This window comes from Diabrotica virgifera, chromosome 2 (assembly GCF_917563875.1).
Source record: "Diabrotica virgifera virgifera chromosome 2, PGI_DIABVI_V3a".
Taxonomy (NCBI): Eukaryota; Metazoa; Arthropoda; class Insecta; order Coleoptera; family Chrysomelidae; genus Diabrotica; species Diabrotica virgifera.
In genome coordinates, this window is record NC_065444.1 from 120,076,895 (window position 1) to 120,221,073 (window position 144,179).

At 33.1% G+C, this 144,179-nt stretch overlaps 2 protein-coding genes across 2 annotated transcripts; both read right to left on the reverse strand.

Annotated features, from left to right (window-relative positions):
- Positions 1 to 31,399: 31,399 nt before the first annotated feature.
- LOC126879603 (cuticle protein LPCP-23-like) lies at positions 31,400 to 34,423 on the reverse strand. Its single transcript, XM_050642765.1, has 2 exons — positions 34,318 to 34,423; positions 31,400 to 32,008 (listed from the first exon to the last, which is right to left on the reverse strand). Exons 1-2 carry the CDS (start codon positions 34,327 to 34,329, stop codon positions 31,460 to 31,462), a joined length of 561 nt encoding a protein of 186 aa, XP_050498722.1. The 5' UTR covers positions 34,330 to 34,423; the 3' UTR covers positions 31,400 to 31,459.
- Positions 34,424 to 45,445: 11,022 nt separating this feature from the next.
- LOC114329295 (uncharacterized) lies at positions 45,446 to 117,211 on the reverse strand. The gene is made up of 5 exons (XM_050644838.1): positions 116,535 to 117,211; positions 47,703 to 49,941; positions 47,365 to 47,557; positions 46,629 to 47,132; positions 45,446 to 46,563 (listed from the first exon to the last, which is right to left on the reverse strand). Exons 1-5 carry the CDS (start codon positions 117,209 to 117,211, stop codon positions 45,914 to 45,916), a joined length of 4,263 nt encoding a protein of 1,420 aa, XP_050500795.1. The 3' UTR covers positions 45,446 to 45,913.
- Between the last annotated feature and the right edge of the window lie 26,968 nt (positions 117,212 to 144,179).

The window sequence follows — 144,179 nt, forward strand, 5'->3', positions numbered from 1 at the left end:
TGTTCTCTTCTAGTAATGTTTCAATATTTGTGATTGTATTCAGAAAACATGCTTGTTTTGCTGCTAGATGGGAATTTTCATTACCTGAAATGCAAATGTGTGGTCGAACTCACATATTTCACAATTTGTGAATCTGTACAGATCGATGCAGTATTATTGTCGCTGAATGAACTTTCCATTGGTTGTAATATTACAATTGACCTAATTGAAGTGCATAGATGTAATACAACTTCAACCAAATCTTCACAATTCTCGGATGTATATATGTATGTGTATAGAACGTGTAAACTAAATTCCGTTGATGTACTATTTCACAGAAACGTTGTTAATGTATTGAAATGTGATATTTCGTTCTTGATGAAGTTGGATAATTCATAGACCGGGGTATTTAGAAAAAACAGTGGAGTAAATCGACTTTTAAATACAGTAACTATCGACTTGTAACTTTTTGAATTGTGTTCGTGATGACGCGCCGTCAGGAAAAGTCTGCAATAGAAAAATTGTTGGAAATGCATAATTGCGTTTTAAAGTGCATAAAATGCACCCAAAAATGTATAAACATGTCAAAATCAGTATGTTAAGGGCGGATACTATTACTCGGGGGTTTCTGGGGCCACTGAACAGTATATGCATTAGAACCGACCCCGGAGCATCTGGTGTCCAGGGTCACTGCTGAGGCATGTCACCTTCTGGAGTTTCGAGAATTTTCGGCACTAAATTGATGCAAATAGATTATTTGGGGGTTTTTAGGGTTGCTAAACATGAATATGGCATCAGAATCGACCCTCGAAGCACCTAGTGCCCAGAATGAATGCTATGCACGTCATATTCTGGAATTTCGAGGCTCCGACACTAAATTAATGTAAACAGATACTCGGGGTATAGAGAAATAGCAAAACTGCTCCCCCCAGTAATCTGCTTACATCAAAACTCCAGAAGATGACGTGCCTTATCATTGACCCTTAGTACCAGGTGCTCCGGGGGTCAGTTCTTATAGCGTATTCATATTCAGCGACCCCAAAACCCCCGATTAACATAATCCGGCCATTAATATACCGGTTGTGACATGTTATGCACTTTTGCATGCTTTTTATGCATTGTAAATGCAATTATGCATTTCCACCAGACCATTATGCAGACTTCTTTCCTGACGTCATCCCAAAAACAATGCAAAAAGTTATAAGTCGATAGCTTCTGTGTTTAAAAATCGATTTATTCCGGTGTTTTCAACGAAAACTTTTCGTTTATAAATTCGAAAAGTCTGTGTGTTATTGCGTCGCCGCTGCTGCAATACTTAAAACAGATTTATCGATGGATTCTTATGTAATTTTGTCTTCTGAATCCGAATCTGAAAACGGCATTTCGATACCTCTAACCGTCTTCGAGATAATCCACATCAAAGTCTAAAATGTGACGTCACAATCCTTTTATTTTCCGCCGACACACTAAGCGTCAGCTGAAATCGTTTATAGTAAGTAGGCTAGTTTTTTTAATCTAAATTTGTTAAGCAAAGCATAGGTTATTTACATTTGAGTTTGACATTTCGTGAATGTCAAACTAAATTTTAAATTAAGTATTAATAAAATATCAATGCCATTTGATAGTGAATTTAATTATTATATAAAATAAATAAGATGTTCAAAAATACAATTTGAGTATACATATTTTAAATGCAATAATTTATTAACTTTAAAATGGTTTATACGAGTATACGGCCTCCCCTTTAATGGGACTACCTAATGATAAATGGACTGTTACATTTGTTATGAAATGAAAATTGTTATTATAGTCGGTTCGCTAAACTTAGACACAACTGGCTAGTGATTTTAGTAGGAAATTTTTTTGTTTTTTGCCAATTTTGCCGAAATTGGCTAAATTAGTAATTATTTAGTAATTATTAACTATTTAGTAATTATTTTTTGTCGAATTGGCAAAATTACTGACTAAAATCACTAGCCAGTTGGTTCTGAGTTTAGCGAACCGAATATATGAAATGTTGTTTGGAATAAAAAATTATGGTCTTATATGTGCAAATACATCCTTCTACTGGAAAAAAATATTAGAAGATTTTTCTCAAATTATGGATACTAGCAACATTTTCATTTATAACTCTTTTATTTTTAATTTGACGAGGAAAAGTTATTCTTCATAAAAAGCTCTTCATGGTCTAAGATTTATGATGCAACCATCATATATCAAATTCTATTAATTTTATACGAGGTATATAACAAATATGAATTTCGATCAAGAGTAAAGTACCTACCTTAATAAATAACATTTAAATTAGAATGATATAATTGCACATTAAAACATAGTTTTTAATTCTGAACAACTTTTCATAATAGCAAATTTTCCATATTATGAATTAAAATACGTTAATAAACGAAGTTTTAGTTATGATAATGCTCGCATTTTCAACTTGTTTGTTCTAAATGCTCTAACTCTAATCTATCAGTATTAAAGTTTGAAAGACTTTATATCCATGGAGTTTGACGGGCACTGACAACGGTGATAAAAAACAAGCTAATATTCATAAAAGGAGTATTAATAGATGTGCAGCGGATGATACAGTTTCTAAGTTATTTGTAACGGGCAGTTTCAGAGCATTGTCATCTGCCGAACTATTCAGGTCTTCCGTAAACAAAGTCAGAATAGCCATGTTCATTGCCAACGTTCGAAAGATGCGTAAAGAAGAAGAAGTATCAAATAGTAGATGACATTTCTTATGATTTTCAGAAAAATCCATTTGAGATTTCGTAATGATCTCACTTATCATTTTCAAGTCAGATCTGTTTTGCTTCTTTTCGGTGCTCGATGTGACTGGTCTCATTCATATCATGCGTTCCTCGTAGTTGTGCGACGTTGAGATTGCCTGTTCGTATAAATTTTGGGAGATCTTGTTACATAGACGGACGACGTCGTTTCTTTTTTCAAGGAAGACGTTAGAAATGCTTTTTTTTACGTTCAGAGAGTCTCGGTTTTTATTATTTTTTTGCGACGCCCATGATCGAGATAGTGCACCAAAATTTGGGACCAAATAGGTCATGACGTAACTAAGCAAAATCTCCAGGGGCAGAAAGCTCCGTTAGGGATAAAGGGGTGGCAAGCAGGGGTGAATGTAAAAATTATAAGGGTTTTTTTGTGACGTTCGTGATCGAGATAGTTCACCAAAATTTGGGAATAAGTAGGTCATGACGTAATTAAGTAAAATCTCCAGGTTCGGAAATCGTAGCGGGGGACGAGGCTAATTATAAGGGGTCAAAGTCGCGGTTTTTATTATTTTTTTTGTGACGCTCACGACCGACATAGTGCACCAAAATTTGGGAATAAGTAGATCATGACGTAACTAAGCGAAATCTCCAGGGCGGAACGCTGCATCTTGAATAAAGGGGTGGAGGACAGGTGTGAATATAAACAATATAATGGTTTTTTGTGACGCTCGTGATCGAGATAGTGCACCAAGAAACCCCTTTATAATTTTTGTATTCACTCATGTCCGCCACCGCTTTTTCCCCCATGATCTACTTATTCCCAAATTTTGGTATACTAGCTGGATGAAGAGCGTCACAAAAAACCCTTATAATTTTTATATTCACCCCTGCCCGCCACCTCTTTGTCCACCACGTAGCGGTCCGCCCCTAGAGATTTTGCTTAGTTACGTCATGATCTACTTATTCCCAAATTTTGGTGCACTATCTGGATCACGAGCGTCACAAAAAACCCTTATAATTTTTATATTCATCTCTGCCCGCCACCCCTTTGCCCCCACGCAGCCTTCAGCCCCTTAAGATTTTGCCTAGTTACGTCATGATCTAATTATTCTCAAATTTTGGTCCACTATCTCGATTATGAGTGTCACAAAACAGATAATAAAAACCGAGACTTTGACCCCCTATTCGGGGACATTCGTCCCCGCTTCTGGTGTCCGCCCGTATGTGAATGCCATGCACACAACTAATTCAACATATCCCCGTATAGTTTAACCATATTACTTATCACGAGCAAAATCCGCTTCCAGCTCTTGGACTAAAAGCAATATTTTGAGCGTAACGGTATGAAAATATTCGATTTAGGAATCTTGCAATGTATGATCTCCCCGTTAAGCCTAATACCACTAATTGTCAGTGCTTAGTAAAGTTTGGTTCTGAGTCTCGAGACTCGAACGAAATGTTTTCCAACTGTAATGTACGTTAAAAAAACTGTTAGGTTTGTCAATATTTTGAATTTTTATCTATTTGTCTATATTAGGAATTTATGCTGTTTTTTAATTCAAAAACACTTCAATTAATAAACACATTTAAAGCATTTAAATATGCTGTTTTTTATATATATTTTTAACATACGGCATGCGACAACATAAACATTACTGAAATGCGTATGCCCCAAATATGTCTGTGTCATGCACTGAGAAGATTGATCCATCGTCTGACGTTGCGGGATTACAAACTAGAATAAAAGATTTTTTTCGTGCCAGCAGAGGGCATCTTTAGCATCTGTTTTTTTGGGAACGTCGTCGTGAATATTGTTTGCAAGGCTATATCATGTACACTAAATATTCAAATAATCATAAACACTTCAATATTCATTTCAGTACTGTTTATTTTGTCGCATACTGTACAGTAGGGTGCATCGAAAAAGGCGAAAAAAAATTTTTTTTTGCGATGGAAAAGTAATACCTCAGAAAAGTTGCCCAATCAACTGTTAAGTATTTTTTGGTAAAATTTTTTCGAAATTGGAAAATATATTCTGCCCCCCCTCCCCAAGACAATTAATAATTTACAAAAAAATGTTAACAGACGAAAAAAATTTTTGCCTAACACACTATTTAGTATTTTAGTAAAATTGCGTTGAAATAAAAAAATATTTTCTGACCCCCACGGCAACTAAAAATTAGAAAAAATACATTATTATGCGAATCTCTTTTGTAAGGTAAATGTAATACCTTATAGAACTTGAATAAATAAATTCGGTATAAATTGGAAAATATTTTCTGGTTTCACAAGGCAATTAAAAATTTTACTTAAGAAAAGTATACTAAAACATTCTTTTTATAACAAAATAGCCTAACTTATCCGTGTCCCTGACGTCAACCAAGTTTTTTAACACTAAAATAAATATAAAGCAAAGTATAAAATTAGGTATATAAATGTTACAAATATGGTAAAAGCATTCTATTCGAAGATGTCTTCCGAATTAGCATTAAAGTGAGGCATAGTTTTTCTGGAATCAATTCGAGTTTTTATAAATCCATCCCTCGAATATGCTCCACAAACTGCTAGAGAAGCTTGTGTCATAAGCTTGACACATCGTTCTACACATTGTTTGTGGCAGTGATATTTCTTAATCTCAATGTTAAAAGGGTCTAAGTTAGGATTCTTAATAAAATCTCGCAGATTGTCACTAGAAAATCTAGAGAATATAGGTGATTCTGTAAGGTGATATTCTTGTTAATTAATTAACTCAAAGTAGTCGTTTGAATCAAAAATTTTTATGGGAGAAAGTTTGAAGACCCTCACGTTTTTTGATTTCGTCACTTGCAAACTTCTTTTGATGTCCAAGGGGTAGATCATTTGAATGTCGCAGATATACAAACCACTGAAGCGGTTTTTTAAGATGTTCTTCTAACAACCGTATTACATCACCCTTAACACCAGTATTTACTACTGTTTCGTCACATGCAATAGCTGAATTTGATACTTTTTGGTATACCAGACAGCGGATACCCATATCCGAACTATTTTTACCCTGGTTCATGCACAGGTGTTATGTGTTCTTCCACGATCGATTGACCATAAAACTTGGTACTGTTTTTTTCTTAAGCTTAAGTTTTGTCTTTGCGTCGGTAACTTTCTTCTTTTACCGTTGTTCTCTCTGATTATATTATTTGCTTTTGTTTTCCCTATCAATCGAGTGTATTGCCATTTTTCTGGGACCTCTTTGATTTAACAGAAATTTGCGCTCATCCAGAGGCACTTTTTGAGATTTGCTACAAAGACAATTATTATTCAGAGTGTTACATTTGCATGCTGCAAGATCGAAACGTGTAGTTTTACTTTTGTGCTTAAAGCATTGAATTTTATTTTTGTAAAATTCACTGTTTTGCCTGTTCTTAAATGGTTTCACAAGTTTCATATTTTTGTCATGATAGGCTTTTAAAAGCTGAATAATTCTTGTATGTTAAATTATTGGAATTAAAGCTTTTTTTACACAGAGATCTCTGTAACATACAAGATATAGTATGGTGGGGAAGACAGAGACGACGAGAGTGGAATCAGCATGTAACGAGAATGGACAGCGAGAGAATAGCTCGTATAGCCAGGGATTCGAAGCCAACAGGCAAGAGACCAATAGGAAGGCCCTTTAAAAGGTGGCGAGATAGATGGCAGTCAACAGCACAGCTACGAATACAAGCTCAAAATCGGTAAGGAACAGGCCAAGAGGCCTATTATAAGAAGAAGAAGAAGAAGAAAGCTTTTTTCCATATTTCCTCCAATTTAATTGCAACCTGTTCGGCAATACCAGACAATTCTGGCTCTTTCTTGCTGAATCTTTTATCCTCTTGCAACCACAAAACTTCATCGCTTGTTTGTATTTCGGTAAAATATTTTCAGGTATATTTGGTGGTGGCCCAAAAATGGCGCGGTCCACAGCACCTCTTGATTTTATTCCCCATGGTCCTGGTTTATCTATTTTTGATTTACAAACCACAATAATAACAAAGTAAGGCATCGCACCAAACATAAGTGAAAATTACACGCACGGACTCACGAAGCGGGACATTTCAAAGGGGTTGGGGGACTGAAAAAACAAATAAAACTTTAAATATCGTTTAAATTTGTAATTCTCACAATAAAACACTGAAAAACGTTTGTTTTTCTATACTTCCACAAAATTTATTACAACTATGTTATTACTACAGCTGTTTCGGCAAAGTGCCTTTCTCAAGTGATAGGCACTTTGCCGAAACAGCTGTAGTAATAACATAGTTGTAATAAATTTTGTGGAAGTATAGAAAAACAAACGTTTTTCAGTGTTTTATTGTGAGATAAAATGAACTTCCATCAAGTAACGGTCGAATCCATCAATTAAATTTGTAATTGACAACATTTTAAGTTTTCTTTAATTAATCTTAGATCGAGTTAGCACATATTTTATTCCAAATAATATAAATTGAAATTTACATAAAAATCAGATATTTAATAAAATTCAAGGTCGTTGGGGGGGCAGAAAATTCGCTTAGAAAAAAAATTAAAAATACTAATATGCTGACAAACATTAGCAACTTTTTCACGCTATTACAGGGGTTACAGGGTTATTCACTATATTTTGACCCCCCTGTAAACTGCTTTATTTACAGAATTAGAAAAAAAATGTAAAATACAAAAGTTATTCGATTTTTAAATTATGCTTTTTTGACATATCATCAATTCATTCTTCGATCTCCTAAAAGAATGCCCGTATAATTGATTTTTGCAAATAAAAATAAAATTTTCTCGTATTATTAGATCGATTGCAGATTGGACAGAACAGAATACAAAGCGTAAAGCGGTGATTTCACAGACGATCGATCAAACGGACTCCACGACTGTAACACCTCTCACACCTGAGTTGGTTCCAATTTCAAAATGGAAGGAATTTATTGGTTAACTAGTGGCCTACAAGGGCCCTTTTGTGTCCGTGATTTTGCCAGGATAGGCTTAACGGAATCAAATATTACTAATATAATTTTAAGCCATATGTTGAGTGTGTGACTTCAATATAAATTGTTTGTTAGGTAGAGTTATGGGAAAGGCGTTTTTGAAATAACAGTATAGTCTAGGCGCCAGAGGGGTCACCGTGTCCTTTTCAATTTTGATGGACAAACTCAACGGTTTCTTATGCATTTTTGGCTGCTGATTACGAATTTCAAGGGTGTATTTCGATCCGAGTGGTCAAAAAATTGTTATAAACAATTTAATTGTTTATAAATTGTTTATAAAGCTCTGGCTCATAAACTAAAAGAGATAAAAAAATGTTTTCAAATAAAATTTGTTCCTTAATAAAAAACGAAGAAAAAAACGTTTATTAATCTTAAATCCAACCATTATAACTCAAGATATTGTAAAATTAGTGCACAATGCAAATTGAAAATTGCAAAATAAGTATTTTTCGAAGCTCTATTGATCGTAACTCGGATTCTACGCACGAAAATAGCCTTATAAGGTCTCATTTTAAAGCTTAATTAATAGGCTTCAAAACAAAGTTTGTTAAATTACTTTATCTTCATTTGTTTTAAAGTTATACCCTTTCGAAATTATAATTTTCCTAAAAAAAATTGTACATTAATTTGTTTATAAGGGTTTCAAGCAAATTTGAGCTATAAACATTTATACTTTAAACTAAAAGGGAAGTTCCCTAGGTTGGCTGTATACCATATAGTTAAAAAACTCTAACAAGAAGTAAAACCACTTCTATGTAAATTGGTATATTTATTAAAACTTAAAAAATCCCAATGGATTGAATAAAATATGTCCAATTCAGAACGTTTTCAGACCTATCGGTCCATCATCAGTGAATCTACAATAAAATAAGTAATCCCACTATTAGAATTGAAAGATGGTTGAAATTTTTAAAAGCTAAAAAAGTGTGGTTAGATTACTTACATGCATACTTGCTAAATAGCCCCAGAACCAAACAATGGTTGAATTTAAAATTCAATTTACATTATTTAAAAATAATATTAAACAGGCTAAACGCCGATGTTAAAGGATATAGCCTATGGGAACATGGTGAAACCCTACCAAAAACTCAAGCAACCATCTTAGGCCAACTTTGACTATAAAGTGTCAAAAGTGTGTAAGGAACTGTTTGAAGTGACATTGACAGTAGAGAAAAAATTATTATTATTATTCTCTACTGTCAATGTCACTTCAAACAGTTCCTTACACACTTTTGACACTTTATAGTCAAAGTTGGCCTAAGATGGTTGATTGAGTTTTTGGTAGGGTTTCACCATGTTCCCATAGGCTATATCCTTTAACATCGGCGTTTAGCCTGTTTAATATTATTTTTAAATAATGTAAATTGAATTTTAAATTCAACCATTGTTTGGTTCTGGGGCTATTTAGCAAGTATGCACGTAAGTAATCTAACCACATTTTTTAGCTTTTAAAAATTTCAATTATCTTTCAATTCTAATAGTGGGATTACTTATTTTATTGTAGATTCACTGATGATGGACCGATAGGTCTGAAAACGTTCTGAATTGGACATATTTTATTCAGTCCATTGGGATTTTTTAAGTTTTAATAAATATACCAATTTACATAGAAGTGGTTTTACTTCTTGTTAGAGTTATTTATACTTTAATTAACAATAACGATAGAAGAACTCAAAAGGAACATTTTGAGCTTACGAAAATGTTCGTTACTTTATTTTTGGCCAAGATATCGATATTTTAATAGCAAAAGCTCTGAGGCGCAAGATCGGCTCACAGCGTAAAGTTGTTCTAAAGCTATTTCCTTGTGGCATTAATTATTCTAAATGGGAAATAAGCCACAATTTAACTAAAAAATGATTTTATTAACGTTTCCACGTCCAAATCAGACGTCGTTGTCTAAATACAAAATATTAATAATTAAAACAAAAATGTTGTTGCTTAGAAAAACATTCTTCTTATAATTTAATTTAATCTGACTCAAAAGACTTTAAAATATTGCCAATATTTATGAGTTGCGTTCCTGGGACGACTTTACTGAAAGATAGTTCATTAAACATTTAATTAAAAATTTGATTTAGGGTTGGTTTCATGTAATCGAATGAACTATCTTTCAGTAAAGTCATCCCAGGAACGCCACTTATAAATGTTGGCAATATCATTTTAAACTACTTTAAAATGTATGTCTGAATTCAGTCAGATACAATTAAATTATTAGAAGAATTTTTTAATAAGCAACAACATCTTTGTTTAATTTATTAATATTTTTTATTTTGACAACGACCTCCGATTTGGACGTAAAAACGTTAATAAAATAATTTTTTAGTTAAATTGTGGCTTATTTTAAATTTAAAATAATTAATGCCACAATGAAATAGCTTCAGAACAACTTTACGCTGTGAGTCGATCTTGTGCCTCAGAGCTTGCGCTATTAAAGTATCGATATCTTGGCCAAAAATAAAGTTACGAACATTTTCATAAGCTCTAAATGTTCCTTTTGAGTTCTTCTATTATTATTGTTAATCAAAGTATAAATGTTTATACCTCAAATTTGCTTGAAACCCTTATAAACAAATTAATGTACAATTTTTTTAAGATAATTATACCTTCAAACGGGCATAACTTTAAAACAAATGAAGATAGAGTAATTTAATAAACTTTGTTTGAAAGCCTATTAATCGATCTTTAAAATGAGACCCTCTAAGGCTCATTTGCATGCGCAAAAGCCGAGTTACGATCGATAAATCTTCGAAAAATACATATTTTGCAATTTTCAATTTGCATTGTGCACTAATTTTACAATATCTTGAGTTATAACTGTTGGATTTAAGTTTAGTAAACGTTTTTTTCTTCATTTTTTATTAAGGAACAAATTTTATTTGAAACTTTTTTTTGTCTCTTTTAGTTTATGAGTCAGAGCCTTATAAACAATTTATAAACAATTAAATTGTTTATAACAATTTTTTGACCACGCGGATCGAAATCCACCCTCGAAATTCGTAATCAGCAGCCAAAAATCCATAAGAAACCGTTGAGTCTGTCCATCAGAATTGAAAAGGACACGGTGACCTCTATTTGGCGCCTAGACTAGTAACAGTACTATTATTTATACATATTGATAATTAATAGTAGGGGAGCTTTGGATGCTAAATTTGCAGTTACTAAAGCGTTATTACTGGATTATGTCGATAAGGTCCTAAAACCAAAAAAAGTTAGGTTTTCCATTTTAGTGGGGACTTTCTATTTTTTAATTTAATTTTCCATTTTTAATAATCGGGTTTTCTGATCATATCGCCATCTATCCATTATTCGAAAAAATGTCTCGAATAAAAGTTACTTATTTTTAAATAAGGATTCCAAATCTGCAATAAGAAATGGAGGCTCCTATTTGATTTTAAAGTAACCCTCCACCCCACGTCCGTGTTTGATGTCATTCGATAGATTTTTCAAAAATATTGAATACGTGTATTTTTCAATTTTTTGATCTCATATTCATGTCGCAAAATATCGCGGGTTCCTATTTAATATTTTAAATTTACTCCCCACCACTCTCCGTGAGGGGTCGTGTTTAGTATTATTCGATAGATTTTTAAAAAATATTAAACACGTATTTTTTATTTTTTCAATCTGATGTTTATTTCGAGAAGTATTCGTTTTTTTTGTGAAACTTTGTGACTCGCCCATTTCCTTATGCCCCGCTCAAATTATCAAATTTTTAAAATGTACACTGCTCTGCATGTACTTAACTTACCTTATCTTAATCTGACGATTTAGAGCTTTTCTAAGGATAGATTTTTTTCGGACTCCGCTTAACGAACTCCCCTGTATTAAGAGCCAATATATGGCAGGGGTACATTTACAGGGTACAAGGTTTCTCCTCATGTGATTTTCTGGCGCGCTCGAATAACTGCAGAAATCCCCGATTGGGCTACCATAAGGTCTGTAGAGTAGTTTCATATTTTTTTATATTGTAGGAAAAAGTTTACAAAACAGTTGCCGTTGCTAATGCAGTGGAAAAGGTAACACGCAAAATTTTATGGTAAACATAAACAGTTTCTCAACACTCGCAACCAACATATCGAATATAAAAGTAAAATTTCACAACATATTAGATTTAGAGCCGTTCTAAATTTCCATTTAGTATCGTAAATTTGTAGTTTTCCTTTATTTAAATTTTAAGTTTAAATTTCTTCTTTAAATATTGGCAACCAAAGTCTGCTGCATTCTGCTGATAGTGTATGATGCTGCATAATACACTACAAATATGCAATACACATATATAAAACTAAATTACCCCAAAAACTCATTCTTACGAATACTTACAAACACAGAATCACATAAGACACATAATTATTGCATAAATACACAAAATAATTAGAATTTGATGTATCACAAAGCATAAAAACATTCACCTTTCCAGTGGTAGCTAGCTGTAGCCTAACCATCATAGCCCATAGGCACAGTACAATTTTTTGTTAACAGGAATATGACACAACCTCAATAATAACAATAATTTGGCGGTTGTACACAAATACACCTTATCAAGAAATTATTATTTTTAACATCTTTTTACAACGGTTTCCGGAGTGGATATCGAAAGTATTTTAGGTAAACCATGTAACTGTTATTACAACCTAACTATGGCTAATCTCATATATACATAAAATTTAACTCAAACATACCAGAAGTCAACAGTTTTAGGCCTCTATGGGAACTCTTACCTGTAGGAATGTCTTACTAATGGTTTAGTTCAAAAAGCTACCCAATGGTACTAAGAATTTATTAAAGAGAAAAATACAAATAGATCAAACAAACTAGAACATAAATAGAAACAAAATAAACATAAACAAAATCCCAGAGTTACAGTCTTTCAAATCTGTGTGCACTATTGTCCATTCAAATCACTGTCAACACAGATCCTAAATGTAGAGATGTGTGGATGTGGCAACCCTGAGATCTTTTTTTTTTCATCTAATAACAAGACCATCTGGGAAGGTGTCCCAGGTGTGTCGGATTCAGTCCGTTACGCTTTACCGTGCCGCACCAACCTCGTAAATTGTGAAGAAAGTCTACTTTCTTCGGATTGCCGTGTCCATTCCGTTCATTTTGCTGTCCATTTCAGCCCTCAACTTTTCCGCAGCCTCTCTCCCCTTCAACTTTACAAATAGATCTACCCCATTCGTTCTTTTAGACTTGTCCACTCGTAGACCGATCTTTCCAATGTTGATTTTTTCTCTCATTTCGCTAAGACCTTTGTTATATCTTCCCCCCATCTTTATAAGGAGGGCTTCTTCTTGTTCTTCCTTCTTCTCTGCCCCGAATTCCTTCCCTCTTACTTTCATCTCCCATGAAATATTTTCCCTCCGTCCTACATATTCGAGGACTTTCCTTATGATTTCCTTGTTAAGGTCGTTACCGGCTACGACCCGTACCACATATGATGTTTCGTCCATCTCTTTCTAAATTTTGGTTATGGCCTTTTCTCCTAGGTCGTATATATCGCCACCCCTTTCTTTTTCTATTCCATGTTTGATTAAAATCTCCATTGGGTCTCCATGTGTTGTTAGCTATAGTTAAGTTAGTTACATGGTTAGACTATAGGTTCATACTGTAGCCTTGCACGCACTATATACGTATTTTTCCTGTCTCTTAAATTTTAAGTAATAACGGATCCACCTCTAATTCATATTTGAAAACGTTTTTCAATTTTAATGACGTGGCTTTTTGCTCATGCATAATTCATAATGCAAGCGGCAATAGAGGACATAATATTTAATTATTTATTACTTTGAATAATATTCTGTAAATGAATAACACTTAATTATATGTTGGGTGTATTTATTTTACTTGCGTTTTAGTAAATCAATTTTCCTAAAATCGAAGTGTCTACAGCTTAAGAACGTTTATACGTCTCATACAACTATAATTATTATTTATTTTACAATAGAAAAAAACAACTAAATATTCAATGTTCACTCATAAGAAATTTCAATATCAAAGTCAAAAGTGTCTTGTCTCGCAATTTGTAATCTGATTTCGAGGGTTCCAGAGATCTTTTACGCTGTTCATCTTATTTACTTCAGCATCTAGGTCCCACTTCTAGTTTAGAGGATCTTCTTCTTTAAGTGCCATCTCCGCGACGATGGTTGGCAGTCATCATGGCTATTCACCTTCGAGGCAGCTGCTCTGAACAATTGCCTTGAGCTACAACCAAACCATCTCTCAGGTTCTTCGACCAGGAAACGCGTCTCCTTTCTACGCTTCTCCGGACACGCGCCAACTCGTAACTTTTATTGACAAAAATTTTCAAATCAAAATGTACACCGGCCAATTCGTAACGTTTCTATTACCTGACCTGCCAACTCGAAACTTTCTTCAGGTGAATTCGAAACCATTGATTAAATCTAATACCTTAAATATAAACCGAATGTTTCTTGGTTTGCTTAAAAACATTATATTTGTATTATATGTACCTATAAAAAATAGCAAAAATTTAAATATCTTAATAAAATAATTGAAACAATATTATAGTGTTTCATTAACACGTGTTATAAATATTATTTCCATCAAGTATAGCTCTACACGAGCTTGGTTTTTATCAAGGAATTGTAAATTTAATATTTAGATGTTTAGCAATGATAAATTATTTAAATCCATCTGATACTTTAAAAGCAAAGAGATTTTCCATATGTTTATTTGAAGTCTAAAAGATTATACCTTTATTTAGTTACGAATTCACCGGTAGTTGATAGGTTACCGAAAAATTACCTAAGGGCCAGAGTTACTAATTGGCCTGTAATTAGGATGTGGGATTAAAATAGTTACGAATTCACCGGGATCCGCTTCTCCTACCCTTTATTTTTCCTTGAATTATGAGTCTTAAGATGTTATGTCTTTCGCCTCTCATCACATGTCCGAGATATTGCAATTTCCTTTGTCTTATTATGTTTTCCATTTCCCTCTCTGCCTATTCTCCTTACACTTCTATATTCGTGACTAGTCATGAAATCATTAACACTCTTCTAAATGTCCATATTTCAAACGCGTTAAGGTGATACAGTAGCGACCAACAGGTAGCCAAAACGCGTTCCAAGATTGTGGCTGTAATTTTAAATATTTTTTCGAGATATTTGGCACACTTATTCGTAATATAATAAAGAATGGCGGTACAGAGCCCAATTTGAAAAATATCTTAATATGTGGAAATTACTCTGTAATTAAATACAATATTAAAAAAACGAGCCTGTACCGCCATTAAGAAGAAAAAAAAAATACACTTTCTTCAAATAAACTTTTTTATCCGATGCCTATATTTTGTGTCATTTTGGAACTACTAATGAAATAAAAAATTTTAGTAGTTCCAAAATGACACAAAATCTAGGCATCGGATAAAAAAGTTTATTTGAAGAAAGTGTATTTTTTGTTCTTCCTAATGGCGGTACAGGCTCGTTTTTTTAATATTGTATTTAATTACAGAGTAATTTCCACATATTAATATATTTTTCAAATTGGGCTCTGTACCGCCATTCTTTATTATATTACAAATACGTGTGCCAAATATCTCGAAAAAATATTCAAAATTACAGCCGCAATCTTGGAACGCGTTTTCGCTACCTCTTGATCGCTACTGTTTCCTCTTAAGTCAATTTATTGCATTTCGGTTTAATGTCAATGATTCAGCTCCATAGTAAAGTAGGTATACTGAGTACATAACATAATATGTCAAATCTTTGCTGCATAAAATCTATTTCATTTTCACGCAAGTTGGCACGTGCTTTTTCAATTCTTACTCTTATTTCTGCAGTATAATCGTTATTTTATGTGATTATCGTTCCCAAGTATATTTTTTACTCTCTCACTCTGCTCTCAGCCTACCATTATTATTTCGTTTGTATTGTTGTTCTTGCTAATTTTCATAAATATGGTTTTTTTTGAAGTGAGAGTCCGCATTCTCCATTATATCTTAATACATATTTTGTTCATTATTCTTTCTGTCTTCCAAGTTGTGGGTTGTTTTGACTGTATCGTCGGCATACGCAATGTTTTAATTAAACTTCCATTCACTTTTATGTCGACTGGTTTGCAAAAGCTTTTTGTATGATTTCTTCAGAATAGGCATTAAACAATAATGGCGACACTAAAACTACTTTTGCGACAATTTTAGCTCTTCTTTTAGAGATAGCATGAACACAAACTCACAAAAATGATACGGTTTTTAGACATCTACTATAACTTCTAGTAAGACATACAGTCGGAAAAATGAAAGATTACCCATGAACGATCACATCAATCAATTATTTTGTATTTGCTATCTTTTTCTATAAATACGAAACGTTTGTTATAGAAAAAGACAGCAAAAAGCTTCCCTCTATACGCTGTGAGCTCGTACGTAGAGGGGATATTTACAAATTCGCGAGCGCCAGTAGTGGCAAGTCTGTAAACGTTTACCGGAAATTTGACATAAATGTCAAAGTGATTAATTTAAAATTAAAATTAAAAACATTAATTATAAAAAATATTAGTTGGTCAAAGCTGTGGTATATATTTTTACCTTAAATATACTTACGTTTTAAATACTGAATTTAAGTTTTTTTAATATTTCGTAATATGTAATTATAAATTAATCTAGCGCCATCTACACGATAATTGTGAAAGTATCCGAAGTAAGAAATTCATATTTTATCAATAGAACGTCAAAATGATTAGCAAAATCTTAAAAAAATCGATTACAATTTAATTACTTTTTTGCGTTGTAAATATTCAGCGATAACAATTAAATAATAAATTTAAAAATTATCGGTGAAAGTTGAATTAGTAGTCCGCTAGGAGCGACACCAGCGAAGCTCAGAGCGTATACGAGTAAATCTAATTGCTGAAACTATTACTGAAATATTTGACGGCAAAAATTTGATATTGTATTGTCATATAAATTTGTTGTAAAATCAACATAAACGTCTATTATTATTTTTCGACCAATTTAGAACTTAATGCACAAGTCAGTAAAATTACACATTATCGAACGAACCTGAGCTTATGTGTGAACGAGATGAACGGGACGAGTAATAATCAAGTTCAATAAAGACACTTTACTCGGTGCATACAAACTTGTATCAACAACCGTATATCTTATCACGTTTTACTGTAATAACTAGTATGGTATAACTCAGAGGTTCCCAAACTATTTTTTCTCGTAGACCCCTTTAAAAATTTACTGGTTTCGGTGGACCCCCTGCTGCTACATTTTTACCATATTCCCAAAACTCGTCCCAAATGTGAAGATATAACGATGGAAATTGGCGTCGCGGGTGACCTCCAACCCTAAAATCATCATCATTCATCATCGCCCAGCTCTTTACGTCCACTGCTGGCCATAGGCCTCCCTCATTTTTGTTCATTGTGCTCTATTTTGAGCACTTTGCATCCAATTTCTTGACATTTTCTTGAGATCGTCAGTCCAATGAGTAGGTGGTCTTCCTCTACTTTTTTTTTCTAATCTCGGCCTCCACTCAAGTAATCTCTTCGTCTACCTCGCTTCACTGATTCGGGCGACGTGTCCGACCCAGTTCCATTTCAGAGTGGCAATTCGGGAAATTACATCGCTAACTCCTGTTCTCCGTCTTCGAAAATAGTGCTAAATTCGGAGTGATAAAAATAAAGAAAAAATAGTAGGTATATTTTCTTACGATCTATTTATTAAAATGATAATGATAACAGACTTAAAAGAATTAAAATAAAACACTAATAACGTTACGTAACTTTAAATATGCAAATCAACAATAAAAAAAATCCCAATAATTTTAATGGGAGGGATGTACTTGATGGATTGACAGCAAATTATTAATATTTGGCTTTAGTTTTGTTAGGATTAACCGCAAATCTCCCCGTTCTGCGATGTTTAATGTGTTCTTTTTTTTTGTCAATAGGTTTGTAACTACACTAAAACTTTTTTCGACAAGGTATGACGAGGGAAACGCTATGAAAAGTTTTCTCGCAATTTCCCACAGCCCAGGATATTTTTCAGGTATTTCTGCCTGCAGCCAAAATGTTTGATAGCCTTTTTTAAATTGCACCTTCAGCTCTTCATTGGTGCTGAGCTCTAGTAGTTCCTCTTGTAATACCACATCCGCCACTTCCGTTTCATTAAATGGATTTATGACCCATGGTGGTATTTCCATCATCAAAATATCTTCAAATCTATTTTTGAAGTCATCATGCAGCGCATTTAAATGTTGAACGTATGTCTGAATATCTTCATCAAGACATGCTGTACGTGACAAGCACAGGACTTACACATTGTAAGCACAGGATTGTGGGATCACAATCAGTAGAATTGCATCTGCAAATAATTTGCACCAAAATAGAATTCTACTCATCGTAAAGTATCAATGGAACAAATAATGTTTTAATAGGAGGGACTCAAAAATGTGATTATTAGGCATTATAATAAGTTTTTTGATTTAAGATGTTTTTGATCAAATTTTAGTGTAAAAAACGTTAAAATACTGTTTTTACATTTACCCCCATTCCCAAAATACATGTTCTTCTATTTGGCTAATAATTTGCTCACAGATAGTCAAAACACAGCACTTAAGTGGTTAAAAGAATTTGTGTAGTTTTACAATATAAGAAAAGTTACATGCAATAATATCTGAGTCAAAATTATATAGTTCAGTCGGGTTAGCATTTGATCTTGCATGTCGAGCTACCCCAGCAAGATTCTATTCTGTTTTGACTGAAATTGTTAAAAATATGGTTTGAATCATTTCTTTTATTATACATTTTTTTGTCCCGTCGAGATTTTCCGTATTATGGGGCGAAAATAGTGACAGTTCGAGCATAATTATTGAATTATCTCGTTTATTATTAGTTTTAGAACAAAAATATACTTATACAAAAGTAGAAAGAATTAAATTTTATACAATTTTGATTTTTTTCATTTTTTGCTAAAATCAATATTTCAGGTAGTACGTATGCGGTAAAGGCGCGATCATAAGACCTGATTGGTTTGATAGCAGCGGTTTTTGTTCAATATCTCCTCCATTTTCAACTTTTCGACAAAAATGGTAAAAATTGAAATTTTTCCAAATAAATCGTCTTTACAATAATGACTCCAATTTTTTAACCATTATTTTCACAGGGCCGATATTTTCCGAGTTAATTGTACCTAATTACAGTAACGGCCTATATTTTTGACACTTATAGGTCTTGATCCCGTGTATGAAAAAAAAGTTGATTAATAGCAAGCTGAAAATTTGTTAACAGCTTAAGGGTGTCTAGTTGGATAAACTTTGATATATGGGAACACTGGAACAGGGGCAGTTTTAATTGTGGAACAGGTTAAAAATTTGGAACGGCCAGACCACGAAAACGGCACATTTATTTTGTCCGACAGAACAGACTTAAACTCTCCGAACAGAGATTAAACTGTCATGCAAAAATCAGACTGATATTTATCACCTGTCATAATTCCTGTCATTTGACATATTCGACATGTTCCACTCATTAAAACGTCCATTTGGTGATAAATACCAGTCTGATTTTTACATGAGAATGTAATCTCTGTTCGGAGAGTTTAAGTCTGTTCTGTCGGACAAAATACATGTGCCGTTTTCGTGGTGTGACCGTTCAAAATTTTTAACCTGTTCCACAATTAAAACTTCCCCTGTTCCAGTGTTCCCATATATCAAAGTTTGTCCGACTAGACATCCTTAAGCTGTTAACAAATTTTCAGCTTGCTATTAATCAACTTTTTTTTCATACGCGGGATCCAGACCTATTATATTATTCCACGTATTTCTGTTGTATTGTAAAACTATACAAATTCTTTTAACATTTAAAGTCCTGTGTTTTGGTTATCTGTGGGCAAATTTTCAGTCAAATCGAAAAACATGTATTTTGGGAATGGAGGAGAATGTAAAAAACGGCATTTTAAAGTTTTCTACACTTAAATTTCATCAAAAACTTGTTATATAATCTAAAAATAAACTTTGTAATCAAAATAACTTGTTACAATATATTTTAATGCTATTTTTAAGTCCCTACTATTAAAATATTTTTTTCCCATTGATATTTTACGATAAAAAAATGCAAGTTTGTTTAAATAAATACCAAATCACTATAAAGTGTTCGTGGACCCCCAATTACAACTTGTGCACCCCCATTTTTATTTCACGCCAATGTAGACCACCGTTGAGTCCCTCGTGGACCCCTGGGGGTTCACCTGGACCACTTTGGGAACCACTGGTATAACTAGACCCAAACCCAAACATCCAAAGTGAAAGTTATCCTCCAACACCAAATTGTTCTATATGGTCCACATATTGTTCAGAAAAAAGTCACACCATTTTGAGCGTCGGGTTTGGGGAGGAGAGGGGGGAGAAATAGGTAAATTCGTAGCTTTTTACGTTTTTCGTAAATATTTTTAAAACTATACGATTTCGCATAAACAACCTTCTATACAAAAATATTCTACATTAAATTTTAAATAAAAAAGGCCCTATGCATAATCCTTCTAAAATGAACGGTTTCAAAGTTACTGAGGTAGTATAGTATAATTGGTCCAAAAAAAGGCCTAACCTAAAAATCCAAATTAAAAGTTTTCCTCCAACACCAAATTGTTCTATATGGTCCACATATTGTTCAGTAAAAAGTTACACCATTTTGAGCGTCCGGTTTGGGGGATGATGGGGGAGAAATCGGTAAATTAGTAGTTTTTTTTACGTTTTTCGTCAATATTTCTAAAACTGTGCTTTAGCGTAAACAATGTTCCATACAAAAATATTCTACATAAAATTTAAAACAACAAAGGTGTTACACATAATTGTTATAAAATCAACAGTTCCAGAGTTACGGAGGGTGAAAAGTGGAGGTTTTCGATACTTTTTATATTTTTTGGTCAATTCTCTACTGATTTTCTTTAACAGGATTGTGTTTTATAAATCAAATTTGCTATTTCAGTGGCCGATGGTATGTTAGTGATAAGCCCTTGAAGAAACGTCAACCTCATCACCCAAAATTATCATCAATTGCCCAAAAAATACAAAAAGTATCGAAAACCTCCACTTTTCACCCTCCGTAACTCTGGAACCGTTGATTTTATAACAGTTATGTATAGGACCTTTTTTGTTTTAAATTTTATGTAGAACATTTTTGTATAGAACATTGTTTACGCTAAAGTATAATTTTAGAAATGTTGACGAAAAAAACTACTAATTTACCGACTTTTCCCCCATCTCCCCCCCCCCCCCCAAACCGGACGCTCAAAATGGTGTAAGTTTTTACTTAACCATATGTGGACCATATAGAATAATTTGATGTAGGAGGAAAACTTTTATTTTTGATGTCTGGGTTAGTCCTTTTTTTGGAACAATTATACTGTGTAAAAAAAGGTCCAAAAAAGGCCTAACCTAAAAATCCAAATTAAAAGTTTTCCTCCAACACCAAATTGTTCTATATGGTCCACATATTGTTCAGTAAAAAGTTACACCATTTTGAGCGTCCGGTTTGGGGGATGATGGGGGAGAAATCGGTAAATTAGTAGTTTTTTTACGTTTTTCGTCAATATTTCTAAAACTGTGCTTTAGCGTAAACAATGTTCCATACAAAAATATTCTACATAAAATTTAAAACAAAAAAGGTGTTACACATAATTGTTATAAAATCAACAGTTCCAGAGTTACGGAGGGTGAAAAGTGGAGGTTTTCGATACTTTTTATATTTTTTGGTCAATTCTCTACTGATTTTCTTTAACAGGATTGTGTTTTATAAATCAAATTTGCTATTTCAGTGGCCGATGGTATGTTAGTGATAAGCCCTTGAAGAAACGTCAACCTCATCACCCAAAATTATCATCAATTGCCCAAAAAATACAAAAAGTATCGAAAACCTCCACTTTTCACCCTCCGTAACTCTGGAACCGTTGATTTTATAACAATTATGTATAGGACCTTTTTTGTTTTAAATTTTATGTAGAACATTTTTGTATAGAACATTGTTTACGCTAAAGTATAATTTTAGAAATGTTGACGAAAAAAACTACTAATTTACCGACTTCTCCCCCATCCCCCCCCCCCAAACCGGACGCTCAAAATGGTGTAAGTTTTTACTGAACCATATGTGGACCATATAGAATAATTTGATGTAGGAGGAAAACTTTTATTTTTGATGTCTGGGTTAGTCCTTTTTTTGGAACAATTATACTGTGTAAAAAAAGGTCCAAAAAAAGGCCTAACCTAAAAATCCAAATTAAAAGTTTTCCTCCAACACCAAATTGTTCTATATGGTCCACATATTGTTCAGTAAAAAGTTACACCATTTTGAGCGTCCGGTTTGGGGGATGATGGGGGAGAAATCGGTAAATTAGTAGTTTTTTTACGTTTTTCGTCAATATTTCTAAAACTGTGCTTTAGCGTAAACAATGTTCCATACAAAAATATTCTACATAAAATTTAAAACAAAAAAGGTGTTACACATAATTGTTATAAAATCAACAGTTCCAGAGTTACGGAGGGTGAAAAGTGGAGGTTTTCGATACTTTTTATATTTTTTGGTCAATTCTCTACTGATTTTCTTTAACAGGATTGTGTTTTATAAATCAAATTTGCTATTTCAGTGGCCGATGGTATGTTAGTGATAAGCCCTTGAAGAAACGTCAACCTCATCACCCAAAATTATCATCAATTGCCCAAAAAATACAAAAAGTATCGAAAACCTCCACTTTTCACCCTCCGTAACTCTGGAACCGTTGATTTTATAACAATTATGTATAGGACCTTTTTTGTTTTAAATTTTATGTAGAACATTTTTGTATAGAACATTGTTTACGCTAAAGTATAATTTTAGAAATGTTGACGAAAAAAACTACTAATTTACCGACTTCTCCCCCATCTCCCCCCCCCCCCCAAACCGGACGCTCAAAATGGTGTAAATTTTTACTGAACCATATGTGGACCATATAGAATAATTTGATGTAGGAGGAAAACTTTTATTTTTGATGTCTGGGTTAGTCCTTTTTTTGGAACAATTATACTGTACTACCTCGGTAACTTTGGAACCGTTCATTTTAGAAGGATTATGCATAGGACCTTTTTTATTTTAAATTTAATGTAGAACATTTTTGTACCGAGGGTTATTCATGCTAAACCGCACAGTTTTAGAAATATTGACGAAAAACGTAAAAAACTACGAATTTCTCCCCCTCTCCCCCCCCCAACCCGACGCTCAAAATGGTGTGACTTTTTTCTGAACAGTATGTGGACCATATAGAACAATTTGGTGTTGGAGGATAACTTTCACTTTGGATGTCTGGGTTATGCCATCTTTTGGATCAATCCTATCATACTAAACGTAAACAGAAAAGTAATACAAACAAGTAAACAAGTCAACAAATATGAAACGTGATATACACTCTGACCGTTTAACAAAATTAATTCCTGAAGTAGAAGAATTTTGTACAATTTTGGACAAAAAGATTACTCGAAACAGCGGAGATGAAAACCCTTCGAAAAATCAATGGGACAGAGCTAGAAGTACAGATATAAGACGGAGATGCAAGGTGGATAACATTAATAACTGGGTAAGAAACAAAAGAATAGAATGGAATGACAACAAATAGGGTAGTCAGGACAGCAAGAGACGGTTCCCCAATAGGAAGACGATCAGTGGAAAGACCACGAAAACGATGGAACGACAACTTACTAGAGGCACATTGAAAAAACAGACAGAGTCATGTCTATACAAAAAGAAGAAGAAGAAGAGAAGAAGAATTTTTTGTTGGAAATGCATGATGATAATTTGAGTGAAATTATCATTGATAGTAAATTTATATTGTCATGTTGACTTCTACGTAAAATCGTCTTTGCAATTTTCGTTTTATTGCGGACATACTCCCCAATATTATAGGACTCCCGCAATGTTGTCGCTTGTCCATCGACCGTAGTGATGTATATTTTAATTATTGCCGCACACCACGACAAAAAGAATAGCAAATGATCGACTGAAGCAGTAGTCCGTATAAAGTGATAATTCTAACAAATTGAGCTACTGGAAATTTTACTTGGTACACCTCTGAAAGTGTACTTTACAGAAGTGTGGTTTCAATTCGCCGAACGTGTCACAAATAATAAAAGAAAATAGAATGAACTGAATGGAAATAAAATAAAATAAATCTTATTTACTGTTCTCTACTATGGAGTATGGAAGAAGTCCGTTTCTATTAAGCGTGGTGTCAGACAGTGATTTGTTATGTCACAGACCTTGTTCATTGCCTACACCGAACCAATTTTTGAGGAATCGTTAAATAATCATCGCGAACGTGTTAAAATCGGTGATGGAATCATTAATAACATCAGATACGCAGATGACACCGCACCCTAATGGCAGAGAGTTTGGAAGACCTTCAATCAAACCCTGTTGAACGCTGTAAACAACGAATGCATTGCAAAGGGCCTAACAATCAACGCAAAGAAAACAAAATGGATGGTGGTCGGAAAAATTAATATCGAAGACTCAGTACTAAAATTAGATAATAACATCCTACAAAAGGTGGAACACTTTAGATATCTGGGTAACTGGATTGACTGCAGGGTGAAAAGTGATGAGTAAAGCTCGGATTATAGGCAAAATGCCTTTTTTTGCCTATTATAATTGTTTTTGCACTTTTTGCCTTTTTTCGTAAATTCCGCCTATTTGTGTCTTTTTTAAAATTTCATGGTACTACCCATGATATTATTCTATTACTAAACCATTCTATAATAAAATTTTGGGTCAATAATAAAATATCAATGTTTTGTTTCTATAACAGATTCCTAGGAAAATGTACCTGATCGAGACTTGAGGGTTAACTATTTGGAAATCCCTAAGCTTTATTAGTTTATTATCAGTTGTACAGTCGGTTACTGTATCAGAGTTTAGTCACAAATTGCTATATCCTAGTTTAGTTTTGTTGCGTATACCGAAAAGCAAAGAACACGTTTTAAAACGTTTTAGACATTTGTGTGAAAAGATGACATCTAAATTAAGGCTATGGATCGCACCTTATTCGGAACTTTCTCTAGAAGGAGATGGAGCATTTTGTAAACCATGCGGCAAATCGGTAAGTTTTATTTTTTCTCTTTTTTTCTCGTCCCACAACATAACTAAATTCTAAAGCGGTTTTAGAATTCTAATTATTTTTTTTTAAATTCTCAGATTTCAAGTAGAAAAAAGTACTTAATTGACCAGCATTGTGGAACCCTACTTCATAAACGTAATTTGGAAAAATTAAATTCCTCTAAGTTAGCCCAAATATCTCTGCGGGATAGTTTAAGCAGTTCAAAAAAAAACGGAGGAAGACGCATTTAAATTTGATTTATGCCAGATGATGATTGCATCCAACATTCCTCTATATAAAGTTAATAACCCTAGTTTTAAATGCTTTTTCGAAAAATATCTTAATAAATCCTTACCGGACGAGAGTACATTGAGAAAACATACTGTGGAAAAATGTTATGTGGAATGTATTTCAAAAATTAAGCGGGAGTTAGAGGGCAATTTTTTGTATATTATCGTGGATGAAACGACAGATGTATGCGGCAGGTATATAGTTAATTTAATGATTGAAATTTTGAACGAAAACTTTGCGAGAAAACCTTATTAAGTTGCCGTTAAAGAATTGGAAAAAACAAACAATTTAACAATAAGTCGATTTATACAAGATAGTTTAACAAACCTCTTTTTACCCAACCCTATACCAGTGAATAAAATAGTTTTAATGCCTTCAGATGCTGCGGCATATATGTTAAAAGCTGCTGTTAATTTAAAGATTTTTTATCCTAATTTAATTCATTGCACTTGTGTAGCCCACGGGGTAAACCGAATTGCTGAAGAAATAAGAAATCTGTTTCCGTTGGTAAAGAATTTTATAAATTTTATGAAAAAAGTTTTTGTAAAGGCTCCGTTGAGGGTGCAAATATATAAAGAAAGACTTCCCGGTGTCCCTTTGCCACCTAAACCAGTAATTAATTACAAGGTGGGGAACCTGGCTCGAAGCAGTTTTTTTTTTACTTTGAACACTGCAATGAAATAGAATTAGTTATGTCAGAATTTGATGATGATACTTCCGAAGCCATTCGAGAAGCAAAAAAGATATTAAAAAATCCCAAATTGAAACAGGAACTCGCTTATATCAATGACAATTATTATAAATTAATAGTTACCACAATTACCTTATTAGAAAAACAGAGATAAATTTATGTGAGTCAGTAAGATTAATAGATAATTTAAAGACGAAAATTAAATCGGCACCTGGAAGTAACGGTCAATTAATTTTTAAAAAAATGAAATATGTTTTCGACAAGAATGAAGGTTTTTCGTTTTTATCTAATGTTGCTAAAGTTTTGAATGGGACATTTTCCGAGGAATTACAAATTATGCCAGATTTACTATCCGCTCTGAAATATGCTCTAATTACATCTGTCGATGTCGAACGTTCGTTTTCAATGTACAAATTAATTTTAAGTGATCGAAGACAGTTTTAAGACCGAAAATATTGAAAAACATTTAGTTGTTTCTATTAATGATAAAATTTTAAGTGGTTACAATGTTTCATTATTAATTAACAGTTATTTAGTTACTAGTTTATTTATACTAATGTGTAAATATACCTGACTTAAGTTAATATTACGTTAATTCACTTTGTACAATAAATAATAAGTTATATTCCTTTATTGCCTATATTTTGCCTAAATGTTAATATTCCTGCATTTTTTAATAAAAATATTTGCCTATATAGGCGCCTTTTTCTTCAGTTTTTGTTGCCTATAAATCCGAGCTTTAGTGATGAGGAAGTTTTGACCAAAATAGAACTTGCACGAGAAAGCTTTATTAGCTGGCGTTCTGTATTGTGCAGTAGATGTCTGTCATTGACCACACGTCTAAGAGTATTAAAGTGCTACGTCTGGTCAGTTTTGGTCTATGGATATGAAACTTGGACAACAAAAGTGAAGAATCTCAATAAATTAGAAGCGTTCCAGTTGTGGTGTTACCGTCGCATGCTCAGAATCCCCGTGGACAGCACAGATATCCAACGAACGTGTGCTGGAGACTATGCACAAAGAGCGAGAATTTATCAACGTCATAAAAATAAGAAATCTTCAATACTTCGGACATATAATGAGAGGACCCACATGATACTCCGGTTGACCAATCAGTGCAAAATCGAAGGAAAACGCTGGGTTCGAAGAAAACAACTGTCCTGGCTGCGTACCATTAGACAATGGACAGGTCTAACGATCAAGGAATTGTTTCATATAGATGCCGACCAAGAACCATTTCATCAGCTTGATAATACGACGATAGCCAACGCTTGAAAATAAGCACGGCACACAAATATGAAAATAGAAGAAGTCTGAGGGTGGATCACGCTACGAATGTTAAGATATTAAAAAGAACGAAGAAAGAAAAATCAGTTAAAAGAACAATACAGGGCATGCGTCTGGGAAGAAGACGAATATCTCGGCTACCAATCGTAAGAGAGTATGGTTGCAGTGGAAAGCAGTGGTTGCAATTATTTAGAGTAGTTGCGTTGGGGGAGAGAAAGTGACCATGATAATTACCAGCTTCCGTAACAGAGATTGCCATTGAAGATGAAGAGGGCGATTTTGTATCTGTCATTGGATGTATCACATTTCGTATTTCAGACTCTGTAACGGATTATCCAGTTTTATATTAGATTATTCGTCTTTTCATTACGTTTTGATCAAAATCAAATATTCCCTGCAGATAATTCTAACTGAAATTATACTACTGGAAATTATTTGTTGACTTTTCGACTTCCATCTCAAAAATATAATAAAAAAAAATAAGTAAATTCAATTAGATTTTAGGATGATGTAGAAACAATGTAGAAAATGATTAAAATGAATAAAAAAATATGAAAAACATATTTTTAAGAAACGCTTTTCTGTAGTTACGTGTGACTAAAATTAAACATATTATAAAAAAATCAACTAAAAAGCAAAAAAATAAAAAAAAATCTAACACATTCGTCAAAGAAAAGCGTCTTCATCGAATAAACGGTTTTCGCACCACGCTTTTCTTTAACGAAGGTGTTAGATTTTTCAATTTTATTTGCTTTTTAGTTGATTTTTTTTATAATATTATGTTTAATTCTAGTCACTCGTAACTAAAGAAAAGCGTTTCTTAAAAATAATTTTTCCATATTTTTTTATTTTTTACTTTTTAGTCTTACACTTTTCAAACATTAAAATATATCGTCATGTTTATTAAAATATGTATAAAACATGATGTACAAACATGAAAAGTAGTCGGAATCGGCAAAAAATTTGAAACTTTATTGTTTATTTATGAAGCACAACGTAAACAATTAACGTAAAAAGTGAAATTATGTATACCTAGTTCATATAATTAGCTACAATCTGTAAAAGTTTCAAGTTTCTTCATTGTAAAAAACAAGAGAATTTAAGCATTTTCCGTTAAAATCGTTTTTTTATTTAAACAATTAATAAACAAAAAAATTTTTTATTGACTATTCGTGTATTGCTCCCGCGAATGCATATGTCTGCAAATTTTTAGTCATTTGCATTGAAGAAAAGGCAGTCAAATTAACGTCCAAAGATTTGACCCAAACGATTGAACTAAAGAAAAGCGTTAAATTAATTAATATAATACGACAAAATGAATTATAATGTTAATTGTAGCACAAAACGGCTCTACCGGTTGTTTTTCTAAGACTACGATAATAACACGAATTTTTTGAATTCGAGTTTTGGTTGAAGTTTTGTTTCGTACCGTATTGAAATTGGACACGAATAAACGGCGATTTATATATAAACAAATGTACGAGCGTTCAAAATTTGAAACTTTATTGTTTATTTATGAAGCATAACGTAAAAAATTAACGTAAAAAGTGAAATTATGTATAGTTCATATCATTAGCTACAATCCTTAAAAATTTCAAGTTACTACATTGTAAAAAACAAGAGAATTTAAGCATTTTCAATTTAAATCGTTTTTTTATTTAAACAATTAATAAAAAAAAATTTATTGACTATTCGTGTATTGTTCCCGCGAATTCATATGTCTGCAAATTTTTATTCATTTGCATTGAAGAAAAGTCAGTCAAATTAACGTCTAAAGATTTGATGCAAACTATTGGTAAAGAAAAGCGTTTAAAAAAACGTATCTATTACCATTAGACCGGACTCTCAAAGGAGTTTCGTTTGAAAAAATTGCAGACCGGATTCTGACTTCTGAAATGTGTTGTTGTAACCCTGGACTTTAATTTCACAGATGTTGCCAGTCTGTACTGTGGTTCCCCCTCCCCCCACCCCACCCGCTACAATACTTCATAATATTTTTTTTTCAAAAAATTCTACAGACTGTACAACAGCACCAGTAAAGTTAATTTTAAATTTGAATCGATCTCTTAAATATGACCTACATAACAAAAAATGAATCATAAAATCGGTTCATAATTGATGGAGTAATCGCGTAACAAACATAAAAAAATCATACAGATAAAGGCTTGTATTTACGATGAAAAAAATAAAGATGCGATGAGATAAAAGCTTCTTTTATTGTTCAATCTCAAATTAATCCCTTAATTTGTAATCTCAAATTTTTTCTTAACTTCCTAAACTTTTATAGTTTCACCGTGTATGATTGAAACATTGGGAAACATCGAGTAATATTTTAATAATTAGAGTCCATTCAACCTTAATAAAATGCCAAATAATATATTTTCCAATTGAACTTTACAAGTTTTGCAATAGCTTCCTTTAAACTGTAGTTGCAATCTTTCAACATGCAAAGTCCGTAGTTCGGTTGTCATGCAACTTATTGATGAATTGTATATTTTGACGAGATTATAAATTAACCAAAGGGACTATTTTGGGTTGCAGTCTAATTGAAATAGTTACCTCGTTAACAAGTGCGTAAGTCGTTGTTAGAAGTTACGCCGAGTGTAATTATTATCAGTAGCTGTCATTAAAGGCAGTCTATCATAGAAAGTTACCTGAACATCACATATAGTGTAATTATACGTAGCTGTCAATAAAACCATATTTTTTACTCCACACTCAAACATTTATTTACTATCGTCGATCGAGAAGAAGCGGACAAAGGGACATTACAAAACAATTCGATCCTTAGATCTACGTCGAATTGTCCGTTTATTGAAGTCTATTAAAAAGACTATTGCCGGACTTACAGCCATTTTTTCATAAGAAGGTTCCTACTCACCCCCACCTCTTATTTGCCAAGGTAAAATTAAACTTGTGAAATCAAATATGCGCAGAATTTTATGAAGAATACGATGATTGGATTTCCAGTGCCCTTTCATTAGGTAAATTTTGTAAAATTTTGATTTTTTAAGTTTTGATATTCAATAACGCCATGTAGCGGTGAGCCTACAATTATGAAAATAATTTCCAGGCTTTTCCCGAGGCAACTTTTGTTATAAATATTTTTTTCTCAAAGCTGTACTATAAACGGTTCCTGAGATATGGCCGAGAGCCGTTCTTATTGGGACACCCGGTACATAAAAAACATAAATAATAACTTATATGCATTAAGTTCACTTAATTTTATTAACTAGCGGGTTTTATTGGTTGAATTTGTCTGTCGATAATTAAGTTTCATCTCAGCTAACATATTTTAATATTTCAACAATTTTTTTTAATTTTGGACACCGTTGGGGGAATTTTCCCATTCCCCCCTCTTAGAACCGCCACTGGTTCTCTCAAAAAATTGTAGTAAATCGTAATTGCAACAATTTCAGTCTTTATACTTTTTGTCGAAAAGTTGAAAATGGGAAAGATATTGAACAAAAACAATTGCTTTAAAATCAATCGGGTCTTACGCTCGCGCCTTTACCGCATACGTACTACCTTAAATCTTGATTTTATCAAAAAAATGAAGAAGATCGAAATTGTGCAAAATTTAATTCTTTTCATTTTTGTATAGGTTAAAATTTGTTGTAAAAGTAATAATAAACGAGATAATTCAATAAATCAATAATTATGCTTTAACTGTCACTGTTTTTCCCCATAACTCGGAAAATATGGACCGCACGAAAAAAATTATAATAAACGAAATTATATAAAATCACATTTTAAACAATTCCAGTTTATATATTTTTTGTCGAAAAGTTGAAAATGGCGGAGATATTGAGCAAAAACGGTTCTCGTTTAAAATCAAGATGGCGGCTAACGCAACGGTCAAATTCAGTCGAGATTTTAAATTTTTACTTCTATTGACCCCCCCTAAAGATTAAAAAAATAAAATTTGGGGCAGCTCCTAATGCAAGGTCAAATGGTATCCCGACTGGGCTACTAGGGAAGTGGACGAGGCGCGCAAGGTCAGAACGGCAACGCACCGCGCATGCTCGTGGCAACAAGTATTTTCATACGGCTAAAGGTACCAATAACCCGTATTAAAACTCAAATCACGGTCGGCAATTTTTGCAAACGATTATCCGTTTCGAGCCTGCACTACATTGCATTGGCGAGTATCAGGCGCCATTATTATATTTCGCATTATTTATTTGAATAGGTTCTCTATAGAATTGTGCTATATAAACAAAGACTATTTTAATATAAATAGCTATTTATACTTTTTGAGATTATTATTACCTATTTAAAATATAAATATTAGGGGTTGTATATTTTTGTAAGGGTGTACTTAAGAATGCAATAAAAAAACAGAAATGTTTAACATTTTTTATATTATAAATATATAAATTAAATACATATATCAAAGTGTCAATTACCAAGGTTGAGCAATTGGTCCGGCAGAATAGGCAGAGACTACTGGAGCTGCATGTCCGGCATAGGCAATTGGTGCTGGAGCTAAACTTTTAGAAACAATTGGTGCAGAGTAGGCGGATACCACTGGGCCAGGTGCAGCGTAAGCTACATGGGGTACAGTTTTGGCGACAAGTGGAGCTGAATAAGCAGATACAACGGGAGAGGAGTAAGCAGAAACAACTGGAGAAGAGTATGCTGAAACAACTGGTGCAGGTGCGGCATACGCTAACGGGGATGAGTAAGCTGATAGTACGGGTCCATGTGCTGGTAGAGCCAATGGAGCGGAATAAGCGGACACCAATGGGGCAGCTTTGGCGACAACTGGAGCAGTAACGGCTACAGGGGCAGCGTGGCTGGTGTATGTTTGAACAACAGATTTGGATAAAGTAGGAGCTGTCAATAGTGGGCTTGAGTAAGCTGATACTACCGGAGTAGCAGGAAGAGCTAATGGAGCTTCACCATAAATCCCAGCGTTGGCGAAAGCCAAAACGGATGCGAAAATAAGAACCTAAAAAAAACATTGTTTAGTATTGTTAAAATGAAACTATATAAACAAAAATTGGTAGTCGTATACTTAATTAATCTTAAAAAGTTTTTTGTAGATTAGATAAAGAAGAATATTGTGTGTATGAGTATTTTTTATGGCATGGACTTATGTTACATGTTAATTATCTGTGATACAATAATAATATTATATAAAATTTCTTTATGATATAACAATTTATTGATAAAGTATTAGCTTTAATTTTTGAGTAGAATTTATTATACCACCAAAAAAACAAATATTGATTCCCCCTTTTTAAGTGTTAAATCCCTTAAAACCCAACTTCTTGTACTTTCTTCTTGTTGTTCTTTCAATGTTGTTACCCGATATATAACTTTTTTGTAGATTGTCCCTTGGTACAGAAGATCAACATTGCAGCCCATGCTTAGCATTGATTAATTTAGTGACGTTACTTTAGGTTTTTTTACCACGTTTTGGTTTATTGTTAGTCTATATATTTGTGGTACCGAGGAACAGTTTTGATTAACAATAAACATAAAGAAAACAAAAACCATGGTTGTCAGTAAGAGAGGCAAAGCCATTACTAGGATCCAGATAAAAAATGAAGATATTGAACAAGTGGACAAAATGAAATACTTAGGAGTCTGGTTTAAGGAAGATCTACCCGAATCAGATCCGAATCCGAAATCAGAAATTCGATCAAGAATAGAGCAATCAAGAGCAACCAAAGACTCAATCTTCAAATCCGGTATCGGATGGTAAGATGTTATATCCACTCTATTCTTCTTTATGTTTTCGAAGCCTGGACTATTAATGTTGCCTTAATAAGAAAGCTGGAAGCTTTTGAGATGAGGATTTTTAGGAGAATTTTGAAGTGGATCGATCATTACGAACGAAATGGTGTTGCACAGAATGGGAAAAGACGGAGAACTTTTGACCACCATTAAAATGGGAAAGACAGCATATTTGCGGCACATACTTAGAAATGATAAGCACGAGTTGTTGCAGTTGATTATGAAGGGTAAAATCGAAGGAAAAGGAGTTCTGGTAGACGACAAAATATCCTGACTGAAAAGCATTCGCGACTAGACCGGGTTAAACACACAGACGGTTATAAATATGTACATAGAGACGAAGTTGCAATGGTTATAACTTATAACCAAGCTTCATTAGTGGAGTCGACAGTAGGAGAAGAAGCTAGTCTATATCTTATATTAGCATATTATTATTATACATTACAATATTATATCGTCGGTCGGATTCATTATTGGAACATTTCAAATTATGTTATTGTTGGAAAATGCAAGTTAAAGTTTGAAGAGCATTTGAAATGCCAATTTAATCAAAACAGTTTTCTCCGATTTTCAAGATTATTACGCCAATGTATTAAACAAGGGTTACAGTTTAATGAGGAATTGTTAAAAAATTTAAAATCCTGTTATTTTTTTAATAATAAATAATTTTGTGAAATGTTCCAGTAATGAATTAGGAGTATGTATTAGAAAACTATTGCAAGTGAAGGATCTAATGGTATATTTCTAAATGTTCTGTTAATGAAATAAATAAATGACAACAAATTTGAATTGAACGCACTCTATATCACGTTCAAAGCACAACTGATACAAAATTTCTTGTATTTAATACAAGAAAATAATTTTTCAACATTGGATTCTCAACGGCGTACTGGAACTTATCGAAATATACCGTTGTAAATAATATTCACGTAATGATCTTAAAGTCGTATCGGAACATTTCGAAATAAACTGTTAGTGGATGGCGATGTTACACGAAATAGAACAATATTATATCGGTTTTTGTCATTTTGACAGTTATTAAGGACGATTATATTTTATTCCGTTAGTGATTCAGAAAGAGTCCGCAATTTTTAACCATTTTACGTACTTAGTTCAAAATAGCTAATTTTGGAAATGTTCCAGTAATGAATCCGACCGACGATATATACATAGCAATACATTTGAATTTTGAAAAATGTATAGAATCGAATAAAAAAGGTTTGATGCAGTCGAAATGAAATAAGAAATTTAGTTTCTGTTCTGCTTATGGAAGTAAAATGCTCGTCTATTAGTAAAAGCAACACAGACAAAAATAATGAAATTGAACAAGAAGAATTCGCCGCCTAGAAAGGGAATTAAATAGAATGAAAAACTACCGCAGATATCGCTTGGATTGAGATAATAGAAGAAAATATTATCAGAATACTTGGTAAATATGGTGAAAAATAAGGAGCTTTTTAAATCATATAATCGTCAAAAAACAGTACAGCATAGTATGTATTAAAGATTTTGACTTACTTTGAATGCCATGATAATTTTATTATTGTAGGTTTGGTGAGAAACTGATGCTATTGTAAAAAAACCGATGCGTTTTTATAGTAACTGATCCACTTACATATTGGACCACTTTCGATTTTATCGAAGGTCTGGGATACCACCCAGATCAGTCTTGTTTTATTGCAATATGATAATTTATTCTCGCCTCTAAATCTTTAACAAAACTAATTAGCATATTTCATCATTTTTAGCATCCCATAAATAAAAACTTGTTATGCATATAAAATTCACCATTGTTAATAATCACTATGATCAAGGCAAATAAAAAATGTAATTGGCACATGTATTTAAGAGGATGTCACCAAAATTCTGAGATACGCTGATGACACAGTTCTGCTAACAACGGATAGGGATGATTTGCAGGCACTCCTACATTCAGTGACGAACCATAGTCACAAATGGGTCTGAAAATAAACATAAAGAGAACCCAATGGATGGTCATCAGCAAAAACAAAAATATAGGTAACAACTTGGCAGATATTAGAAAGCAAAATGGAGACATGGTGCAAAGAGTACAAGTATACAAGTATTTAGGCTGCTGCGTGAATGGAAAATGGGACTTATTACAGGAAATCAAATGCCGAATATTAGTGCAGTCACTGAAGGTTTTTACTCCCGATTTCGTTGAACCTCCATAGATTTTCATGAAAATTGGTGAGTAGTTAGAGGATACCTCAAGGAACAAAGGTGACATTATGCCAACTTGCTCTGTTACCCTGGGGGTGGATGCCACCCCTTCACGGGGGTGAAAATTATTTTATTAAAAATGATACCATAAATCGATAGAGGGACAAATTCTAAGCAAAATTTGTTATATAAAGTTATTACAATAAGTTAATACTTTTTGAGTTATGAAAGATCAAACATTTTATTTTTTCGTAAAAAATGCATGTTTTAAAGCGGTTTTTCACGAATAACTCAAAAACTATAAGCTTTTTCAAAAGTTAATATTACCGAAATTGAAGATAATTAATAAAAAACTGAATACAGTACTCACTTAAAAAACTAAACTAATGTTAATTCAAAGTGAGTTATGGGCAATTGAATGTATATTTTTTTCTACTAGTACTCAAATCTAAATATTCAAGCTTAAATAACTGAAAAACTATGCATTTTATAAAATATACCTACTTAACACTTGTCAAAGCACTTCGGGATACCTATCAAATGAGCTCTAGAAGTTAATATCATCAAAATTAAGCAAGTTATGATGAAAATAAGAGAACCCTTTCGAATTTTTTAGGAAAAAGTGGAAAATAAAACATACGCCATTTCCACAAACATTAAAATTAATAGTAATCCTTACAGGAATTTCTTTATATTAGCATAAGTAATGATTTCAACAATTTTGACGGGTTTAGGAGGCATATTTTTGAAACTTTATTTTAATATTCTTTTGATAATAACTCCAGAAATACTCAATATACGTAAAAAATGATATACATATAACCAAACATAGTTTTTTCTATGTCAAATATTTTATATTTTTGCTATTTCTGTAGGGTAAAAAATAAACGAGATAGAAACGTTTAAAGCTTAAATGTTGCTGTGAGAACCATGTAACCAGGGCCATTTAACCTTTTATTTTTAAAAAAGTAATGGGTTTGTTTAAAAGGTTGAATTCAACGTGATTGAATAGCCCTTGGAGTAAGTTTTCAAATGTGTTTTAGGTGAACCTGATATCGTAAAAATTAACGTTATTTACAAAAAACAACATTTTTTGGAAAAATTCTTAAAAGATAAATTTTGAAAAAAATTGTAGCATAAATATTGATGCTATTAACGTGTTCGGCGGATCATTTGATAGATATTTCTAAGTACTTTGACAAATAATGTTTTGTTTAATAAGTTTATGTTATAAAATGATTCATTTTCCCGTTATTTAAGCTTGAATACTTAGATTTCTGTATTCGCCGAAAAAAATATACATTCAATTATGTACCTATAACTTACTTTTAGTTAAGATTAAAAGGTAAGGAGTAAGGAGTTTATTTCACTTTTTATTGGCTTCAATTTTGGTAATAACAACTTTTTTGTAAAAACTTATAGTTTTTGAGTTGCTGATGAAAAATCGGTTAAAAACATGCATTTTTCTCACGAAAAATTAAAATTTTTGATCTTTAATAACTCAAAAAGTTTTGGTTTATTTTAATAACTTTATATAACAAATTTTGCTTAGAATTTGTCCCTCTATCGAATTATGGGGTTATTTTTAATAAAATAATTTTCACCCCCGAGAAGGGGTAGCATCCACCCCGAGAGTAAAAGCGCAAGTTGGCACTATGTCAACTTTGTTCCTTGAGATATCCTCTAACCACTCACCAATTTTCATGCAAATCGATGGAGGTTCAACGAAATCGGAGGTAATAGTTCATATCCACCTTCAGTGGCTGCACTATATGGAAAGCGAGAACATCATTTAGGAAAATGCAAAAGGTACTAACCATCAGAGAGCTAAAAATTACGCTAAGAATACGCTGATTACGCTGCTGTGTGTTCAGCATTTTGTTCTATGGAATGGAAGCATGGACTTTCACGGAAACAATGTGCAAGAGGATTGAGGATTTTGAAATGTGGTCTTACCACAGAATATTGAGGATATCTTGGATGAACAGAGTAACAAATCAAGCGGTAATGCAGCGGCTAAACAATGAAAGAGAAGCACTGAATATCATAACAAGAAGAAAACTAGAGTACTTTTCCCACGTGATGAGAAATCCGAACTATGAAATAATTCTACCTGTAATTATCGAAGGAAAGATAGAGGAAAAGAGATCACAGCTCACTCCATACCACTCCGCCAGTGGTATGGAGTGAACTGTGGGCACCACGACAATATTTAGGTCAGCTGTAGACAAAGTAAAGATCATGCGACTGATCGCCTATGTTCTGGGAGGACAAGGCACAAGAGGAAATAACAGCGTTAAATGTATGATTTATTGACGTATTTTCTCGTTTAGAGCGGGTTGACACGATCCAAGTGTACTTGGATTCCAACTTCGACCAAGTGCGCTTGTACAAGTAGTGTACTTGGACTAAGTTAATTGCCAGGTTAATTGACTTTGATGTCAAATAACCATTGCAAAAGTGTTTATACGTAGTTCGCATGGCATTCTTTTTTTTGATACATCGTTTTCGGTGAGACCAGGAATATTCATGTGCATTTTTATTCGTTGTATAAATGCTTCCTCAGCTTTCTATAGCTCTCGATGAATCTAACACTCTCCCTTTGAGACCATTTTCTTTTTGTATTTACATCTCGTTTTCGATTTTCCGTCAATCTAATTCCATTCTAATTTTACACTTTGACACTACTTGGTTCCAAGGAAGCGGCCAGCGTCCTAGTTAACTTGGATATAATCTGTTGATACAAGTGTACTTGGACGAGTAGATGGTACAATCAAAGTAGCTTCCAAGTGTTGCGCGCGGAGCTTCCAAGCAGACTTTGACCAAGTACACTTGGATCATGTCAACCCGCCTTTAAAACACTAAGATCGGTACTCACAGTAATCAAAAAAATTATCTCTGTTATTTGTAGTTTCACTACTCTATACATGTTATAATGCGCATTAAAGTCTATTCCAATTACGAACTCTAACCACCTCTTGTTCTATTTAGCATATTCAAAAAGGTTTTCTAAGCTCCACCCTGGAAGTTTTACTATTAAATCTATTGGGAGTTTAATAAAGCACTTAATCACCGTCTCGTTGCGCGTAGCTTTTAATCTGGCAGCTGTCGTGTCCCCTATGCCGAGCTCCATAACTGGTACTAGGTTCACTCTCACAAAAAAAAAAGATACCAGTTTTATTTTAGTATCTGGTAGTCCCAGATTAGTTTTCATATCATAAATCTAGTCTCCTTTTACCTTCGTTTTTCCACGATTTTTGTATCAGTACTATGTCAATGTTTCCCCCAACAATTTTTTGGCTCATCAGTGCCCATGCTTTTTAATATGTTGTATATAGATCAATTTGATATTTAATGTGGCTTCTCTTCCAGCTCAATCTGTTGTACTTTAGAACCCTGTATTTCTTGAGTTTGATTTCATTTAATTACTTTAGAAGTGAAAACACAATTTGGAGTAAGACCTTCAAAGAAGATCTCATCAGAAAATATAGATCAAACATATCAATACAGAAACAATGACAAGGATAGAAATGGCAATAAATGCAATTATAAAAATAAAAACAATTCAAAAATGAATAACCATTTTCAATTTCGTTGCAAAATGAAAATACAGCCGCACCATATTCTAGTCCAATCAGAGAGTGCAGCAAGCACCTCTACCGGTTTCGAAACTTATTAGTCTCTCATCAGGAGGCACATATGCTGCCCTCTCTAATCCAACCAAAACAAACCCCGGCGTGCAATCACGGATTGCAACGAAAGAAATGGCATAGATGCCCTAGCGGCAACTGCTGGCAAAAGACTAAGTTTTCAATCCAATGGCATATAAAACAACAAAATGTTATTCTACATGCCACCAGACTGAAAACAATGGGAACCTTCTCTGGTTACACCTCCGAGGCTTCTACAATTTGCAAGCCATAACGGATGCTGTGACTAAGGAAGATGAGGGAATTTTACAATTTATAATTCACGTCCCATCTGCTCAGCGCGGTAAAGTTCCAACGAGAATGGTTCCCTTCGTACGCCAATCAGAGTAAACATGTAGATCAAAAATGAATAACCATTTTCAATTTCGTTGCAAAATGAAAATACAGCCGCACCATATTCTAGTCCAATCAGAGAGTGCAGCAAGCACCTCTACCGGTTTCGAAACTTATTAGTCTCTCATCAGGAGGCACATATGCTGCTCTCTCTGATCCAACCAAAACAAACTCCGGCGTTGGAACTTTACCGCGCTGAGCAGATGGAACGTGAGTTATAAATTGTAAAATTCCCTCATTATGTTGTTTTATATGCCATTAGATTGAAAACTTAGTCTTTTGCTAGCAGTTGCCGCTAGGGCATCTATGCCATTTCGTTCGTTGCAATCCGTGACTGCACGCCGGGATTTGTTTTGGTTGGATCAGAGAGAGCAGCATATGTGCCTCCTGATGAGAGACTAATAAGTTTCGAAACCGGTAGAGGTGCTTGCTGCACCCTCTGATTGGACTAGAATATGGTGCGGCTGTATTTTCGTTTTGCAACGAAATTGAAAATGGTTATTCATTTTTGAGTTACATGTTTACTCTGATTGGAGTACGAATGGAACCATTCTCGTTGGAACTTTACCGCGCTGAGCAGATGGGACGTGAATTATAAATTGTAAAATTCCCTCATCTTCCTTAGTCTCAGCATCCGTTATGGGTTGCAAATTGTAGAAGCCTCGGAGGTGTAACCAGATAAGGTTCTCATTGTTTTCAGCATGGTGGGATGTAGAATAACATTATGTTGTTTTATATGCCATTGGATTGAAAACTTAGTCTTTTGCTAGCAGTTGCCGCTAGGGCATCTATGCCATTTCGTTCGTTGGAATCCGTGACTGTACGCCGGGGTTTGTTTTGGTTTAATCAGAGAGAGCAGCATATGTCCCTCCTGATGAGAGACTAATAAGTTTCGAAACCGGTAGAGGTGCTTGCTGCACTCTGTGATTGGACTAGAATATAATGCGGCTGTAGTTTCGTGTTGCAACGAAATTGAAAATGGTTATTTATTTTTCATTTACATGTTTACTCTGATTGGAGTACGAAGGGAACCATTCTCGTTGGAACTTTACTGCGCTGAGCAGATGGGACGTGAATTATAAATTGTAAAATCCCCTTATCTTCCTTAGTCTCAGCATCCGTTATGGCTTGCAAATGTAGAAGCCTCTGAGGTGTAACCAGAGAAGGTTCCCATTGTTTTCAGTCTGGTGGGATGTAGAATAATATTATGTTGTTTTATATGCCATTGGATTGAAAACTTAGTCCTTTTTTTTATAAAAACAATTCTTTGCAATAAAGACCTTAGAGTAGAACTGAGCGTAAGAGCACTGAGATGTTAAGTTTTTCGACACTACAATAATATGGACTTAACAGCAGGACACTGAAGAAAGAACACATAAATAGGTTACAGTCGTTTGAAATGTGCTGTTACAGAAGGCTGCTTATACTAGTATGGACACAGAAGAAAACGAACACGGAAGTTTTGCGAGAAATGGGTAAAGAATACGAAATAATAAACGCAATAAAAATAACAAAGTTATATCTGGGACATGTGATGAGGGGACAGCGATATGAAATGCAAAGATTCATAATACAGAGAAATGAGAAATATAAGATGAGAAAGGAGTGTAGGAAAAGGAGAGTATCATGGTTGAACAATTTAAGGGACTGGTTTAAATGCAGTTCAAGAGAACACTTTGAGCAGCGGTAGATAGAGTAAAGATAGTTATGATGATATCCAACCTTGGATAGAAAACGGCACTTAAAGAAGAATAAATGGAAAATATATGAACTATCCTTAATAGTTTGTTAGTCTTTAGCTTTTATGGAAAATTATCTTCTATGGAAAGTCAGAATGTAGTCAGGCACGTCATATCTCTGGGGCATCGCTTAGAGAGCACTCTTTTCTCTCTCTAACATGCATCTCCTGGGACCATGATTGTATGCAATTTTTGTTTGTTTGTACGTCTCGAGTTCTGTAGAGGTATGTACTATATATGTATTACTGATGTATTATCAGCATCTACTATAAAGAACAATCGATAAAATTTACCATGGAGAAGGATATGAGCTTACTATCACTTTTGGATCTATTAGTTTCAAGCGAGGGTACAGGATATTTAACCAAAGCATATAGGAAAACAACGCATACCAACGTAGATATATAGCGATACGCTTTAATTACTATTTTTGCTAATTTTAATTTTAATATTTTTTCTCAAAAACAAAACAACGTTAGTCATTCGAAATGCACATTTAAATACAAATGTTAAGAGACATGGCTTTACCCTGTCACATCTGTTTTTCGTCTGTGCGGTGCAACAAGCTGCACCCTCATTAATTAAGTACTTCATCAGACAATTATTGTGTCAACAACTCACTTAATGCAGTCGAAATTGTTTTTCTTAAAACTGCAAAAGTAGACGCCAGACCTAGTGATTTATTTGCTCATCTGGTCAGGTCAGGGGAAAAGGAACACATTATTATCGTTTGTGGTTTTTTCTTCAGTCACTACACAGCACGTGATCGATTCACACACACACCGACTCGACCCTCTCCGAGAGACCTAAACGAAACACATTTTCGTTACAACAATAAAATTACCTTTCGTTTTATATTTTTAATTAAATTCCGGCAACTCACCCATCGGAATAGATATTTGAATTATTATTCAAATCACAAAGTTAGTATTACAAAGGGGATCATCAAATAATTATGCAACAAAGCCAAAAATTCTTGCTTTATTCAGAATTGATATTCTCAAAATATAAAATAATTGTGCTATGTCGTGTTCTGGGTGATCTTGGGAGTTTGTTTTGTTATGCCTTTTTCACACACATACTTTCTGCTATATATCCATATCATGTTACTTATTAACCATTGAAGTCTCCAGTTGGGGATGAGATCTTCTCCACACAGTCTGCAATGCAGGGAATACGCGCGGAGTTGCCGGTTTATTGGTTGCTTAAGAAGTCTTGTTTATGACTAGTGTTGCCAGGTCCGATTTGTTTTTAATCGGTACATAAGCAAAAACAAATCGGGATTTAGGGTTGTAGATCGGGACAAATAAACAACAATAGCCCAGTAAATGATAATTTTGGAGTGTAATTTTCAGAGTAAGCTCCGAATCGCATGAAAATTTGGATTTAGTTCTACCTGTCCTGCACTTCAAAGTTTAACTTGTACCGTTGGTCGCTTTTACTTGGGGGGTGACAGTTACATTTACCCCTTCTCAGGGGTAAAGAACGCACGTTTAAAGTAAGTCTCAAAATGGATCAACTGGCTAACTCTAAAAAACTTTTGTTCTATATAATTTTTAAACTAAGTCAATACTTTTCGAGTAATTTTATCGAAAAAAATATTCTTAGCAAAAATGTAGCTTTCAAAAAAGAAAAAAAAAATTGTATTTTCAGAAAGTCTATAAAACCAGTAAGAGCGAAGTTGTATCTCATGAAAAATACGTTCTTATTCGTCAAATTTCAAATCGAATTTTTCAATTTGAAATAACCAAAAAATTAAGTAATTTTCGGGCAAAACCTATTAAAATTTTGAGTGTTTAAAAAAATCTTTAATTTTGTTTTATATAAAAGTCTCTAGCATTAAAACTAAGCGACTTACGCTAAAAATAAAGTTGGCCCTTTTTTTTGGTAAAAGAAAATCGTGAAAATCTCCCCCTATTTAGCACCGTAAATAAAATTAATCGTTACCGCTTTACCATTTACTTTATATGTGTATTATTTATACAATCTGTAAGGTTTACCGATTGGGAGTGCTTAATTTTGAAAAAAATTGCTTTTATAGTAAAAAAATTTTCCTAAAACATTGGAAAATGCCCTTTTTTCAAAATATCTTAAAAAGTATTAGGGATACTAAAAATCTCAAGGAGTAAAAAGTAGGTAGGTTTTGCTTTTATAAATATGATAGTTTCATTTTGTTTTTCTGTAAGACAAAAATTGGTTAAAATATGGCTGTTCATGTTCGTATTTTGCATACACTCGAGCACTCGTGATTAGTGACTCGTTCAAGCCCTTTCAGTCATGTAAAAAATACATAAGTAAAGTAAATTGTTTGTAAAGCGGTAACGATTAATTTAATTTGGGTTAGGGGGAGATTTTCACGATTTTTTTACCAAAAAAAAGGTGTCAACTTGATTTTGAGCATAACTTGCTTAGTTTTGATGCTAGAAACTTTTTTAAAACATAAAAATAAAGCTTGGTTTTTGGTTTTTCCCGAAAAGTGCTGCATTTCTTGCTTATTTCACGTTGAAATATTTGTTGTTTGGATTTGACGAAACATATTTTTCATGAGCCACTTCTTTTGCTGGGTCTATAGACTCTACGAGTTCACAATTTTTTTAATTTTTTATATTATGCTACATTTTTGCTAAGAATATTTTTTTCGATCAAATACTTAATTTTTGAGTTATTTGTGAAAATCGTCTGAAAACGTGATTTTCTTATCGAAAAATAAACATTTTCAATCGTAAATAACTCGAAAAGGATTATTATACAACTCCGAACTTATTTTAAACGCGCGGTTTTACACCCCCAACTAGGGGTGACTTTCATCCCCCGAGTAAAAGCAATCAACGGCACAAGCCGTCCAAATTTTCATGCAATTCGGAGTTGATCCTGAAAATTACACGGTATAACCGTATTTCCCGTTCATTTACTGGACTACAAGGTGTTTCTATAATCTGTATTTAATCCTACATAATAATAATAATAGACGAAATTACAAAAAAGAAACGTAGATTAAGTAAATTATTTATCTTTTATTAAAATTATATTTTTTATTCGATTTGGCCGCTTTTAGGAGTGCCTTGTTTTTATAACATAGTTATAAAATTCACTGCAAGTCCTCCTGAAATTGGTTTTCGCGGGTGAAAAGGTACAAATCGGTACGCGTCCCCAGACCCCTGAAAATCGGGACGTCCCGCGGAAATCGGGACACCTGGTAACGCTATTTATGACACACGCTGTATTTGTCCATACCACGTCAAATGGTTTTTTTCTCGATGACATCGATAATGGTTCCTTCAATGACCATTATTTCTTTAATGGTGTCATTTCTGATTTTATATTTTTTTGAAACCCTGAACGATCTTCTAATTGCGGTAGTTATAATATTCCACCAGATACAGTATTGATGAGATTCTCCAGTTCCAGAGATTGGACGTTTAAACCCTAGAGTGTCGTATGTACGCCTTCAATGACCATTATTTCTTTAATGGTGTCATTTCTGATTTTATATTTTTTTGAAACCCTGAACGATCTTCTAATTGCGGTTGAGTTATAATATTCCACCAGATACAGTATTGATGAGATTCTCCAGTTCCAGAGATTGGACGTTTAAACCCTAGAGTGTCGTATGTACGAGTACTCTTCATATACTTGCACATTATGCACTCCATGTCTTCCTTATAATTTGATATAGGTAATGGCTTGGTAGTCAGCAAAGTGAAATTTTTCTTTCCGCTGATTTGAAGCTGGTGCCACATATTATATTTTGAACAATCAACAATCCAAATTTTGTATTTTGAACACTAAGAGTTCATCCGTGCTTCCTTATTTTACTGATTTTGCTTCCTTACTTCCTTGTAAAAGCTTTTTAAAAAGTCCAATTCAAAAGTTTCACAGATTTATTACATATTTCAAGTTCACATTTTTTTTTTTCGTTTGGTTAAAGCTAATCCGTTAATAGGTAAACAAGAATGTAATAAGAAGTTCAAGGTTAAATAGTTAAACTGACGTAACTATGCACATAAATCAATACATTGTACTTTTTCTTAATGCAGAAATAGAACTGAATTATGTCTAACAATGACCTATTAAACAGGCATAAAATGTTTAGTCATTATTTTAAATGTAGGTGGCAACAATACCGTAACGTTGACAGTATAAGTGTATTTTTAGATTTATAGTCATGAATAAAGACGAGAGGTGACTAAATATGATAAATACTGAAAATAATCAAGATAGTGTATGTATCTTGTTTTTGTGACTTCTAATCTTGATATTGCTTGTGTTAGTACGTTCTTTAATGGTAAAATATTGCAAAAACCTCTAAATTTTAAAGAACCGCTTGGGTTGACACTCCATTCTTGGGGGTGAAAAAAAAAATCTTTTGTCCTATAGAGTTTTTTCATTAAGTCCGAGGGGTAAACCACTAGCCTCAAAATTGTACAATGATTTCCAAATTTGGCAATCATTGCTTAATGATTCCCAACTATTTCTGATGATTCCTAAGGATTTCTAGGTTTTGCAATATGATTCCTAGGTATTTCCATATGATTTCCAAGGATTTCCATATGATTTGCAAGGATTTCCATATGATTTCCATGTGGTTTCAAAGGATTTCCATATGATTCCCATTTCAGTTTTTATTATTTTATAGGATTTAAATTTAAAACCGATAATAAAAATAATTAAAAACCAATAATTAAGCAAAGTAGCTTTATTAACATAATAAATAACATAAAAAAATATGTTTAATTTTTTAATGATTTGATGGATTTGATTGTTTTGTATTTCTGTTTAATAGCAATCAAATCATTTCTTTTTAAAGAAAATGGTTCAGTTCCGCTTAGACTAACTGGTCCATAAAATATAAACTCTTTGTGAACATCTTGGATATCATCTTTTTTGGGCCACTTAAAAGTATCCAGGTCTTGTTGTAAAAATTTCACTTTAAACTTTTCTGAGCTGTAGCTGTTGATGACACGCCCTAGATACCATTGTGTATCATAAAACACAGCATAATAAGATTCTAGCTGAATTACTGGCATTTTTGTACTTTCGTTATGGCAATCTTCTAAGTCAGAGAAATCTTCACTCAAAGTTTCACTTTCTAAGCTAATCTCATCTGATTCAGATCGAGATTCAGATGTACTATCTTTATGAGCTCGTTCATGAGGTTGACGAAACATTTTTCTTTTTTTGATATTGCCTGCTGGTTGAAGTCCTTGGCCTGGCTTTTTCCTGAACTGTTTTTTTTTTTGATAACCCCTTATGCGTATTTTTAACTGTCATTCCCTTTACCCGGAGCAGTCTGTCGGTTGATAAACGACCCTGTTTTTCCTGAAAAAACCAAATTAGAGTAGATTTTTTTATAATTCGTGTTTTTTTGTCTTTAAGTGTCACTGACAGACACGATTTTTGTGCTTTCTTTTGACCCGTATAGTCTCTCAAATGTAAAGAGTCATAATTATTAAATGTAGAGGTATATTCAAGAAACTCCCGGTCTTCATTAGAAAAGTCTGGCTCGAGGTCTGGCTCGAGGTCTGGCTCATGTTCCTTTGAAATGGTATCAGTGATAATTATACTTCCCTGCACCTCTTCTTGCTCTTCCGGATTGTCACAAGTCGGTAAATTAATTTCTATACAACAATCCCTGTTCATTTCCATCCCAATTTTTTTAGCGTCAGATAGTGCGTCTTCTTGGGCCTTTTTAATTATGTTAATCATTTCATCAGTTGATGGAAACTCAGTTACTTTAAAGACACTTGAATTATTTCCAAGTCGTTTGTTTTCTTGCCTGGGGAATCTAAAATTGGGACCTGGAAAATAAAGGATTGATCAAATCGAGAATTAAAATAACTTTAGCAGCCAATATGTTATTTACCTAAGTCTGTGCTTATCTCATGCATAGCTTGTATACGTTTTAATCTTCTTAAAACATCCAGCAGTGTATAATTTATCATAGTTGAAAATGTGCTACTCATGGACCGAGTTTCTCTAAATACTTTTTCACATGGCTGACTGCTATACAGCCATGGAAGAAAAGCTTCTGAAATTCCATTTTGCCGAAGTTTTTCAATGACTAAAATAATTCTATGAACGTTTATTTCTATGCATGTATAGGCATTTGTGGTGATAAAATTCTTTTGGATATTTTCACCATTTTTTTTTAGCCAGGCTTTCCAAATACGCATGAAAAAAGTTGAATACCAAATTAGGTATACTCGTCTTTCAACACTAATTTCTTTTAACAAGAATGCATCCAATATGTTGCGAGTCAGTATTAAATATTGCCTTGTAGCTTCGGCGTTGGGAACTTCCTTAAGCATATTTGTGACATGTTCAGAACTTAACTTGTCTATTGCATTGAAGTTCATTTTGTCGGAAGCTAAAAAGAAAAGTGTCAGTGCATAGCTCAAAAATGTTTTGTGGACCGAAAATTATTATCTATGTAATACAGCCAAATGCATAATAGTCCTACCATAGCTACATACATACATACATATATATCTAGTTGGGACTTTAATTTGAATAAAGCTGACAAATTGATATATTTTTACGTTTTTCTGGAAGATTCTTGATTAGAAAAGTAAGTAGCAAATTTATTCTAGTATACTTACATTCAAGGAAGCTCTTGCATAATAAGTGTTTATCTCTAGGATAGTTTTCAATTATGTACCGGATATTGTCAATAGATACTCGTTTTCCTCCCATATTCATAGAAATATTTTCATTTAATAAACGAGTCTTAAGCTTCGTTGATATATGTATAGTGTCTTGAAAAACTGCTGGATTTTCTAAATTGTAATTCGCCTAAAAATAATTACAAATTAAGTATAGAATAGTAGAGCAAAATATGTATTGTTTTCGAGATTGTTTTATAGTGAGAAAAAAAATAAAAATTTTTGAGGTTTTATAAAATTATGAATTTAGAATATCACAGTACTATATAACTAACCTGAAAATAGGGAGAGTAAGGGTTCAATGAAGTAAATGACAATTTCGATATAATTTTCATACTTTTTAAGCACCGAGTGTCACCATCGCTTGAAAAGCCCAAAATTGTAATTCCATGTTTTCCTGCTTCCTTTATGAGATATTGCCATCGTTTATAAACATCTTCTGAGGTAAATCTATTATCACTGCCAAATATTGATATACAAAATGCGGGTGATCCATCTACTAATGGCTGAGCCATAAAAATATATGCATTTATTGCTAATGTTTTATTCTTAAAAGCATTTTCAATGTCGCTAACTGAATCAACTGGGAATTTGTTAATGCGAGGAAATCTCGTCTGTTCCTGTAAAGGTGCTACAAAGCCAACCATTTGATTTGAAGCTGAATCATATTGGACTTTTTTGATGAGTGCAGTTTGATCTTCGGATATAAAAATTATGGGTGGATAATTTCTCTTTTGTAAATAAAGTTTTAAGTCTTCAATTCTCACTTCACCCTCTAATATATTATTCATTTCTTCTAGTTGTCTGTGAATAGTTGTGACAGAAGGCAGTATATTTTTTAAATTTGAGTGCAATATTTCATAACTCATCCTTCCTGCGCTAATGAATATATAAAGCCAGAATCGTTTCATTCCATCATCAAATTTATTTGTGTGTCCTGATTTATTTTTAGAGTTTCTTATTGCTGAGTCTAATAGATATTTTAGTAGGCCTTTGGTGCCATAATTAAATTTATTAATGCCTTGATTTTCGGTAAGGATACTTAGGGTGTTTGTAACTTCTGGGTTAGTGTCTATGGCATGATTTATGGTATTTAGAAAAGTTGTTATTTGTGTTTGATGATATGGTAACTCATTTAATATGCGCAAGCTTCTTTCTCTTCTGGAATTGCTATCATCAAATAAAGATTTAGCTTTGGGAGACTTTACTTTTTCAGAACCATTATTGCTTTGATTGATTTCCGCTACATTGTCAAGAAAGAAAAAATCTTCCAATGGAGATGAATTGTCTGGATTATACTCTAATTCAGATACTGGGATATCATTTACAACTTGGCTGGCTCCTTGATGTTCCTCAGTAGAAAAATCATTAACAACAATTGTTCTTAGTTGACTCGACGATTGATTATCTGTTGGAGAATCTGTGTCGAGGTCTGTGTTATAGTGTAAAAAAACCCCATTAGGATTATTTTGCTGTGCCTCATCATGAATTTCGTAATTTTGGTCAATGAACGAATCATTTTGACTCAATTCAGTAGTCAATTCCAAGTGCAATCCAGATGATGTCGAAGCTCCATAATTTAAATCTGTATTGGGATCGGTTAGGTCAAAGAGATTTCCTCTTGGATCTTCAAAATCTTGGTTTAAGTCACATTTTTTATTATCATCTTTTTTTATAAAGTTAAGTATAGTGGTCTGAATTTCGGGTTTCTGCGGTTTAATCGGTAATTTTTTAGTTAAGTTGGTTCCATCATCTTTAAAATGTATTTTATAATGTCTCAGGAAGTTTGAAATCACCCATTTTCTTCCGGTTTTGGAGTTCTTCACTGAATAGGCTGAAGAAATAAATGTACATAAAGGGCAAGATACTTTTGCAGTAAATTCACCATCCATTTTGACTTTAAGGTTTTTGGAATTATTTAAAACATCTTGTAATCGTTCTTCACTAATTTTGCCTTTGTCGAATTCATTTCGTGAAAATTTATCGATATAGCTTCGACTAATATTTAAAACATGCTGCATCGCATAATTAACTTGCTCTTCATCTTGAGAAACACAACCATCATTTGGAGTACAAAAACCATCGCCTTCATTACCACTCTCAGATCGAGATGTACTTTTATTTGTCACTGTTCTTCTCTTTTTGGGGAAAGTTTTTTCAGCTGGACAGCCTTCAGACCTTTCACAAAGAAGTGGACGTTTTAGCAGTTTAATTTTTTTTTCTGATTCTTCCTTTACAAAGCGCAAAAGCTTTTTATGGCCTTCCGGAATTTTAAATAGAGAGCATTCTTCGCTGACAATTCCAAACATTGCTTTTTTTTCTTCTCCTTTCAATACCTTTGAAAGGACGTCCCTTGCATAACACTCCATTCTCTCAATGTCTTCATCAATATTAAACTGTGAAAGGGAATATAAATTATCAAATCCGTTGTATATAAGAAGTGATTTGAGATAAGCGGGAACTTCAGCTTCAAAACTTTTTAACAAACCATTAATATATTCCATCGTAAGTAACCTGAAAATAATAACAAATCTAACTCTTAAATAAAGCAATGCCTTTTTACGAGTATATCTCGGAGTATATATAGTACCTATTCTTATTAGATACATTATAACAGTGCTGTCAGATTCGAGCACAGTTTGATTGCAACGACGTACTTAAGCCATACTCTCTAACTTTTACACTGTTCATAATAATTTTATTTTATTTTAATTATTATGTAATGTTAGTTCAGCTAGTCCTAACAAGAAAGGTATAAATTAGTTATCATTAAAAATGTAAAATTTATAGGGCCTGGTTGGAAATCAAAGAAGCCAGAATGTTTGCTGGGTTTGTTAATAATAAATACAAATTAATAAATTTAAATACAGTGAATGCAATATTGACCCTTTAAATTTACATAGATGCAAATCAAACAAATCTAAACAATTCAACTAGATTATTAGCTAAAGATGCTGATAATGTCGGTACAATCACATATTTTTTAAATTCCATACTCAAGAATTAGTATTACTTACCAGTTTTGTAATTTTTTAGCACTAAAAACACTCAAAAACCCACAAAATCTAAACAAAAACAAGGCAGCTAAAACATGTGTGAACACAAGTGATATTAAAAAGTGAGGTTATTTCTATGGATTTCCACATTGATTTCCATGGATTTCCAAGTGATTCCCATGGATTTCTATGTGATTCCCATGGATTTCTATGTGATTCCCATGGATTTCTATGTGATTCCCATGATTTCCATGTGATTCCTATGGATTCCCAAGTTGATTCCCATGTATTGCCAGGTGATTACCCAAAAAATGTACAATGATTTCTAATAGTGGTTTACCCCTCGTTAAGTCAATACTTTTAGAGTTATTTGCGAGTGAATATGTTCATTTTTCAACAAAATAACCATGTTTTTAAAAAAATGGTGTAATATATTAGGTCTCTAGACCTAGTAGAAGCAGAGTTACAGCTAATGAAAAATAGGTTCATATTCGTCAATGAAGCATATTTTAACGAATATTAAAAATCGAATATTTTAACGTAAAATAACCAAAACATGAAGCACTTTTTGGGGAAAACTCATTACAACTTTTTTAAAGTGTTTTAAATTATAAACAAAATTTCTAGCATCAAAAGTAAACAAGTTAGGCTCAAAATAAGGTTGGTTCCTGTTTTTGGTAGAAAAAATCGGGAAAACTCCCCCCCTTAATTAGCATATCAAATGAACTTAATCGTTACCACTTCACAAGTCGCTTTTCTCGTGTATGTATTGTTTATATGATCTGTAAGTTTCACCGGTTCAAAGTCCTTATTTTTGAAAGGACTGTAGTTGAAAGGGCTTAAACGAGTCACGAATCACGAGTGTATGCAAATTTGGAAACAACATATCGTAACCAATTTTTGTCTTACAGAAAAACAAAAAAATACAAAATATTCAGAAAAGCAAACCCGACTTTTTTACTGCTTGAGATTTTTGGTAAATCGAATAATATTTAAGTTACATATTTTGAAAAAAAAACATTTTTTCAAAATTAAACATTTTAAAATTTTTACTTTAAACCCAAATTTTTTCAAAAATGAGCATTTTGAATCGATGAAACTTACAGCTCATATAAACCCAATACAGTCGAACCCGCTTATTAGAGTACCGGTTATAGGAATATCCCGGTTTATGGAATATAAATTCGAGGTCTTCAAATTTTACATGACAAAAAAATGTGAGTTTTTTCAAAAATCGTGGAAGATATGGGGAATCAGCTAAGGCTGTGGGAATCATGTTGTAATTATTTGCTTAAATATTTTGCTCATTCTGCTTTGAATAAGATTTTCAAAACATGGGCTATTATTTGTATGCATCCACTCAAAGCTTTTGTGCTATTACGAATGTTTAGCTTTGCTTTGAAAACGCAGATCACAGGTTTTTGACATAGCTTTTGAAAGATTTTGAAACAGGTTTTTGAAATGTTTGCATTAATTGGAATTTATGACTAAATATTTTTCAGTATTACTAAAAATATTACTACCATACGCCGAACAAATAGTTGGTGACTACCAGTGTGATTTCAGATCTGCAAGATCAATTGTTGATCAAATATTTACTATTAGACAAATGCTTGAAAGTATAATCAAGACGTGCATCAGATCTTTATACTGGCCAGTTGGTTGCTAAAACCAGTGCCAATAAAACACAAACACATAGGTACACAGATCTTTATAGATTCCAAACAGGCTTATGATTAAATTAATCGTCCAACACTATATGGAATACGACTCGAAGAGTTATAACGACATTGATGATGATGATGACTAAATATTTTTGAGGTTAAATTTACAAAAAAGAACAGGTTTTTTTTGCAATACAATCAAGATTATCGTTTTTAAGACCAGCAGTTATTATCACGAATACGCAATGTTTGACAAATTTTCAACATGATTCCCACATCCTTAGCTCATTCCCCATATCTTCCACGATTTTTGAAACCTCACTCTTTTGTCATGTAAAATTTGAAATTTTAGAGATGGAATGGGAATTCGAAATTTGGTAATCGAAATTACAATGCTTAATCTTAGCTATTCATTATTTTCGTGTCGAAAAGAGGTTTCATGGCGATTGCTATCTACAACTCTCATGAACTGAGGCTGAAAAACATTTGCGTCGATTGCATTCGCGGAAAAACTTTTAGAAAACTATTCGGCAGCAAATATTTCTTGGGAATATTTTGTCCGGGATTTTTTGTGGGGATATTTTGTCCGAAAAAATTTGTGGGGATTATTTGTCCGGGGATTATTTGTCCAGGGATAATTTGTGGGGATTTTTTGTCCGGGATTATTTGTCCTAGCTTCACTCACCGTACTTAAAACATCCATAAATCAATTTACATAATTTTTAAACATGGTTAGTTTTTAATTTTTCTTTCTAATACGGTCCTGGCCAGTTGTATTGTCGATATGGACATCACCCTGCTATTGATGAGCGATGAAAGGGGTTGAGAGAACAGCGAGTATTTTTTATGGTTAAATGAACATATTTCATTTAAAAGAAGTGGCATTTATAAAATCGGTAGACTGTTATATAGGTCAGTTTTAAAATATGTATTTGAAAACAAAAAATGTTCGCGCGGTGTTCTAATGAACTATTTATTTTGTCACCGTAGTTTGTATGGCTATTCTACATGACAATATAGTCCTGTCGCCAGTGGGGGTACAACGGCCTCCTTAATTCAGATGGACTTAACCAAGTTTTTTATGTATTTTGACACGTAGAACACGAATTTTTTGGGTAACAGTCGATCCGGATGTCGATAAGATTGTTATAAACAAAGAACTTGAGGAATCACATAACAGCGATTTTTCGCAAAACAAAACCTTTTTTTTATTTCTTGGGCCATTCTAAGTAGAGATGCATCAAGTCAAACTAGTTTGATTTTACTCAACAAACTTGACTTGACTTGAAAATCAAACTTTTTGTATAAAAAAGTTTGACTTGACTTGATTTCGATATCTTTAGGTTTGACTTGAATTCAAACATCTTCAAACAGTTTGAAAAGTTTGAATATTACGCAACGTGTTTATTTGTTCAGTGGCGGATCAACGGGGGGAGTAATGGGGTGGGGGAGGGGTAGGGGAAATCCCCCAATCCCAACAAAGTCCAAAAATTTTTGACAAATTTCAATAAACAGAAATGTATTGACTGATATGATATTTAAACCGCAGACAGACAAATAAAACCCAATAAGCGCGCCAGTTAGGATAATAATTATTAAGAAAGCTTATAGCGTTTTATAGTATGATACAATTGATCCAAATAATGGCATAAACCAGACATCCAAAGTGAAAGTTATCATCCAACACTAAATGTTCTATATGGTCCACATAATGTTCAGAAAAAAGTCACACCATTTTGAGCGTAGGGTTTGAAGGGAAGAGGGGGGAGAAATCGGTAAATTCGTAGTTTTTTACGTTTTTCGTCAATATTTTTAAAACTATGCGATTTAGCATGAGCAACCTTTTATACAAAAATGTTCTACATTCAATTTGAAATAAAAAAGGCCCATTGCATAATCCTTCTAAAATGAACGGTTCCAAAGTTACGGAGGTAGTATAGTATAACTGGTCAAAAAAGGCCTAACCCAAACATCCAAAGAAAGAGTCTTCCTCCAACACCAAATTGTTCTATATGGTCCACATATTGTGCAGTAAAAAGTTACACCATTTTGAGCGTCCGGGTTGGAGGGGAGATTGGGGAGAAATCGGTAAATTAGTATTTGTTTTACGTTTTTCGTCAATATTTCTAAAACTATACTTTAGCGTAAACAATGTTCTATACAAAATTGTTCTACATAAAATTTAAAACAAAAAAAGGTCCTATATATAATTGTTATATAATCAACACTTCCAATTTGGGCAATTGATGATGATTTTGGGTGGTGAGGTTGACGTTTCTTCGAGGGCTTATCACTAACGTGCCAATGAAATAGCAAATTTTATTTACAAAACACAATCCTGTTAAAGAAAATTTCTTTCATCAGTAATAATATTATAAATTTCCCAAAAAATATAAAAAGTATCGAAAACTTCCACTTTTCACCCTCCGTAACTCTGGAACCTCTGATTTTATAACAAATATGTATAGGACCTTTTTGTTTTAAATTTTATGTAGAATCCTTTAGAAACCGCATAGTTTTAGAAATATTGACGAAAAACGTAAAAATCTCCGAATTTACCGATTTCTTCCCCCTCTCCCCCCAAACCCGACGCTGAAAATGGTGTGTGTGACTTTTTTCTTAACATTATGTGGACCATATAGAACAATTTGGTGTTGGAGGATACCTTTCACTTTGGATGTCTGGGTTTGGGACTATTTATAAGTTATACCATACTATTAATGCATATTTATACATTAATTTTTAAAAAATTTAAACCCAACATTTGTAGCCTGTCTCCGAAGACATTTAAATTGTAGATAAATGTAGGTAAAACCATATAGACCTGGATCCCGCGTACCAAAAAAAAGTTGATTAATAGCAAGCTGAAAATTTGTTAACAGATTAACGGTGTCTAGTCAGACAAACTTTCATGTATGGGAACACTGGAACAGGGAAAGTTTTAATTGTGGAACAGGTTAAAAATTTGAAACGACAGACTACGTAAACGTTCCATGTATTTTGTCGGATAGAACTTCCGATTGATTAACATCCAATTGATTTGTTACCCTTTCATTAAACTCTCATGCAAAAATCAGACTGGTGTTTATCATCAACTGGGCATTTTAATGAGTGGAACATGAAGAACATGTCAAATGACAGGAATCATGTTGGTTAGTAATAGCAGTCTGATTTTTGCATGAGAGTTTAATGAAAGGGTAACAAATCAATTGGATGTTATGTCCGACAAAATACATGGGACGTTTTCGTAATCTGATGTTCCAAATTATTAAATTGTTCCACAATTAAAATTTCCACCGTTCCAGTGTTCCCGTACATCTAAGTTTGTCCAACTAGGCACCGTTAAGCTATTAACAAATTTTCGGCTTGCTATTAATCAACTTTTTTTGGTACGCAGGATCCAGGTCTAATTACCCAATGGTTAGTTTTGAATTTTAAAGAAATACCAACAAATATACAGCAATACGTTTGTATTGTATTTTCGAGTGAACTAGCAGATTGGTATGTACCAGATGTTTTTCTAACTGGCCCTTAAATGCCTTTTTTAATAAAAGAAAGTCATAAAAATTCCAAATCATTTTATTTTGAGCTGTCCATTGAGACACCTTGCAGAATACTGTGCTTGACTGCTAAATACAAATTTTAAGATTTTTTCACTTGAATACTATTTTATCCTATTGTAACATTAGCGGAGGTGAGGGGGCAATATAATACAATCCAGGGGTTCTATGTAAAATATAAACGAAAGTTGGAAAGGTGGAAGATTGTGATTCGGTAGTTTTTTTTATTTAAGTTAAAAAAACAATGTTACGTAATAGTGATGTAACGAATATTCGTATTCGTATTCGCATTCGGGAATATCCGCATCTTTTTGCATATTCGCATTCGCGTTCGCATTCGCAAAATTTGTGCCAATGTTTTGCGAATATGAATATCAGAGAAGAGAAATAATAATTTGAAAATAAAGTTAGATTAATAAAATTAAAATCTATTCTCTTTCTCATCTTTTTTATTAAAAAAAGGTAACTTAACCTCGTATAATCAGATTATCAGCCTTCACGTTGTTTTATTATTTGGCATAAGGTAATAAAGCTTAAGGTTCAGATTGATTTACACTAAATATCAATTAACTTCTCATTACAAATTTAGAAAACATTTCAAAAATAAAAACAAATTAAAAAAACTGAGCATTCGCATTCGCATCCGCATTCGCGAATGTCGTTATTAGATATTCGCATTCGCATTCGTATTCGCGAATGTTCAAAAAATTACATTTGTTACATCACTATTACGTAATGCGCTGTTCGAACCATCCTACCCCCTCCCCGTGTAACGCGCCGTAACGTTTTACATGACCCCCCCCCCAACTTGCGTTACGTAATACTTGAACCTGAACGCTCCCAAAGTAGATTAAATTACACTTTGTATGATAAAAAAACTATCCAACGAATTCTTTGTTTTATTCTAGTAACACTCAGATATAAAAAAGTTATATGGATAAAACGAAACTTGCCAGCAAGCAGGTTAAGCATTCAGGAATCATTTTCAAGAGATTTAAATTTACGACCCTATTTTGATTATAATCGCTTCCCGTATTAAGTTACTTTTATGTGGCACTCATTGTATTGTTAATTTTCTTATCTTAATTGGCAACTAACATGTCAATCTCGACAAAAAAGTATATCTACTAAATAAATTATTTTTCAAACTCTTTCAAACTAGTTTGACAAACAGTTTGAATTTTCAAACCTGGATGATTGACCAGTTTGACTTGACTTGAAATATTTGTCAGAAGGATTGACTTGAGTTTGACTTGAAATTAAGTCAAACTCAAGTCAAGTTCAAACATTCAAGTCAAACTTGTGCAACTCTAATTCTAAGCAAAACATGTCTTTACAAGTTTTTTCGTAGGAAGCATTGTTTTCGACATAAACGCGGTTGAACTTTCAAAAAATCGAAAAATTGCATTTTTTGAACCCGAATAACTTTTGATTGAAAAATAAAATAGCAATTCTGCTTACCGCATTTGAAAGTTCAAGTCAAATTCTATCGGTTTTGATTACTTTCATTGCTAAAAATTAATTTTTTTATTGTTAAAGAAAGCTATAAACACATAGTGCTTGAATGATGTTTTCAATGCATTTCATATTTCTGGACCTCGGAGGTAAACTACACTATGTCGACATGGTGTTTTTTTGAACAAGTTTTTTTAATCCACTTGTTTTATTAGTTGGATTATAGAAATTGATTATATATTATCATTAAAATATAGATGTATTGTCTATCAAACCATTATGGCATATAACAGATTTTTATTAACATTCTAAGTGCTCTAAACTTTGTTGCAAACACATGCTAAACATAGTTGGTAGAAATGACATAGTGTAGTTTACCTCCGAGGTCCAGATTTGAAATCCAACGAGTAAGCGCATACAGACAATTTCTACGTATATAGATTACGTACATTAAAACGCATGCATTGGGCACGGGAAACACTATGTGTTTATGGCTTGAACAAATAATGATGGCTTACAAATAATCAAAACCGATAGAATTTGACTTGAACTTTCAAATGCAGTAAGCACAATTGTTATTTTATTTTTTAATCAAAAATTATTCGGGTTCAAAAATTGCACTTTTTTAATTTTTTTGAAAGTTCAACCGCATTTATCTCGAAAACTATGCATTCTACGAAAAAACTTGTAAGACCGTTTTTTGCTGAGAATCACCCAAATAATACAAAAAAATGTTTTGTTTTGCGATAAATCGCTGTTATGTAATTTCTCAAGTTCTTTGTCCATCGAGAGTTGCTGGAAGGGGAACCTACTAACAATATAGATCTGGAATATCAAAATGAGGAACTCGTGGATCCCCCCTCGGTAGAAGAAGTGAAAATATCTATAGAAAAACTAACAAACCACAAATCCCCAGGCAGCGATGGCATCCCAGCAGAGTTATTTAAGCACGGTGGAGAACAGCTCACCAAGGTGATGCGAGAAATTGTTTGTAAAATTTGGTCTGAGAAGCAAATGCCTGAAGAATGGAGCTTAGGCTTAATATGCCCGTTACACAAAAAGGGAATCCAACTGGAATGCAATAATTACCGCGGAATAACTCTCCTAAATACAGCATACAAGATATTGTCAAACATTTTGCACGAGAGATTGAAGCCTTATACCGAAACGTTTCTAGGAGAATATCAGGCAGGATTCAGGCGTGGACGTTCAACCATTAACCAGATCTTTACACAACGACAGATCCGGGAAAAAGCGCAAGAGTTTAACATAGATATATTATGTACCATATTTTTGTCGATTTTAAAGCTGCATAAGACAGTGTCTTAAGACCAAGTCTCTACAACGCTATGAATGAGTTAGGAATTCCAAAAAAACTCATATGTATGATAAAAGTGACAATGGCGAAGGTGATATCAGCAGTAAAAATTCAAAACGACTCGTCAGCCCCATTTGAAATACATAGGGGGTTAAGGCAGGGAGATGCGCTGGCGTGTCAACTTTTTAATGTAGCATTAGAAAAAGTCGTACGAGACGCTAATTTAGATAGCAGGGGAACAATATTCAATAGATGATAATTATATCCTTCCATCTTTTTCTGGGACGGCCTACTGATCTTGTACCTTCCCTCAAAAAACACTGTCTCTAACGCTCTGTATTCCTCTGATCTTACCACATGACCTGCCCATCTTATCTTAGCTTTTATGTCTGATGATGTTTTCAGTACCATACACATTCAGTTGCTGAGCCTTTTCCACTCTCCTGTGAATTCATCTCTTTGATGGCCAAATATCATTCTGAGAACTTTTCTTTAATTAAATTACCAGCAGTTTATTTTATAAATAAATTTTATTTCCCGTTGATGTAGAGATCATGTCACTTCCATATGTAACAATTGGGCGAATAATTGGCATGCATAGTATTAATTTAGATTAGCATCTTAGATCTTAGTAATTATGATAGGGAGTATAATGGTCTATTCCACGCAACTATCCACCTCTTTTTATATGTGTTAGCATCTTAGATCTTAGTAATTATGATAGGGAGTATAATGGTCTATTCCACGCAACTATCCATGCTGAGACCTCTTTTTATATGTGGTTGTCATCTGTGATTATCGCCCCTAGATATTTAAACTCTTTTACTACTTCGAAGTTGTGGTCATTAATCTGGTCGAAATGGTGCCTAACTCTTGATCTTGGATTTTGGCTTACCATATATTTCGTCTTTTCTTCATTTCTTCGAAGGCCCAGACTACATACATGCTTCTTCCTTGAGTTGTGAAAACACCTCTCTCACGTCTTTTGTAGAATGAGCAACTGAAACTATATCATCAGCAAAGGCCAACAATAGTTTGTTTTGATCCTCGATTCAGAAATTCCCTGTCAGCTCAGATCATATTTTACTTATATATTGAAGCACGACAAATTAGATAAACATGTGATGTACATAAACTTAAAAAATACGTGCTACATAATTTAAAATCGCACCGGCGCGGCTCTAATCATCAAGAGATTTTAGGGTGTGAGTTCATACAATAATATTTATGCTAGAGAAAAGAAATTATTAATTTTTTGGGCGCCATTAATAGATCAGAATCTATTACTATTTATCTATATAAAAATTACAAAAATGTTACGAAAAAAATGGTATCCCTTTGACTACTAATGGTACTTACCCTTGTTGTCTGTAGTAGGCTGCGTTTCCTAATACAATAAGGATACATAGATGGATTGTGCGAACAGAAAAAGACGAAATAAGTTTTAACATAGTTACCATTTATTTAGATAGAAAATTGTCATTAAACTGAGTTGATTAGAAAAATAAAAAAAAATAAGTCTTTCGCGTTTCATCTTAAAAGTTAAAAAAAAAAAAGAAAAAGGAACGAAACAGTTTATTGCAAAATACCTGGTGATAATCCGTTGTTGTTGAATTGCTGGAATCGGGTTAGCTCGCCAGAGTTGTGGATACGACGAAATCACTTTCACTTTTCACTTTCATTTTTAGAGTTAAAGTACTGTTACATAATTGTTATCATATTATACGAAAAATAAAAATTCCATAGTTCTTTTTGTTTTATGAAAAGAAAATAACTGCATTCATGATTATTAGTGATACTTCTCACTGACTTGATAATTAAACATATTTTATTTAGACCATTGTCTTAAAAAAATGGAACTGCGTTCCACGAAGATTGAATTAAGTGCGGTTTATATGATACATATTAAACGGACATCTTATCCGCAAAAGTTGAACTAAGTTCTGTTTGAACGAAACATATTCAAGTCGTACTAAGAAAACTATTATTTTATCGTACCGGACACAACACAGAGAATATACCGGTATGGTATTTAAGACAACATATCGCACTTGCGATTTTCACGACAGAATCTTTAAGATTCCATTTTGCCTATTTAGGCATAGACAAGAAAAAATGCAGGTCTTCACTGCATGACCGCTAGAACTTAATTGATTCCTTCTTGTCCTAATCTCGGACAAGATTCCTCTCTGCTCTCTATATTCACCTCCCTTTTTCACAGCTATCACCTAATTTTACCAATAATCATCATTCCGAAATTTTCGTACCAATCACATAGCTGGAAAATAATGTTTAGACCAGCCTTATTATGATCATACGTTTCTTTTTCGGCCAATCACCACGAGTGTCCTTTTTGTAACCGTTTAAGGATTCCCACGAAAGTTACTGCGTTGTAACCTTGTGGAATTCTGAGATTTCTATCACTCAAACACTTAGCAATCTTTCCTATTCTTCTTTTTATGAGGCATATCCTGTGCAAAGTAAATAATTCTTAGGAAAGCTGTCTTCGAGCTCTAAAGTGTCTTTGTGATTTTACTGCCTGCAATAGCTAAATTATCAGCTTAGGCGTCTAGAATTTCTTAAAATATTAGTCCTTCCGCTTTCTTGTGGGTGGCCCAAGAGAAACGCGTTGGGAAGTACATTTCGTCTTACTTCTATCTATAACGACAGAGACGGACTTTTGCGATATTTAGATTGTGATTCTTCCAGCCTGTTTCAATATTCTAAGGCCAAATTTAATAGATACGGTGCTAAGGGATCTCCTTGTCTAAGTCCTGATGTTACACTTAGTTTTTTATATTTGGTGTCAGTAATTTAAGACATTTTGAAACACAAATATTAAAATTAAATCAGGTACATTAATTGTGAGCCACAAATATTCCTTCAAAGAGCCACATGTGGCTCGCGAGCCACAGTTTGGCCACGTCATAGTCTATCAAAGTACATACTTAGCTAACAAACGTCTGTCTCAAAAAACTTGTATAAGGCTGTATAGAACATTGATAGTCCCCGTTCTCACATATGGATCAGAGGCATGGACGCTAACTAAAACAGATGAATCCGCTCTATCGATTTTTGAAAGAAAGGTGCTACGCAAGATATTCGGAGCGGTCTGTGAGAACGGAATATGGAGGCGTAGATATAACTTTAAACTGCAGAATATCTACAAGCATACGTTTGGTGGAAAAGATATTATCACTATAAGCGAAACCGCCTGTAGTGGGCAGAACATGTAGCCCGGGCCCCTGAATCGAACACGATAAAAATGATTCTAACAGCGCAACCTGCGGGAATGAGAAGACGGGATAGACCAAAACTGAGGTGGATGGACGGGGTGACACAAGATGCCGAGAAGATCGGAGTCGGCAACTGGAAAATTTAAGCAAGGGACAGAACAGAAAGGCGTAGAAAGCTTGAGAAGGTCGAGGCCCTCTAAGGGCTGTAGCGTAGCACCAATACGATGATGATGATGATCTTTATGCTATGAAAACAAATTTATAATCTCGACCCCTAATTTACTTCATATTTTTACCATAATGGTTTTTTACCATTATGTGGCTTAATATCGCTCGGATTAGAAACATAACCTCAGTTCGATATAAGTATGTTATGTTCCCCGAAACTCTAAAAGCCAACCGAACTAAAAGGTTTATTTGTAAAAGTTTAAAGAAGCCGATTTCTTATGCTTCTCAGTTAGTTACCAACCAGTCTCAGAGCTAGTCGGTCGCATTAGTACAACTCAAAATGTAGTCTCGAGTCTCAATTTAGGATTCACAATTTCTCGTTACTCTCGTACATCCATACCTTGGACAATCTCACGTTTATTACTCGAATTATTCTCGATTATCACGTTTAATTTTGACACTCAAAACGCGGTCCACGTTTACTCACTGTGCGCTAAGACATAGGAAAATTGTGTATTAAAATTCGCAATCGCTATTATTGTACAGTGTTATTGTAAAAAGTGTTTGTGTTATAAAATAAAACATTTATGTCCATTTATTATTCATTTCAACACCGATTTACACCTTGCTTTGACTCGACAAAGATGAACAGAGTCTTCGTAATCAACCACTACAGAAGCTGGTTCACGTCTTATGTGAAGAACAAAAGACATTCACCAAGTCAATTTACCAACTGGTGAAGTGTTCTGAACAACAGTCAAAGTGTCAAAGATGGAGTTAAATTTATACTGATAAATTAAAAGTATTTTTAACAGTTTTAATAGCACAAAACAGAGAAGAATGGAGAATCATGGGGAGGCCTTTGTCCAGGAGTTGATGCAAACAGGCTGAAGAAGAAGAAGAAAATGGTCCTCTACATGATATATGTAATAATGTATAACTCTTGAGATGTATGTATGTAGTAATATTAAGAAGACATGTTCCTTATAGACTAAGACCGCTGTAGGTGAAATTTCTTAATCTTTTTAGGCACGATGGGACCCTATAACTTAAATAGTAGAACCTAAAAGAAAACGTTTGAACACTGTGCCGTCACTTTTCAGTGGCACATGCGTCGACAGTGGCGCTTCAAACTTTCCACTTATGGACGGGAAAATAAATTAAAATTTTTCCCTTACTAACAGAATTAAATTTTTTTTTATTTTTTTAAGTTCTATGTGATTAACACATAGAATTCAGTGTAATTTTAACCCACCACCCCCTTCCTCCTGCCCCCACCATCAAAAACTTCATTTTTCGTTTTTATTTTTTTTGTGAGATACAATCAATTTTAAAATTTCAAAAAATTCACACGCATAGCTGAGGCTTTTATAAAACATGCCTATTTTTTATAGACCCACAGGTGGAGTGTACATAACCTCAAAAAATTAAAAGAAATTTTTTTTTCAAAACAGCTTATAACTTTTTTTGAGGAATAGCTGCAGGTCTAATTTTTTCTTAATCTTGTGTGTTTTATCAAACACTATATTTTTAATTTTTTTCAGATTTTTCCGTAAGGTTCCCCACCTTCAAAAATCCGAAAAACTGTTTTTTGGGGGGCTTTGGGGGATTTTCCCTATTTATAAACTTCATAATACATCAAATTAATTTTGTTTTTATAGGTTATATATAACTTGAAGTAACTGAGTCCTCTAGAATATTTAAAAATTAGAAAAACACGTTCAAACCCCCCAAAACCCCTTAAAAACAGTTTTTTGGATTTTTTAAGGTGATCAGCGTTACAGAAAAATCTAAAAAAAAATAGTAATATAGTGTTTGATAAAATACACAAGACTAAGAAAAAATTAGATCTACACCTATCCCCAAAAAAAGTTATATACTTTTTTCCAAAAAAAAAATTTTTTAATTTTTTTGAGGTTATGTACACTTAACCTACAGGTCTATAAAAATAGACGTGTTTTATAAAAGCCTTAAATATGCGTGTGAATTTTTTGAAATTTTAAAATTGATTGCATCCCACCAAAAAAAAAATAAAATCAAAAAATAAAGTTTTTCATGGTGGGGGCAGGGAGAAGGGGGTGGTGGGTTATTATTACGATGAATCTTATGTCTTAATCACATAGAACTTAAAAAAATGAAAAAAAAAATAAATTCTGGTAATGAGGGAGGGTATTTTTTAATTTATATATCCCGTCCATAAGTGGAAAGTTTGATGCGCCACTGTAGACGCATGTGCCACTGAAAAGTGACGGCATAGTGCTCAAACGTTTTCTTTTAGGTTCTACTATTTAAGTTATAGGGTCCCGTCGTGCCTAAAATGATTAAGAAATTTCACCTATAGCGGCTCTTAGTCTATTAATATATAAAATTCGTAGAAACAAAAATGACTAAATAAACTTAAGGTTATTGCGATTTTCACTTTCTACTTGTTGAACATTAGTTAATAGATTCGTATCAATAAATGAAATTAACATTAAGGCCACATAAACAATGAAAACGTTTTTTAACTATAACCTTTTACCCGACTAATAGCTGCATAGAATTTAAATAAAGGTAGATACTGCACACTTTTTAAACGCGATCGATATTCCAATGTTGTTACATTCTAACAGTAAACATTAGAAGCAGAAAGTTACGTTGCAATCTTAGAATAGATATGATCTTGTCGCTTGCACCAGAAACTTGAAAGCATTTTTATGGTTGTACTTGCTGTTTATTAATAGAAGTGTTAAAGCGGTTTATGTAACAGTACAAAGATAAATATGGCGACCTCATGTCATGAATGAAATAGACGTTGCCAAGGCTAAGGATGTCGTAAAATCAGTTACGAGCAAGTCGCTTTTTATAATTGAATTTACCGATTATTATCTATCAAATAACAGCGAATCGGTCTTTGATGGAATTCATTATAACTAAAAGGTTGAGGTATTTGAATAAATGTATGGCTTTGTTTGTCAAGAGGGACAATTAAAAGAACAGTTAAAAATTCCGTAAATGTTATAAATTATCAAGATTCAACCAGAAAAATCATCATCATCAGTGGCGTTACAGCTCTTTATGAGCCAAAGCCTTCTTCAGAACAATCCTCCATTCGTAATTCCAATAAATTTTAAATCATTTTGTAAGTTGTCTTGGTAACTATGTCTCGATCTTCCTCTTGCTCGTTGTCCTATGGGCCCTATTCGATCAAAAACTTTTCTGACTATGGCATCTTCCTCTCGCTTGATTACATGCCCTATCCATCTAAGGCGTGCTACTTTAATTAATTTTACAACGTCAGGTTCTCCAAAGTTGTAACGCCTGCGCCACAGACCTTGTTCTTTTATCCCTCCCCATATATTCTTCTTAGGATTTTTCGCTCAAAACGTTTGAGCAGTTCTTGGTCATTCTGTGTAAGTGACCAAGTTTCTGAAAGAATGACCAAGCTTCTGAACCATATGTTAGCACTGGTCTTATCAGTATCCATAAGGAAAAAAATTTCCTGTAGCTGGCTGTATACCATTAATTACAAAAATTGAAGAAAAAATTGTTAGAATATATTCAACTATAAATTATGGTATTTTTATTAGTGTTAAAATGGACATATGTAGTCTAAGTGGGCGGGCTGATTACCCGAACCTTTTAGGTCGAACACTCTTAACGTAAAATTGCGAGAAAAAGTGTCGAGTTACATTTAGACCAGGGCGGATCTGTAAAAATATTAGTACAGTTGGACGTTGAGAGGTGACTCAAATTTTTTTGCAGAAATTGCTTGAAAATAACTCAAGTAATAATATTTGAGTTATCCTCCCTCTCAAAAAGGTCCGGAACATTGTTTAAATAATCAAAATGTCAAAAAATTAAGGAAAAATTTGATTTTTTTCTGGGTTTTTTGATTATAACTTTAAAAGTCTTCATTTCCGAGAAAAGTTGTACTAACATAAAAGTTGCGTAATTAAATTTCATACAATATAGAATGGGTTAAAAATTTAAAAAATAGTCACCCTTGTTGCAAAATAGCAATAATTGTGAAAAAAACATACAAAAACAAGTATTCGCATTTTACGTTTTTCAACCATTTATGCTACATTTACGACCTTCATATTTCACCCTGAAAAACTATATGATACAGTAAAATAAGACTGTAAATTTCATTAAAATCGGTTCAATAGACTTTGCAAAATAAATTTTGCAATCCACCTTTCGTAAAAAAAATTTATTTTTTCAAAATGTTACAGGACTGAAAATAAAGCAGATAGCAAGTTGAAAATTTTTTTGCGTATAGAAGTGTACTGTACCTTTCATTTGCAATTTTTCAATATTAAAATAAATTAACACCACGGCGTCAGGATTTTTTTTAAATAAACATTAATTATATTTGTGCTACGCGCAGGACAGCGGATAGTTTGCTCTGATTGGGCATTCCAATGACCTTTGATAATGATTGATACATTTTAATTTTTATTACATTTCGATATAAATAAATAAATTTGTTTATTGCAAAATAAAAACACATACTCTATCCTTTGAAATAACACTTTTATTAGCAAGAACTTTCTTTGTTCATATATTTTAACTTAAATAATAAAATTTTATTATTTTTAAGCATATGCAATTGTTTAAACAATATTTCACAAACAATAATAAAATTAGTTTGATTTTTTTGGAATTAAAATATTAAAATACAACAAAATATAGAGTAATAAAATAATATATTAGATAAAGATTGGAAGAAATTTTGGTGGAAATCAACTTATGTGAATCGAACACCGCAGTCCTGCGCGTAGCACCAAAAATTATTGTTTATTTCAAAAATTTTCTGACGCCGCGGTAATTAATCGATTTTAATTTTGAAAATTGCAAATGAAAGGTACAGTACACTTCTATAAGCAAAAAAAATTCAACTTGCTATATGCTTTATTTTCAGTCCTGTAACATTTTGAAAAAATGAATTTTTTTTGCGAAAGCTGGATTGCAAAATTTATTTTGCAAAATCTATTGAACCGATCTTAATGAAATATACAGTATTGTTTTACTGTATCATAAAGTTTTTCTGGATGAAATATGAAGGTCCTAATTGTTGCATAAATGGATGAAAAACGTAAAATGCGAATACTTGTTTTTGTATGGTTTTTTTGCAATTATTGCTATTTTGCAACTAGGGTGACTATTTTTTAAATTTTTAACCAACTCTATATTGTAGTAAATTTAATTACGCAACTTTTATTTCAGTACAACTTTTCTCGGAAATGAATACTTTTAAAGTTATAATCAAAAAACGAAGAAAAAAATCGAATTCTTCCTTCAATTTTTGACATTTTGATTATTTAAACAATGTTCCGGACCTTTTTGAGAGAGAGGATAACTCAAATATTATTATATGAATTATTTTCAAGCAATTTCTGCAAAAAATTTGAGTCACCTCTCAACGTCCATCTCAAAACAGATGCGCCCTGGTCTAATTATGAATGTGGAAACGATGTCAGTAGAGTTTTGTGTTTGATTTGTAGTCTAGAAGAATATCTCGTTGTAGAAACACGTATCTTAATTTCTTTGTATATTGTAATATTACGGTTTTTCGGTTAAAATAAATAGTTTGTTTACTATTATTTGTACCTTTTATTATCTACTATTTCTAATAAAAATCTCTTCTGTGTAAAAGGTATATTTTTATTTAAAACCCCGATAAAGGGCTACATTAAAAAAGAGAACGTTTTCGCTCTAAAGAGAGCATCATCAGTGTTTTAAGCAAGCTCTACATGCTAAGCCACCAAAAATACATGGGTTAAAACCCTTAAAATGTCGACTAAAAGTCTTACATTGACGTGTTGTATATTAAATCCTGACGATGGATGAAATTTAGAGAGATACCTCAAAGTATCATATGACTATTCCACGAGCATGTGGGTGGTTGAGTCGATTTCGCTGTCTTCACAAAGAGAAAGGTGAAAGCCAAGTGAATAGTCATATGATACTTTGAGGTATCTCTCTAAATTTAATCCATCGTCAGGATTTAATATACAACACGTCAATATACTTTTAGTCGACATTTTAAGGGTTTTAACACATGTATTTTTGGTGGCTTAGCATGTAGAGCTTGCTTAGAACACCGATGATGCTCTCTTTAGAGCCAAAACGTTCTCTTTTTTAATGTAACCCTTTATTGGGGTTTTAAATAAATATACCTTTTACACAGAAGAGATTTTTTTCTTCAATTTTGGTCTTATTTAGTGTTTTGTAGACAGTCAATTTAATTTTTCTAGGTATTTTTGAGACTCTTCTTAAGCCATAATAACACTTCTTGGCGAGCTCTATTCTTCTTTTAATTTCTTCACTGACATTGTTATCTTTGGTTAGCAACGAGTCTAAGTATATGAAGGTGTCGACACCTTCCAATTCAAGATCGTCAATTATTAATCTTGAAGGTGTCGGGTTGCTTGACATAGTGCAACACATATATTTGGTCTTTTGAACATTTAGGTATATTTAGTCCCATTCTCTGTGCAGGTGTTCTTAACGACAGAAATGATTCAGTCAGAGATGCTGTGGACCTACCTATGATGTCTATGTCATCTGCGTATCCGACAATTTGTACTGATTTGTTAAACATAGTACCATTCGTATTAATCTCGGACTTTTGAATTATTTTTTCTAATGCCAGGTTAAATAAGAGACACGATAATCTACCAACCTGTCAAGTTCAGTTAATTGGACAAGATGAAGCGGTATTTGAAACTCTATCATAGCAAGTAGAAGTTTACCTCTATTAACTGGGTCGTATGCGGCTTTGAAGTCCACGAATATGTGGTGTGAAAAAAGTCAAGTTGTTAATTGCGTATCGCTATGGTGCGGAAAAGTTGCGTTTGGTAATTACAAGAAAAACAAAAAAAAAATATTCAAATCGGACTTTATCTTCCGATCCCGCAAGGGGCCTAAAGATTATGAAAAAAATGAAATTTTATCTTTTTTCAAAAATTTTTATTTAACCTCCATGTACGTTTTATTTCTCGCTATAGTAAAATTTATTTACAGTTTGCATGGTTGAGTAACAAAAAAACACTTTTCCCCATTTAACAAAAATATCTTCAGATCCCGCAAGGTCAATCACAATCTATAAAAAATTGAAATTTTTGATGATTTCGATAAATTAAAAAAATATTTAGTTATCTCATTTTTCTGTTACATTGTGAAGCTCTTCGCTTGTTTAAATATTGTATGACAATATTTAAACAACCCAGAACTCACAACGAGGAGGTGGTTGCACTTCTAGCTCCACTCACACCCTTCTCTCCAACCAACAAATGAGTGTGTGTTTTTTACATTATTTACATAATATGTACATTTCTTTTTCATCTGTTTGTGTCTAGCTTTTAAACGCCAACTGTGTATTGTGATTTGGTGGTAAAATCTGGCAGCATGTACCTTAATTTAAGTGTTGCCCTGATGAATCCATCTCTTGATTGGGACCGACGCGACGACCCACATACATTAGACCAGGGGTCGGCAACCTTTTTCGGATGGCGGGCCATGTTTAAAATAAAAATTTTTATGCGGGCCACATATTCAAATGTAGCTTAAATAGTCTTCTTCTTCAGTCTGTTTGCATCCATCCCTGGACAAAGGTCTTCCCATGAGTCATTCACTTCTCTCTGTTTTGTGCTATTTAGTGCCAGTATCTACCCATTTTTGATTTGACGTCGTCTAGACAACGTTTTTGTGGTTTTGCTTTAGTATGACCGGGCTCGTGTGGTCTCCAATGTATAATGTTTCACGTCCACATTTCATTGCTTTGTCATGGCTAGTTCCATTTTATTTGCGCAATTTTTCCAATTGCATCTTCCACCTTCGTCCTGCGTCACACGTCCTTATTTTCGTTTATGTCCTTTCAGCTTAGTCCTAACATAGCTTGTTCGATGGACCTCTGTGTTGTTCTTAGTCTATGTATCTTTCATCTATTTTAAGGCATTTATAACGTCCTCGTTAGTAATTTTGGTAGTTCAGATTTTACATTTAATATTTCCATACCGCGGTTTTCTGGTTTTTCTATGTTGAACGAGTATAATTCTGTATAAATAGTAATATTCAATAATATTTATGAAATTATTTTTGTCATTTTTAGTGATTCCATTTATATCTGGTATCAGGTGTATTTGTTGTCGGTCTTTCCTATTTAGAGTTTTTAACACTTTCATACTCTTGATTTTTCCTCTAATATTTTCGATTTGTTCGGTATTTTAGTCCCTGATGTCTTGTCTTATCCTTTTTTTTTATTGCCTTATTAAGTTCCTTATATTTGATCGAATTTCGGTCCATGCAACTGTTGTCCTTAAGCGTCTGTTGTCTTTCTGTCTTTAATTTATTATTTTTCATAAGTTTGTTGATTTTTCCTAAAATTACATTAGTGCAATGACGGACTGGGACGTTTCGCCGTCGCCGTTTCGCCGTCGCCATTTCGCCGTCGCCGTTTCGCCGTCGCCATTTCGCTGTCGCCGTTTCGCCGTCGAGCCACTTCGCCGTCGAGCCACTTCGCCGTCGGCCGTTTCGCCGTCGAGCCAGTTCGCCGTCGGCCGTTTCGCCGTCGCCATCCCGGCATTGGTTAAGTTTACAAGAACGTGATAACATACTAACTTTTTTTATACTAAATGTCGCAAGAACGTGATAACATACCTACTAACTTTTTTTTATACTAAATGTCAGTGTAAATAAAATGCTGATGTTGGTAGTAAAACCAAGTTATATTTTCGTATTCAACTATACATTGTTTTCGTCTGAAAAATAAAATATTTATATATATAAATTCGGGTTCAAAACGTCCTCCGACGTTGTCCGATGCCTTGTTGCCAATATCTTCTATCATTGCAGTTTTCATCTTCTAATCCTCGTACACTCATTGATCGTCTTACTCCTTGTATCCGTCGTATATGTCGTTCTTGGTCTTCCTCTTTTCCTGTTTTCTGTAGGTACCCATTTCATAATTTTCTTTGGCAATCTTATCTCCCCCATTCTCTGAACATGTCCGTGCCACGTTAATTGTTTCTTCTCAATGCATTCTCCAACCGTTTACTGTAAATTCATTCTTCGCTTTACTTCCTCATTTTTAACCCGGTCCAATCTCGATATTCTACTTGCTCTTCTTAGGACGTCCATCTCAGTAGCTTCTATTTTTCGTTTTTGGTGTTCCTTTATTCTCCATGTTTCTGATCCGTATGCCAATGTGCTCTTAATCATGGTGTTGTGTATTCTCCTTTTTCTTTGTTTCCCTATCTCGGTACTCCACAAAACTCCGTTCAATAATTTAATTATCGTTCTTGCTTTATTTATTCTGCTCTTAAAAAAATAAAATATTTACAGTATTAAAAATATTTAAAAAGTTACATTTCATAATTATTGGCAAGTCCTCTAAGATATTCTAAAATATCTCCATCGGCATTGAAGTTTCGGACTAATCTTAAAGTTCGCTCATCCGCGTCCCTATATTTTTTCTTTTGCAAAAGTGATAGTATATCATCGTTCGAAAACCATTCAAAACTTATATACAAGTAATGATCATCCCGAAATTATAAGTACTAATTCTAACAACGAAATGGCGACGGCGAAATGGCTCGACGGCGAAACGGCGACGGCGAAATGGCTCGACGACGAAACGGCGACGGCGAAATGGCGACGGCGAAACGGCGACGGCGAAATGTCCTAGACCCGTGCAATGACGGGCCGCGCAAAAAGTTCCAAAGGGCCGCATGCGGCCCGCGGGCCGCATGTTGCCGACCCCTGCATTAGACGATGCTTCCGTTACCAACTTTCCGCACCGCTCGACAGCTTGCGGGTGGCAGGGATAGTTTTGTACATTTCAGGTATGTAATGTAGGAACTTATATCTTCATTTGAAACTCTGCGAAGAACTAGTGGATAAGTAGTTTTGCAACATTCCAGTCTATTATTTCAGTGTAGTCCTGTGCTTCAAAATATAAAGTAGGAGGAATGAAATTTCTAATACCTTAGCCCTTGGCTTTAGTCTGTCTGGCTTTTAACTATATCCATAGCCCGAGCTCTCTAAATGTATTTACTCGCTACTACTTGAAATTTTGAAGCACAGGACTAAACTAAAATAATAGACTGGAATGTTGCAAAACTATCTTCACCGCCAGTTCTTTGAAGAGTTTCAAATGAAGATATAAGTACTTGCATGACATCGGGCGACATGCCACACTGGAATGTATAAAGCTATCCCTGCCACACGCAAGCTGACGAGCGGTGCATAGAGTTGGTCACGGAAGGATCGTCCAATGTCTAATGTATGTGGGCCCCAATCAAGAGATGGATTCATCAGGGCAACACTTAAATTAAGGTACATGCTGCCAGATTTCACCACCAAATCACAATATAAAATTGGCGTTTAAAAGCTAGACACACACAGATCAAAAAGAAATGGACATATGTAAATAATGTAAAAAACACACACTCATCGGTTGGTTGGAAAGAAGGGTGTGAGTGGAGCTAGAAGTGCAACCACCTTCTCGTTGTGAGTTCTGGGTTGTTCAAATATTGTCATACGATATCTAAACAAGCGAAGAGCTTCACAATGTAACAGAAAAATGAGATAACTAAATATTTTTTAATTTATTAAAATCATCTAGTCCTGTCGCCAGGGGGGGTACAACGGCCTCGTTAATTCAGATGGACTTACCCAAATTTTTTTTATGTATTTTGACCCGTAGAACACGAATTTTTTGGGTAACAGTTGATCCGGATGTCGATAAGATTGTTATAGACCAAGAACTTGAGGAATCAAATAACAGCGATTTTTGGCAAAACAAAACAATATTTTGTATTTTTTGGGTCATTTTAAGCAAAAAATATTTCTACAAGTTTTTTAGTAGGATGCACAGTTTTCGAGATAAACGCGGTTGAACTTTCAAAAAATCGAAAAACTGCAATTTTTAAACCCGAATAACTTTTGATTAAAAAATAAAATAGCAATTCTGCTTAGCGCCTTTGAAAGTTCAAGTCAAATTATGTCGGTTTTGATTATTTGCATTGCTAAAAATTTATTGTGTTATTGCTAAACAAAGCTACAAACAACTAGTGCGTGAGTGATGTTTCTATGATTTCTCATTTAAAATCGAACGAGTAGGTAGAATAGGTACTAGTGCAATCAAGACTATTTCTACGTTACATGCGTTAAAACGCATGTAAAAGCACGGGAAACCCTACGTGTTTATAGCTTTGTTAAACAATAAAAAAATAAATTTTTACCAATGCAAATAATCAAAACCGATATAATTTGACTTAAACTTTCAAATGCGGTAAGCAGACTTGCTATTTTATTTTTTAATCAAAAGTTATTCGGGTTCAAAAATTGCAATTTTTCGATTTTTTTAAAGTTCAACCGCGTTTATCTCGAAAACTGTGCATCCTACGAAAAAACTTGTAGAAATATTTTTTACTTAAAATGGCCCAAAAAATACAAAATATTGTTTTGTTTTGCCAAAAATCGCTGTTATTTGATTCCTCAAGTTCTTGGTCTATAACAATCTTATCGACATCCGGATCAACTGTTACCCAAAAAATTCGTGTTCTACGGGTCAAAATACATAAAAAAAACTTGAGTAAGTCCATCTGAATTAACGAGGCCGTTGTACCCCCCCTGGCGACAGGACTAATCAATAATTTCAATTTTTTATAGATTTTGATTGACCTTGCGGGATCGGAAAATATTCGTTAAATGCAAAACAGTATTTTTTTCTTGCTCAACCATGCAAACTGTAAATAAATTTTATTATAGCGATAAATAAAATCCTTCCTGTAGTACCGATGGACTATCCATAAAAATTTTCTCAAATCTCCCAGGCAGTGTGTTGGGAGTCCTCATCTCTCTAATTATTTCCAGAGTGCCTAAAGACGGCCATCATTATTCCTCTTCATAAGGGTGGTGAAAAATCAAATGCCTGCAATTATAGACCTATTGCATTACTACCGGTACTCTCCAAAATTATTGAGAGACTCATAAAAGCCCGACTTATGTGCTTTCTCGTTGATAACAATATTTTATCATAAAATCAGTTCGGCTTTTTAAATAATAAATGTACCACAAATGCCATGTTTTCTGTACTACATGAGGTTTATCAAGCATTAAACAATAATCTGCACACTGCCACTGTTTTTTGTGATTATGCCAAAGCTTTTGATTGTGTGAATCACGACATTTTGATAAAAAAACTAGATTTCTACGGAATTCGAGGTATTTCTTCGAACTGGTTTCAATCTTACTTGGATAATAGAAAACAACTGGTTAGAGCAAATGATATAGACTCTAGTCTCAAAAATGTTGTATGTGGGGTACCACAAGGTTCAGTATTGGGTCCTCTAATTTTCCTTATCTTTATTAATGACATCACTAGCTTAAAAATCGATGGAAAAGTTTTTCTTTTTGCTGATGATACCAGTATCACTTGGAGCAACTCAAATATCGCAACTCTTCATGCTACTATAACTTCTGATCTACTTACAATAAAATCCTGGTCCGATTCAAATTTACTCTCTTTTAACGTAGATAAAACAGTAGTATTGTCCTATAAAGGAGCTCTTCAACCCTTACCTCTTCATAACAGCCAGATCAGTATCGTTGATTCTGTAAAGTTTCTTGGTATTTTTTTAGATAGAAATCTGAAATGGTCCCTTCATATTGATGTGTTAAGCAAGAAACTATCCTCAGCTTGCTTTGCAATAAGATCTGTTTTGAAGGAAATGAATTTAGCCTCTTCCAAAATAACATATTTTTCTTTGTTCGAGTCACATCTTCGATATGGTCTCCCTTTTTGGGGTTCTGGTACGGCTGCCCAATCTGATGTTATTTTTAAATTACAAAAAAGAGCAATAAGATATCTGTTTGGCCTCAGAAAAACAACACATTGCAGAAGCTACTTCAAAGATCACAGGATTCTAACACTACCTTCTTTATATATTTTAGAAACTGTTTGCTTAATTCGTAAACATCTACATGTCTTTCCAGCAAGACCTAGACATGACTATTCCACCAGAAATTCTACCTTTGACATTTATTTACCGATCCCGTCCAGTGAGTTAGTAAAGAAATATATATTATATTCTGCAAAAAAACTTTACAACCATCTCCCTCTACAACTTAAATCTGCAACATCTTTCCCCAAGTTCCGTAAAATGACTAAAGCCTATTTATCTGAAAGACCATATTATTCAACAGCAGAGTTTCTTAACCAATAACTAAGAAAGTACAGTATTCTTATTTATAAGTATAATCTTAATCTATATTTGAGTGTCATATGCAGCAGCTTAACTTAACTTAGAGCTTTTTGTAGAACCGGTTGGGGAGCTGACCCGAATATTGCATTGCTATTCTATCGCTCAATGATTCGACCAATTTTCGACTATAGTTGTCATTTATACGGGTCTGCGTCAACAGGATATCTTAATAAAGTTGAAATCCAAAGGAATAAATGTTTGAGACTCTGTCTCGGTTACTTAAAATCTACTCCTATTACTATTATTGAGATTGAAGCTAAGGAACCACCACTTACTCTACGTAGACAGTTTTGTACAGATAAGTTTGTAGCTAGAGCTATCTCAAAAAACGTCAGCTACTTAAGGACTATTCGTAACTTGAATATATTAGATTTAAGCCATAAATATTGGTGTACTAAAAAAACCCCCATATACGTTGAAAGCTACAGGAAGTTGACAATGAATGAAAACCAAATGTACAAAAATAAAATACCTTTAATTTACACTAAACCTCCTGAAACTCTCTTTTCCAAGGTAATACAAACAAACTACATGGATTCAAACCTTCCAGGCAATATTATCAACAAAATAATTAAAGACAGGTGGCCTATGTTTCAATATATTTTTACTGACGGCTCCAAAATTCAAAATAAAACCGGATGTGCAATATATCATTGGAATTCTGAATACAAAGAATCATGCCGATTGCCTAATGAAGCTTCAATATATACTGCCGAATTATCAGCTTTATTACTTGCGTTAAAATATATAGCCTCTGTTGGTATGGACAATTATATCATTTTCACCGATTGTAGAAGTATTGTGGACAAACTCACTTCTATCCAATCGACAAAAAATCTAAACCACATTGAGATAGAAATTAAGAGTCTATATTATGATTTTACTTCCTCGGGCAGTTCAATTATTATTTGTTGGGTGAAAGGACATTCTGGAATATTAGGAAATGAAGAAGTCGACAAATTAGCTAAATCTGCAGCTTTAACCAAACAAAACATAAGCAACATACTTCTACCAGTAACCGATATAGATAATATCAGTAAAAACCATTGCAAACAAAATTGGCAACGTGTATATAACCAAAGTACAACGGGAATAAATTTTAGAAATTGCCAGCCACTAATTCCCAATGAGAGATGGTTTAAACAAGAATCAAATAGGCTATTTAAAAAAACAATAAATAGAATGAGGTCAAATCACGCACTAACTCCAGCATACAAACACAGCATAGGTATCAGTGATAACCCATATTGCGCCTGTGGTGGAATGGGAGATCTACAGCACCTCATATTGGAGTGTGGACTGTACAGACAAAATATTAAAGTAATGTATGAAAAGTTAATTGATCTAAATTGTCCTTTACCTGTCAATTTAAACGAAATTCTTTTTCCAAAAAATAAGCAGACGTTACAATGTCTTTACGAATATGTAACGTCCTGTAAATTTAAATTTTAAATAGGCTTAGATAATAAAATTATAAAATTGTAAAAATATCACACAAAATTGAAAAATGTATCCATTAAGATAGTATAACACTCTGTAAATTTAGATAATAAGTAGGCTTAGATATTAACTTAAAATTTTTATTGTAATACCATACAAAAAAACACAAATAGTCTGGCTAATTGGCTCTGTCAAAGCCATTAATAAAAAATAAAAAAAAAAAAAAAAAAAAAAAACTTAACTAAATTAACTTTTTAAATTTCTTAAGGTAGATTATGCAATTTGCAATTTTTTTTTAAATTTTGCAATAGATTGTTACTGTTTTTTTTTTGTTTCTCTTCATTATTTTTATTTATATAGACGATTTATATCATTTTAGTAAATTGTATTTGTTATTTGTTATTGTTCTTATTTATGATTCTTGTAAGCTTTGTCTATAAAATTGTTAAATTTTTCATGACAATAAAGCATATTTCTATTCTATTCTATTCTATTCTATTCTATTCTAAAACGTACATGGAGGTTAAATAAAAATTTTTGAAAAAAACATAAAATTTAATTTTTTTCATAATCTTTAGGCCCTTTGCGGGATCGGAAGATAAAGTCCGATTTGAATAATTTCTATTTTATTTTTCTGGTACCTACTTACCAGACACGCAATTATTAACTTGACTTTTTTCGCACCACTCTAGTGTAGACGCCTAACTCTAGGGTTTTTTCAAGGATCTGCCTCACTGTAAATATCTGGTCCGTTGTTGATTTATTAGGTCGGAAACCGCACTGATATCCTCCCACTATATGTTCGGCGTAGAGGAGGAGTCTTTTGTATAATACGTTGGACAACACTTTATATGCTATGTTGAGTAGAGTGATGCCTCTATAATTATCACACACCATCAAGCGTGTTCTCCGGACCTGAAGCCGATAGAGCATGTGTGGAACATGCTAGGCAGAAGATTTATAACACGAATTCATGTTATTTAAAAAAAAAGAAGTAAGAATTGCTTTGATTGGGTGATGGGAGAGACTGCCCCAACAACTGATCGATAACCTTATCAAAAGTATGAAAATATAAAATTTGTAAATGTTGAAAGTTTTCGAGAAACAAAACATGTATATCAAAACACGAAAGATTTCTAGATTCTTTTGCTTTCAAAAGATTCCTTTATTTCTACATTATTATCCATATATAAGGGAAGTTTCTGTTGCTCGTGTGGGTTTTTCGTGAAAATGTCTTATTATTCAGCCGTCGCGTCGATACTTCGTCGAATAATAAAAGGCTAACTTTTTTTCTCTTTCATTATAGCGACCAACTGAAGCAAAAATACGATCTGGCCCAAAAATGTTTCTAATAAAAAACCGGCGAGAAACAGAAAAAATAAAAGTAAATTAATAAAACTTTCGTGCTTTATTTTAGCAGCTTAAAAGCTTTGGCTTCATTAATAGAGGCTACGTAGCGCGCTGTGTATATAAACTTTTACCGTTACAATGCTGTATATGTGCCGATAAAATGTCAAATATTTTATTTATTGATGGAAGCAGTTCGTGATTTGGATGTAAAAGTTTATAATATACAATATCGGAACCAAGGATGCGACAGTTAACCGAAGAGACAGAAAACAGAAATACCTTGATAGATCAGGGCATATAGGTTTTTTTTAAATACATTTTTAAATACAACGATTTTTAAATACATCACCAATCGACTTTTTACATTGTGTTAGGGATGACGCCGGAAAAAAAGGTTACAATACAAAAATGAGTAGAAATGCATTATTGCATAAGATGCATCCAGAAATGCATAAACATGTCAGATTCAGTATATTAAGGGTCATATTTTGCTATTCGGGAGTTTATGGGGTCGCTGAACATGAATACGCAAGCAGAACTGGCCTCCGGAGCACCTGGTGCTCAGGGTTACTGCTAAGGCACGTCATCTAGAGTTTCGGGGGCTTTTGGGATCACTGAACATTAATACGTCATTAGAACCGACCACCGGTGCATCTGGAGCCCAGGGTCACTGCTGAGGCACGACTTCTGGATTTTCGAATAATTTCTATTTTATTTTTCTGGTACCTACTTACCAGACACGCAATTATTAACTTGACTTTTTTCGCACCACTCTAGTGTAGACGCCTAACTCTAGGGTTTTTTCAAGGATCTGCCTCACTGTAAATATCTGGTCCGTTGTTGATTTATTAGGTCGGAAACCGCACTGATATCCTCCCACTATATGTTCGGCGTAGAGGAGGAGTCTTTTGTATAATACGTTGGACAACACTTTATATGCTATGTTGAGTAGAGTGATGCCTCTATAATTATCACACACCATCAAGCGTGTTCTCCGGACCTGAAGCCGATAGAGCATGTGTGGAACATGCTAGGCAGAAGATTTATAACACGAATTCATGTTATTTAAAAAAAAAGAAGTAAGAATTGCTTTGATTGGGTGATGGGAGAGACTGCCCCAACAACTGATCGATAACCTTATCAAAAGTATGAAAATATAAAATTTGTAAATGTTGAAAGTTTTCGAGAAACAAAACATGTATATCAAAACACGAAAGATTTCTAGATTCTTTTGCTTTCAAAAGATTCCTTTATTTCTACATTATTATCCATATATAAGGGAAGTTTCTGTTGCTCGTGTGGGTTTTTCGTGAAAATGTCTTATTATTCAGCCGTCGCGTCGATACTTCGTCGAATAATAAAAGGCTAACTTTTTTTCTCTTTCATTATAGCGACCAACTGAAGCAAAAATACGATCTGGCCCAAAAATGTTTCTAATAAAAAACCGGCGAGAAACAGAAAAAATAAAAGTAAATTAATAAAACTTTCGTGCTTTATTTTAGCAGCTTAAAAGCTTTGGCTTCATTAATAGAGGCTACGTAGCGCGCTGTGTATATAAACTTTTACCGTTACAATGCTGTATATGTGCCGATAAAATGTCAAATATTTTATTTATTGATGGAAGCAGTTCGTGATTTGGATGTAAAAGTTTATAATATACAATATCGGAACCAAGGATGCGACAGTTAACCGAAGAGACAGAAAACAGAAATACCTTGATAGATCAGGGCATATAGGTTTTTTTTAAATACATTTTTAAATACAACGATTTTTAAATACATCACCAATCGACTTTTTACATTGTGTTAGGGATGACGCCGGAAAAAAAGGTTACAATACAAAAATGAGTAGAAATGCATTATTGCATAAGATGCATCCAGAAATGCATAAACATGTCAGATTCAGTATATTAAGGGTCATATTTTGCTATTCGGGAGTTTATGGGGTCGCTGAACATGAATACGCAAGCAGAACTGGCCTCCGGAGCACCTGGTGCTCAGGGTTACTGCTAAGGCACGTCATCTAGAGTTTCGGGGGCTTTTGGGATCACTGAACATTAATACGTCATTAGAACCGACCACCGGTGCATCTGGAGCCCAGGGTCACTGCTGAGGCACGACTTCTGGATTTTCGAGGGTTTCGGCACTAAAATGATGCATACCGATTACTTGGGAGAGTTTGACCGACCTCCGAAACAAAAAAGGGATCGACAACCTCCAAAACATCCCAAATAATCTGTTTGTATCAATTTAGTGCCAAAAATCCTCGGAACTCCAGAAAATGACCGGCCTTGGCAGTGACCCTGGGCACCAGTTCTTGTGACGTATTCATGTTCAGCTATCCCAAAAACCCCCGAGTAATCTGGTTGCATCAATTTAGTGACGAAAACTCTCGAAACTCTAGAAGACGTGCCTTAGCAGTAACTCTAGGGCATCAGTTCAGTGACTCCAAAACCTCCCGAATAACAAAATCTGGCCCTTAATATACTGATTTTGACACGTTTATGCTCTTTTGGGTGCATGTTATGCACTTTAAAATGCAATTATGCATTTCCACCCATGTTTCCATTGTAGACTTTTTCCTGACGTCATCCTGAACACGATGCAAAAAGTTGTAGGTAAGTCTGTAGGTGCTGTATGTAAAAATCGGTTTATTTCGGTGTTTTTAATTCTAAATGCCCTGGTCTATGGGAAAAAACTCTAAATAATAATCAGTTGATTCCATTTCCTTTTTTTTTTTTGAGTTATTATCCGACTTTCTGTTTTCGCCTCTGGGTTAATATGTCTTTATTTTCTTTTGTATCTTTTGCACACCAGCTAACGAGGCTAGATTCTGTATCTTGAAGAAAAGTACAGTTGAGTCCAGGAATCTTTACCCGTGCGTCATCATTTAAAGCATACGAAATAAGTCGATGATAAGTCGGAAATTGAAATTTACTAAACGCAACAGCAAGTGACAGTAAGTAGCTGCTGCTCCTATCACGGGTTAAAATTTAAGTTATCAAATATGTGTTTTATCTCGCCAGGTATTAATGACGCACGGGTAAAGACTCGTGGACTCGACTGTACGTTCTGTGTCTTACAGTTCCTTTATTAGTTCAAATCACTCAATGCACTGTTAATAAACTCTGTATCTTGAAGAAAAGTACAGTTGAGTCCAGGAATCTTTACCCGTGCGTCATCATTTAAAGCATACGAAATAAGTCGATGATAAGTCGGAAATTGAAATTTACTAAACGCAACAGCAAGTGACAGTAAGTAGCTGCTGCTCCTATCACGGGTTAAAATTTAAGTTATCAAATATGTGTTTTATCTCGCCAGGTATTAATGACGCACGGGTAAAGACTCGTGGACTCGACTGTACGTTCTGTGTCTTACAGTTCCTTTATTAGTTCAAATCACTCAATGCACTGTTAATAAACTCTGTATCTTGAAGAAAAGTACAGTTGAGTCCAGGAATCTTTACCCGTGCGTCATCATTTAAAGCATACGAAATAAGTCGATGATAAGTCGGAAATTGAAATTTACTAAACGCAACAGCAAGTGACAGTAAGTAGCTGCTGCTCCTATCACGGGTTAAAATTTAAGTTATCAAATATGTGTTTTATCTCGCCAGGTATTAATGACGCACGGGTAAAGACTCGTGGACTCGACTGTACGTTCTGTGTCTTACAGTTCCTTTATTATTTCAAATCACTCAATGCACTGTTAATAAACTCAATAAACGGTTAATAAAAAATTGTCTATAATGCCACTTCATATTTTCAATTATGTCTTGGCCCACAGGCTGTCATTAATAATGTTGTATTCCCTCGCAGAAATAGGTGACTTATTTTGCCATCGTCACTTTTCGTCTCACAATTGAATAGGGTTGGTGGATCTTGGTGGAGCTTCAATGCTTTCTGTTTTCAGATCTTCCTGACGTGTATTAGGCAGTGGTAGACAGCCTAGCGTTACCTCTAAGGCCGCGGTAAGGCCAAGGCTCATTGTATCCTTATGTAAACGAGTTTTTGTACTTTTAGCGGTCTTTTATTGTCTGAATCGATGATACTTAAAGCAAAGCCAATCAAGCTATAGGATATATTCGACATTACACCATTTATTTACAAAACATTTATCTAGCAGAATGGCGTGTAAAAAGGAAGTATTAAGAAAGTTTTATACATGATGATAATAATAATAATATGATGATTTTATGATTTTTCTTTCTTTCATCATGTAGTCAAGAATACGTAAAAAATGTTAGAATTAATCTTCACAGAAATCGAATAAGGTTCATTATCATAGATTACATATATGGTAGTAATAAAGGTCATTGTTCTAAGTTTATCTAATAAGCAGTATTATAAAATGAATAAATAAAAGTTGCTAGATCTTGCGGAGATTATAGCAGATGGTTCTCAAAACGAATCAAATAGAAAATAATAGTGGTTATGTATATTATAGCTATTATAGAACAATCATAGTTAATTGTAGCCAAATCGCAAATTGTTTTATTGCTTAGATTACTGCGCCATTATTGTAGATTAAAAAGGATACCGAGATTGGAGATTTTGTCTTACAGACTACATATTTCATTAAAATTGTATGTAAGAAGTTCATAAGGTTCATAAATGATGGAAAATGGTAGAATAGTAGAGATAAATATTTTGAAAAAAAAAATAGTTAAAATCCTTTATAAAAGGTATATTTTATTTAAAAAATCAGAAGCAGAAGCAGAATATTTTGCTGTTTGTTCTTTACTCAATTATTGATTTATCAAAATTAATTATGACTTAATATTTTAAATTTAAAGTTTGACTATTAATGTATCTTTTTACAAGGTTTTTTTTAGAATATTAAATAAAATTAATATGTAACAACAAAAAGCAAGAATTACCGAATACTACTTCCTAAATAGCGAATGGCAGTATTAATTTCAAGGATGCAAGAATATTATTGTTAATACAGTTCCGTACAATTTATTCCATACCTATAGAAAAGTCCCTTGACGAAAAAGAAGAAATAATAAAAATGTAGAATGTTCAAGCACTAGTATGCACGTCAAAAGTGAAGAAATAAGAAGAAGAAGAAGAAGATGTCGAAAAATACCGAAATGTCTCAAAGTCTGGAACGTCAGAAAATGAGTGCGCTAATAAACGGCAAAATAACGGAAAAGGCGGAAAACATAATACGTTGTGAAATAAAAGAAGATCAAGCTTGTAGAAGTGGGAAATTATCAATAGAAACCTATACATTTACAATTATATTGATATTTTCACACCATTAGACGTATCGGAGTCAAACTGTCACAGGAGAATTTAAAAAAATGTCACAGTGGCAGTTGCCAAACTCCTCTGATACTTCTAAAGGTAGAAAATTATCAATATAATGTTGAGGCGACAAATTACCCCAGATAATTGAAATAATATTCTAGAATAATATTTCAATCAACTACGATAGTTATCGTCTACCCTAGACTAGCTCAATCTCCCAAGTTGTGAGTCCACCTCGTCCTAATCAAAAATATGAACAGTGAAAATCCAGAATGGAGCAAATAAAGCAATAATATTTAACTAATCATGTTTATTTTTAATAAAGACATAATAATTAATGTATTAAAGAATAATATACAAGACCTTGCCGAAACTTTACAGATCAGAGATTATACTTTTCAATGGCACTTGGTATCTGTCTGCGGGTTCTTGGTGCCTTGCTGTTGGTTCTGCAACGGGCTCTGGCGACATGGATGTTCTGGCCACCAGGCCTAAAGGTGTTGGTTGGTTTCTAGGTGACTAGTTACTGCTGCATCGATGCATCGCCGGCGACATTAGGGGCTCCAGTCTCGGGGAGTCTCCCACTAGGTGAAGGGTTGTTCGGTGTGTAGCTTATTATTTGTCCAGAAAACTAGAATACATACAAGTATATGAGACACCAAGAAAAATGAAAGATATCCTTGCCATTCCAAGAAATAATCCAGAAATGTTGCAGAAAGGCAAGGTTAAACAAAATTAATAGCAATAATAGTACATTGTTTACCGGGTAGGAAAAGCTTAACATTCCTGGACGACTGTGAAGATTGCTAAGTCGAGGCGCAAGCCGAGACTTAGCAACACAGAGTCCAGGAATGTGGCTTTTCCTACGAGATAAACATACTATTTTTCCGCAAATCGTTTAAAATTCGACAGATATTGATTGATTTAAAAAAAACGCGATAATTTTATTCCCAAATAAATGGTGCTTTGAAATTCCTAATAAAATTACTTGGGTTACTATGGAAACTTATTGAGGTTGAATTATCATTTATGTAGAACACTAACAACTGTACGGAAATATCATTTCCTTGCAGTAAGGAAATGACATTTCCTTACAGTAAGGAAGTCCTGACTTTTTCTTCAAGAAATTTTGACAGGAATGTCAAGATTTCCTGGCGATTTGCGGAAAATAATATTAGTAGTTAAATAATTGTGGATTACTACATACATATGTAAATATAATGTGAAATATAATATGAAAAAAAATCACCATGAGGTGTGCAACTAGAAAGTAAGGTTAGATAGGAACATAAAAAGATTACGGATATAGGCTTAGAAAAATGTGTACAATTATGTTTAACACTTACCCCAAATATAAGAACGTCTGTTTGAAAATGTGGCTATGAGGCCAGACATTGCCTTAAGTAAATTTTAAAATTTAATGAAAAAAAATATTCTTCATTTTGACAAAGAGGAAGGGTTTCACTTGACATTGACAGACTACGAGAGTGGGGGCTTAAAATTTGAAACGAGAAACGACAGTGCGAAGTCACTGTCACGAACCACAGAACGATTGAATAAGAATGTGAATGCTGAGATTGAACAAGAATGTTGAGATATGCCTATAAATAACGAAAGAGGGCGCCAACCAATTTTTAACGGGAAAAAAGGTAAAACAAATAGAAGATTATTATTAAAGAATTATTAAAGAAAATAGAATAAAATAATTATTTAAAAATAAAATAGCAAAGATGTGACGTTTGTAACGTTACAATGTAAAGTTATAGGTCTCTGTTGATAATTTTCCACCTCTACATAGTTTCATCTCTGTTTATTGCACAACGTATTATGTTTTCCGTCTTTTGCGTTATTTTGTCGGTTATTAGCGCACTCATTACTGTATAAACACAGCAAGTTGACAATTATTAGAATAACAGTAGTAATCGAGTTTTTGCATAGTTGTCATTCGGTTAAAGTTATAATAACAAATATTGTAATTTTGTCGCTGCTTGAATAAAGTGATTAGAAAGAAGTGTAACATTGGTGACAGCGGTGGAATTTTAAAGGTACGAGGTGATTCTAGCACAGTCTAACTTTATTTTTAATGAAACACCCTGTAGATATATTTTTATGTTTTAGAAGCTACTATCTCAAAAAAGTATATTATATATGGTCGATTATGTACAAGGTGAGATTTTGAAATTAATAATTTATCACACTAATAATAGTATTTTGTTAAATAATAAAAATTAGCCAGATACAGACATCAATTTATTATTAAACGCTTTTATTTAGTTCAATCGTTTGCGTCAAATCTTTAGACGTTAATTTGACTGCCTTTTCTTCAATGCAAATGAATGAAATTTTGCAGACATATGCATTCGCGGGAACAATACACAAATAGTCGATCAATTTTTTTTGTGTTTATGAATTGTTTAAATAAAAAAAAAACGATTTTAATGGAAAAAGCTTAAATTCTCTTGTTTTTTACAATGCAGAAACTTGAAACTTTTACAGATTGTAGCTAATTATATGAACTATACATAATTTCACTTTTTACGTTAATTGTTTACGTTATGCTTCATATATAAACAATAATGTTTCAAATTTATCCAGTTTCTGTCCGATTTCTATCCAGTTTTCAGCGAAAAAAAATTATGGCACCGCAGAGAGTCGAATGCTGCCCTTAGTATTGCCGTGGGCTTCGACTGTCCATAAAACGCAAGGTTCGACTGTTGACTACGCTGTCGTGAACTTGGGCTTGAAAGTGTTTGCGTAAGGACAGGCTTAATAGCCTGCATTGAGCCTACAAAGTTTACGTTGCATTGAGCCGAGTGCGATCATTAAGGTACGTATCCATACAAGGGTGAACACCGCTCGGTGCAGCTGCTCAAATGGATACGGCATGCGCTCTCCTACATATAAACCGCAAACCGGTTGAATCGAAGAGGGTAAGCGCCGAGCGGCGATCACCGACGTATCCACTATGTGGAGCTACTACACCGAGCGAGGTTTACCCTTGTATGGATACGTACCTTTAGACGGCTTGCGCATCAAAGAACTGCATTGCGAGAAATTAACAGGGTCTACACCGTGCAATAGTAAAGTATTGGAAGAGATGGAAAGACTGCGAAAACTGTAATAGGTATAAATAATGATTTTGATTCAAGAAATGTATAAAGAAATTACAGAAAATGTACAATGTATGTATCAAAAGTTGAAATAAATGCAAAAAATGTATCTGTCATTAACTTACATCCTTTTCCAAATATGACGATATATTTTAATGTTTGAAAAGTGTAAGACTAAAAAGTAAAAAATAAAAAATATGAAAAAACAAGCTAAAAATGCGAGCATTATCATAACGAAAACTTTGTTTATATATGTATTTAAATTCATAATATAGAAAATTACTATTACGAAAAGCTGTTTAGAATTAAAAATGTTGTTTTAATGTGCAAGTATATCATTCTAATTTAAATGTTGTGAACTATAAAGATACTTTACTCGAAATTCATATTTTTTACATACCTCGTATAAAATTAATAAAAGGACATCGCACACATCTTATGGAAAATTTCACTTTTGGATGTCACTCAAATTCAATAAAATTTATACCAATAGATTCGTTTTAAATTAACGATCAAATCTTATCATTGCGCCAACTCTCTATTTTCAAAAATAAGAGCAGAAATTGATATAAATAAATCTGAAATCAAATGGGTAGGTACATAAGTTAGAGAGAGAAAAAATATTTTAAAATACCCAGATTTTCGGTACTCCATAAATCAGCGGATTAGTTTCACTAATCCGCTTAAGCCCAGCGGGATTTAAGCTGTTATGAATAGCACTCAGAGCAATAATGATTGTAAACTAACATTTTATGGACTCCAAAAATGTGATTTCGATAAACTTTAATTGCAATTTGCGCCGTAATTAATCATAATTAAGAGTTGGCGCAATGATAAGAATTGATCGTTATATTAAAACGAATCTAATCGTATAAATTTTATTGAATTTGAGTGACATTATATTTTCCATAAGATGTGTGCGATGATGGTTGCATCATAAATCTTAGACCAAGAAGAGATTTTTATGAAGAATAACTTTTCTTCGTCAAATTAAAAATACAAGAGTTATAAATGAAAATTATGTTGGTATCCATCGTTTGAGAAAATTCGTCAAAATATTTTTTTCCATTAGAAGGATGTAATTTCATATATCAGAACATACTTTTTTATTCAAAACCACATTTTAAATAACAATTTTCCAATATTGTAAAATAAATAATACATACATGATAAAGATACTTTTTACTGATGTACTTTAATTGGATCTACAGACCGAGCGAGTCTCGTAAATTCCACGGCTTTGCGCCACGCTACACGCAACCGTATCTGCGTACTTGTGTTTCGAGTTGTGTGGTCGTGCGCTGGTCGACTGGAGTTATAAATTTAGTGGTTAAACAAATTTAAATATAATCGTTTCTACTGATTCATTATTAATATAGTATAATATGTATTATTGATTTCAAAATATACTCAAATTGTATTTTTATACATTTATTACACATATTATTTTATATAATAATTAAATTCACTATAAAATGTCATTTATATTTTATTAATAGCTAAATAATTTAAAATTTAGTTTGACATTCACGAAGTGTCAATCTCAAATGTAAATAATAACATTTGCTTTGCTTAACAAATTCAGATTAAAAAAGTAGCCTACTTCCTAATAAAAAATTTCAGCTGACGTTTAGTGCGTGGTAGGAAATAACCGGATTGTGACGTCACATTTTAGATTTTGAAGTCGATTATCTCGAAGACGGTTAGAGATATCGAAATGCCGTTTTCAGATTTGGATTCAGAAGACAAAACTACATAAGAATCCATCGATACATCTGCTCTAAGTATTGCAGGAGCGGCAACGCAATAACACACAGACTTTTGCAAATTTATAAACGAAAAGTTTTCGTTGAAAAAATTTTAAGAAACGCTTTTCTTTGGTTATGAGTGACTAAAATTTAAAATATAAAAAAATTAATAAAAAGCAAAAAAAAAAAAAATCAGACTCGAAGGATTAGTAGAAAAAAGACGTTCGTTAAAAAATTGAAAAACTCTAACGCATTCGTTAAAGAAAAGCGTGGGGCGCGTCTTCATCGAATAAACGGTTTGAGGATAGCGCCCCACGCTTTTCTTTAACGAATGTGTTAGATTTTTTCATTTTTTTAACGAACGTTTTTTTCGACTAATCCTTCGAGTCTGATTTTTTTATTTTTTGCTTTTTATTAATTTTTTTATATTTTAAATTTTAGTCACTCATAACTAAAGAAAAGCGTTTCTTAAAAATTTTTTTTCATATTTTTTATTACACTAAGTGTTAAGTAATATTGGGTTTTGATTGGTCTTGACAAAAATTATACCTAATTTCAAAATTTCACCTTGCATTATTCCTAATTGACCGTACATAATTATGACCGTATGAGCTTTCAAATTCATAAAAATATGTAGGGTGTTCCATTAAAAATAAAGATGATGGTCTATGCTAGACTTGCGTGAATCACCCTGTACCATTAAATTTTTGTTTTGTTTTGTTTTGTTTAAAAAGATTTAATTTTAAAAGTCGACGTGTCTTAGCGTTTTTTATAATTTTTTAAAACAAAGGCGGAATAATTTTATTCCATAATTGAGTTCCACCCTATATAATAAAGTCCGATAAATGAAGAACAGTTTTACTATTGTTAGTTCAAACTTAATTCGTTACTAATAGCCTGATCAAAGAACAATCTGACCCAAAAAAAAGAAAGGATGAAAATTTAGGAATAGGTAGTTGAAATTGTCTATTATTATATAAGAAAAAGTTTACAATTCTACATCCCCTCCATTTTACAAAAATGGAGGTGAATACCCATTTCTCGGGGGTGAAAAATACACATTCAAAATAAGTCCGGAATTGGATAAAATGACTAATTCTAAGGAACTTTTGTTCTATTGAGCTTTTTCACTAAGTCAATACTTTTCGAGTTATTTACGAGTGAATATGTTGATTTTTAACAAACAAAAACATATTTTGGACGGTTTTTCGCAAATAACTCAAAAAAATAAGTATTTTATCGAAAAAAATATTCGTAGTAAAAATATAGCTTATAAAACAGTGAAAGAAATGGTGTACGCATGAAGTCTGTAGACCCAGTAGAAGCGGAGTTGTAGCTAATGAAAAGTAGGTTCTTCTTCGTCAAATTTCAAATCGAATATTTCAAAGTGAAATAACCAAAAAACGGAGCACTTTTCGGGGAACACTCATAACAATTTTTTTAAAGTGTTTAAAAAAAGGTTTATTTTTGTTTTTTTTTTTAACTGCTAACATTAAAAGTAAGTGAGTTACGTTCAAAATATTGTTGGTCCCTTTTATTTATTTTTTGGTAAAAAGAATCGCGAAAATCACCCCCTATAACATCCCAAATAAATTTAATCGTTACCGCTTCACAAGTTACTTTGTTTATGTATTCTTTATATGATTTGTAAGTTTCGTCGGTTCAAAGTGCTTATTTTTGAAAAGGCTGTAGGTAAAATGGCTTGAATGAGTAACTAGTCACGAGTTGCCACGAGCAAATTCTGAACAGCCATAGCATAACCAATTTGTGTCTAACAAGGAAACAAAAAATCAGAAATATTCAGAAAAGCAGAACATACATTTTATTACTCTTGAGATTTTTGGTGTTACATAATAATTTTGTTATTTAGTTATTTTGAAAAAAAAAATTTTATATAATTATTTGTTCACAATCAGAATTACACATTCTCCAAGTTAATTTGATAACAGGCACAATAACATACACTATTATATAACTTATACACACTATTAATAATAGTATATTATTCAACGAGCATGTAATGATGTCTATTACTCACGATGATGAAGTTTGCGACACGAGCCGTAGGCGAGTGTCGTAATTAAACAGAGTGGGTAATAGCCAGTACATTCGAGTAGAATACTATACTTTTTCCACGACCTTTTTTATTTTAATTGATAAACAATATAGGTAATCTACTCCTCGAGATTTAAATTATAATAATTTACAAAAATACCTAAATGCTGCTTACCGCTATTACGTGGCTGAATAATTGGTTGCCTACTATTACCAAATTCTTATGTATTGTAAAAATACATCAAGAAATAGTCAATCCAAGTTCTATTCGTTTCCGAAAAATTATAAGCATAAATTTGTACCTACTGTCAATGAATCTAATAAATAGGAAATGGCTATTTCATCAAGTTATAATGTATATTTACATTTAACTATATAGTGTAATATAATAACTTAATTGTATATAATATGTTATAACATATTTAACACAATATAACTTAAAAAATAAACACAATATTATTTATAAATTCCAATTGATACAAACAAAATGCGCTAATGTCATTGTCACTAAAATAAATGATTGATATAAATTACAATAATTATGATTGTATTAAATAAACAAGTTTAAGTAATTTTATTTGCAGTTTATATACGATTAATATTAAAAGTGGCATGCGCCACTTGAATCTAACTTCAGCTCGTGAGTAATGACCCGTGAATAACTTCAGCCCGTGAGTAATGAATTATTACTCACGGGTAAAGTAATGGGTGCTATTATCTATTAAAAAATAGCGAATAATCAGCATGTTATTAAACGGTCGTAGAAAAACTATAATAGTGTACCTTAATATGGCGTTATGAGGTACATCACCCAGCGGTTTCACCTCAGTTTCAGCGAATATCTATGGGCCATAATCTTCGCAAACTTCTATTGTTTAGTGGCTGCAGTAGTGGTAATATTTAATTGGTTGGGGTGGCTTTCCAATTTCTCGTGGTATCTGTTGGCTCTATCTTGAATGACTGTGCTGACCAACGGGTTGTTTAGGTCTCTATGGAGTGTTTGGTTGGAATTGTACCACGGGGCATTTGCGATGGTGCGTAGGATTTGCTGGCACAAAAAAATGGAATTATTTTCAAAATTAAAAAAAAATTACTTTAAAACTAAATCTCTACCAAATGTCTACAGACTTCAGGCATACACCATTTTTGTTACTTTCTTATAAGCTATATTTTTGCTAAGAATATTTTTTTCGATGAAATACTTACTTTTGAGTTATTTGCGAAAAACTGTCCAAAAACATGATTTTTTTTGTTAAAAAAATAAACATATTCACTCGCAAATACTCAAAAAGTGTTGACTTAGTGAAAAAATCTATAGAACAAAAGTTGCTTAGAATTAGACATTTTATCCAACTCCGGACTTATTTTGAATGTATATTTTTCACCTCCGAGAAAATATTTTTCACCCCTATTTCCTAATTTTTGTAAAATGGAGGGGATGTAGAATTGTAAACTTTCTCTTATATAATAATAGACAATTTTAACTACCTATTCCCAAATTTTCATCCGTCCTTTATTTTTTTTGAGGTTTTCGTAAAATTTTGTGTTCTTTGATCGGGCTATAAGAGACAACCGGCAAAAAGGGTCGATTTCGTTATGAGTATAGTGCAAGTCCACTAGTGGGATTATAGCATAATCTTCTATAATTCTTCTTGTTGTGTATATGTCGTAGTTTCTTAGAGAATCAGCTTTTTAGCTAAGAAACCAGCCACTTAGCTAAGAAACCAGCCACTTAGCTAAGAAGCGCTTCTTAGACTAATGAAATTCAATGTCTCCGCCCTCTTTTCTATAAAGCTGAAAAAATCAGCTTTATAGAAAAATTTAGAACGTTTTAGTCTATAAAGCTAAAATCTTCAGTCACTTAGACTAGTATCGTACACTTGCCCTGCCTCTTCTCTATAAAGCTGAAACCGGAGCAGTTTTATAGAAGTTTTGCGAAACATGTGTCTAAAAAGTTGAAATTGTCAGTCTCTAGGTATAAAGCCAAACTAATATTTTTTTTTCATATTTAAATTTTATTATCCTAATAAATTAGTGTTACAAAATACATAATATTATGTTCTTAGACTTAAAGATAAGATATATTTATAGATTATTAATTACGAAATGACCATTATGTGAAATGATCTTGTGTTATTTTTACGTCAAATTATTCTATATGGTCCACATGTCGTTCAGTAAAAAGTTACACCATAGAAGTATAAGTATTGTGGCGTTATAAATACCTAAGAAACTGGCAATTTCAGTTAAGACAGATGCTTTCCAATTCTTCTATAAAACTGCTCCGGTTTCAGCCTTATAGAGAAGAGGCGGGGCAATTTTATAACGCTAGTCTAAGTGACTGAAAATTTAAGCTTTTTAGAATAAAACGTTCGAAAATTGTCTATAAAGCTGGATTTTTCAGCTTTTTAGAAAAGAGGGCGGATACATTCAATTTCATTAGTCTAAGAAGCGCTTCTTAGCTAAGTGACTGGTTTTTTAGCTAAAAGGCTGATTCTCTAAGAAACTACGACATATATAGACCTCGTGGCAGTAATCGGCACGTGTCGATACTCTTATGCCTCCTCTACACATCGGCAGACGCGTCCGCGGTCGGCATCTGCGTATACATCCCCAGATGTGTAGATGGGGTAATTTGATCGTTTGTTGTTTATATATCACGTCGGCGGACGCGTCTGCGAAATATCCGATTGTTGTCGGTTTTCCTAGCACAGAGCAAAGGGTTTCGGTGCTAAAGCCCGATGCCTCTCCACACATCGCTGACCTCTACGACGCATTAGTTTTCGCAGTGAATTCAAAGTAGATATTGCGTCACCCGAGAATTAACACAGACTGAACGATTTATAGATGTTTACCTACAGATGTGTGGTCAGCTCTTGATGATACATCGGCAGATGCATCCGGAGACGCGTCCGCCGATGTGTAGAGGAGGCATTAGCGGCTAGCATCGGAGAATATGGATCATAGATGAATATAGCTGTAAAAACAAAGTCATAAAATCACTGTATTTGGGCTTGCTCCCTAAACAAATTAATGTATTGTTTAAAAAATATCTGATTTTTTCTTATAGTCCATTCTTCTTATGTAACTTCTGAAGCGGATTCTAGAAAAGAGATTCTTGGAAAACGAAGTTGACTAAAGTTTGGCTTATGTCCGTTGCAAATTTTAACTCTCTTGGTAACTTGCAAATAACCAACTTATATATCTTTGTTTTGCCGTACTAATGTTAATTTTCTTTTTCAGGTAAACCCGATTGTTTTTGGAATATAGTAGTAAGTATGAAGAAATACCTATCAGCTAACCAAAAAAATGTCAATTTTTCAGTTAGTATAACAAATTGCCATTTTTTTAATCAATACAGAAGTGGTCCGTTCTCGTGAGTCTGAAGAAAGTTTAGATCTTACCTACATGAGCTTGGCTTGCTTTTGTTCTGCTGTTTACACTGACCTTTCCATTGCTTACAGCAAGAAATTAACTAAATATAGTGACGTTTAAAAATTACAAAGTTTCTCAGCTATATTTAACCACAATAATTCGTTTGAAATTTGAAGATGCATACTACACTACGCGTTTGCATAAAATTACAGTGATCGATTCACGTGCATGTACGGACTGTCAAAAAAAGGAAGATCTTGATCATATTTTCTTTGACTAGGTACACTAAATATCAGTAACGCAATAAGAAGTCAAAATTTATTATTATAGTTATTAAGGTATCAAGGGAATTATAGGGATAATAACGCTTGAGGTCAATGGTGTGTATATAGGTACGTTGACCGAAATCGTTATTACCCATAATACCCATGGTGCATTCAACGTTTAAGGTCCGACTAAATATTCTTAATGTCCGACAGGTATATTATTTGACAAATATGACATGATTTCGAAGTCAATTAAGTATGATATAATTCCCTAGGGCGTTATTAGGAAAAATAACGCCCTAGGGCATTAAATTTAAATAACTAGTTAAATACTGTTAAGTTGACAAATAGCAACCCTAAGTAAAACTATGGTTACCACAATTACGTTATACTGGTGGTGAATGTACTTATTTGAAAACTAATGAATTCAAATTTTTTCCATATAAAGAATAATTTAGTCGGACAGTAAACGTTGAACGCACCACGGGTATTATAGATAATAACGTTTTCGGTCCACGTATATCCCTCGGGCCAAAGGCCCTCGGTATATACACCAATGACCTTAAGCGTTATTATCCTTATAATACCCTTGGTACCTTAATAACTATTATATGCAAACAATTTGGGAGAATTCTGAATTAATTAGTTTTCAAATAAGTAAAACAGCAATAGTCGTAACGTAATTGTGGTAACCAGTTTTACTTATGTTGTTATTTGTCAACTTTACAGTATTTAACTAGTTACCTAGTTATTTAAAAATAACGCCTTATACATACTACCTTTTATTAATATTCGCACAGATATCTATAACAAACTTTTATCCTTCATATATTTGCTAAACAACATATTTTTATCTCGATAAATCAATCAAAGTGTGTGTTTATAAATCATTTTAAAATAAAAAATCTGTATTGTTTTCAATCAATCTGTACATTGTTTTTATAGCAAACAATAATTGCTAGTAGACTTTCAAATGCTGTATAAATACGTTCTTGTCTTGTTAAACAAATGGTAGAACAGCCATAAAACTTGTTTTTCAGTGAAACTCACTACTTTATTGCTCCGCAACCGTGCAGGTAAAAATTTTTTAAAAGGCTGACTAATGATATTATTGTAGTGAGGGTTTTCTTTTTGTTGGGATCTATTAATGTATTTGTTGATTATAAGTTGAGTGAAAAAATATAAGTGGGGATTAGAATATTTAAGCCAATGTAGGCACTAAAATGTTATTTAAAACTTTGTTTCTATTTTCGTTCTTTGAGCTTTCTTTTTCCTTAAGAATTTTGTAAAAGGTAATTTATCTGTTTTAGTTTCTGGGAAACAGTAGACATTCTTGTATTCTTAATTGCATTATTTTTTTGTCTCGTTGGCTGATACTTCACACTCACACTCAGTCTGGTGTATGTTTTCTCATTAATACACACGGCAGACAGAGGTAATACATATCGCACCATCAGGCAAAACTGTTTAAGTCAAAAATTTTATGAAAATGAAGTAATCATGGGATTCGCTTGTAAGCATGCATATCTATCCCGTGTAAAACTGTAGTAAACTTTCAAATGCTCAACCGGCTAAAATATCACAACTACAACAGTTTAATTATTTTGCGTTTTTGAACATAAGTTCCGTGCAAAACTGTTGTAACTCTAATGTAAGAGAGTTACAACAGTTTTGCACGGAACATTGCAATGGCTTCGATAACAAAATAAAATTCAAATGACCAAAAAGAAATATTTGGTATACTTATGCCATTCGAATATGATACCAGAAGGTCATCATAGTTTTTATGAAAATATTTAGGCACAAAATGATGTAGGAAAAGAGGACAACTAATAGTAAGTGTGTAGTGATTGACAATTTTCTCCGTGCAAAAGTGTTGTAACTTTGAAATTCTTAATTTTTTTATAATTTTATTAATATAGGCTGAAGTGCATGCAAAAACATAATTAAATGTTAATTTTTTTTAAAACCTGTGCTTTATTTCACCGATATTAGCACGAAAATAAACAAAATCGGCTTTATCTCGAAACTTACTTAATTTGACTTACAACAGTTTTGCACTGATGGTGCGATATACACTAAAAGCCGGTATAGATGAATTTTGCCAAATATTTTAGGCACGATAAGAGCCTATAACTAAGTAGTAGAACCTAAAAGAAAACGTATGAACACTGTGCCATCACTTTTTAGTGGCACATGCGTCGACAGTGGCGCATCAAACTTTTCACTTATGGACGGGATTAATAAATTAAAAATTACCCTCCCTCACTAGCAGAATTAAATTTTTAATGGCCTATGTAATTGACAAATAAGATTCAGCGTAATTTTAACCCACCATCCCCTTTGCCGTTCCCCCACTATCAAAAACTTAATTTTTGGTTTTTAAAAAATTCACACGTATATCTGAGGATTTTGTAAAACATGTCTATTTTTATAGACCCGTAGGTTGAGTGTACATAACGCCAAAACAGTTTTTTATTATTTTTCTGAAAAAAGCGTATAACTTTTTTTTTTGGGATGGTTGCAGGTCTTTTTTTTAATCTTATGTATTTTATCAAACGCTATATTTCTAATTTTTTTTTCAGATTTTTCCGTAACGTTTGTCCCCTTCACAAATCCAAAAAACTGTTTTTACGGTTTTTTTTTGGGGGATTTAACGTGTTTTCTCCATTTTTAAATGTTCTAAGGGACCCAGTTACTTCAATTTACATATAACCTATAAAAAAAGAAATTGATTGAATATATTATGAAGTCTATAAAATACGGAAAATTCCCAAAAACCCCCTAAAAAACAGTTTTTCGGATTTTTGAAGATGGCGAACCTTACGGAAAAATCTGGAAAAATTAAAAATATAATGTTTGATAAAATACGCAAGATTAAAAAAATCAGACCTGCAGACACCGTCAAAAAAAAGTTATACGCTTTTTCCAAAAATAAAAATTCAATAATTTTTTGAGGCTATGCATATTTAACCTACGGGTCTATAAAAAATAAACATGTTTTGTAAAAGCCTCAACTACACGTGTGAATTTTTTAAGATTTTAAAATTGATTGTATTCCACCTAAAAAAAATTAAAACGAGAAATTAAGTTTTTGATGGCAGGGAGGGGAAGGGGGTGGTGGGTTAAAATTAAGCTGAGTCTTATTTGGTAATCACATGGAATTAAAAAAAATGAAAAAAATTGAATTCTGGGAGTGAGGGACGGTACTTTTTAATTTATTTATCCCGTCCATAAGTGGAAAGTTTGATCCGCCACTGTCGACCCATGTGCCACTAAAAAGTGACGGCACAATGTCCACAATGTTTTATTTTAGGTTCTACTATTTAAGTTATAGGCTATTATTATCGTGCCTAATATGATTAAGGACCGACTATTTCACATATCTTAGTCTGGTTTTACTTTTATGTTGGTATATTTTAATTTTAGTTGATTAAATTAATTTACCATTGAATTAAGTATGAAACTAGAAATTTATTATTATGGTGTTTAAGATGTTAAATTTTCCATATTTTTCAAAATATTTTCTTTGCTGATCCTTTTTTTAAATACATACCAGCAACGCGGGACTGACCAAATGAATTTATTTCAATCAGAGACCAGAAATTTTAATTTCTAATTTCACTTAGGCGCCCCAGTGCTTCGGATGTATGTTCAGCATATATCTTTTCATTAATCTTTCTGTCTTTGCTATTTTTTCCAAATTTTGATTTGTAAACGTCCATGTCTGAGAGAGACAGGGAGTATACATTGATTGCAGACTCTTGTTTTTAGGTATGTGGGTATGTTCTGTTCTTTAGAATATAAGACAGTTTTCCGAATGATGCCCAGGCCAATCTTATTCTTCTCTTTATTTCTTCTGTCTGATTTCCTTTATTTAATTTAGTGATTTGTGCTCTTCTTTTACTTGTTGTACCTATTCTTATTTGTGCCACAGTAATTATTAGTTCTTCTTGTTGATTGGTCATGGTTTTTGTTTTACTTTAATTCATCTTCAGTCCTATCTTTGTCGATTATCTAGTTCTTCCATCATTCTTTGTAATTGTTCACTTTTTTCTGTTATTAATGCAATATCATCAGCCTGTCGTAAGTGATTCGCATATTGCCCGTTTATGTTAATACCCAAGCCATCGCAGTGTAGTTATTTGAAGACATCTTCTAGCGCTTGATTGAGCAGCTTGGGCGATATGGTATACCCTTGTCACTACTCGGTTTATTTTAACAGGCTCCGTTTGTTTCATTAGCTTAATATAGTTGTTATTGCCTTGTTATAATATATTTGTAATTACGTCGCGTCAGCATAAAAAAAGGTAGTTCAAAATGGCGACAGTTTTTTACCTTTTGCCATCTATTGGCATTTCTCGAAAGCTGTAGAACGTGCACTGACATGAACGTGCAATGAGACATGCATTCCAAACAAAACCGAAGTTCACCGGTGAACCTGGTTCAACTGAACCATAGATTACCACAGGTATGAGAAATCGACCCCTACTGTATTCTCCAGGTTTGGCCCTGTACGACTTCTTTTTGTTTCCAAACTTGAATAAATTATTCTCCGGGCAGAAATTTAAGGCGAATGAGGAGTCTGTCACGGAATTGGGAGCCTACTTTGTAGACCTCGAAAAAACATTTTTCAGATGGGTTAAAAAAGGTGCAGCATCGCTGGCTCTAGTTTATCGAGCTACAAGGAGACACCGTTCAGAAATAAATAACCGCTTTTCCAAAATTTTCGTTTTTCTTTTGAAGGCTAATTACTCAATAAGTATATTTGGCAAATGTATCCTGGTCATCGCTTGGGTGGTCTCTACTTCTTCTTTTATCGGATTTCCATAAAGGGTATTTAGTCATAAAACACCACGCTGGCTAGACGTGTTGGTGAGTAGTTGGGACATTGGTAAGGACACTATAGGTTTGGACTTGGAGTGAGGTTAGGACAATGGTTTCCCTGTGTGGTATTAGGAGATAAGACTCGTTAGGGGCGCATCCCTGAAGCAGACCTGTCACATATCGGGACCATAGGTGAGTATCTACCCGCTACAAGAAGAATAGAATCAAGATCCCACGCGATGCACGTACGATATAAAATGAATGACCACAAATTGGATTCAAAGCTCCCAAGGCAGAAGGCAGTGGACGGAAATAGGTGAGGCCTATATTATCCAACAGTGGATGCAAAGGGCTGATTGATGATGATGATGATGATCCTGGTCATACATTTTAAACACAGCAAACTACATTATATTGTTGCTTAATCTTTGTTCCGCCCTTGGATTTATTTTTGTCCGCATCAAGTACCTACGCTTCGGGAAACAGATCAATAAAAGCAACATAAATGTTAACAAAAGATTGGAAAATCGAAAAAGTTCAGTTACTTGTAAACAGTTATAAACTAAATGCGGTTTATGGTTTATGCAGTTCCGGTTTTCGACACCAGTAAACTCAACTACTATTTCTGTCACGAAAAATACGAGAAGTTAAAAATATGCATCTTCAGAATGGAATCGGTATGTGAAATTTTTCGAACGGACTTAGTGTTAAGAACAGTTTTGTTTTTCATTATCTTCCAAGACCTTTTTGCTGTGATTTTATTTATTTGTATCCACTTAGAGCATTTATTTGTTACATTTTAATATACATATTTCATTGACTATAAACTTCAATTAGAACTAAAAAATGTTACGTACTGATCTCTATTGCATCATAATTCTCAGACACGTTCATGTGTGCCAAAGTTTTGCAAAAGCTAGAAGATGCCTCATGATCGTGAATAATTTCAAAGATCGTATTATTTCTTTTCTAACAACAATAACAGTACATAGAAGTTCATGTTCTGTATTACTTTAAGATCTTAGATTGTACTATCTTAACTGTGTACTATTTTTAATAAGAGCTATCTAAAATAATCATAATTAGGGTAGGATATGAAATTACTTATAAATAAAGTATATTAATAATTGTCACCAACAATTTTCGTTAAATGATGTGAAATAATTTATGACGTATAATTTCAACAAATCTTTTTATGAAAATAAAGTAAAGAATAGTACTCATCCGGAAAAAATAATTGAGATGTGGACGTATCGAAGAATGCTGAGAATCTCCTGGACAGACAGAACAACCAATGAGGAAGTACTAAGGAGAATACAGAACAGCAGGGAGATACTGGATTCCATCAAAATAAGAAAACTTCAATACTTGGGTCGTATAACACGTGGTGACAGATATGAACTCCTAAAATTAATTATGCAGGGAAAGATTCAAGGAAGGCGCAGCATAGATAGAAGAAAAATGTCCTGGCTGAGAAATCTCAGAGAATGGTTTGGATGCAGCTCAACTGAACTCTTTCGGGCTGCAGTGTCAAAAGTGAGAATAGCAATGATGATTGCCAACCTTCGTCGTGGAGATGGCACGCAAAGAAGAAGAAAAAATAAAAAAATATTGATTACTTCTATAGAGTGAGCACGTAAATGTTGGAATACATTAATTTTTTCATGAATGGGCAATTTTTATTTTTAAATTACGATTTTTTGGCATATATCCATCTGGGAGTGATGATGTAATGATATGATGCCAGAGCGGGCGATGGACCGGTTGACCAGAGACGACCGTAGGAGCGTCCGTGTTGGCACATTTCCCTTTTCATAGCGTCGCTGGGGGAAACCGAAGGAGTAGTGGCATCGAGAGCATATTTAAGACGAGCCAGGAGAATGAGAAAATCAGTTATTGCTAACGTGTTGAATTAGCAATAGCTCGATTGGCAGAGATGCACCGTATTTGAGGTGGAACTGTGCCTAGGTGGACACCACAGTAGTGACGTGGCGTCCACCATAGCCTTTACCGCAGTAGGCGGTAGTAGCGAGGAACGAGTGACTGCGTGTCGCTGTTCAGCCGTGCCGCATTGAAGTGAAATGCGGTGTCTCCGTGTCGGAATACTATATGGCTATTATGTTGATTTAACGTAGCGAGATTGTTATTGTATATATATATTGTTTTAATATTACTATTATATTCGGATGGTAGTAAGAAGTATAATATCGCTTTACATTTGCAGAAGATAGAATTATATTTTATTTTATTTATTTTAAACTGTATATAATTACCTTAAATCTATTTGCTTTATTATTAACCTGTGTTTTACTGAGTCTGTCGTCCTAAAAGAGCTACCCGTTTCAATGACGTCACTAGTATGCCGTCACTAGTATTTAAAAGTGGTCGTGTGATAGCTCATTTAAAAGGTTATTCAATTCTGTATTACTTTGACCTACGATACTTTATATAAATTTTGTCTGAAATCTTACGCAGAATCTAAAAATGCAATAATACAGGGTGTAATAAAAATGCAGGTCATAAATTAAATCACATATTCTGAAATCAAAAATAGTTCGATTGAACCTAACCTACCTTAGTACAAATGTGCACCTAAAAAAAAGTTACAGCCTTTTGACGTTACAAAGTAAAAATCGATTTTTTTCAATAAATCGAACACTGTTTGAGGTTTCTTATTGAAAACGGACATGTGACATTCTTATGATAGGAGCATCTGAAAAAAAAATTATATTGAAATTTGTGTACCCCATAAAAAATTTATTGGGGTTTTGTTCCCTTAAACCCCCCCCCCCCCCCCCAAACTTTTGTGTACGCTCCAATTAAATTATCATTGTGGCACAATTAGTTAAACACAATGTTTTTAAAACTTTTTTGCCTCATAGTACTTTTTCGAAAAGTTAGTTTTTTTTTGAGATATTTTGAATATTTTGTCAAAGCCACCACATATTTGTGTACTAAGTGCGATTTTAGAGACTTTGTAATATGTAATATGAAAATTTATTTATAAATTACAGTTTGATGTATACTTTGAACCATATTAAAAAAGAAGCCACATCTCGATAAAACGTGCCTTGTCTGAAAAATACTAAGAGGTAAAAAAGTTTTAAAAACACTGTGTTTAACTAATGGTACAGCAATAATAGTTTAATTGGAACGTACACAAACATTTGGAGGGTTTAAAGGCACAAAACCCCCATAAAATTTTTATGTAAACATATTAAAAAAGAATGTTTCTTCTTCTATTCTTCTGTTTCTTACCCAGTTATTAATGTTATCCCCCTTGCATCTCCGTCGTATATCTGTACTTCTAGCTCTGTCCCATAGAGTCTTACCATCGATTTTTCGAGGGGTTTTCGTCTCCGCTGTTTCATGTCATTATTGATCTGATGACTGTTTTCTAAATTCTGCCTTTCATTTCTTTTCCGATATTTTTATTTCTCCTAATTGTGTCATTTAGGCAACCTGCGGCTCTGTTTGCTTTATTCACTTGATCTTCCACTTCTGTTTCGAGCCTCCCGTAGCTAGATAGTGTGATGCCTAGGTATTTAAACTCCATCACTTGTTCTATTATCTGACCTTCCAGCTCCAATTTACATCTTATTGGATCTGCTGTTATAACCATGCATTTTGTCTTTTTGAGGAAATTAACATGTTAAATTTTCTGGTGGTTACGTTAGATTGGTGCATCATACGTTGTAAATCATCTTCACTTTGAGAGATTAGTATTGCATCGTCTGCATAGCAGATTATCTTAAGTTGTTTTTCTCCCATTTGGTATCCTTTTTTATCCTCTTACTTTTTTTTATTATTTCGTCCATGATCAGGTTGAACAATAAAGGACTCAAGGAATCCCCCATTGCCGGCTTCAATTGGGTCAGTTAGTTCATCATCTTCTTTTACTTTTATTGTGTTGTTCTGGTAGATGTTTTCAATCGTTTTAATTATTCCTAGAGGTACCCCTCTCGAGTATAACAAATGAATAACGTCCTTTAATGTGACCCTATCAAATGCTTTCTTAAGGTCCACGAAACATAAATATGCCGGTTTGTTGTATTCCAACGATTTCTCTTGAACTTGCCTCATTATAAATATAGCGTCAGTACATGACCTTCCCGACATAAAACCTTGCTCTTCTGCTAATGGTATAATTTCATTCAATTTATTTGTTATCACTTTGGTTGTTAATTTTAATGTTGTGTTTAAGAAGTTAATCCCATAATATAAGCATAATACTAAATTAAACGTGCCACAAGAAAGTAGTTTCAGAACCTTGCTAACAAAGTTGCTGTTTACTTCCGGTATAACAACCGGAAGTGGCATGTCTGTCAAAATATTTTCTTCGTTTTCAAAATAAGTACGTCCTAACTTGTAATCTCCATAAACCAATTTTCATAAAAATTGTGAATTTGTCAGTTTTTGTGCAGTTTTCCATTCTTCTGATATAATTGTTATATTGATATTGAATTTATCCTTGTTGCACATCTTAAAAGTTATCCAAATATCCGCAAAGTTTGTACAGAATGGCCTGTAACGGATATTATAAAGAAAACTATTGATTATAATATTAAGTCTTAAATTACCACAAGTGTTAAAATATAATTACCCTATATTTTAAAGAATGAGCTAAACATTTATGAATAGGCGGTTTGTTTAAAAGCTTCTGCCAAAATTTGTCGGCTGTTTTCTAATTTGATGAAACTTTGGACTATTTTTAAACATTTAGAAACGGCATTTATAAACTGAGGGCAAATATATTTATGTAATTCGATGAGTAACTGACAAGCTAATATGTAAATACATTGACAACTTGTGTTTTATTTCTCTGTGATTAAAAAATAGAACAGTGTCATACTTTTTGTATTTTCAACGAAAACTTTTCGTTTATAAATTCGCAAAGTCTGTTCGTTCGTGCGTTGCCGTTCCTGCTATACTGAAAGCCGATTTACCGATGGATTTTTATGTAGTTTTGTCTTCTGAATCCATATCTGAAAACGGCATTTCGATATCTCTAACCATCTTCGAGGTAACCGACCTCAAAGTCTAAAATGTGACGTCACAATCCTTTTATTTTCTGCCGACACACTAAATGTCAACTGAATCGTTGCTATTAAGTAGGCTAGTTTTAATCTTAATTTGTTAAGCAAAGCATAGGTTATTGAGTTTGACACTTCGTGAATGACAAACTAAATTTTAAATTAGGTATTAATAAAATATAAATGACATTTGATGGTGACTTTAATTATTATATAAAATAAATAAAATGTTTAAAAATACAATTTAAGTATATTTTGACAGCAATAATTTATTAACAACTTTAAAAAGGTTTGTATAAGTGTACGGGCTCCCCTTTAATGGGAGTACCTAATGATAAATGGACTGTTTCATTTCCAACTATTGTTGATGATTCAAGACACTTTACTTCACTTCATCAGTAAAAAGTATCTTTATTTATTTCACAATATTGAAAATTGTTATTATGAAATTTTGTTTGGAATAAAAAATTATGTTCTGATATATGCAATTACATCCTTCTAATGGAAAAAATATTTGAAGATTTTTCCCAAATTGTGGATACCAACATCATTTTCATTTATAACCCTTTTATTTTTAATTTGACGAAGAAACTTTTCGTTATTCTTCATAAAATGTCTTCATGGATTTATGATGCAAACATCATATATCAAATTTTATTAATTTTATACGAAGTATATAAAAAATATGAATTTCGATCAAGAGTAAAGTACCTTTATAGTTCACATCATTTAAATGAGAATGATACAATTGCACATTAAAAAATAATTTTTAATTCTAAACAACTTTTCATAATAACAATTTTCCATATTATGAATTTAAATACGTAAATAAACAAAGTTTTCGTTATGATAATGCTCGCATTTTCAGCTTGTTTTTTATAAATTGAAAGTAAAAAATGAGAAAACAAATGTAAAATGTAGTCAGGGTTGAAAAAAAAACATGTTTTTTTTTATTTTATACAAAACAAACGTTTTTTTTTTGTTTTAAACGGTTTTTTTTTGTTTTAAACATGTTTTATTTTTCGTTTTTATATTACGTGTTTTAAACAAATAAAACGTAGAAAAAAACATTGTTTAAATCATATTTCTTAAAATGAGAAGGATCTGTTTGAGGAATTAGGCAGCATAGATACATATATAATAACTTATGGCTGTTCGGTAGGGTGCATCGAAAAAATAAAAGTTGGAAATGTGTTATATCTAATAGCGGGAAAAAGTTGCTATTATTATTTTTCAGCATATTTTTTTTTCTAAGCAAATTTTCTGCCCACCCCTCCCCCCCCCCCCCCCCGCCCCCAACGACCTTGAATTTTATTAAATATCTGATTTTTATGGAAATTTCAATTTATATTATTTGGAATAAAATATGTGCTAACTCGATCTAAGATCAATTAAAGAAAACTTAAAATATTGTCAATTACAAATTTAAACGATATTTAAAGTTTTTTTTGTTTTTTCAGTCTTCCCAGTTCCTTTGAAATGCCCCGCTTCGTGAGTCCGTGCGTGTAATTTTCACTTATATTTGGTGCGATTACTTACTTTGTTATTATTTATTGTTGTTTGTAAATTAAAGATTTTTAAAATGGATAAACCAGGACCATGGGGAATAAAATCAAGATGTGCTGTGGACCGCCCCATTTTTGGGCAACCACCAAATATACCTGAAAATGTTTTACCGAAATACAAACAAGCGATGAAGTTTTGTTGTTGCAAGAGGATAAAAAACTCAGCAAGAAAGAGCCAGAATTTTCTGGTATTGCCGAACAGGTTGCAATTAAATTGGAGGAAATATGGAAAAAGGCTTTAATTCCAATAATTTAACATACAATAATTATTCAGCATTTAAAAGACTATCATGACAAATATATGAAACTTATGAAACCATTTAAGAACAGGCAAAACAGTCAATTTTACAAAAATAAAATTCAATGCTTTAAGAACAAAAGTAAAACTACACGTTTCGATCTTGCAGCATGCAAATGTGACACTGATTAATTGTCTTTGTAGAAAATCCCAAAAAGTGCCTCTTGATGAGCCCAAATTTCTATTAAATCAAAGAGTCCCAGAAAAATGGTGATAAGCTCGATTGATAGGAAAAACAAAAACAAATATAATCAGAGAGAACAAAAGAGGAAAGTTACCGACGCAAAGACAAAACTTTAGCTCAAGTAAAAAACAGTACCAAGTTTTATGGTCAATCGATCGTGGAAGAATACATAACACTTGTGCATGAGCCAGGGTGCAAATATTTCGGATATGGGTGTCCGCTGTCTGGTATATCAGAAAATATCAAATCCAGCTATTGCATGTGACAAAACAGTCGTAAATACTGGCGTTAAGGGTGATGTAATACGGCTGTTAGAAGAATATCTTAAAAACCGCTTCAGTGGTTTGTATGTCTGCGACATTCACATGATCTACCCCTTGGGCATCAAAAGAAGTTTGCCAGTGACCAAAACAAAAAACGTGAGGGTCTTCAAACTGTCTCCTATAAAAATTTTGATTCAAACGACTACTTTGAGTTAATTAACTAACAAGAATATCACCTTACAGAACCACCTATATTCTCTAGATTTTCGAGTGACTAAGAATCAAGAAAAACCCCCTTTTTTCAGAAACATCACTCATTTCGTATTCAGTTGCCATTGTCATTGAAATGTAAACAACTCAATTTGGATCCCACGTGTTGGGAAATTTCAATACATTACCTCAGGGCATTATCCTGGTTGCCATGTGACCATCACAGGGCTTTTTATTGAAGTATGCACTTTTAAGGCATCTATATTACATGTTAAGGGTTTTTACCCGGATATTTTTCTTTTGTGGCTCAGCTAGCATCCAGTTTATCTAACACTGATGATGATTTTTTATAAAAATCGAAAACGTTTTGTGATGATCACAATGTGACGTAGCACTTTTAAGGGATTTTAATAAAAAAATTTTTATACCTTTTACAAAGGATTTTTTTCCAATTTTGTGATTGATGGTATACAGCCAACTACAGGAAAAACATTTTCTTTTCCTTGTGGATTTTTTAGAATAAGTATTGATAAAGATGTAACAAAGCTTGTAAATGATACAAAGTTAAAGGCAAATGCCAAAGACTAGGTATTTATAAAAATTAAAGTATATTGCAGTGAAGGGACAAAGTCCAAACAAATACTTGCACTAAAGGAGAGGCAACAGAGATATGGCTAGAACTTCTGGAAGCATTCGAGACTGAACACGCAAATGGCGAATTTTTGGTAAATGATACGAATAAAGTCAAGGAGCTTATGAAAATGGCTTTGATCCTGGCTCATTTCTTAACAAGTTTGCTTGCTCATGCCTTTAGTGGAAATAAATTTAGTCAAGAGCAAATAAAAACTGGTACGGAATATGTAGAAACTTCACTTCACATCCAGAAGCATTGCCAATTATTATTAATTACCAGGCAAAGTGTGTACCCTTTAATCCATATATATTTTCTAAACATCTAATGTACAACCATTGGCATGGTGGCGTTCCATGGTCATACAACATAAAAAAAACTCTTCTCATCATACGCTTTAGTCAATTCCAAACTATGTAACCGGCTAGGCAATGTCAAAGCTGCTAAGTTGGTTTCAATTTTTAAAGAGCTTAATTCTATAAGTGATCACGTGGCTGATAAAATTGATGACTTAGATTACAAGATTACTATGAGACTAAAACAATTTGAGAAAATTATTAACTCTTGTATGCAAAATGTTTTGAGTTTTCCATTTTTTGTTGTGTTCCCATTATTAATAAATAAAAATATATTTCTTACAAAGTCTGTATAATAATATGTATAAGATTTTTTGTCATATTTATGTATTATTCACAAAAAACATGTTTAAAACAGTTGTTTAAAACAAAATGTTTAAAACAAAACAACCCTGAATGTAGTCCATTGAAAAGTTACATTTACATTATTTTTTTGTTTTGCGGGGTCGACGGACCGCCACCCTTGTCCTCCGCCGCCATCTTGGAAATAGGGGTGCAAAGGGTTTTCGAGCTCTACAGAAAATTTCTTTAGACATTATTTGTAACAAATGAAATTGTCTACGACTTTATTTATTTTACTTTTTATCGTACAATGGAAAAAATGTTTAAATGTTTACAAAAATATCTAAAAATTTTTGAACATTTTTTTTTGGGGTAGTTATAACTTGTTTCTGATTACAATAAATTGACATCAGAGCTAGTTTATAGAGGGTTTTTAAATGAAACAAAAATACTTCTTTGCAGTAGTATTTGTTGAACTAAAATGATAAGATGAAATGAATGAAGGAGGGTGATGAACTGATAATGGAAGTATGGAAAGACAGAGGCAAACTGAATAGAGTTGGCTAGCTATAGATGCAAGAGAGCAACTTGACACTCAAGGATGGATACGGCTCGTTTGCATGCCTGTCGAAGAACAGTAGCTCAACCTAAAGAGAGATGATGACTAGAAAAAGGGAAATCTTTTAAGATAAAAATATATGTTCAGAAAATAAATTAGATAAATATAATAATATAATAAAAATAGAAGAATATAAAAGATAAATAAAATAGACTGAATTATGGGCGCCAGAAGTTGGAATGGACCAAACTTCCAGGTATCTTACACTGCTGTTAAATAGTAAATATATTAAATTCAAAAATGGGAAAAAAAATAATTGATATACAAAACAAATAAATATTTATTAAATATAACTACTTAGATTTTTGACAACCTCTGAGTTAGAAAAATACAAACTATGTAACTCTAAAATGACAATGGGAAATAATTACCTATAGTAATATAAATATAATCTATAGTTACATTAGTAATGGGGTAGCTCTTATATGGAGCGTACCCCCAACTTACATATACTAGGTTAAATAACAACCTTCACCAAATAATTGTACGATTGCAATACGTACAGCAACGTTAAACCCTATAGAACTAATGAACCAGAATATAATTAAGGGAGGATTATTCACAATGAATAATTTCCGTAACTCTCAAAGAGTTAAATAGGCACTAGCCTCATTAAGGTGAACCTACGGTCTACTTGATATATAAAAATCAGTTGCTTCGACACGTAGTCACTAAAAAATATAACAAGTAAAATGGATAGCTATTCAAAGGGAATAGCGTCCAAAGATATAATTAGAAATTGATTAAATGAATTTAAGTAAAGTTAAGCAAATAAGTTAAATAATTATGATTGACTAAAGAAAGATTAAAGTTATATGAATAAGTTAATAAATTAAGCAAATTAAGAGGACAAAGTATATAAATTTAAATTGATAAGTGGAGACAAGCAAGGTTAGTACTAAAAATATAAAGTTAATTAAGTAAATAAATGGTACAAGTAAATTTCAGGTAATATATAAAGGTAAAGAGAATCTCATATGGGGAAAAGATGATCTGAGCTCAAACCTCTTTGACCAGAGAGTTTACTGGTTTGGGGAACACTATCAACTATTATAGATATATAAAAACAATATGCAACTTAAATATTGAAACAAAATATGTGCGATAAACTATAAAACTTAATCATCAAAATAAATGTCCCGAGTCTTATACAAAAAATGAATGTGGTGTAATAGTGGAAGTGACAATCACTAGCAGATACTAAGTGTCCCAAAACAAACCCTAAATGGTCCCCGAGAGTGTCCTTGCTACGGATTCCAAAATCCCTGGTAGGCGAATTAGCACAGGGATGGTGCTAGCTTGTACCAATTAATATACCGATGCCCTTCTGGGGTGCAGAGGGCAGGATAAAAAGTAGGTATGTGGGAGGTTCTCCAGGCTGGTCTCCAAATGACCTGGCTTGGCGTAGAACGGTTGCTCCCAGTTGTGAGGGGAGCTGACGGACTGGTTACAGTTTAAGATTTCCCCCAAGTGGCTAAAAACAAACATGTCCCGTTTTAGTTTCAATGTCAGAATATAAGGAAAGGTCAAAGAGCCAAAGGAAAAGAAATGAGATATCTTTTTTTCAGAATGAACAACAAAAAGATCATTAGCAAAAACAATGATGGATTTGACCTTGATTCACATTACACACATTAATTTGGGATTTAACTTTAAATTCAATATTTAATACAGAATATGATTTTTATCTGAAAAATATGTCTATAAAGGGTATTTTTTTTATTATTAAAAATGGTATGGGATAATGTAATGTGTTGTAAATTTTAAGAAAAATACTGGCTTTTGGAACGAATTTAAGGTGGCTAGAATACACACAATCTAATAGAATAGAGAATAATGAATGTAATCTGTAAAATTTGAATTCAATATTATGAGGTTGACATAACCACACAAATCAAATGATATAATTTACAGGATATGTGACAAGATAATCTTCATCTGAGTGTATATTTTCGAACTATGGATATAATTAAAGATACTAAATTCAAAGAACAACTTCGATTCATACATTTACAGAAATAAATTCAATAGGAATTTAATATGACATGAGAGCGGCCATATTCGTTCCTTTTTCTCAAACTTTTTTTAAGAGTAAAAAAATTTACCGGATGACATGACTTCCAATTCCTCCGGGATCTCCCAAAACTTAGTCTCCTAGCTTCTCCAAAGCACCACCAATAATTTGCCACTAAATATCACTTATAAAAGCTTGAAACTATTGTATTAAAATTTCCGTCCTTTTCAATCAGTCATCCGCCACTTTTCCGTTCTAGCGTACCAAGCGAAGTGTCAATTATTTCCCGTCGTTAGACGAGGAGCCTCACAGAACGAAACTCACATGACAGCGAATGGTGTCTAATACCAACTGAAGTACTTGTGCCAACTAATAGTTAAGTATGACGTCAGTCAAAGATTTATTTTAGTTAGATCTTATTATTTTTAAGTATAATTTAATGACAAACCGTTATTAAAATTTAAATAAAATAACTATAAAGATAATTAAAGTTAACGGACTGTTATATTCCCCTTCTACTCGGAGAAAAAAATTTTAAGCAAAAAATTTTTTTTTTTTTTTTAATTCAAAATATTAATAACCAAGTGGTAATAATCTATCATTCTACGTTGACCCGCAAGATTACAAGTAACCACAAATTAGGGATCAGGGAAAGAAGGATGATTACTACACCAAAACTATGAATCGGAAAAGATGACTCGAAGTCATATTAAAATGTCATCGACATTTTGTCTGCAAACCAAAACATAAGCTAAATAATGTACTAAAGTTCATAATGACAAATAAATGTCGAATTGGCACTAAGTCCAAAATTGAACTATCCATGGACATCAAATTTAAAAAGGGTATATCCAAGGACGAACAACCAGGCAAAGGTATGAGCCAATTCGCACCATAAACCAAATAAATATACTAAAGTAAGACAAAAGAAATCAACAACTGAAATAAGTGAAGAATGGAACACTTCATCCAAAATTGAACTACCAATGGACACCAGATTCGTAATAGCATATCCAGAGAAGAACAATCAGGAATATTTATGGAACAATTCTCACCAGTGCCAAATAATACAAATAGTAAGCATATGAAAGTTATCCAAAAACTCATTAATCAAAATAAATGTGGAATCGGAGACTTAATCCAAAGTCGGACTATCAATGGACACCAGATTCATAAAGCATATCCACAGAAGGACGACCAGGAAGATTTATGGACCAATTCACACCAATACTAAATAAACTAAATTAGGTCCATCGACTCAAGTAAGTCGTTGACTAACTAAAATTGGTCCGTGCTGTTGTTCACTAGCTATAGCTATAGCTGATAACGTACCAATTGTAATAAAAAAAAATCTAAAAGGTGAACTGACAAGGTCTATGACACCATGATAAATGATAGAAAAAAAATATGACAAGAACGAGCAACCAATTTGAAATAAAACTGTAGATTCATACGTTCTCGCATACATAGAATTATCCAGGAAATATTCCTGAATCTCAACAACAAACTAATGCCTCAGGAAAGAAGAGGAAATCTACTAAAATAAGCAATTCATTTGTCCAAACACCTCAAATACTAAAAGGAACCTACTACCTATGAAGTACGGGACATAATGTAAACTAAATATTCCCTATCAGATGCTAAAAAATGTAACTGGAATGATTGGAATAATTACACAAGGATGGTCAGGACATGTGGCCAACATTTCCTGACCAGAAATATTTTGATGAATAAACATCTGCGTACTCTGCTATGAAAACATAGGTTACGAAATCGGATAGCAGTGATCAGTTGCTGAATTTCGAACCCATGCATTCACTAGGTTACCTAGGAACCCAAATTACAGAGCATTGGCAGACTAGTTCTTAAGAAGAAATCCATACATACATCAGAATTCCAAACTAATTCCAGAATCATACTGTGTAGGGCATAAGGATATAAATTATTATAAAGTATTTAGGATATCTGTGACAAATGTTGATAAAGTAAACCAATATAAAATTAAGAACCACCCCATCTTTCCAATATGGCAAATCTAATAACAAGATAATAAAAGATACATATAAAAAAAATAGTATGTAGTCAAATATCAAAAATACAACACACAACCTGAGATAAGTAGTGTATAATATTCTTAGTTCCATACCAAATATCAATATTAAACCAACGTACTTGCATGAGCTTACATATTCAAATATATAAATATACAATAATCAACAACCCTTCTATGCTAAGGGGTAGGTGCACAATCTAAAAATTACAAGTAGGATTTTATTAACTGGGTAATCCTACTAACAGTATTAATAATTAATAATGTTGATGCATAATAATTAAAATGCAACATTAATAATGAAAAAAAATGATAAGCTCATACATAAGCGTACTAAAAAAAATAATTAACCTAATGATTCATAAATTGGAAGTCATCTAACAACCATGCCAAAAGATAAAAATGGAGATATGTACCTGCTCTATCTGGTGAATAAAATATTAAACTAAAATACTGAATCTTAATAAGGATCGAGCTAAAGACAAATAGAGGAAGAAGTTAGCTCAAACAACCCTATAAAGTTAATCTTCTTCCGAAGATGATGAATCAACCTCATCCATGGTGTTATCAGGCAGTAAATCCTTTATGTGAAATTGTCCAATTCGTTTGTTAGTCGAATTGTCCTTCAATTCATACACTAAAGGAGATATTACCTTCACAACCGTACAGGGAATATATTTCTGGCAAAATTTTGCCGAAATAGCATCACCCTTATTAGACTTTACAAAGTTTCGCTTCAACACTCTATCTCCAACGAAGAATCGCAGATCTCTTTTCCTCAAGTTATACTGCTGCTGGTTCCTTAGATAGGAAGTTTTTAACTTCTTCCGAATGTCAGAAAAAATTTGAGGTAGAGTCTGGAGATCTTCTAAGCGATGAAGGTTATCGGATATCTGAGGGAGATTTGTGGAAGTGTCGGAAATTGTACCAAAATAGTCACCAGATAAAGCAACATTTCTACCAAAATTGAGATATGCAGGAGAACATTGGGTAACCTCATGGACAGAGGTCCTTATGGCTTGAGCTATGGAATGGATATATTGATCCCAAGCTCTGTGATCTGGGAATGTATAGGACCTTAGGGCGGTGACGATACTGCGATTCACTCTCTCAGTATGATTGGCTTGGGGATGGTAGGCAGCATTATAAAAGGTCTTCTGGACCTTATATTTAGCTAAAAGATCTTTAAAAGCCTTCGACACAAACTGAGGACCATTGTCACATGACACAATTTGGGGAACACCAAACAACAAAAAGACTTGTTCCTCTAAATATTTCAGAATGGCTGGAGTTGTGGCCTGACGAAGAGGACAAACTACAGGAAATTTGGTGAAATAATCCACAACTACCAAGCAGTAAGTATTACCCTTATAACTACGAGGATAGGGTCCAATGAGATCCAACGAGATCATCTGCCAAGGAAAATTAATGTTCCTAAAGGAACCCATGAGTCCAGCTTGTGGTAAATTACTGGGTTTACAAGTCGCACAAACTAAACACTTAGAAATATACTTTTTGATAGACTTGCGCATGCCAGGCCAATAATATAATTCGGCAATACGATGAAAAGTTTTATAAAAACCAAAATGTCCAGCAGTAACTTCATCATGAAACATACGTAATATGTTCTCCCTATTTGGCGTAGGTACAACTATTTTCCAATCTGACATATTGGATAAGGCCTCTATAGGACTTAAGATATGTTTGTACAGTATATTGTTCTCTACCTTAAAATCAGGATAATTTTGTGGGTCTTGAGTAACCCAATCAATCATATTCTGATACCACTCGTCAGGAGTTAAGGTGGACAAATCTAAGACATTAAGATCATGGACACGGGAAAGAGCATCAGCAACCACTACACCGTTGGCCTTTCGATGAACAATCTTATATGAATAGGCAGCCAGTTTGCATATCCATCGGGAAAGTCTCTGAGATGGGTTTTTCATACTATGAAGCCATACCAAGGAACTGTGGTCCGTAATTATGGTGAAATTACGGCCCTCTAAATAATAACGAAATGCTTCCAACCCATGTATGATAGCTAAGAGTTCTTTCTCAGTGGTGGAATAGTTTTTCTGGGCCTTATTCAATTTCTTACTCGTGTAAGCTATGGGATGTTCCGAGCCATCTTTCAACTGGAACAATACGCCACCAGAAGCAGTATTAGAGCAATCAGTCATCAAATAAAAATGCTCATTAAAATTAGGTGACATCATGACTGGTGCGCTAGTTAAAGCCTCTTTAACGCGCCTAAAAGCTTCATCAGCCTCAGGAGTCCAGGTAATGGTCTGCCCCTTTTTCCTGTTCTTCAAAAGATCCGTAAGAGGTGACAACAAGGTAGAGTATGAAGGTACAAACCGGCGATAATATCCACACATTCCCAATATCCTACGGACTTGGGTGGTGGTCTTAGGTATAGGAAAATTCTTAATAGCAACTATTTTCTCAGGATCAGTCCTTAGACCCTGATTATCAACGACATAACCCAAAAACTTAAGACTAGGTCGACAAAACTGACACTTATCCAGATTAATTGTTAGATTAGCTTCCTTAAGACGTAAAAACAATTTATCTAAAATTTCCATATGAAGGGAAAAATCAGGAGTGACTACTAAAATATCGTCCAAATAATAGAAAACATAGGGCTCTAACTGTGGACCAATGACTAAATCCATCAGACGACACATTGTCTGAGGAGCAGAAACAAGACCGAAAGGCATGGTGACAAACCTGGAATAATCCTTTACCACTGACAGCAAAAGCAGTATATTTCTTGCTCTCTTCACTCAGTGGGATCTGTAAAAAGGCCTTAGACAAATCAATCGAAGAGATGTATTTGGCATTCTGAAGTTTGCTCAAAATCACGTCGATTCGGGGAATTGGATAAGCATCCCTGTTAGTGGTGATACTGTTTAGTTTTCGACCATCAAAGCAGATCCTGAAGGATCCATCCTTCTTCTTTGTTAACCAGAGTGGGGAACAATAGGACGACGTTGAATGTTCTATGATATTTAAAGCAAGCATCGAATCTACTTCTTTTTCTAAATCTGCCTGCCAGGCTTGAGGTATGGGATACTGATATAATCTGAAAGGAGTAGGATTTCCCACCTCAATAGTGTGAGATATTAATGAAGTACGACCTAGTTTGTCATTTGAAGAAATAGTAGTAAACTGAGAGATCATATTCTCCAATTGCCTTTGTTCAGAACTAGATAAACTGGAAAAATCATGAATAGCACTAAGGGTAGACAGATTAAATTCAGATATGGAAAAAGAAAAATCAGAACAACTTAAGGTGCTATTAAAAGCATTGAAGAAGTCCATACCTAAAATTATAGAATTCTGTACAGAAGGAATAACATAAAATGTAATTTTCCTACATAAATTTGCCACTGTGATTTCAATTTGGAGTTTGCCTGTAATAGATTGGACTGTACCATCTGCAGTAGATACTTGCAAAGATGAAATGGGCATAATGGGAATATTAGCATTTTTCAATAAATTTAATGAATGTGCTCCTATCAATGAAATATTAGAGCCACTATCTAATAAAGCTAAACACGATTGTCCTAAAATTTGAATAGGTAGATATGGCCTATTATCATTTTGTTTCCTAACTAATAAAGAGTTAATATCTAAATCTAAAATATTTGGTTGGATACAACCATTATATGGAACTACTTCACCATCAAAATTATTATTATACTTAACACTACCAATTAAAGCATTTGTGGCTTTGCAACCCTGTGAATCATGTGCGTTCAACGTATCATGACTAAAACTTAATTTCTGGACTGATTTTGATTTGTGGTGTGTGCTTGTTTCCTGAACGATGCCTTCTTCCCTTTCCGATTGGAAGATGGGTTTGAGTTGCTTGGTGTGCTTGGGCCAGCTGTCTCGTTTTCTGATGGGGTTTGATTCCCTGATTGGGTGTTGGACGGAGAAACGCTCAGGGGACGGACCTCCGACATTTCGTTTCCCGAACACTTGACACAATTTCTTTTGAGGGTATTTTCCCTACCACAACCGTGGCAGAAAATACGAGTTTGTGGGATACCACAATCATTGAACTTATGATTAGACTGGTGACAATTCCAGCAAACAACGGAACTAAAAACAGAAACATTACGTTCAGGGCCCTTATTTTGCCAAGAACGTTGTCTAAAGGAAGTTGGCTGAGAAGAAGAATTAGAAGAGGGTCGAGATGTGGATGGAGGCTGAGAAGACCAGGATAACGTTTCCTCCAAACGTTTGCACTTTACAGTGAGGTCATCAATACTCTGGATGTCCATAAGAGCTAACTGTTGATGGTAAAAAGGCAATAAACATTTTAAGATGATTTTTATTTTGGACAAATCAGATAAAGGAGTGTCTAAACGGCTACACATGCCTAAAATAGTGTTAATGAACATAGTGACAGACTCCCCTGGTTTCTGCTTATGGTTTTTGATTTCATCCAAGAGATCATCCTGGTATGAGTAAGGAAGAAAATCTGACTTCAACTTGCGAACCAGATCAGACCAACAAGATAAATTTCCTCTATTATTCATGAACCAGGTAAAAGCAGGACCGGTAAACAATTCAGCTGAAGCAGCAAACAAATTTTCTTCAGAGACACCTCTAGATACACGAAGACATTCGACCTTTTCTAAAAATGTAATCACATCATTGTGCTGTTTTTCACCGGAAAATGAAACACCCCATTTGTGTACTTGCACAGGTTTGGAGTATGTGAAACTAGGAACGACACTGACTGGAGCATTAGGAGTAGATGTGGCTATGGGGTTAACCTTAGAATCAAGCTCACCCTCCAAGGTAAGGATTTTAAGAGAAACAGACTTTTTAAAAGGTTCCTGCTCTTCTGTAGTACACTGTAACAAGTGTACTCGGCCAGAAATATGAGCTAGACGAGATATTAATCTAACATATTCATTGTCCTGTACAGTTCCCCTAAACTTCTCTATTTTCTTCGACAAGCTATCCAACGTTTCGGATATTCCTTTCCGTTGGTCCTCAAAAGGGATATGTACAGCCGAAAGTTGGGTGAAACTCCTATTGCCTTCTTCTTGCTTCAAAGCACCCCGCAGAAGATTGCGTTTCCTATCGACAGTTGCCGACTCCTCTGGTACTACGTCCCTAATTTTCAACTCATAGTCCAATTCGTCCACCAGAAGATGTTCAACTTTAAAAGCACACATGATGAAAGCAAAAATTATTGACAAGCAATCCAAAGGTCAGAAATATGAAATATACTTAAGTTTGTACGCAAAATATATAAGTACGGAGAAAATATTAGCAACACACCAACAAAATCAAAAATGGCCAGCAAAATATATGTATCAAATAAATAAAGTAAATAAGGTATAATCAAGTAAATATAGTACCTAAATATTGGAAAAAAAAATTAATTATTATACTTGTACTAGAAAAAAAAATATGTAAGTATTAACGATTACTGTACGTACAAATACAACACTGGCTGAAAGAGTAAAATAATATAATCTAATATATGCTAGTTACTTATACTTCGTTTCAAATTCAACCCAGAATGTAAGCTGTATGACAAAACTATAAACGAGGTTTCAAAATCTCAACTAATTAATAGATACAGCAGTGACAGTGTACCTGTTTAGTATTAGTAAATAGTTAAAGACAAAATAAATCAGAACAGAATGTATAAAAAGATATCAGAAGGGAATAATATAAATAAAAGAAAAAAAAAATGAACTAAAAGAACTACTGTCTTAGAACCTATAAAAGGTTGGCACCAAGTTGGGCTGCCGATGTAACAAAAATACTTCTTTGCAGTAGTATTTGTTGAACTAAAATGATAAGATGAAATGAATGAAGGAGGGTGATGAACTGATAATGGAAGTATGGAAAGACAGAGGCAAACTGAATAGAGTTGGCTAGCTATAGATGCAAGAGAGCAACTTGACACTCAAGGATGGATACGGCTCGTTTGCATGCCTGTCGAAGAACAGTAGCTCAACCTAAAGAGAGATGATGACTAGAAAAAGGGAAATCTTTTAAGATAAAAATATATGTTCAGAAAATAAATTAGATAAATATAATAATATAATAAAAATAGAAGAATATAAAAGATAAATAAAATAGACTGAATTATGGGCGCCAGAAGTTGGAATGGACCAAACTTCCAGGTATCTTACACTGCTGTTAAATAGTAAATATATTAAATTCAAAAATGGGAAAAAAAATAATTGATATACAAAACAAATAAATATTTATTAAATATAACTACTTAGATTTTTGACAACCTCTGAGTTAGAAAAATACAAACTATGTAACTCTAAAATGACAATGGGAAATAATTACCTATAGTAATATAAATATAATCTATAGTTACATTAGTAATGGGGTAGCTCTTATATGGAGCGTACCCCCAACTTACATATACTAGGTTAAATAACAACCTTCACCAAATAATTGTACGATTGCAATACGTACAGCAACGTTAAACCCTATAGAACTAATGAACCAGAATATAATTAAGGGAGGATTATTCACAATGAATAATTTCCGTAACTCTCAAAGAGTTAAATAGGCACTAGCCTCATTAAGGTGAACCTACGGTCTACTTGATATATAAAAATCAGTTGCTTCGACACGTAGTCACTAAAAAATATAACAAGTAAAATGGATAGCTATTCAAAGGGAATAGCGTCCAAAGATATAATTAGAAATTGATTAAATGAATTTAAGTAAAGTTAAGCAAATAAGTTAAATAATTATGATTGACTAAAGAAAGATTAAAGTTATATGAATAAGTTAATAAATTAAGCAAATTAAGAGGACAAAGTATATAAATTTAAATTGATAAGTGGAGACAAGCAAGGTTAGTACTAAAAATATAAAGTTAATTAAGTAAATAAATGGTACAAGTAAATTTCAGGTAATATATAAAGGTAAAGAGAATCTCATATGGGGAAAAGATGATCTGAGCTCAAACCTCTTTGACCAGAGAGTTTACTGGTTTGGGGAACACTATCAACTATTATAGATATATAAAAACAATATGCAACTTAAATATTGAAACAAAATATGTGCGATAAACTATAAAACTTAATCATCAAAATAAATGTCCCGAGTCTTATACAAAAAATGAATGTGGTGTAATAGTGGAAGTGACAATCACTAGCAGATACTAAGTGTCCCAAAACAAACCCTAAATGGTCCCCGAGAGTGTCCTTGCTACGGATTCCAAAATCCCTGGTAGGCGAATTAGCACAGGGATGGTGCTAGCTTGTACCAATTAATATACCGATGCCCTTCTGGGGTGCAGAGGGCAGGATAAAAAGTAGGTATGTGGGAGGTTCTCCAGGCTGGTCTCCAAATGACCTGGCTTGGCGTAGAACGGTTGCTCCCAGTTGTGAGGGGAGCTGACGGACTGGTTACAGTTTAAGATTTCCCCCAAGTGGCTAAAAACAAACATGTCCCGTTTTAGTTTCAATGTCAGAATATAAGGAAAGGTCAAAGAGCCAAAGGAAAAGAAATGAGATATCTTTTTTTCAGAATGAACAACAAAAAGATCATTAGCAAAAACAATGATGGATTTGACCTTGATTCACATTACACACATTAATTTGGGATTTAACTTTAAATTCAATATTTAATACAGAATATGATTTTTATCTGAAAAATATGTCTATAAAGGGTATTTTTTTTATTATTAAAAATGGTATGGGATAATGTAATGTGTTGTAAATTTTAAGAAAAATACTGGCTTTTGGAACGAATTTAAGGTGGCTAGAATACACACAATCTAATAGAATAGAGAATAATGAATGTAATCTGTAAAATTTGAATTCAATATTATGAGGTTGACATAACCACACAAATCAAATGATATAATTTACAGGATATGTGACAAGATAATCTTCATCTGAGTGTATATTTTCGAACTATGGATATAATTAAAGATACTAAATTCAAAGAACAACTTCGATTCATACATTTACAGAAATAAATTCAATAGGAATTTAATATGACATGAGAGCGGCCATATTCGTTCCTTTTTCTCAAACTTTTTTTAAGAGTAAAAAAATTTACCGGATGACATGACTTCCAATTCCTCCGGGATCTCCCAAAACTTAGTCTCCTAGCTTCTCCAAAGCACCACCAATAATTTGCCACTAAATATCACTTATAAAAGCTTGAAACTATTGTATTAAAATTTCCGTCCTTTTCAATCAGTCATCCGCCACTTTTCCGTTCTAGCGTACCAAGCGAAGTGTCAATTATTTCCCGTCGTTAGACGAGGAGCCTCACAGAACGAAACTCACATGACAGCGAATGGTGTCTAATACCAACTGAAGTACTTGTGCCAACTAATAGTTAAGTATGACGTCAGTCAAAGATTTATTTTAGTTAGATCTTATTATTTTTAAGTATAATTTAATGACAAACCGTTATTAAAATTTAAATAAAATAACTATAAAGATAATTAAAGTTAACGGACTGTTATAAGTTCCACTACAAATTTTCGAAGTTGTCCAGGTTCTTGAATACCCATAAAATTAAGATAAAAACGAACCCTTTGCATCGCACGAAAAAGCACCAATCGACAGAGATAAAGTTTAATAAGAGCACCGTACCAACATAATACCAATGCCAAGGTAATTAAAAGAACAAAGCAAACTTAATTCTTCTCAAGGGCTACTTTTTATTAATTAATACTTTTACATTAATTTACGGTCATGTATTAAATTCAGTATGTTTCTCGTTTAAAATGAAAATCGATCTACTCGTATGTTTCACACATATAGAACTTTCATTTTGATATATTAAAAACATACATTTAACGATATATTGACTACAATAGAATCACAAAAATATTTACAAAATCGTCACAGTTTTTCAATGGATTTCACTGGAACTTTAATACCGTTTATGTCATCGGGTTTTGAATTACACAATTTTTATAAATCACCATCGTGGCATGAAGTTAATCAAATATGCAATTAACATTTTAGAAATCTATTTAAATTCTTATTGGAGGACAAAAAGTAAGTCTTGCAGAATCGCTGATATAACTGGACGACGATGAATGCTTCTCTAAAAACCTTCATATTATAGCTTTTTTATGAGATTAGACCAAGCTGCATAGGGCTCAATCAAATTTAGGAATCCTATCATTTAGATATTCAGTTAATATTCCTGCCGTAGGGCCTGGCATTAGCCTGAATTAAAACAAAGTATGTAATATCCAATAAAAGGACCATATAAATGAATTTCTTCCGTTTCAAATTCTTTCCTCTTATTAAAAATATTTCTTACATACATATGAACATTCAAAGTATCAATTGAATCTGATCGATATGAATCAGCATGAAATATTTTAGAATGGAAAATTTTTGTCATTTATATTCCAACACGATCGTTTTTCTTCATTCCTGTGACAACTCTTCCTTTACTGACCATTTGTAGACCGTCGAATTTCAATACGAAGTTCAACCATAATTTTATCCATTATGCCTTTTTGTGTACTGAAAATGTCATTATAAGATAATAGTAGGGGAGCAAGTATGCTAAATGTGCAGTCACTCGAGCGTTATGGGGACCTATTGGGTTGTGAAGAGTAGGTCCTAAAACCAAAAAAAGTTAAGTAAAATTTTCCATTTTAGTGGGCACTTGCCATTTTTTAATTTAATTTTCTATTTTCAACAATCGTTTTTTCCGATTATAACGCCATCTATCCATAATTCGCAAAAATGTTTCGAATAAAACTTACTTATTTTTACGTAGGGAATCCAAATCTGCAATAAAAAATGGGGGCTCCTATTTAAGATTTTAAAGTAACCCCCCACCCCACCTCCGTGGGGGGTCGTGTTTGGTGCCATTCGAAAGATTTTTCAAAAATATTAAATAAGTGTATTTTACAGTTTTTCGATCTGATGTTCATTTCGCGATATATCGCGGTATTCGTATTTAAAATATTAAATTTACCCCCCACCCCTCTCCGTGGGAAGTCGTGTTTGGTATCATTCGATAGATTTTTAAAAAATATTGAGCACATATTTTTTAGTTTTTCGATCTGTCATTCATTTCGCGAAATATTCGCTTTTTTCTTGTGAAATTTTGGGACTCACCCATTTCCTTACGCCCGGCGCCCGCCCGGCTCAAATCGTCAGATTTTTGAAATATGTATGTATACACTCTTTTGCATATTGGCGGTGTGCAAGTACTTGGAAGGGAATTGAGAAACGATCGTTCGCGAATAGCAGAGAAATATTGCAACTTTCTTAAATAATTCATATTGTCAATTGAAATTGTCAAATTGACGTACATTTCATATCTACTGTCATTGAAGAAGAAAAATTGTATGTTGCTCCACAATATTGATGTGATATGCAATTATTATATAAAGGTAAATTTAATTAATTGTGTTTGGCTTGCAGTACTGCATTTTAAAAACCAATTTTATTTACTACATACAATTGTTTACGTTTTAATAACATAACCTGAATCTTATTTTTTTTCTTATTATTTTTTTGGACTATGGCCTTGACAATTATCCAGTAACCAGGACTAATATAATTGGCCAATATAACTAAAAGCGCGAAAAAAGTTGCAGAGCGTAGAAATAGGTGTCGCTTTGCCGAACTTGCACGGTCCCAATACTTAACGTACCTTATCTTAATCTGACAAGTCCCCTGTGTTAAGAGCCAATATATGGTAGAGGTACATCTGCAGGGTACCAGGTTTCTCCTTATATGATAATCTGACGCGCTCGAGTAACTGGAAAAACATTCCGATTCGGATTTTTTGCACAATCTTACTCAAAAAGGACCCCTCTTAACAAATTTGCATGTTGCCAGGACCAAAAGTGGGTCAAAAATTTTTTAAACGTTTTTTTTGTTTTTTTCCTAAAATTATTTTGTTTGCACGAAACAAAGTTTTTTAGGTTTTTTGGATCATTCCAAACAGAAAAGGTCTTTAGTGACTTTTCTCTAAAGTTGATAGTTTTTGACATATAAGCGATTAAAAATTGAAAAATTGCGAAATCGGCCATTTTTAACCTTCAAAAACTATGTGAAAAACTTAAAACTTGAATGTTGCCAAGGTAGGTAGATATTGTTGTTCTGAAGCTATTTTTTTTAAAGACAGATCACATGCTATGATTTTTTTGCGACGGATATTCTTGAGTTGGGATTGATTTCATGTAATCGAATGAACTATCTTTTAGTAAAGTCGTCCCAGGAATGCAACTCATAAATATTGGCGATATCATTTTAAAGTCTTCTACTTTAAAATGTATAATATACGTCTGAATTGCCAATATAAATGAGTCAGATTAAATAAATTATTAGAAGATTTTTTTTACTTAGCAACAACATGTTTGTTTTATTTTAATACTATTTTGTATTTTGACAACGAAACCCGATTTGGGCTTCGAAACGTTAATAAATTCATTTTTTAGTAAAATTGTGGCTTATTTCCCATAAAAAATACGTAATTAGGTAGATATTCTTTAAACATCGATTGATGAAATCCCGAAGAGTTTTTTGCAATACAGTATTCAAAACTCCTTTGTTTTTTAATTTCTAATCACGCGTTCGCGACACTATTTTCCACCGTTGCATGTGTATACCAGTATGGTGCAAATGAAAGGAATAAATTCGTTATTTCGTAAACCGGCGATTTTAAGGAAAAAACCCGGAACAGGTCGATTTGTATTTTTAAGTTATGATACTGTGGCATATATGGTATACTAGTGACGTCATCCGTCTGGGCGTGATGACGTAATCGATGATTTTTTTAAATGAGAATAGGGGTCGTGTGTTTATACAGGGTGTCCAAAAAATTTTTATTAAATTAAATTATTTGACAAAAAAGGAAGTAGAAGGACACCCTGTATAAATAATTGTATAAATGTTTATATTACTGAATAGAGAATTGAAGAACCTTTCAAATAAGCTAGCACACGACCCCTATTCTCGTTTAAAAAAATCATCGATTACGTCATCACGCCCAGATGGATGACGTCACTAGTATACCATATCTACCACAATATCCTAACTTAAAAATAAAAATCGACCTGTTTCGGGATTTTTCCTTAAAGTCGCCGGTTTACGAAATAACGAATTTATTCCTTTCATTTGCACCATCTGTCGGTGGAAAATAGTGTCGCGCACGCTTGATTAGCAATTAAAAAATAATGGAGTTTTGAATATTGTATTGCAAAAACTCTTCGGGATTTCATCAGTCGATGTTTAAAGAATATCTACCTACCTTGGCAACATTCAAATTTTCAGTTTTTCCCATAGTTTTTGAGGGTTAAAAATGGCCAATTTAGCAATTTTTCAATTTTTAATCGCTTATAATATATGTCAAAAACAGTCAACTTTAGAGAAATGTCACTAAAAACCTTTTCTGTTTGGAATGATCTAGAAAACCTAAAAAAACTTTGTCCCGTGCAAAAAAAATAATTTTAGGAAAAAACAAAAAAAAAACGTTTAAAAAATTTTGGACCCACTTTTGGTCCTGGCAACATGCAAATTTGTTAAAAGGGGTCCTTTTTGAGCAAGATTGTGCAAAAAATCCGAATCGGATATTTTTCCTAGCGGATGCGCAGTGGCTTTCTGGACTAATAAGCAAAAAAAAATAGAGTTTAATGATGTTCGTTTTTCTGAAAACTCGAATGTAAACAACATTGAAAGAACATTTTCTTTTTCTTCAAAAATATTAGTTTGATAAGTTTTATTAAACCTTAAAAGTAACCTTTACAAATAAAAATAATGTATCTATGTAGATGTAACCAAAATGGTTTTAGTACAAACCACTCAGCCATCCTCAGGTGAGTATTCTTTTGGATAAGCATTAGTGGTATTACTTGGTATTACTATATATTATGTTTCTTTCTTCTTGTGGTGCTGTCTCTTTTAGTGGAGGTTAGCGACTGTACTGTAAAATCCGTCTATGTCCAATGCGGCTCTAAACAAAGATGAAACAGTCTCTGAAGCCATGAAATCTAGCGCCTACCGAGACCCCGTTTTCATTCAATAGTTTCCTGGATGATCAGTTGCGTGAGGCGGTACTTTTCGTTTCTCATTATGTGTCCCAGGTAGCTAAGTTTTCTGACTTTGATGCTCTTTAGCAGCTTCCTATATGTACCTGTTCTCATCAGGTCATTTTAGTTGATGGTGTGGGTTGTCCAAGCAATTTTCAAGATCTTGTTACAAAGCCAGAGTTTAAAGGCTTCTAACTTGTTCATAGTATCAAGAACTAATTCATCACGAGTGTCCATTGCCGCTAAATATTACAGCTCTCCTTTCTTCCTCAGATAAATCGGTACTAGATTTCATCATTTAGACAAGCCGGAAACGGCGGGTTCGTTGGGAAAAATATTCCCATGAGATATTTTTGCATAATCACATTCGTGAGACATCCCAGAATAAGGTTTAAGAAGTCGCCCACGAGAAAAGTGGGCCAATTTTTTTAACAATTTTTTTTTAATCAAATTGCAAAAAATCAATATTTTGGCCCGGACTATTTTTTTTTTAGGTTTTTTGGACCATTCTGGACAAAAAAGGTCTCTTATAATTTTTCTCTAAAGTTGATCTTTTTCGAGTTATAAGCAAGTTAAAATTTGAAAAACGCGAAAATGGCCATTTTTAAGGCTTAATAACTCGGTCAAAAATTATTATTTTGAAAGTCAGAAAGTGACTAAATCAAAGTTTAAAGTCGCCGTTACATGATCCTGAAGAAATCTGTGTCATTAATTTACTACTAAGCTATTATTTTTAATTAATAACAATGAGAGGTTGTATCGTATTGACGCTGCTGTAAATGTGAGTGCGAGTAAGATGCACAATTGGACTGCTGGAATAGCTTCTCTCTTTATAATAGCATTTACAGCCCCGCACACGTGCATGGCGCTTATTATTATTACTTAAAAATAACAGCTTAGTAATAAAATAATGACAAAAATTTCTTCAGCATCTTGTAGGGGAGGCTTCAAACTTTGATTTGGTCATATATTGACTTTCATAATAATAACTTTTAACCGAGTTATTAAGCCTTGAAAATCGCCATTTTTCGTTTTTTTCGATTTTAAATTGCTTGTAAGTCGAAAACGATCAACTTTAGAGAAAAATTATAAGAGACATTTTTTGTCCAGAATGGTCCAAAAAATTAAAGAAAAAATTGTTCGGGCCAAAAATATTGATTCTTGCAATTGGATTAAAAAAAAATTGTTAAAAAAAAATTGGCCCACTTTTCACTTGGGCGACTTCTTGAACCTTATTCTGGGATGTCTCACGAATATGATTATGCAAAAAAATCTCATGGGAATATTTTTCCCTTCGAACCCGCCGTTTTCGCCTTGTCTAATTAATTTTATCAGAAATTCAAAAATAGCGGTATAGTTTAGAAATAGACAACATGAAAACATTTAATATAATTAAGAATTTACATGTTTTGTGGCAAATAGATTTTGTCTGATGCCAGGATCTCTCTCACACACACATAACTTGTTTATGAGCGTCCAGACCTTCGCATCCATACAATAGTATTGACTATACATAGCAATACAGAAAACGACCTCTAAGCCTAACAGATGGTAGTAATTTTAACAGATCCTTATACTTTTTTGTGATATAGGTCTTGGACCTTAGATATTAGTTGCAAATCTTTTGGCATTTACACACCCGTGTTGAGCTGCCCCCCTCCCCACTTGCAAAAATCAAAAAACAAATAGCCCTGATTTATGAGCTATTTATGAGCTCTCATATTCCGCAAACTAAAAATTTTGAGCTCGTTCCACTGAGCAGGAATTTAATACTTTAGTGGGGGGGGGGCTGAGTCAACCCCCCCACTACTTAAAAATAGGAATATTGAATCGGTTTTTGCGGCAGAATTACGAGCTATTTATGAGCTCTTGAAATTATATAGTTTCGATTTTTGAGCTCATCCCCTTCACCCCCAATCAACCCTTTAATTGATTTAACTTAAGAAAAAAATGCTGAGAAAACTTAAAATATATCGTATTGCGGATATAATTCCTATAGCTTATATACTCTAAAAATAAACTATTAAATCACGTGCATTTCGATTATTGAGCTACAACCCCTTCGCAATAAAATCACCCTATCTTCCCGGCTTAAGAGAAAGTTGTACTTAAAATGCATTAAACTAATTATTTGGCGACTACATATCATTTAATAATTTATAAGCTTCCAAATTACGCGCATTTAGATCAGTAAATTGCAATTTATTTTGTATAGTGCAGTCACTGAAGGTAAAAATCAACGATTACCTTCAATTTCGGTGAACCTTCATCGATTTTCACGAAAATTGGTCAGTGGTTAGAGGATACCTCAAGAAACGAAAGTGACATGGTACCACCTTGCGCCTTTACCCTGAGGGTGGATACCGCCCCTTCTCGGGGGTGAAAATTATTTTATAAAAAATAACTGCACAAATCAATAAAATAACAAATTAAAAGCAAAATTTATTATATAAAGTTAATAAAATAAGTCAATACTTTTTAAGTTATTAAAGATCAAATATTTTAATTATTCGTGCAAAAAATGCATGTTATGAAGCGGTTTTTCGTAAATCACTTAAAAACTGTAAGTTTTTACAATAAAGTTAATAGTAGTTTAATTCGTAGAGCTTGTATTCTAAGAATAAACTCTTAAATCACGCGCCTTTCGATTATAGAGCTACAACCCCTTCGCAAGAAAACCATCCCATATTCCCGGCTTAAGAGAGAGTTGTACTTAAAATAATTTAAATTAATTATTTGGCGACTACATACCGTTTAATAATTTATGAGCTTGCAAAATATACGCATCTCAATTATTGAATTGCCATTTTCTTTCTATAGTGCAGTCACTGAAGGTAAAAATCAACTATGACCTTCGATTTCGGTAAAACTCCATTTATTTTCACGAATTGACAATAAGAACTTGGGGTTTTAACCTGGGGTATATGTCATCCCTTCTCGGGGGTGAAAATTACTTTATTAAAAATAACCCCACAAATCGAGAGAGGGACAAATTGTAAGCAAATTTTTTATATAATGTGATTAAAATAAATCAATACTTTTTGAGTTATTAAAGATCAAATATTTTAATTTTTGTGAAAGAAAATACATGCTTTAAAGCGATTTTTCATAAATAACTCAAAAACTGTAAGTTTCTACAAAACAGTTTTTATCACTAAAATTGAAGATAATAAAAAATATAATAAATTGCTTACTTGAAAAACCCTTTAATGTTAATTTAAAGTAAGTTATTGGTATTTAAATTTATATTTTTTTCTGCGACTGTTCAAATCTAAGGTTTGAAGCTTAAATAACGGGAAAGAGATGCATTTTATTACACTTAGGTACTAAATACTTGTCAAAGTACTTAGAAATACCTATCAAAAATAAGCTCCAGAAAAAGTTTATGGCATCAAAATCCGCTCACCAATTTTCGTGAAAATGAATGGAGATTTACCGAAATCGAAGATATAGTTGATTTTTACCTTCAGTGACTGCACTATAGAAAGAAAAGGGCAATTAAATAATTGAGATGCGTATATTTTGCGAGCTCATAAATTATTAAACTATATCTAGTCGCCAAATAATTAATTTAAATTATTTTAAGTACTCTCTCTTAAGCCGAGAATATTGGACGGTTTTCTTGCGAAGGGATTGTAGCTCAATAATCGAAAGGCGCGTGATTTAAGAATTTATTCTTAGAATATAAGTTATACGAATTAAACTACTAACTTTTTTGTAAAAACTAACAGTTTTTCAGTGATTTACGAAAAACCGCTTCAAAACATGCATTTTTTTCACGAATAATTAAAATTTTTGATGTTTAATAACTTATTTGACTTATTTTAATAACTTTATATAATAAATATTTCTTATAATTTGTTCCTTTATAGATTTGTGCAGTTATTTTTATAAAATAATTTTCACCCCCGAGAAGGGGCGGTATCCACCCTCAGGGTAAAGGCGCAAGGTGGTACTATGTCACCTTTGCTTCTTGAGGTATCCTCTAACCACTTACCAATTTTCGTGAAAATCGATGAAGGTTCACCGAAATTGAAGGTAATCGTTGATTTTTACTTTCAGTGACTGCACTATACAAAATAAATTGCAATTTACTGATTTAGATGCGCGTAACTTGGAAGCTTATAAATTATTAAATGATATGATGTCGTCAAATAATTAATTGAATGCATTTTAGGTGCAACTTTCTCTTAAGCCGGGAAGATAGGGTGGTTTTCTTGCGAAGGGGTTGTAGTGATTCATATCAATAATCGAAATGCACGTGATTTAATAGTTTATTCTTAGAGTATATACGCTATAGGAACTATATCCGCAATACGATATATTTTAAGTTTTCTCAGCATTTTTCTCTTAAGTTAAATCAATTAAAGGGTTGTTTGGGAGTGAAGGGGATGAGCTCAAAAATCGAAACTATATAATTTCAAGAGCTCATAAATGGCTCGTAATTCTGCCGCAAAAACCGATTCAATATTCCTATTTTTAAGTGGTGGGGGGGCTGACTCAGCCCCCTCCCCCCACTAAAGTATTAAATTCCTGCTCAGTGGAACGAGCTCAAAATTTTTAGTTTGCGGAATATGAGAGCTCATAAATAGCTCATAAATCAGGGCTATTTGTTTTTTAATTTTTGCAAGTGGGGGGGGGGGGGGCAGCTCAACACGGGTCATTTACACTATAAGATATGGTCTTCGAAACCTGACAAGATCAATCTCTTGATTTTCCTCATTTAAATTATTTTTCAAAGAAAGAGTTCCTGTTCCTTTTGTTCTGTTTCATTTGCAGTTAAACTCAGTTAACAGCTGACAGAACTTGTTGATTTTTGTATTAGTAAAAAGCGAATTTTGAAGAACCATATGTTGTATCTCAGTATGTCCGCCTACAGCGTATTAAATTGGCAGGTCATGTATTTAGGACGGAAGAAAACAACCTTTCAAAAAAACTATTCTTTAAGAATGTAGTGGTAGGGACATATTGGAAAACTGATAAAATTATGGAAAGATTGGCAGTCGATCGTGGAGGAAAATGACTACAGACCGTAACGAATGAAGAGGTATGATGGACGGAATGGATTTTGAGATGTTTTGGAATTTGTTGGTGCAATACACCTCAGTATTATCATTTCTTCAAACTCAATATAATTTAGGATCTCATTCCCATTTTAACATCCAATAAAGAGTAAACTAAGATTGTCAAGATCTTTAAATATATTTTCTGTTTTATATTTAGGTAAAGCTTTTAGCAATAATAATTTTAGACGAAGCTTGCAAATTTTTGATGTTACAGTTTGCGATTTAAGTTTTACGCTTCTATGTTTTAGTGCTATTGGACGAAGAACGTCGGAAAAACAAGTACTTGAAGACAACTGTTTCTTTAATATTATTCCCTATGCCTCCTCAAACCGGCCATCTGGCCACTGATACAGGTTTTTTACGATAGGTTGATACGAAAAATTTTTTTTTCATTACTTTTTAAACATTATTAGAAATATGAATTATAATTGCCAGACATTTCTGTGGTTTAAAAAAAAAGACAAATAGCTATTTGTATAACAAGGGAGGAAAGTGCTACTTTTCCTCCCGAGAATGAAGTTTACTGCCCGACGCGTAGCGGAGGGCAGTAATCATTCAAGGGAGGAAAAGGCACTTTTACATATATTTTATATATACATTTATATACTTACATATATATACTTTTATATATATGTTACGGTCAATGTGATAAGTCCGGTCTGTATTAATAATAACCGGTCTGTATTAATAATAACCTTAGCAGTTGGTCAATGTGATTAATAATGCTTTTATAATTAGATTAACCGGTTATTATTAATACTATCCTAACAGCTCTGGTAAATGTAATAAAAATGCATTTTGGGCTTCGCTATTGTTCATTTATGAAACTTGGTAATAAAGTTAAACACTTAAACAGAACTTATTAGGTAATCAAAAAACCTAACTAGACATGTAATAAGTAAAAACAGACTCGAATTTGGTAATAAAGTTAAACGCCTAAACATAATTTATCAATCAAAAAACCTAACTAGACTTATATTTGGTAAAAAAATTAAAACACTTAAACAACATTTATCAACCAAAAAAACCTATTTAACTAGACTTGTATTTGGTAACAAAGTTAAAACACTTAAACAACAAAAAAAACCTAACTAGACATTTAATAAGTAAAAATAGTTAAACACTTAAGGGAAAAGGCGCAAAATGTCGCCTGTTAAAATTTTCAATGTGTTTTAAATGTATTCATTTTTTTGGAATCATGAGAAACCTAATAAGTATTTTTAAAAAATTTAAACGCAATATGAAAGATTACGTTATTACCGAGGGCCTTAAGTCCAGAAATAAGATCCTATCACAATAAAAAATTTCTTTTGAATAAAATATTTGCAATTAAAAATAACTGTAACTTATTAAAATAAACATTATAGAAGTTTTCAGGAACTTTCGGCCCTCGGTAATCATGAAATCTTTCATTCTGCCTTTAAATTTTTCAAAAATATTTATTAGTTTTCTTAGGATCCAAAAAAAAATAAATACATTTAAAGTACATTGAACATTTTGTCAGGCGACATTTTGCGCCTATGCCCTTAAACAAAATTATCAATCAAAAATCCTAACTAGACATGTAATAAGTATGTGTTAACAAACTCGTATTTTGGCAATACATTTAGACAGTTAAACAGAACTTATCAATCAAAAAACCTAACTATACTAAATTTGCAATCAAGATGCAGTAGAAATTTCCAAACCAAGACATGTTAAATACTACTAGGAGCACTCCCGAATCATAATTTACAATGTATAAACTTTGGAAATCATCATTTAGGATTTACAATGTATATGGGTACATTGTAAATTATGATTCAGGAGTACTCCTAGTAGCATTTAACGTGTCTTGGTTTGTTTATTTCTACTGCATCTTGATAGTAAATTTAGTATAGACATGTAATAAGTAAATCCTTCACCCCAAAAGCTTCTAAGAACTTATTGGTATTCAACATTTATCACGTTTACCGTTTGAATACGGGATTTATTAATAATAACCGGTCCATGTGATTATTTCTGGTATATTTATTACTTTTACCTAGCTATTCGGGTTGTATTAATAGTAACCGGTAATTATTAATAATTCCCATTTAATCACATTTACCGTAACATATACATATGGTTTTTTCACCTTCCTCAAATAACAAGTCATTTTTTCATTTTTACCTAAGTTATTTATGTAACTAACCAATGGAAAAAAAAATTTCGTCTTAAAATAATTTTAAATTCAATATACAGGGTGATTGATTAGTGTGATAAAGTTCAGTAGATCCGCTATACTAGTATATAGCAATAAAAGTTAATAACAAAAATTGTAGCCAACTTTGAGCTTCACATTACAAAATTAGTTAAAATGTTACAGGGTGTTCAATAACATAATGACAGACCAAACTTATGTTTTTTCTTAATGGAACACCCTATATTTTATTTTATATTGGAAATCCTCTTAACTTCCATATCACAAAAATATAAAGATTTGTTATGTTATATAGGGCTTTTACAAAGTTATAACCCATTTTCTATGAAAATCGTAACAAGTTCAGCTCCCTGTATAAATAAAATTCATGATATTGCTAATTTTCTTTATATCGAATACAAGGTGAGTCAAAACGCAAGTAGGACATTCTATTCTCAGAAATTTTAAATGGAACATCCTGTATTTTACCTATATCATTTTCGAAAAGTACCATTACCGTACTTTAATTTTTGTATAATATTCCCTATGTCTAAATTTGTTAGTTTTCGAGATATTTTCATTTTTCAGAGCAAGTTATTAATTAGGATGTTTCTATTTAAAATTACTGAGAAAATAATGTACTTGCGTTTTGACTCACCTTGTATTCGATATAAAGAAAATTAGCAATATCGACCATTTTTATAAATTTTGACAATCAACAAAAAAAATATGACACCAATAAGCCATTGCTGTTGTGCTCATTTTTATTTATACAGGGAGCTGAACTTATTACGATTTTCATAGAACATTGTTTATAACTTTGTAAATACCCTGTTTAACATAACAAACCTTTATATTTTTGTGATAGGAAAATTAAGAAGATTTCGAAAATAAAATAAAATGTAGGGTATTGCATTTAAAAAACAAAAGTTTGGTCTGCCACTATGTTATCGAACACCCTACCCTGTAACATTCTAACATTCTAACTAATTTTGTAATGTGAAGCTCAAAGTTGGCTACAATTTTTGTTATTGACTTTTATTGCTATCTATTACTATAGCGGATCTACTAAGCTTTATCACACTAATCAATCACCCTGATTTTGTATTTACCTGTACAGGTGTGCTGCGCAGTAATGAACGCAACCTGTATCAGCAGCCAGATGGCCGGTACGATGTTCGAGGAAGCATAGGAAACAATATACTAAAGAATCAGCTGTCTTAAAATACTTTCTCGAAAACGTTGCTAGCTCTTAGACAATATTAAATTTGACGAATTCATTTCCTATTCCTATCCCTTTCTTTTTTAAAGAGGCTTGTAAAATACAGTGGTTGGCTCTACCAGTTGCTACCACCCAACGGCCTTTCACTTTGTTTTCCTTATGTTTATATTAAAGTACATCTTTCTCCTTATATGTCGATCCAATTTATTAGGTGTTAAAAATCAAAATCAAAAACCTAGTTAAACTAAAACATTCTCCAATGACACGTACTGGATCAATCAAACTAGTCACTTCACCACGTACAATAAATTAAAACCTTGCCTTTTTACTGAAAATATCTCTTGGTATTTTTTATTATCCAAATCAAGGATTAGATCAATTTCAAAGCTATTTATAACAAAAAAATTGTCAGTAATTAAGTAATTACAAGGTATGGTCTAATAACACAAGCACTTAGAGCTATAATTTGCCAATATCATTTGCGTTCTTTGATGTACGTTCTGTCACGTTTCCAGCAGTTGATTTTATTCGTGTTCATGGTTGCGTTATCACTATTAATTGGACGAATAATTGACGATTGCCCATAATTGTCATCGGTGGATACTATGGCACGTACAAACATCAATAATATTCGATAAACCAACCGTAGAGTATTAAAGCGACAAATTTAAAATTCGCAAACTTCAAATTACCTTATAGACAAGGCGGAAACGGCGGGTTCGTTGGGAAAAATATTCCCATGAGATATTTTTGCATAATCACATTCGTGAGACATCCCAGAATAAGGTTCAAGAAGTCGCCCACGAGAAAAGTGGGCCAATTTTTTTTTAACAATTTTTTTTTTAATCAAATTGCAAAAATCAATATTTTGGCCCGTACTTATTTTCTCTAAAGTTGATCTTTTTCGAGTTATAAGCAAGTTAAAATTTGAAAAACGCGAAAATGGCCATTTTTAAGGCTTAATAACTCGGTCAAAAATTATTATTTTGAAAGTCAGAAAGTGACTAAATCAAGGTTTAAAGTCGCCGTTACATGATCCTGAAGAAATCTGTGTCATTAATTTACTACTAAGCTGTTATTTTTAATTAATAACAATGAGTGGTTGTATCGTATTGACGCTGCTGTAAATGTGAGTGCGAGTAAGATGCACAATTGGACTGCTGGAATAGCTTCTCTCTCGCACTCAGCATTTACAGCCCCGCACACGTGCATGGCGCTTATTATTTTTACTTAAAAATAACAGCTTAGTAATAAAATAATGACAAAAATTTCTTCAGGATCTTGTAGGGGGGGGGGCTTCAAACTTTGATTTAGTCATATATTGACTTTCATAATAATAACTTTTAACCGAGTTATTAAGCCTTGAAAATCGCCATTTTTCGTTTTTTCAATTTTAAATTGCTTATAAGTCGAAAACGATCAACTTTAGAGAAAAATTATAAGAGACCTTTTTTGTCCAGAATGGTCCAAAAAATTAAAGAAAGAATTGTTCGGGCCAAAAATATTGATTCTTTCAATTTGATTAAAAAAAAATTGTTAAAAAAAAATTGGCCCACTTTTCACTTGGGCGACTTCTTGAACCTTATTCTGGGATGTCTCACGAATGTGATTATGCAAAAAAATCTCATGGGAATATTTTTCCCTTCGAACCCGCCGTTTTCGCCTTGTCTATTAAGGACGTTTCTATGTCTACGTCCAATCTAGTCGACTGATATTTTTAAAATAATGAATCTTCTTCTTCTTCTTCCTTCTTGTATGTAGGTTGTAAAGCCTATTTCTTCTTCAATATTAGCCTCCTAAATTGTTTAAGTTATCGCATCATCTTTTTTTTTGGGCTGCCAATACTTCTTCACCCGTTTGGTGACTTACCCCGTGCTATTCGTACTATCTTATCCTCTTTCATTCTACTAATGTGTTCGTTCCACTCCTGTTTTCGTTTTGTCACCCATCCATTGATGTGTTCTACATTGCATGCTCTTCTTATGTTTTCGCTTCTCTCCCTATCCAACAGAATTTTCCCTGTTATTCGTCGGAGTATTTTCATCTCTGTTCTTTCTAGTAGTCGTCTCGTTTTAGATGTGTTAGGTCTTGTCTCCGCGGTATGTCAATATAGGTCTAATTGCTGCTTTATAGATTCTTGCTTTTGTATCTTGTCTTACGTGTTTGTTCTTCCAGATTGTGTCATTAAGAGATCCCGCCGCTTTACTTGCTTTTAAGCTTTGTTGTCGTACTTCCTCTTCATCATCTCCGTAACTGGTTATATCTATTCCCAGATATCTAAACCTTGCTTCCTGCTTTATTATTTTCCCATCAATTTCGATTTTACATCGTAGTGGGTATTTAGATGTTGTCATACATTTGGTTTTTTCTGCTGATATTATCATATTGTATTTCTTGGCTGTTGTATTGAAGATGTGTGTTAATCTTTGGAGATCGTCTTCTATCTCGGCGATTAATGCGGCGTCGCGTCGTCTGCATAACATAATATTTGGATTTCTTTGTTCCCCATTCTGTAACCATGACCTTTGCGTACTGCTTCTATTATTTCGTCCATTATTATATTAAAGAGCAGTGGGCTTAATGAGTCACCTTGTCTGACTCCGCTTTGTACTGGTATAAACTGCGTTAGCTTTCCATTTATCTTTGCCTGTATTCGATTATGAAAGTAGATGTTTTCGATGGTTTGTATAATATTGCTTGGTTTGTTTTTTCTATACAGTAAATGTAAGACGTCTTCGACTTGGATGAGATCGAGAGCCTTTGTCAGGTCTATAAAACTTAGATATGCCGGTTTATTGTACTCAATGGCCTTTTCTGTGATTTGTCTCAGTACAAATACGCCGTCTACGCAGGATCTTCCGTATCTGAATCCTTGTTGGTCATTTGATAAAGTTGTTAGTTTATTGATTTTGTTGGTTAGGACTTTTGTGGTTAGCTTAAGTGTGGTGTTCAGTAGATTTATACCTCTATAATTTTGGGGTCTTCTTTGTCTCCTTTTTTGAACATTGGTATCATTATTCTGTTTCTCCATGCGTCTGGTATCTTGCAGTGCCATATTAGTTTTTGTATAAGTTTTGTCATATCTAGGGTTATACTGTCTCCTCCGTATTTTAGAAGCTCGTTAGTTATTCCGTCTGGTCCTGGTGACTTTCTATTTTTGAGTGAATTTATGGCTATCTCGACTTCCAGAAAACTGATTTCTATTTCGTGTCTTAATTCAGGTAGGTTATTGTTTTGATTATTATTTTCCTTTCCTTTAAACAGTTCCGTCAAGTATCTTTCCCATTCGTTTGCTGGTATGTTATTGTATTCCTTCAATTCTGCCATTTCTTTCCGTTGGTTTCTTATGAATCTCCATATTTGTTTTTGTGTTCCGTAGAAGTCGCTTTCCATCCTTTTTGTAAACTGTTCCTATTGTACATGTAACATTGGAAACATAAACATGTACAATTGAAAAAAAAAACGCTAAAAATAATAAGAGTTAAACTAGAGAGGAACAATATATTGACAACCAGAACCAAACTGAGTGTATCAGCTATCATAGAGCTACTAACACTATGCACAGACAACACCTACTTCCAACTCAATAATGATTTCTATACGCAAAAATTCGGCTTAGGCATGGACTCATCCTTATCTCCATTATTAGCCCGAACAACCTAATACGGTGGAGATAGGTAGACGATTTTTATGTGAACTAGAAGCATTGGATTAATTCTTGACTGAAATCAACAATCCAGAAGAATCTGATCACCAAAGAAGTTACAGGATACGCAACCAAAGTGTACAGAAAGCCACCCCACACCAATAGGTATTTAAATTTCCACTCAAATCACAATGTAAATATCGAAACAGGAATCATCAAATTATTATACGATAGAACCCAAAATACCTGTTCCAATAAAAGTGCATTTCAAGACGACAAAAACCTGCCAACAAAGGTTTTAAGAAAAAATGACTACTCATTGTCATTTACAAATAAACAAGTATTTCCAGAAGATAGAATAATAGTCTGGGCTGATTATCGGAGAATGGGCCATTTTTGGGAAAAGTTATTTACCAGCAATTTTATTGCTGGAATCGAACCTTATGACTGTATATATTAATAATATAGATATGCAAAGTCCGCAGATAGTGTGCTACTTTTTTTATAAACAAAATGGCGCCCGATAATCGTGTTTTTTTCAATTTTGGCTCTATAACTCCAAAGATTTTAACTTTACACCAAAAACATTTAAATAAAAATTCACCGCAATTAAATTCTACATACAGAAGTGTTTTTTCTGATTTACTTTGACGAAAACTTTCCCCGGAAAAAGCGGGTTTTTCCAACAAAATCTTTAATTTTCAACTAAATTTTTAGATAAGTACTTGTTAATCAATAATTAAATAACTTGGTAATGTAAAAGCCCTATTCGTATAGATTATAATTCCAGAAGCCGATGGAGATTAAATGAACAGTTTAGCAACAATTGAATTGTTAATTAAAAATTTACGGTCGCTATAATAACGACAATAATTATGATGCATAAGAATAACTATGATTTTTTCATAAATAGACACTATACCTATCTAATGTACTTTACAGAATTAAAATTGGACTATTTAAGCGGCCTCAGGAATATTTTAAATTTATAAAGAATTTTTTGGCTTATAAGCAGATAGAATATCTCGGGAAATGTTAAACTAAATTAAATTGTAAAAACGGTATTCGAAAAACAGCGGCAGGATGCTTCTTTTAAAAGAAAAAATGTTTAATTATGATGAGTAGTTCTTGAGATACAACCGGTCAAAGTTAACCAGAATTTACGGCAAAGATATAAACAATAGGATCATAATTTTTAAACCGTCACCTTTTTATTTTTGTCCTCTTTCTCTACACCAATTTTCATATCCTTAAAATACTCATAACATATATTATTATAATAAAAACTATCGATAATACTTGTGAAAATTGCCAAGAATTGCAAAATTACAATCAAAAATTTGGTTGGAGAAAATGTAACCCTCAAAGTTCAAAATCGGTATACGTTAAAAAAATTGATTTTCTCGGCTTCACATGGAGCAATTTCCTGCATTCTTTTTTTGTTCCCAAGTAACTCGAGTAGAGCCATCGAACTAACGCATTACTAAATGTCAAACTTGCTTTTGTTTTGTTATAATAAATTTATTTATTTATTATAACACTAAATTTTAATTTGTTTAAATAAAAATTGTTTAAATAAGTATACAGCTTTCAAATGAGAATATTTATGTTTTTAACTTTAAAAGTTACACTTGTAGTAATTTTCTCTAAAAAAAGCCTACAACTGGAAACGTATGTAGTTTTCTGTTCTTATAAATAAATTAACCTATTATAACAAAACAAAAGCAAGTTTGACATTTAATAATGCGTTAGTTCGATGGCTCTACTCGAGTTATTAGGGAACAAAAAAATAATGAAGAAAATTGCTCCATAGGAAGCCGAGAAAATGCATTTTTTTAACGTATACCGATTTTGAACTTTGATGGTTACATTTTCTCCAACCTAATTTTTGATTGGAATTTTGCTATTTTTGGCAATTTTCACACGTATTATCGATAGTTTTTATTATAATAATATATGTTATGAGCATTTTAAAGATATGAAAATTGGGGTAGAGAAAGAGGACAAAAATAAAAAGGGGATGGTTTGAAATTAAAATCCTATTGTTTATATCTTTGCCGTAAATTCCGGTCAACTTTGACCGGTTGTATCTCAGGAACCACTCGTCATAATTAAACGTTTTTTCTTTTAGAAGAAGCGTCCGGCCACTATTTTTCGAATACCGTTCTCAGAATTTAATTTAGTTTAATATTTTTCCAGATATTCTATTTGTTTATAAGCCAAAAAATTGTTTATAATTTTAAAATATTCCTGAGGCTGCTTAAATATTCTAGTTTCAATTCTGTAAAGTACATTAGATAGGTATTGTGTCTTTTTATAAAAAAATCATGGTTATTCTTATGCACCCTAATTATTGTCGTTATTATAGCGACCGTAAATTTTTAATTAACAATTCAATTGTTGCTAAACTGTTCATTCAATTTCTATCGACTTCTGGAATTATAATCTATACAAAAAGGGCTTTTACATTACCAAGCCAAAGTGCTTTTACATTGATTAACAATAATTACTTATCTAAAATTTTAGTTGAAAATTAAAGATTTTGTTGGAAAAACCCGCTTTTTCCGGGGAAGTTTTCGTCGCAGTGAATCGAGAAAAACACGTCTCTATGCAGAATTTAATTGCGGCGAATTTTTATTTGAGTGTTTTTGGTGTAAAGTTAAAATCTTTAGAGTTATAGAGCAAAAATTGAAAAAAACACGATTTTCGGGCGCCATTTTGTTTATAAAAAAAGTAGCACACTATCTGCGGACTTTGCATACCTATATTATTAATACATACAATAATAAGATTCGATTCCAGCAATAAAATTGCTGGTAAATAACTTTTCCTTGTATTTTGCGAATTAGCCCAGAGTATAAAGGAAACAACACAAGCAATCCACCTACACCCAAAAAAGGACTCAAGGTTGACAACACTACCCTATGTAAAGAGCTTATCTTCTTCTTCTTGTCTTTTTTCCTTATGTCTATTATGGCGTCGGATTATGGTCCGTTCTTTCATCCATTTTTCCACGCTTTTCTATTTTTGGCTAGGCGTTTCATTTCTTCTTTCGTTTTCCCTCGTGCATTTCCTATGTCCTCTATTTGATCCCTCCAATTCTTTCGGGGACGCCCTCTTCTCCTTTTTGTCGTGTTTCCATTTCCAGAATTTTCCTGGGTATCCTTTCTGGTTTCATTCTTATCACATAAAGAACTTATCAGAAAAATTAAAAGGATAGGAAATAAGTACCACACAATAACAACATTTAAAACAACCAACACACTCAGATCTATCCTGTCCAAAATCAAACCGAACAACACACAGGAGAGGTAAAAGAACTGCATCTACAAAATACCCTGCGAATGCAACAATTTCTACGTGGAAGAAATTGCAAGACCACTAAGCGTCAGAATTAACGAACATGAAACATACATCAAAAACAGGGATTTCGACAAATCACAGATATGCAAACATGCCTGGGATAATGAACACAGTCCATAGTGGAAATATCCATGAATAATCATGAAGGAAACAAACATGATAAAGAGACAAATCAAACAAGCAGCCCTTATCCAATTAAATAAAGAAAAATTAGTACCAAATCCATCAGTAGAATGCAGAAGACTTTGTTTGCCCCTACTTAAAGAAGAAGTGAAGAACAAAAACTTACCAACAACAGAGGATAGGAAAATGTGAAACACATATCTATCCTACACGACACATATGCAACACGCAATACATAAAAACATAATTTACAACTTTTTTACTCACTTCTTCTTTCTTCTTCTTCGTGCGACTGTTTCAGTTGTTGTTGACTGTACATTGTCTTTCCGCCTTTTCAGCGGCCTTTCAACGGGTCTTCTGCTATATGGCTTGTTGTTTTGGCCGCATATGAAATGCCTCCCGAAAGAGGGTTTCTTACCTGTCGCTAAAATGGTCACATACGAATTGACTCCCAAGCATTAAATAAATTACCTGCTTCTACTCTTTATGTGATGATGAGACGTTGCCACATCTTCGTCCCTTTGTAAGTTTTTGGCAAAATTGGTATTTTGTTATTTAATTTATTTTAGTTTCAACCTTTATGTATTAAACATTATTGACACTAGGCGGTATTTATAAATTTCAACTAACTTATACATATGCAATTAGTTTTATAACCATTATAATATATTTTATAATAACCATTATTTTTGGTTAGTAATAAGTTAACAAAAAATACAAAAACATAATAAGTATTTTATCGATTTATTAAAAATAACATCACAAAAAACTTATTTGGAAAATATTACAATGTGTATAGAAATATAAAATTACAAAATATTTCTCCTAAATTTATATGATACTACTTTGACAAATTCTAATCTACTTATTTTACATTCTCTTAATTCTAAAAATTGTTCATTTAGAAAATTTATTTTTGCTGTACTTTCCGCAACAATTGTTTTTTGGGTCGAAACAGAATTCATTTTAATGTAGGTATTTATTTGAAATTGTAAAATTATATCAATAAAATTAATAATGTTAGGATGAGGGCAGTAGAAAGAAGAATCATACTTGGAATGAAAACTTTCGCATAGGTTTGTGGTTCTTTGTAAGGATGAATAGTGTTCATCCCAAACTTCATCCCTTTTTCACATCCTTGTGTTTTCACAAAGGCTTTGCAGATTTTTTTTTGTACATGTCCACCGTTTTACAGTATCTTTGGCCATCATTTTTTGAAAACCGAATGTAAAACCATCAATTGATAGTAAAGGTTTGCCCTTTTGACTGACACTTATCGTTGATTCCATTATTTTGGATGTTATGACAAACACAATTTGATCTTGAAATCAACGAACTGACAAGTTTGAAATGACTGATGCAGGAATTAATAAACTTTCAAAAATTTAAAAAACATTTATGCCTGGTTGCACCAACAAATCTTAAGTTCTAGCTTAGCCCAGCTCTGCTTCTAGATAGGGCCGCTTTAAGTCTAACTTATTTTGCACCATAATTTTCGATTTTTATCGATCCAATCTACGTGGCAATCCATTGTGACAAGCTGAAAATTAATCTCAGACTCAATGGTGTAACGCTTATATTTTGTAAGCTGAGCTTAAATCACGTTTTAAGCTTAAGATTTGTTGGTGCAACCAAGCATTAGCCCATTAGCACAATTTACAAAAGAAAATATAAAGAAGAGATTAGAATCGGAATTGGAATTACCCAGAGAATATAAACAAACAAAAAGATTAAGGTAACAGTAGCTATTTATGGAATTATAAAATGGAATTATAAATATGGAAGAGATTAGAATCGGAATTGGAATTTCCCAGAAAAGCTGGATATTAGATTGCCGGGTAACAACTTTCTTTTCTAAAAAGAAATATGTCGTACTGTGAAATATTTACGTGAAACAAATTTTATGTACACTGCATTAAGAATTAGAAAAATCAAAAAATAGATAGATACTACCTATTTAAATTATGTTTTGGCAACATTGTGTCATTATACACAGATTAAATAGACAAAATATCAGCATAAATGATTAACGAAACGGAGGAATTTCGATTGTACCTGGGAGGCATTTCATGTATGAAAATATTTACCTGAAAAATTGGGAGGCATTTCGATAACGCCGGTTGTTTTTATAGACGTTCGCTAATCTATCTGGTTCCATTCGGTTTACATGTTCGTTCCAGTTTTTCTTTCTTGTTTTTATCCATCTGTTGATATTTTGAATTTTGCATCATTCTCGTATACTTCTGTTGCTTTGTATGTCTCTTATGATATGCCCGCTATTGATCTGAATCCTTTCATTTCGATATTGTTGATTTGTTGTTTCGTCTTTCTTGTATCGGTCCTTGTCTCCGCTGCATATTTTAGAATAGGTCTTACTGTTGTTGTCTTGTATATTTTTGTTTTGCTTTCCGTGGTCAGATATTTGTTTCTCCATATGGTTTCTCGGAGACAACTACTTACTCTTGCTGCTTTTGTTGCTTGTGTTGTGGTCTCTGTTCTTATATGCCTGTCACTGGTGATCTCTACTCCTAGGTAATTGAATTTCAACATAATCGTCAATAACAACAATTGGCGGTTATACACGCCTTTTCAAAACATTTTTCTCTTAAATTTCTTTTGATAACGATTTCCCGAGTGGAAATCGAAAAGTCAAGTATTTTTAGGTAAAATATGTAATTATAATTACAATCTAACTGTGGCTAATCCCATATAAACATAATATTTAAGTATCATTTTTGATTGTAACACAGTAGATCAGTAGATACTATAATATATCAAATACATCATTACTTTTTTCATTAACTATAATTACACAAAATAAATAAAAACCTTTATAAAACTTAACATTGATTGACGGATGACTCTTACCTTTTTTTAAAACTTCGTATTTTTAACGTGAGTAAAAGAGCAAAACACTAAGCAATAAATCTAAATTAGCCAGAAATTTTATTGAACAAACCAAACACATATTACATTCATTCATCAATTTCACGAGCAAGTTACTGCTATGCGTTTTTTTAATTTTTTTTCTGGCGGTTGTCTAGAATGCAACTTGCGCATGCCATACAGTCAATCCCAGAAAGCCGTCACACAAATTGCACACAAAACATTTCTCTGCTATTGAAAAGCTAGATGCAAGTGCCTTGGTTGAGACAGTTATGTGATGTTACCCCAAAAATTCCACTAAACGTTATAATATACAAACGAAACAGGTCCAAAATTACAGCAACTGAAATGGAGTTCATGAGAAGAAGCTGAAGAAATCGCATTAAAAATGGGGAGATGAAACGAAGAATGTCACTAGGACAAGACGTCCTCAGCTACACCGAAGAAAAACATTCAATTTGGTATGGACATGTGAGAAGAGCAGCTCGTACAAGATGGATATCCAAGATTTTGGATTGGAGCCCAATAGGAAATAGAAGAAGAGGTAGACTGGAGGAATGAAGTGGACGAGGCCATGGAAAGACGAGACCTTAGAGATGGAGAATGGCAGAACAGAAACTACTGGAGACGTTGGTTGAAAGAAGGAAGGCTGTAAAAATCCTCACATAG

Excerpts from the sequence above, each read along its gene's own strand:
- LOC114329295 (XM_050644838.1), bottom strand. The coding sequence starts at position 117,211 with ATGTGTGCTTTTAAAGTTGAACATCTTCTGGTGGACGAATTGGACTAT. Across the intron at positions 47,558-47,702 it reads CTTACTCTCCCTATTTTCAG|GCGAATTACAATTTAGAAAA; the intron begins GTTAGTTATATA and ends AATTATTTTTAG. Across the intron at positions 46,564-46,628 it reads TGAGATAAGCACAGACTTAG|GTCCCAATTTTAGATTCCCC; the intron begins GTAAATAACATA and ends TTTATTTTCCAG.